The sequence below is a fragment of the Pinus tabuliformis genome, chromosome 5_2 (genome assembly GCF_031772625.1).
Source record: "Pinus tabuliformis cultivar Carrire ecotype Pingquan chromosome 5_2, CPIR1, whole genome shotgun sequence".
NCBI classification, from domain to species: domain Eukaryota; kingdom Viridiplantae; phylum Streptophyta; class Pinopsida; order Pinales; family Pinaceae; genus Pinus; species Pinus tabuliformis.
The window spans coordinates 343147453-343291631 of NC_142306.1; the positions used below are offsets into that span (position 1 = coordinate 343147453).

At 38.1% G+C, this 144179-nt stretch overlaps 1 pseudogene; it reads right to left on the reverse strand.

Moving 5' to 3' along the window:
• Positions 1 to 9802: 9802 nt before the first annotated feature.
• LOC149158899 (putative F-box/kelch-repeat protein At1g60570) lies at positions 9803 to 82863 on the reverse strand (annotated as a pseudogene).
• Positions 82864 to 144179: the final 61316 nt, after the last annotated feature.

Sequence of the window (144179 nt, forward strand, 5' to 3'; positions counted from 1 at the left end):
GCTTAGGATAGATTCTAGGATCTGTTGGGTTGCTCTGAAACGAAGCAAGGATCATCCATGAAGGAAGTGATTACATCATCTTCTGATTCCATTTTCAACTGAAGGGCCTGTCCAATAGTAAGGACTAGTCTCACTTCCTCATTTTCCATTTCAGGTTCTTTCCTAGCTAAAGTTTTCTTGCCACTTGCTAGCTTGATGGAAGGATTTGGTTCCACCGGTGGATATAACATCAAATTCTTAGTGTTATGCCCATTAGAAATAACCATGTTCCCTGAACGACACCCAATGTAAGCATCCGCAGTAGCCAGCCATGGTCTTCCCAAAATCAAAGGATGACCGCCTACTGAAGATTGCATATGTAATACCAGGAAATCTATGGGGTAGTGCCATGAATCCACTGAAATTGTTACGTCTTCCAACTTCCCTACAGGTTTAACTGTAGACCGATCTGCCAGTTCCAATACTGTAGGTGTATGTTTCAAGTTGCGAAGGCCTAGCGCATGCATGGTTTCAGTGGTAATGACATTGATGGTAGCACCTAGGTCTACCAACACATTTGGAATCTCTACCCCATTAATTTGTACTGTCAAAATTGGGTTCCCTGGATCTCCATATTTCTCTGGCATTGATTTTCCCATCATGAAGTCCGATAATTTTCCATAACATGAATAGTGAGGGGATCTTTAGATTCCCTTGCAGGTTTCTTTGAACAATATTCCCTAAGAGTCTTTGCGTATATTGGTACATCCTTCATGGCTTGTAACAAGGGAATTTTAACAAATAAATTCTACAATTCTCCTAATAAATCAAACTCAGCTTGAGGGCTTGGTTTACTCATAATTAGTCTCTCTGGGTAAGGCGGTTCAGATTGATGTTGATTCACAGGAGGCGTCTGGTTTCTATCAGCTTGTTTTGGCTCTTTACTAATTGGTTCTGCCTCCTTACCTTCACCATTGAGTTGTTCAATGATAACTAGAGGAGGTTAGACATTAACGGTCTGCCCTGATCAGAAATTCATTTCATACAACTCTGCAGTGGAGATACTATATGAGGGTAGGTTGAGAACGTCAGCTTGATGAGATCCCTTATTGTTAGGGTTAGGGTTAAGTTGCATTGGAAGCTAAGGACGGGTAAGCTAGTTACCAGGAGGCACATTAGAGGGCAATTGGAGTTGTTGTTGTGGCATCTGTTGCGGAAACTGCCCAGGAGAGGATCCCTACTAGGTTGGAGCCCATGGAGAGCTCATACTGGGTTGAGGATTCCACTGCTGCCAAGCTGGAAACTGGTATTGCGGCCACATGGGGGGATAAGGCATGGTCTGAGGATTCATATTAAAATTATTGAAATACTGAGATGGATCTGGATACATACCTTGATTTCCCATCGGTGGTCGAGGCTACCATGGCTTCTTAGACCCCATGAGGTACAGTTGCTCCTTGTCCTCTCCCGTCCCTTGAAATATTACTTTCAGGCCTAGCAAGGAGGGGCATGAACTTGTTGCATGGTTAAGCTCACAAATTGCACATTCCTCTATGGATTTTAGTAGGCATTCCCTTTCCAGATGCTTCTTTCTGCACTTCGGGTAGAATATCGCCATGGTCTTGTCTAGTTCTAGCTACTTCTGCTTTACTTGTAGAGTATCCATTTGTGTCGATCAAGTGCTAAGGATATCTGTCCTCAAGTTGTCTAGCAGGTTTCAATATCAAACATCAGATGGGAGATTACCACCTAAAGACCCACATGTTTGCCATCAACATGGGTGGGTGCGACATTGTCTTGGGTTTTGAATGGCTCCGCACACTCTGCCCAATCACAATGGATTTCCAAGAGTTATATATGAACTTTAAGAAGAATGACCACACGCATACACTCCGCGGACTCTAGGTAGGTACTCCTTCTATCATCAGCTCGCGTCGAATGGAAAAAGTTGTTAAAAAAGGGCCACCATGGAGTTATCACCCAATTTAATGCCATCCAAGCCTTCGAGCCCACTACTCTTCATATTCATCCTTAGATGCAACAAGTTTTAAACATCCATCCACAGGTCTTTGACAAACCCCATGAGCTTCCACCCTCTAGAGGGGAAATGATCATAGCATTACTTTGGTCCCAGGGGCACAACCACCGAATGTGTGCCCATATAGATACCCTTTTGCCCAAAAGAATGAAATTGAAAAAATCATCAAGGAACTCCTGGAAGCTGGTGTCATTCATCATAGCATGAGTCCTTATTCATTGTCTATGGTCATGGTGCTCAAGAAAGATGGGGAATGGCGCATGTGTCCAGACTTCAGGGCCCTCAACAAGCTGACATTCAAAGATAAATTCCCCATCCCAGTTGTTGATGATTTGCTGGATGAACTAAATGGGGCTCAATTCTTTACTAAGCTAGATATTCGCTCGAGCTATCACTAAATACACATGAAAGAAGTCGACATTCAGAAGAATGCTTTCCGAACCCATGGGGGCCATTATTAATTCTTGGTCATGCCATTTGGTCTCTGTAATGCCCCATCCACTTTTCAAAGCCTCATGAATCACCTGCTCAAACCATATCTCAGAAAATTTGTCCTTGTTTTCTTTGATGACATTCTCATCTACAACCTCACCTGGGAAAAACATCTCCAGCATGAAGAGCTATTCTTGCCACTGCTCCAGAAGCATAAATTATTTGTCAAATTGTCCAAGTTCTCTTTTGGAATAAAAGAAGTCAAGTATTTGGGCCACATCATGGGGCGTGAAGGTGTCACGGTGGATCCCAAAAAGATCCAGGCAATGCCGGATTGGCCCCAACCAAAGACCTTGAAGAGTTTGAGAGGATTCTTGGGTCTCACTGGCTACTATCATAAATTTTTCGGCAATTATGGTCACATTGCTAGACCCCTCACTCACCTTCTCAAGAAAAATTCATTCCTCTGGACTAATGAAGCACAACAGGCATTTATAGTTATCAAATAGGCCATGTGTTCCACTCTCGTATTGGCACTACCCAACTTCACCAAATCTTTTGTGATTGAATGTAATGCTTCAGGTAAGGGTATTGGGGTTGTCTTAATGCAGGAAGGTCGATCCTTGGCCTTCACCAGCCAACAACTAAGTGGGAACCATCTCGGAAAATCTACCTATGAGAAGGAGATGATCGCCATCTTACACGCAGTGGATACCTTGCGACCATACTTATTGGGGCGGCGTTTCCTAATCCACACAGACCATCAAAGCCTTAAAATTTTTGGAGCAAGAGCTATCCTCGCCATAGCAAAATAAATGGCTAGCTAAAATGTTGGGATATGATTATGAGATAATTTACAAGAAAGGGTGCAACAATGTCGTAGCAGATGCTTTATCAAGCCAATTTGAGGAGGACAACACCCTGGTAGCAATCTCTCTGCCCATTCCAGATTGGATTGAAGAAGATCGCAAGGAATGGTTTTCACATCCTTCGCTCTCCCAAATCATTAATAACTTGCAAGTAGATCCCAACTCCACAGCGGGCTACTCTTGGAAGGATGAGATTCTTTGCTTCAAGGACCAAGTAGTGATATCACGGACTTCCACCCTTAAAATGTGCATTTTCGCAGAGTTGCACTCATCTCCCACTGTATGCCATGCAGGCTTTCAAAAGACTTGTGCTCGCACTCATTGTTCCTTCTTTTGGACAGGCATGAAAATGGAAATTATTACTTTTGTAGCTGAATGTGATGTGTGTCAGCACCACAAAGGATAAACAGTCAAGTCCCCAGACACTTTACAACCATTTCCCATCCTTGCCTCAATCTGGATGGATTTTTCTATGGATTTCATTACTGGTCTTCCGAAGTCGGGCAACAAGTCAGTCATCATGGTGGTTGTGGACAAACTTTCTAGGTATGCTCATTTTTGCCCCCTACCCCACTCTTTTACACCCACTTTGGTGGCTCAATCTTTCGTGGACTAGATCTTCAAATTGCATGGCATGCCCACTTCCATTGTGTCTAATCGTGACCTGATCTTCACCAGTAACTTTTGGTAGGAACTTTTCAAGCTACAAGGCACCCAACTATAACTAAGTACTTCATATCATCCCTAAACAAATGGTCAAATTGAAGTTGTCAACAAATGTCTAGAGACCTACCTCAGGTGCTTTACTTCAAAAAAGCAACAGCAATGGGTACATTGGTTACCTTTAGCTGAATGGTGGTATAATACTAACTATTATGCCACCACCAAGATGACTCCATATGAAGCAGTTTATGGTCAACTCCCCCCTTCACATACTTCTTATATCCCTGGATGCTCTAAGGTGCAAGCAGTGGATCAACTCCTACAAAACCATGCAACCATGCTATCTTGCCTCAAAGATAATCTCCATCAAGCTCAGAATCGCATGAAGCAATAGGCAGACCAACATCGTTCGAAGCACACATTTCAAGAAGTGGATCAGGTATTCTTGAGGCTGTAACCATACAAGCAAGCATCACTCAAAGACAAGGGTTGTCAGAAATGATCTCCAAAATTCTACGGACCTTATCAAATACTTCAGCACATTGGAAAAGTAGCCTACAATCTAGCCTTGCCACCCACTGCAAAAATCGATCCTGTCTTCCATGTATCATGCCTCAAGAAAGTGGTGGGGAAAAATTGTAGAATGAAAAACTAGTCTACCTGAATTGGATGAAGAAGGTTCAATCTAGCTCCACCTGGAACAGGCCCTTGACAAGCAAGAACGACATCTGCGAGGCCACACGATCAAGGAACTCCTCATCAAGTGGAAAGACACCTCTCCAAAAGATGCGACATGGGAACTAACCACTATTCTTCAGCAGTTTCCGTAGCTTCAGCCTTGAGGACAAGGTTGTTTTTATGGGGGGGCATGTTAGGGTCCGACCCTAACCCCCTTATTTATGTAATAGGGTCGAGTCATAGTTCTAGTTAGTTCAAGAGTCAATAAAGCCCATATTAATAATTGTAAGTGGTTGACCCGCATTTAAAGAAAGGGACCACAGTTAGTTGCAAATGGGCCATGGAATTAGATAGATGGTATTAAGAAAACCATGGTACTGGCCCATGGTATTGCATGTATGAATTCTATATATAAAGGATAAAGAATCCCCATTGAGGAGCATCTGTCTTATTTTGTAATCGAGTTGTGCTCTATTGGAGGTTTCCCCCTCGAAGAGGCAAGTGAACATTGCTTTCATCTCTGAAGAATAAAATACATGTTGTTATTTCTTATTTTGTTCTGTGTTCTGGGTTGTGTTTCTTCGTATATTTGGTATTCTAGCATATTCTCGTACGTCAAGAGCATAACAGACGTTTTAGATACAAAACGTTGGGAGATTATCATGGGAAAAGCTCATGGTTTTCTATTCTCCATGGGTAGGTCCATGTATGCGAATTTTGTTCATAAAACTTTCATATGTACGCGACTTTTCTTTATAATGGTTGCATATACTTTTCTAACTTCACATTTTCATGTTTTCTCAAATGAAAGCTGTGACAAGATTGCCATTACACTTCTTCATTTTTGCAATAACTATACCAATATTCATGTCATCTACAATAGTTATATAATCATCAAGGACAACACATCACATTATAACTAGGTTGACATCAAGGACATATTTGACATGTATGTTGCCATCAAGGACAACATATTAGCCATAATGGCAACAATCATTACAATGGTTGATGATTACTTTGCAAATATTTCTCAATTCCTTAGCACTAGAGTTTCTCCAACCGAGTATAGTGTCGCGTAGAAGAAGTAGTTGGTTGTATAGCATGCAGACTATTAGTTGATCAAATATTACTTATAAAAGTTAGGGATTGATGGGATTTGGCACATGCGTGTGCTATAACATGAGAAATTAATGATTTTTGTTGAAGCTCATGAAGGAGTTGCTAGAGGACATTATGTTGGTCGAGCTATTGTACAAAATATTTTGTGTATAGGGTTATGGTGGTTGAATTTACATGTTGATGCCAAATATTTTTGTAAGCAATGTGATGTTTATTAGAGAGTTGAGAAACGATCATATGGGGATGAGATGCCTTTAGTTCCTTAGATTACACTTCAACCATTTGATAAGTGGGTGATCGATTTTGTGGGTCATATCTTCCCACCAACAAATAGATCTAGTACTAAGTACATAATTACTTTGACCAATTAATTAACATGATGGGTTGAAGAAGCACCAATGTGGTATTGCAGTGCCAATATTGTTGTGCAATTTCTGTTTGAAAATGTCGTCATTAGATTTGGTTGTCCCAAAATCTTAATGAGTGACCAGGGGACACACTTTCTCAATAGGACTATTGTAGCATTGAAACAAGGGTTTGAGATCTATCATTGGAATAATACACCCTATCACCCTCAGGCCAATGGTACCATGGAATATTTCAATAAAATTTTGGAGAATGAACTCACTAAAGTATGCAATGTAAATCGAGATGATTGGGATATTCAAATTCAAGTTGTACTTTGGGAATACAAAACAAATTGTAAGCACTTGACATGACACACACCTTTCAGGCTAGTATATGGACAAGAAGTGGTGATGCAAATGGATTTCTTGGTACCTAGTTTCTGCATTGTTGCCTTTGCACAGATGACAAAGTCAAGTGCCTTGTAATGCATATGTGAAGAGTTGATGCAATTGGAAGAGGATCAGATTCTTGTGGGATTTCATCAAAATATGCAGAAGGCTCCAGGATAAATCTTGGCATGGTCGTAATATTAAAATGAAGTAGTTTCAACCAAGGGAATTAGTGTTTCTTTATAACAGTAAGTTCCAGAAACACACAAGAAAGCTTCAGATGCATTGCATTAGAGAAATTTTGAGGTCTAAAATGGACCTCACAACAAAAATGTACTACCAAAATAAAATTTATAAGAACCGAGAGGATTCAAGATGATGACATCAACCATGGGGGATGATTCACCTTTTTTGGAGTAAAAAAGTAAAAATATTAAGAACAAAAAAAAAACTTTTTCAACTAGTATTTTCAAATTATCTCCCTACAATTTTACTCAAATTTCAAGTGGGAGCACTCGTTGGATGTGGATTTTAATTCATCATCCAAGAAGTACCCATGTTACATACTTTTAATGGACTCTGCTACACGAAAAATGAGAAATACATGATAAATGTGATTGCAATCATGTTTTTCATGTATTTCTCATTTTTCATTTAGCATGGTCCATCAAAAGTATGCAACATGGGTAATCCTTGGATGAGGAATTAAACTCCACATACAACGAGTGCTCCCACTCGAAATTTGAATAAAATCGTAGGGAGATGAGTTAAAAATAGAAGTTGAAAAAATAGTTTTTTATTTTTTCCCTCTAAAATTTGATGATGTAATCTATTATTATTATTTTATTATTTCCACTATTATTTTATATATTCCTTAGGAGGCCCATTTTAGACCTCACAAATTATCTAATGGTTGGGTCCATACAAGATCATGACTGTGATAGTCATAGGTGTAGTACATATCGAGAAGCTGAATGGTGAACCATTGGAAGGTTATGTAAACGTGAGTCAACTGAAACTGTATAGGGCCATCCGCTCAATTGTGCAACATTAGAAGGAATCATTCTCAATAATTTTCTTGTATATAAATAAGCAGTAGTAGTGTTAAGTTTTTTTTTTTGTGTTGCAGGTTAGATTTCCTTAGTTTTCGTTGTTGATATTGGTTGTCAAATGTGAAAGTATTGCACAATTTTTTTTTGCAAAACAGGGAAAGGGATGGCATAGATATGCCAGAATGGTGAGTAATGCCTACTATTGTGGACACATGCCATGTTGGAATCCATGTGCTAAAACTCAAAATATTTAGGGATGTGACAGTTAAGTGACGTGATGGGTCATTGCAATAGTTCAATGTGGCCATTGATAACCATACGAGGAATTGATATGGGGGATTGTGTTAATTGGATCGACTTTCTTTCCTGTAGATGACACACCATATTATCATTATCTTGATCAATAGAATGACAGTTTGGAGGCCTATCACGAAAGTGGATCTGAAGGTTTTGTGGTGAGATGGGATGATGACAAGCTTATGCACACATCGACCACTTCCTCCTTTGGTGTCATAATGTTTCACAGTAAGTTGTATATGACACTATGTGATTTTCACCATGCTTTAGTATATTAGAGTGTCTAGAACCATGAGATTTCAGGGTGTTGTACAGTGGCTTGTCTATATAAGGTAAATGGATTGATTTGTTCATCTATTATAACGACGCGCTATGAAGCACAATATTTTTAGGAAGAGAGTTGCTATTATGGGGTGATACAATGTTAGGCATCATTGGATGTTTGGGAGATTTAGAGTTGCGTTATTTTATATTGAGGTGTTAGGAGTTCTAATCAAGGGAGTGCTGGTTTGAAAGAAGTGTAAGAGTCTTTCAAATGTAAGTAGGACAACTTTGAGAGGTATTTAAATAGTGGGTATGGTTGAGTCAAATAATTTATCACATCATTTTTTGCAGTTTATATCTAAGAAAATCTCTGAATAGAAATGTCAAAGTGGTTGATTAAGTGCAGGCCACAACATGGAAAAGTAACCAACTCTGCATGTGTTTAGGGGGGAAATGTAGAAATTTGTGTAGAAATGGGGTCCTTAGCCTCTGTAGAGATTCCTACCATCAACAAAAACAATAGAAAACCAAAGATACATCATGGTAGGACAAGATAAAATCACTAAGGTCTATGGTTTTTCTAGCCATTGGGGATAGTACATGGGTTAAGTGGCTCGGGACAAGCCACAAGTATGTGTTGGGGGAATATTGGAAGCAAGTTTTGTATTAGTTTTGGGTGTGCATGCACAAGAAGAGGAAGTAGAGAAAACATATTGAAATATCATGTGGATACGGAAAAGTGTGACACATTAGTATGATAGGGAGAATAACACAATCGAAAATGATGCATAAGCAAAAGAGTGACTAGGCGGGAGTTGCTAAGTTTGAAAATTTCAATGCCCCTATTTTTATTTGGCCTAATTTAGAAATGATAATCTATTTTCCCATGGAAAAATGGTAATCACATACTTGGGTATTTCTTGTGGTATTTTGTCCTTGTAATTTTGTATAAACTGACAGAAGCCGACGAGTAGGTTTGGTTCATTAGACAATTTGTTGGTTGATTGCTTGGTTATTAATCATTTGGACATTTTGGGTTGATGAGTATAATGTTGTTACGCTGATTTAGGATAGTGAGTTGAGGGGAAAATTGGGGTAAGGATATATGCTATGATTTTGGCACTTGTTTGGAAGCAATAATAATTGGAGTTCCCTATATCTATTGTCCCATATTCATGTAATGAAGTCATTACATTTTGTGTGTAATCATAATGATAATGTTTAATTGGGTGAATTCACGTATTGTGGGTAAATGTTTTCCCCCGTTCTTTTAACTTAATTTCTAGTGATAATGGTTTATTTTTCCGTGAATTTTTGTAAGTAAAGTTTGTACGTAGACTAGGGTTTAGGTGTGGTAGAATCATGGCCCCAACTGGACTCATATTCCCCTCACATATGCAGAAACTTGGTTCTCACAACTTCCCATAGGTTCTTCCTATGAGACCTTTCTTGTTCACAAGTGTAGCCATAAGGAATGATACCTAGTGGGTTTTTTGTTGGTTGCATTGTGCAGAATAACCAGGGCCAAAAATTGAAAAGAGACAACATTTCCCAACTTGTCTTGTTTCAATACAAGATAAAAAAATAACTATAATCTCCTCATCCATGAAAAATTAATACATATGTTTATAAAAAATGTTGAAATTTTAAGATTACTATTACACCTCAAAAGTCTTATTCAACAAGAGACACACATGTGCTAATGCTCCATGGCTTACCAGAAGAAACCTCAAAATGAAAACATGTAAATTTAAAACAAAGGTTCTCAGGGAGCTTATGAATATCTAGACAAGCAAATCCAATTTCATTCTCATTTTTCCAAATCACTCCTAGCTTATCTCTTAAATTGAATAAGAAAGCCTTGTACAACCTATTTTAAAAATTGTTCCTAGTGCCTTGCAACACAAGCCATCTATTATGCTCAAAATTTTACCCCTCGATTTTACCTTCAAAGTAAGAAAAAATAATTCCTTTCACTATGATTGTTTTTGGGTCAATTTCCTCCAAGTTGCAAAAGGAACTTCGATGGAATTACAGGGTATCCTCTCATAAGGATTTCTGTTGCTGATTGTGGTGATGGTTGAAAAATGGGATGAAAAATAAACCCCAAACCCCCATAACACATCCCAAACTACTTCCCGTTCACCACATCATAGTCCTGAAAAAATCCATCATTTGAAAACTTCGATCAAGGGATAAACAAATAAATCCACATACCTATGTCTAGATCATAAACCTCTACCCAATATGAGGAATTCACACAACCACCCATGACATAAATCTCCCCCCAATACTAGAAACTACAAGCTTGTATCATGGAAGCTTAAGGGGTGTGAGGGACTACCGCCTATTCAAGGAGGGGGCATAGGAACACATCAGCGGGTGGTAGAGTTAGCTAATCTCCAAATGGAGAAAATATTATCTCTACTCACAATGAAATTGGAACATGTCACATTGATGGGGCATATGGGGAGAGGAAAACAGGTTTTGTTCTCTAGGTTCCAAACATAAAAAATTTCATCCCAAGAACATTTGGTTTACATAAATATAGTCTTTCAGAAGCCCTTCTAATGATGAATTCCAAAAAATAATTTGGGAAGATAAAAAAATTTCCATACCCTCGAAATTGCTATGAGGTGCTAATGCATTAGCCTTGGAATTTTTTCCAAGTAATCCAATGCAATTTCATTGGGTAGTCTAGGAAGAATAATGTCTACACACTCGGATTTACTATTTCCTTCATTGGGTACTATAGGTAGAATAATGTTTGGAGACTTGGATTTATTGTTTCCTTCTTGAAAGTAATATTAGCCCAACATTGCTTTAGATTTAATTTTTCCTTCTTGAAACTGATGGTATAATTCCAAGTGCCATTGGTTTCAAGCACTATTCATGCCTCCTAAAAACATAATTTTTTATGGGCAACCACCCTCGTCTTTCCATGAGGAGAAATTTTGAATCACCATTGTTGGCCCTATCTCACTGGAGAACACAAACCATACACCAAAGACACCAGTGTCATGAAATAAAATGCTAGGAAGTTTAAATTCTACCACCCCATACTACCCTAATAGGAACCTTTGAATCACCTTCCTTGGCCCTCTCTCACTGGAGAACATGAACTGTATGGAAACACATTTCATGAGATAAAACCATAGGAAGTCAAAATTATATCATGAGGAGACAGAGAGACAATCAAACTAGTTTCATGAAGTAAAATAAATAAATTTTAAAATATAGAGTGAAAATCAACATCAGATATCCGATAAAAATTTATGTACTATGGTAATTCCAACGTTCATTGACCAAGTCAAGGTTAACTACTCAGAAATTGACTGACCATTTGAATAGCTTAATTGATAGAAGTTCCCTCGTCATAGCTGTGACAAACTGGTCTTTTTGTTGATAATGCAACGAACATGGAAAACCATCAAAAAAATGATGAATTCAATATATTTTGACATAATAGCAATGAAAATGGGTGGATTAGACAACAAAATTGACATTATTCTTGTAATTTTTGTCAGTGCAACCAATTTTATCCGCACCGCATTACAATTTCATTAAAATTTATTCATATATGTAGTAGTGCAATTTTTTAACCTTTCATGGGAATGTTGGCATTAAGCATGGTATTATAAATGGGAATTATTCCATGCTTTGGTAAAGGAGATTGGGACACATCTCCATACAGAGAATCAAGATATTAATAAATGATGAATTCCTTGATACCCTTGATTTCTCTGATTTTGGTGTTTGTGTGAACTACATAAGGGAAAGCATATCAACAAAACCAAGAAAAAAACTAGGAGGAGTTTGAAAATAGTAAAAGCATACATCACATATATGTGGACCATTTATGACTCCATGTATAAATGGTTAGAAAACCTTCATCTCATTTATATATGATCACATGATATTTATGTATCTCTATATACTATTTGAGAAATGTAAGAACTAAATGATTTCAAAACTTATAAGGTAGAGGTAGATAATAAAACTAGAAAGGTAATTAAAATTATAAGATTTGATACATGTGGAGATTATTATGGAAGGTAAATGGGTACAAGACAAAAACCAAGTCCATTTGCAACTTTCTTAAGGAACAAGGCATTATTTCTCGATACACAATGCCTAAATCAAGACATCAAAATGGTGTATCTGAAAGGAGAAATGGCACACTAATGGACATGGTGAGGAGTATGATTACTAACTCCACTCTCTCATTATCTATATATATCCTAAATAGGGTTCCCACTAAGGAAGTTCATAAAACTCTTTTCGAGTGATGGAATGGTTGGAATCCAAGTTTAGGGCATGTACACATATGGGGCCATCCTATTGAGGTCAAGATATATAATTTACTAGAGAAAAAGTTGGACATAAATACAACCAATAAATTTTTTATTGGTTATGCAAAAAGGTCCATGGGATTCAACTTTTATTGTCTTTCCCATACACCTAATATCATTGAAACAAGAAATGCAAGGTTTCTTGTGTCGATTTTTCATGATCTTCTAATATGATAATTACTTCTAATGATTTCTTAATCAAGTTTCTTTTATCACATGTATAATTAAGAAATTGTACATAGAAAATATCAACAGTGATGTAATAATGGGAGTAGGATCATAAAGAATAACCAAACACAAGAGACACAAATTTTCCCCTAGGAAAGCCCTAAATAGGGGAAATCCCAAGAAAGTTTTCTTAAGACAAAATTTTCCAACTCAATAAGAGATACAATATGATATTTCCTAGTAAAACAAGGTCAAAATTGACAACAACAAACATAGGTCAAACATGGTCAAACTTCCCAAAAAGTAGACTTAGTAAACCTGCGGTTAAACTTCCAGAGACAGGCTGAAATTCGGCACCTTGCTCCTCCCAAAAAAATTCAGTGTGTTGCCCATAAGTCTACCCAAAAGGATTTCAGTCAACTACCCAAAATATTCGGTGGTTAACGCAGGTCAAACTTTGTCATTGCTACTCTCTCTCTCTTCTTTGCACATGTGAACAAAAAAAAAAAATTTGTTGTTGGTCTGAATTACCCAAAATGGGTGAGGAGGAATAGAAATATATAGTTGTTGAAGGAGCCAAATTGGCGTGTTTCTAAGTGGGGCCAACTTGAATTTTGGAGGTAAAATTTGAAATTCAAAATTTGACTTTTCCTTCTTTTATTTGGAGCCAACTTAAATCAAATATGTATTTTCATTCTATTTTAATTTTGTGGGCTCATACAATAAATGAATACCAACCTTAGCTACCAAAATTCAACACTCCCTCTTAGTAAGGGAGCTATTCTCTTTGACTTATTCAAATGTTCGCTTGTTGAAAAAAAATCTCCATCCTAAGAAAATGTTGAATGAGCTCCCTTTGTTAATTTATATATTCACTTCATGTTGAAAGAATCCTAAATCAACATCATCTAGTCACCCACTGGACAAAAACATTTTTTCCTTGTGGGGTTAACTCACTAGTCCTGGATCACCTATTATCGAAGTTGTCACTTGGAACTTGGTCAACACCTCTAACCTATGGTGAAACCCTGGGAAACTACCATTCATGCATGCCAATTTAATGGTAAAACATTTTCTCAATGATAAAGGAACTCACTCTACCCACTAGCCAAGAACCTATTGGAAACATGGTCAGAACCTTTTGACTATGGGAGCACTCTGGGCCTTGATGCTCTCTAGATCATTTTGATAGTCACTCCAACCACTAGCCAAGCACCTCTTGGAAATATGGAGCACTTTGGGCATTGATGATCTTGGGACCATTCTCCCTATTTATATTACATGGAAAACTGGTCAATACTTTTTTCCTAGGAGAATGTCAGCCCCTGATGCTACAACATTAACACTCCCTCTAACTGAGGGAAGAATTCTCAACTACTCTAATCTTGTCCTTGAAATATACAAACTTCACCCTAGGCAAGAGGCTTTGTGAGAATGTCATCATCCCGTCGTCTGTAGAAATGCATTGGAGCGTCATTGCTCCTTTCTATACCATGTCTTGGATGTAGTTGTACTTGATATCAATGTGCTTCAACTAGCCACCATAATCATCTCTAGCACCTGATCAAACAATCCTACAAGAAACTTCTAAAGTCACAATGCTTCACAAATCACCAAACTAGCTACAATATAATTGGCCTCTATCATGCTGAGTGTGACAAATGTCTACTTCCTACTCATTTAGGATATCAAAGTAGAATCCAATACTGAAGTATCATCGTGACGTGCTATTCTTAACTTTTTCACTCTCTACCCATTCTAAATCTTTATATTCTTGCAATTGTAATTCTTTATCTCAATCCAACAGTATCATATCGATACCTCCTGCCACATGTCTTAGCTCAATTATAAACTGATTGGATTCCTTCATTAGATCCATCACGTAGTTATTCCTAGTCACCTTGATTGGGTGCTCCCTCAAACACTGAAATAGATCCTACTATGGAAATCATGTCTTCTCCCTATGCCACTGCTACTTTATATTCACTAAAGCATATTTTCTTCTTGGCATGGTCCACTCATAGATGTTATACTTCTCTTAGAGATATCTTGTCTCTCAGCATCTCAATGATAGTCCATCATCCCAAATATATGAAGGATCTCAATAGTATACTTCCTTTGACAAAGGAATTAATGCAAAACATAGATCCTTTATCTTGAAATTAGAGGTCAAATTCCTCTAAATTAGAGCTCCTTATGGTAATCATATCTACTTCTATAGAAGAAAATCCTCTTGCCACTACTTCTCCCTTTGTCATATAATTCCTTCTTCTCTCATTTGAATTGAGTCATATAAAAAATATATCATAGGTTCACTTTAAACAACCAAGAAATATTGGGTATCCATCAATCCAAAAACACCAAAATGTCTACTTGTGATCATATAAAGCCTTCTTTAATCTATAAACATGAGACTTCTTCTCATGTAACTCAAATCACTGAGGTAGATCTATGTACACTTCTTCCTCAATTACTTCATTTATGAAAGAGACCTTTACATCCATCTAATGTAACCTCCAATCCATAATAGAAGCAATATAAATAATAATTTTAATACAATTCTTCCTAGCAACTTGAGCAAATGTCTCTTCATAGTCCTCTCCCTCTTTCTAAGAGAACTCTCTAACTTTGAATCTCTCTGTATGTTTCCATCTACCACATATTTGATCTTGTAGTTCCACTTGAATTTCACAATTTACTTCCCTTCAGTCTAGACACAATCATGGTATCCTTCAAACTTGTTAGCCTACTACCTCTAGAATAGAATCTCTTTAGGTTATCTAGCATGGTTCTTTGCTTCATTCTTTCCAATGCTTCCATTTTCTTCTAGATCCTTCGCATCCTTCATGATGTACTTGTATCCCTCATTAGGAGGTCATGGAATAAACGATTATAACCGAGAAAGAGATACAAAGACAAGGGCTGGTAAAAAATAAGTAATAATCAAGGAAGAAATACATAAAATACTTATCTTTTGATCTGAGTATCGTAGGGAATTTGTCGGATCCATCTCTATCATTGCCCTCCTACAAAAATAATTGAAATCCATCTGAAAAATTATCTTCTTGTCCTCATCATCAACTACTAATGCATGTCATTATGCTTTCCTTATTTTAATGAGCTAGAGTTTCTTCATTCATCAGATTCATCAATTTTCAATACTCAAGGTCTATCTCTAGGGTTTTATCCACAAACCATAGGACTTCATAAATCATAACCTTCAATATTTTTCTTAGGGTTTACAAACCATAAGTCTACTAGCTCTTCCAAGAAGGGCTCATATTTTAGAATAAGTGATTGTTATAGACATTTTTGTGCCTTACAGCATGAAGCATGAAATGTCGATAATCTGAGGGATCCAAAGTCCCTAAACATGTTGTTCCTACCCCTAGAGGAACAAGGCCAGCAAACCACAGCACTGAAAATCAGTTCTCCACCTGAAAACACTCAAAAACAAGCTATTTCTGGATCATGTCAGCTGCTCCACTGAGCATCTGCGCTGAATGTCAACTGCTCCACTCTGTACCTGCGCTGAATGTCAAATCTAATGAAGGCTACCTGCGCTGGGCGAGATTGGCCAAGTGGCACAGTCATTCTGCAAGGTGTCAAATGCCCAGGAAGCTTCCAAACTGACACTTGGATCAGGGAATTCGCCTTGTGATGAGTAAGAGGATCTAGATCTCCAAGTGGAAGCAAGAAACTCCAAGTGGACTCAAGAACTGAAGAATAACTGAAGTGGGAGAGGACACTAGTCAGCTTCATGCCAGCCTCAAGCTGACTCATCCTTTCTCCAAATCTCCTATATATAGAGCTCTCTCATGAGGTCTAGGGGGGCTGGAATTTTGTGCAAGTAAGGAAGTGCTGTTGGTTTGAGTATAGAACTATTGGGTGATTGCTTTGAAGGAGGTGAAGAGGAGATTTCTTTCTGCTGGGAGGTGTTGCTGGATTGGGCCTCTTATGGTTGTAACACTCTCAGAACTTTACTTCTTCTATTAATAAAAGCATTTGAGGTTCTTCTATATGCATGTGTCTCTATGGTGAATTGATGCTTGTATATTTGATTTATTCTAATCCTTGAATCAGTTATGGATGTATGCTTCTTGTAGTTTCCTTTCTTTGTGCTTTTACAGGATCTTTGTGTAGCTGGGCCGGTGAAAGAGCAAGGAGCTAGGAGCAAGTAGCAAAGAGGGAAGATTGGATCAACCATTAGCGGAAGATAACGGTTAGTGGATCTCTTTCTCCTCTCTCTTACATCTTATAAAGAAGTAATCTCGAATAGCTTTGCTTTGATTGTTGCTGAGGTACTATCACCCTTAGAGTGGGATAGGGTCATTCCGTATTGGATACTTTTCCCAACAACAAATTGGTGACTCCACTGGGGATCGTATCTTGTTGGTTGTTTGTGTTTTTTGCTATTCATTTCATAAACAAAGGGAGTACCGAATCGAACTGTGTTTGAATCATTCAAATACAAAGTAGAGGGCAGCTACTCTAGCTCAGTTTCTGGGCAAGTTTATGATTTGAAGAGCTGATCCACAAGGACTCTAATAAGCTCTTAGTGATAGCTTTTCATCCTCCTTGTCATCCCTTAGTGTGTCCTTGACTGATAGCTTTTGATTTGAGCAAAAACTGTGAATTTTTGAGCAATCTGTGACCCGGAAACCACCAGAAACGAAAGTTTCGTTCTTCAGTGCAGGTTGTACAAAGGCTGTTTGCATTTCAGCGCAGTTCCCGAAGGGGCTACCTGCGCTGAAGTTCAAACAGGCAGTGTTCCACCTGCGCTGGACCAGTACTGCCTTGTGCTGCTGGGGTTTCCTGCTGTTTCTTGCCATGTTTTCACTCTTGTTTTTGCTGTTTGTTACCAGTCAGTGGGCCTATCTGAAACCAACTTTCCTTGTCACTATTCCGCCTCAGTTGTATAAAGAAACTGTGTTTGTTCTTTGTGTATTTCTTGTACATTTACAGTTTCCCATAACGAAAGTGAACTAGTCTTGCTGTGACCTCTTAGATCTAGACCTGTGATAAAGTGTCGTTTTGATCTTAAGAGTTAGTTTGTTTGCTGTTCATAGCTGATTGAGCTTTTGCTTTCGTCATTTGGTTTGAATTTATATATTTCTAGTGTCGAAACAAGTAAATCTTAAGGTGTCTTTTGATTTTGGACAAGCTTGTTTTCTTTCACTTGAAATTGAATTCAAAATTATACAACAGCTTTCTTTTTGTATTGCACCAACATTAAGAAAGAGAAAAGAAATACTTGCATTGTGCATATGCATTATGACAGCTTGCATGTTGATTTAGAAAAAAAAAATGCATTAGTGTGTGCTCTATGATCTGTGTGAAAAGGTGTTATCTTTCTTTTCCCTCAGTAGTTAAGGTTTTCAAAGTTGAAAGATTGAAAAGCTTGCTTATCATCTTAGACTGCATTTAAGAGTGTTATCATACATCTCGTGGTGATCCATAAAGGAAAACTGCTAAACAAGATCAACCTTAAAATAAATTGAATTTACATAACAACGCATTGAAACATAATGCAAACACATAGAGGTCTAAGCTAGAGACGTGTTCCGGCGTCGTTAAACGTGATATCTTAGCGTTGAGTGGTTGGGTGATTCCTCCACGGTGAAGCGATAAGTATCAATATGGACTTGTGCTCCCACGTATCGTCGCGTATATATTGGGAGACCCCTATAGGAATAAAGCCTTTATCCAATAGGAAACCGTGTCGGCCACCCTACTGATCGCAATGCAGTGAACACAGCATTCACGAAGATCGACCACTCGTACCGTAAAACGTATTCTGTGGTTTTGCGAAAAGTTTGGCACACCCTCTGCCTAGAACTCCAGAGCAGTTTCTTTTGGCCTTTTTCAAACTCTATAACTGAAAAAGTCCATCCGAGCATTTGTCACTTCGGGCTCGTTAAAACATCGAAGGAGACTAGAGTCATCTTTAGCTTTTTCTTGACTCTTAAAAAGTGAAAAAACAAGTTGTGTCTAAGCGTCGTTATAAAATTTATTTTAAACGGAACATAATCACCTCCTATTCCCGCGTTGATCTTAAGTTGAGAACATGGAACGCCCCAGCCAAGGAACTCCACATGATGGAAATCCTAGTCCATTCTCCTCTTGGGGAGAAGTTGGTGCGCCCCACATGGCCACATTGTCGCTTCCAGGACTGACAATTGGCCTGCCTATTTGGCTTTTCTCAACTAATGTAGTTCAGACCACCATGATTCCTGAACAGTCGAGTCAATAGTTAGATCAGTCTAGAGCTGCCCACCAGCCTTCTACTTCTTATAACTCTTCCTCCAATCCTTCATCTTCGCAGGGTAGAGCCGGCAAAAGCCAAGCTCCCATGGAGAAGAAGGAGAAGAAGAAGAAGGAGCCTAAGGCGACTGGGGGCAAGCAAAAGACATCTGAAAAAAACCCACACACAGCACAGACCGGGCCTAAATCGCCATGTGTCATATGTAGAGGAGACCACTTCCATAGAGATTGTCCCTGTATTCCCCGGATACTAAGGGACTGGTCACCTCGTTTGCACAATTCGGGAGCATCAACCTCTGATAGCCATGTTGATTGCTTACCGTCAACCAGCGAAAGTGAAGGTTCAAGACAAAGAGGGGGAGCAAGATCCCCCTGCAGACTGTGTGAAGGCGATCACGCCATCCACTGTTGTCCCTTCTTAGACGAAGCGAAGAGAGTTTTGGAAGATCGCCCGGTTTCACCGTTGGGACTTCCTCCTGGATACAAAAAACTCGTGCCAAGTCCTTCGTTGGTTGAAAATACAGCTGGCCCGTCCAAGTGGTCAGCTGAAGCGTCAGTCATTGAAAATGAACCTACTGAATCCAGACCAGACGAAAGTCTAAAGGTCGATACGGCAGTTGACCCGGTTCTTCCTTCAGAGGTTTCATCTTCAAATGACACCCTCACTGAAGAGAATAAGGATGACACCATCCAGATTCTTTTCGTCAACACCGACTCTGATGAGCATCAGGGCAATGCGCCCATTCCTTTATCGCAGGAAGGAACCTCGTCAGGATCGTATCCGGCCGTGTATTCGGTCCCACCACCAAGCAACCTGGTTGTGTCCTTTGATTGGAACCAACTAGGCAGACCCCGGTTACCAGCCAGTATACCATTCAAAATCATAGTCCAAATCTACAGGATGGTAATGGCTGGAACTATCATTGATGAAGGGGCATCTGTGAGTATCCTTTCCTCTATTGCTTGGAAAGCACTGGGTTCCCCAGAGCTTTTACCTGAGATAAGAAATCTCTCGGGTTTTGATAAAGGAACCAGTCGACCGTTAGGGATCCTCCCCAATGTACCTGTTACATTGAAAGGGAAGACCGTTCAAATGAACGTGATGGTCGTTCAAGGACCCTTGGATTATAACCTACTCCTTGGACAAGACTATATATATTGCATGGGAGCTATAGTCTCCTCACTCTTTAGAGTAATGTGTTTTCCACACGAAGGAAGAATGGTCAAGCTCGTAGACCAACTTTCATCTCCGGGATCACGCATCGCAAATAGTCAAATACCAACCCTCAATGGTCTATTCACTCAAGAAATGTCTCCACCCCCAGTCCTCCTTCCCGATGAGTGTGAGTGATTCGGAAAGATGGGACTGGAACCCAGGGGGCATGCATCCTGGTCTGCTTTGGGCAGAGGAAACCTTGGGTATAAGGTAGAATTTCCGCGAAAGAATGTGACTAGTCCGTACCCCGTCCGTGGATGGAAGAGGGGTTGTTCTAGAATAAGATTCTTTTGTCAAAGTTATGTGTTTGATGATTTCTAGTCATTCACCTTTGTCTAAATAGGTAGGCAATACCAAAGAAAGAGATTCCTTTGCGGCAGCAAATTGTAACCATCTTTGGGAAAAAGGCAAGCCTCACCCATTAAAACAAATGTTTTAAAGGATAAGTAGGGGCAGCCTCCAAAGAAAGAGATTCCTTTGCTGCAAAAAATTGTAACCATCTTTGAGTAACCTAATGATAGACATCGCCGAAGAAAAAAGTTTCATTTGCGGCAGCAAATAAAACCATTTTTTTGGATAACCTGAAAGAGGCAAGCCTCACCCATCAAAACAAATGTTTTGAAGGATAAGTAGGGGCAGCCTTGAAATTATACTTTATACCTGGGGGCATGCGAACCTTTTGGAGTGCAAGCAAAGAGCGGTTATTTATCTGTTTTTTGGATTAGTCATTTCCGAACTTGCATAAAGAAAGGATGTGGGGCAAAGGTCAAAATTTGCCAAATGAGGAGCATAGCTTCGTGAGATAAAGCTCCATAAAAAATAGCTATCTCACAGGAGACATTTCTTATCTTATGACTGGTATTTCGAGCAGTTTTACCGCGGAATTTATGCTCGTTAAAAAATAGAAAAGCGAGATCCGAGCAGTTTTAGCGTCATAGTTCATGCTCGTTAAAAAATAAACATAAGCTTTTGAGCAGTGTTTTGGCGCATTCAAGCTCTTTAAAAAATGAACCCAGTACCGGTAAATAACCATTGTGATCGTAAATTTATTAGCCATAAAAGCCTTGGTCGTGTTTGCACCCGCCACCTCCATTTCATTTGGCCAATCGTTCACCTCCATATGATTGTTTACCCATTTTGAGGAACAGCTGCGAAGAGTGATTTCACTTAGCCATCCTTGTGACACTGCCATGATTGGAAAATTCCAACATGTACCTGGAATCTGCTGCTATCCCTATTTATCACTCGTTCCTCAAAAGACGAGTCTTCTTCGAGCTCTTTTCTCCTGACTCGTAAAATATGAAAAGTTTGCCGAGTTTTGGCCTTCCAGCTCGTTAAAGTGACCGGAAGAGCTATCCCTCCTCTAGATTTTAATCTTTTTGGACCTGAGGGATTATTACACAAAAAGGTCGAGCGCTTGTTTTATTCAGCTCGTTAAAGTAATCGAAAACTCATCCCTTCTGTATTGTTTTATAATTTTTCGGACTTAAGGGATTAGATGACGAAAAAGGAATTTTGGAGTTAACTTTCTGTACCTTTTCAGACTCTCTAAAATTGAAAAGGACCGAGTTTTCCTTGTCGTTAGACTCGTTAAAATGATTAAATAGCGACAAACTTGTCTTTAGACGAGAACGAGTTTCCCTATCGCTAGGCTCGTTAAAACATAGCGATGGGCTTGCCCGAAGGGCAGGTTATAGAACAAGCATATGTTATCCTCCTCAAGCTTGACAAAAATAAAGAGGTACTGGTCAGAAATGACTGGGGAAAAATTGGGAGAACCTCAAAGCTTTAATGGTAGCAAGTCGCTCTTGAACATGACACTTTTTCCTCCGTATCACATCGGGTTGGGTTGTCTCATTCACCGGTCTCATCACCATGGTCCTCGCCAAACCATCCACTTTTGGGGTAATGCTACCGATCCATCACATCAGTGTCATTATATGTTCAAGAGATGTGTTCAGAAAGAGTCAACCGTGTCCCATCCACTGCCATACATTATCCTTCATCCACCCATGATCGCCACCCTGAATCATATTTCACAGATTGTTTTCACCTCCACTAAAATCATTAGCTCCGTTCCGTGTCACTGGTGTGGGATTCATTAAGGCCCTCCTTTGACGGATCGCTTCTTGTCGACTTCAGCTCATTATCCAAGAAGTTGATCTAGGAACAAACCCCCCAGTACTTTGAAGCTTGCATGCCTCAATGGCAAGTTTCTCACTTCCGGCGACAGGTATACATCAATGACCTTCGACCAGAAGATTTTGCGTGGTGTTTGACGCCAAGTCCTTTATTCACACCACATGAATTGTACTGCAGTACCTTGAGGGTCATTGTCATTATTGGTGATTCCTCTCGCGCTTGTTAACGGTTTACATTATTGACCGGTAATCAAGCGATGTCTTTCCATGTTCGACTTCAGCGCAATTCTCACATGGATCGACTTGTACTTAGAGTGAAGATCGAACGAGTTTGAAGACCCCGGATCTAGTTTCATCCATCCGGGCTGCGATATATATATTCAGGATATAAAGACATTTGTTATGTACATCATTGCAACAGATGATCATCCTACTCAAAGGATAATAATTTCAGCAGAGAATTATCAGTCTACCACCAGACGATCGTCTGTTCTATGTACCAAAATGAATTTATAAAGCTGAGCATGGGAATGCCCGCCTCAGCTAGATCATGAAAGCAGAATGAAAAAATAATGTATTGTATTGTATTTTATTACAGGGCACCTCTCAGCGATTGAATGAACTTCGGATCCTCCTGATAAAGCATTTCACCCGATAAACGACCTCATACTTTAGGGGGCAACTGTTATAGACATTTTTGTGCCTTACAGCATGAAGCATGAAATGTCGATAATCTGAGGGATCCAAAGTCCCTAAACATGTTGTTCCTACCCCTAGAGGAACAAGGTCAGCAAACCACAGCACTGAAAATCAGTTCTCCACCTGAAAACACTCAAAAACAAGCTATTTCTGGATCATGTCAGCTGCTCCACTGAGCATCTGCGCTGAATGTCAACTGCTCCACTCTGTACCTGCGCTGAATGTCAAATCTAATGAAGGCTACCTGCGCTGGGTGAGATTGGCCAAGTGGCACAGTCATTCTGCAAGGTGTCAAATGCCCAGGAAGCTTCCAAACTGACACTTGGATCAGGGAATTCGCCTTGTGATGAGTAAGAGGATCTAGATCTCCAAGTGGAAGCAAGAAACTCCAAGTGGACTCAAGAACTGAAGAATAACTGAAGTGGGAGAGGACACTAGTCAGCTTCATGCCAGCCTCAAGCTGACTCATCCTTTCTCCAAATCTCCTATATATAGAGCTCTCTCATGAGGTCTAGGGGGGCTGGAATTTTGTGCAAGTAAGGAAGTGTTGTTGGTTTGAGTATAGAACTATTGGGTGATTGCTTTGAAGGAGGTGAAGAGGAGATTTCTTTCTGCTGGGAGGTGTTGCTGAATTGGGCCTCTTATGGTTGTAACACTCTCAGAACTTTACTTCTTCTATTAATAAAAGCATTTGAGGTTCTTCTATATGCATGTGTCTCTATGGTGAATTGATGCTTGTATATTTGATTTATTCTAATCCTTGAATCAGTTATGGATGTATGCTTCTTGTAGTTTCCTTTCTTTGTGCTTTTACAGGATCTTTGTGTAGCTGGGCCGGTGAAAGAGCAAGGAGCTAGGAGCAAGTAGCAAAGAGGGAAGATTGGATCAACCATTAGCGGAAGATAACGGTTAGTGGATCTCTTTCTCCTCTCTCTTACATCTTATAAAGAAGTAATCTCGAATAGCTTTGCTTTGATTTTTGCTGAGGTACTATCACCCTTAGAGTGGGATAGGGTCATTCCGTATTGGATACTTTTCCCAACAACAGTGATATGTATTTTATTTCTTTTAAAATTCAATCTGCTTAACGTGTCTCAGCCAATGAAAACTTCAACAACATATACAAGGCATTACATACTTTTCAAATATTTTTATTTGACCACATTTCGAAAATAATAGAAGACCTATGTCAACATTCTTCTTTCAATTCATCCTTCTTTTAGCAAGTTCCTTGAACTAGACCTCATTAGTGACAACATCCTTGATTCCACATCTAGATGAATTCCTAAACAAGATTCAACATAGTCCTTAGAAGCTTCCCAAACAAGCCTAAACAAAAGTCCTTGCCTAAGCTTCAACTTGAATTTATTCATCCATATACTCAGTCTTGGTCCCTTCTTCACTATAAACTTTTGAATTCCCTTGAATTGTCCATATCTACAAGCATAAATCAACACATTGATTCTACTCTATGACAAAGGTACGACTTGAACTTGGGTTAACATTTTCAAACCTGTTTGAAATTTTAGAGGTATAGTTTTCACTTAAGTTTGAGTTACTTGTCTACTTGTTTAATCCTCCAAGATTCACTTCACAAGATTTTTCAAATTTAAGAGAATGGTTTTATACCCTTCAAAGAGAAAGCATAGTGAGATTACTTCCTTCTAACTTTGTTGAAGCCTTACTTCTTCAAACAATGGTAAGTGTTAATCTGAGAAATAGGAACTAGATATTAGCTCCCTCTAGTTCTAGTTTCATTGAATCAAACAATCTTCCAATCTATTATGGAAAGAATTAAGTAATGGAACCTTAGTAGTATAATTTATTTTCAATAGCATATGCAAGGTATCAGTCAAAAGTTTCTTTTCCTATATACACGACTACTAACATAATTCATAATCATCTTATAATGAACAATCTTCTCCACAATCCGAGGTTTATAAGTAGGGATTACAATTATAGGAAGCATCAAACCATGATACTCAAACCTCCTTAAATAGAATTTAGCAGACTTCCTGCGTAGAAAGATAACTTTACTGGCATATTTTAACGGTTTGGGGTATTTCTTTCTTCTTGTACCCTCCGAACTAAAGCTTCTTAGCTTCCTTATTCTTTAACTGAGGTCCTTTGACCCCATTACAACTAGATCTGAGGCCATCAAAAAAATATCGACCAAGACTTGGGAAAAAATTAGGTCCTGGAAACTCCTAGTGCTAGACCAGCCCTTCTTCCATGAATATAAGATCATAAGGCACTTTTGTTGGCATTTTCCTAAGCCTAAGATAAATCCATCTTTCTCTCAATTCTTTGAGGCCTTTCGTCCCTTCTTCTCTAACCTATGGACTGCTCCTCAAGACCTTGACTAGCCTTCTTACTACCTTGGTCCAGTCAGTATATCAACTTGAGGTATTTAGGCATACTTCTAGGGCTTCGACCCTCTTTCTCAATATAAAACATACCCTTAGTCTAATTCAAGTAATAGAAAATAAAAACTTCCCCTTATTCCTAAAAAATATTCAATTGTGCTCACTTGATCCTTTGTTTTTGGTCTGAGGTCTCTTTCCCTGAACTAGGGCTATAGAACTTGGCCTTCCAATTTAAAGTAAAACTTCATTAAGGTTGCTCGTTCACCTATGCTATGATACCATATTGATTTTTCATAATCTTCTAATCTAATAATTACTTCTAATGATTACTTAATCAATTTATTTATGTCACATATATTATTAAGCAATTATACATATAAAATCTCAACGGTAATGCAATAATGACAATAGAATCATAAAAAAACAACCAAACAAAAGACACACAAATTTTACCTTGGGAAAGCCCTAGCTAGGGAAAAACCTAACAACCTTTTCTTAGGAGAAATTGTCTTATTCAACAAGAGTTACAATTTGATATTTCCAAATCAAATAAGGTCAAACTAACCAACAACTAACATAGCTCAAACTTGGTCAAAATTCCAAAGAAAGAGCCTTATTCAACTCGGTCTGCTGCCAAAAAGATTTGATGGTCAACGCAAGTCAAACTTCATTATTGTTGTTGCTCTCTCTCCTTGGCATATGTGAACAAAAAATAGATAATTGTTGTTGGAACACATTACTCCAAATGGGTGAGGATGAATGGAAATATATATATGTTGATGGAGCCAAATTGGTGTGTTTATAAGTGGGGTTGACTTGACTTTTGGAGGTAAATTTTGAAATTCAAAATTTGACTTTTCCCTCTTTTATTTGGAGCCAACTTGAAACCAAATTTATATTGTTGTTCTCTTTTATTTTGTGGGCTTATACTATAAATGATTACAAACCACAACTACCAAATTCAACATCTTTAGGATATTACTCTTGCCTTTGATGTTCTCATCAGGGATATCATCTAGATTTACCTTGATGGTATCATTGTATATTCTAAGTGTCATGAGGATTATTTCCAACATTTAAGAATATTGTTTGCTAGATACAAAAAATTTGGCATATTTCTAAATCCCAAAAACTCCATTTTTGGTGTCACTACTGAGAAACATTTAGGTCAATATGTATTAGAATTTGGCATTAGTATTGATCCTGACAGGGTCAAAACAATAAAAAAATATTCCCCGTCCCAGTTCCAAAAAGGAAATTCAATATTTCATGGGAAAGGTAAATTTTTTATGCATTCTCATTAATGATATTTCTAATATTATTAATATTAGTCATAATATAATGAAGCAAGATCTTGTGTTCAAATGGGATGATTCTATACAGTGGGAATTCCTTGCTATCAAGGAAGCCATAACTTCTGCCCCTATAGAGGAAGCCATCTCTTGTATCCTCATGCAAAAACATGATCAAAATATCTAACAAACAATCACTTATATGATCCAAAGCTTATTTGATGATGAATTTAAGTATTCTTTTATCGAAAATAATGTTTTTTCTCTAGTCAAGTCAATTGATAAATTATAGCATTATATATTAGGCAAGTATACATAAGTAAGAGTCCCTTTACCTACTGTTAAATTTCTATTTTCACAGACTTATCTTTTAGGAAAATTGGCTCATTAGCTTGCCAAAATTCAAGGGCATGACTTGTCAATTATTACTACGAAAATAATCAAGGGACCTGACTTAGATCTCCACTTGGTTTAATACCCTGAGCCATGGGAGTCAGAAAACAAAGATGAAGCTCTCTCTAATTTTTTTTCTAATCAACGAACAACAAATAGATGTATAAAATCACCCATGGTACAGGGATTTAATCTATTATTTGTAGAATAAAAAATGCCCTGATTACCTTGAAAATTTTTAGCAAATAATATTATTTTTTTATTCTTCAAAGTACTTGATCATTAATAAAAAATTATTCTACAGATATTTTAATGGTTTATTACTATGATGTATTGATGATGAAACTGTTGATAGAATTTTGGCACTATCCCATGGCTCCACTCGTGGAGGTATGCATATTGGTGACCATTTTGGTGCCAAGTCCACCACGCATAAGATCCAACCATCTTCTCAGATTTCTATTAATATGTGCAAAGTTATATAGACTATCAACAAGCCACTAGTAGAGACAAATTTCGTGCCATGCCCCTTTAAACAATTATTCCTGATTTTACTTTTTCAAAATGGGGCTTGGCTTTCATAGGTCCAATCAATCCACCCTCGTCCATAGGGCACAACTTTATTCTCATTGATCCCAAGTAATTTAAAAAGTGGGTCGAAGTACTACCATTAAAGAATGCCCGAGATGAACAAGTAATTGAATTTCTCAAAAATAATATATTATCTCGTTTTGGCAAGCCATTGGATCTAATCATTGTAATAGACCAAATATCGTTTCTGCGAAATTCACTGAATTTGGTAATAGATATAAAATCAAACATTCCACCTCCTTAGTGTATTACCTACAAGGAAATGTACAAGTGGAATCCATGAATAAACATATGATTTGTATCTTGAAAAGTATCGTAAACGATAAACCGAGAAATTGGCATAATCAGTTCAAGTACACCCTTCGTCCTAATCGCACATTCATAAAATAAAGTACCAATGCTCCCCCTTCCGGATGGTGTATGGGAAAGAGGCATTTATTCCTGTTGAACTTGAATTAACCTCATTATGTCTTGCTCTACAAGTTGAGGAACTCAATCTTACTGATATTCCTCAAAGAGTATTAGCCCTGTTGGCATTGGAGGAACAAGTAGTCACTCCTTGTATAATCTCGTGTAGAGTGAAAACAATAAAGAAGTATTTTGATAAAATATCAAAATATGATAACTTTGTTTTTTATTAGAAGGTGGTCCCATGGGACTCTGCACAAGTAGAGAAGGGTAAATATCATAAGTTCTAGTTAATTATGGATTAATCCTTTCAAAATCACAACAATTGTTAGACTAAATTCCTACCCACTGAATGATCAAGTGCTCAAAATTAGGCTAAAAAATTAAAATGTCAGAATATTTTTAAACTTAGCTTTAGATGGAAGAACTCGTCATTCTGATTCCAATGGTGCGAACGATATTGAAATTCGAACTCGTATGTAGAATTTAGAGCAGTTGAAGTTCAGGTTTGACTTGCTCACATGGCATGATTAAATGATGTGGCAAGTTTCAACAGGGAATTGGGAAGCCCTAAGTGGCAAGCCGCCATTGGTCCCTGCATTTCAAAAATAGCATATCGGAGGCAGGCCGACGTTATAAATCGTCCCCAGAGCAAGCCAGAGTGTGATGCAAGAACCATAATTGCACATCGGTGAAGGGGGGTGTTATAAAACCGGCCCCCACCGGGATCAGGGTTGCAATGCGATCAAACATCACATATCACACGACGCTATAGAATCAGCCTTAACAAATTCGGGTTGCAATGCAATATCGCAATCACAAATCGCAACAAGGAAGGACCCACATTCATAAGGTCGTTGGTACTCTGTGATTGCCATTAACGAAAGGATACCAGATGTGATACATTTATAGCCTGTAGTTTAATGTCCCATTGGGTCTGCCGATATCAAAATAACACATTTTCGCATTTGCGGAACATAAGACCCACAAGACTTCACCAATTGCGATTTGCGATGGAGTTGCCAAAACCATCACCTTAACCACCATACCTAACCATTGTGTGACCACTCAGCCTTAACTGCAAGATAGGCGGGACCACCAATTTCGGCGAAACTGCCAGAATTAGCTCAAGATAATGAATTTAACTGAAGTTAGCATAACTAAGGTAGTTTTCCACCAAATTGGATGCAAAAATATGCTAGATAGTCATTTTTTATTATTCTAAACTCATTGAGATAGGTTTCAGAGGAATTTGAGCATTGTAAACATATTTTGTTGTAATTTTTAGCATAACAGAGAGGCCCAAGCATTGGAAGCTGGACCAAGGAGACATAGCCCAAGAGGGGTGAACTCCTCATCAAATATTTGTGTTGTGTGTCGTATTTTGATGTTCTTTGTTGTTAATTTGCTACTATTCAGCATATGTTTTTATGTTAAATTGTTTATAACATTTACATAACAAACTCTCATGGGAATCAGTGAATTAAGAAAACATGGTGAATCCTTAAGCACTTGATAAGCACATGATAAGCATCTTGGGTTTTATTCTGAATGGGGAATTAGCACAACATTAATAATATGCTCCATTTCAGATAAAGTTGGTATCAGAGCACTAGGTTTTTCTTTGTGAAAGAAGGATTTAATTGTTTGCAAGTTTATGTCATGCATACAAGGTTAAAACTCAAAGAGGTGAAGGAAAGTTGGTTGGAAGCCTTGAATTTGGGTCAAGGGGAAGAAGAGAAAGGTTGCCACAATATCCAACACCAGTTCAGCCTCAAGTTGCAGTTGAGACTCCAAAGATCATGTCTCATGAAGGAGAACCTACAAACATGATAGAATATGAGAAGACCTTCAGAAAGGATTTCTTTGATATAACAGAGATGGTGAAGTTCCTCTATGAAGAGAGGAATAACAGGTTGCAAGGAAAAAGTTCTAGACCTCCCAAAGGAGAAGGATCTTCAGGAGGAGGTAATGAAAAAGGAGGTAATGGGAATGGGGACAAACCTCCACCCTTTCCACCATATTCTTCATATTCTTCTTCAAAAGCATATTCACCCTCTTCCACTAATACAAACCTTACTCATACTCATCGTCATTCTTCAAAAGGAACTGGTAAATCACCTTTTTTAAAACTTGATTTTAAATTTGAGTTGCCCATGTGTAATGGTGAAGTGAATGCAGAGAAGCTTGATAATTGGATTCGTTAGTTGGAGGTCTATTGCAGGATTCAAAACCTTCAAGAGGATGATATAAAGATTCAGTTAGCTTCCTTAAGAATGGAGGGTGCAAAATTAATATGGTGGGAATAAAAGACCCAAGAGGAGATTAAAAAACATGGTAAGATCTCAATTTCTTGGAATGATTTCATTGTTGCAATTAAAAGACAATTCTACCCTCTAATCTTATGTATAGAAAGCCATCATGAATTGGCAAAATTTTAGACAACTTAAAGGTCAAAATGTGCAATATTACACCCAAGAATTCAAAAAAGCGTCTCTAATGTTAGGTGTGGATTTTCAATCACAGGACACATTGCTAAAGTACATAGGGAGTTTACACAGTTACCTTATGAATACTATCTTAATGTTTAATCCTAGTAATCTATATGATGTGTGTGTGCAAGCAACTCATCCTGAGGCAAGAGGGAAAAACACCCTAGAAGAAGGTAGTAAAAATCCGTTTAAGGGTAAAGAGAAAGAAAAGGATTTCAAGGAAAGGAATCTATTGTCAGCAATAGTTTTTCAAACACACATAATGAAACACCAAATGAAAAGAGGAGAATAGAATTGTTTCACATAAGGGTGATCTCAAAACATAACAAGTTGACACGATGTTTCATAGCGGCTCTCAAGCCAATCTTATCTCAAAAAACATTGTCAAGAGTTTAAATATGGAAACTGTTCCACATCATAAACCGTATCCACTTGGATGGGTATGTGACAATGCGCAATTGCAAGTTACGAGAAAGTGTAAATTGAAATTAGCTATCACTGTAAAATTCATAGACGAAGTGAAGCTTGAGATTGTGCCGTTAGATATATGTGGCATCGTTTTGGGCAGCCTGTACCTTTATGACATAAAATCTATCTTCCATCGACATGAAAACAAATATCACATATTAAAAAATGGAGTAGAATATATTGTGAGAGCTCACTGTAAGAAAACAAATCTTTCATTTGTTAATGCAGGGTAGATGCAAAGACTGGTGAATTCGAGCAAGAATTTTATGGTTCTCATGATCAAACCCGAGAATGATATTGATTATGAAGTGTTTGATGGTTGTTATTCGAATTTAAAAACTGATTTGCTTGACGTTGTTAACCAATCTGATGAAATGTATCAGGAATCAAAGGGATTACTTCCCAAGAGGGGAATCCAACCTAAGTTACAGTTGCAGCAAAAGTGTCTTCTTCCTAACATTGTCATGTACAGGATGTCAGTTATGTAAAGTGCATAAATTAAGACACAAATCTAGGGATTGTTGAATAAAAGGATCATTCGGCCTACTCTTGTACCGTGTGGTGACCCTCTTTTTTTGGTGTCTGATAAGAATGGTAAGAATTTCCTTGGAAGGGATTAAAGAAGTGGTTTTCATAAGAGTAGAGTTTTTGAAGGAGATATAGGGAAGATGACATTCAAAACTAGGTAAGGTTTGTTTGAATGGCTTGTTATGATTTTCGGTCTTTTCCATGTTGCTACTACTTTTACGCATGTGAAGAAAGATGTGTTGAAGCCATTTCTAGACAGGATAGTCTATTTTGATGGCATTTTTCAATTTCAGAAAATTTCATTATGAACATGTCATGTGTGAGAAAAAATACTTGATGTCATATGTCAAGAACATTTGTTTATGAAGATGTCAAAGTATATGTTGGATAAAACTTCTTTGATGTACTTGAACCGTGAAATTGGTTCTTCCAAGCGTGTTCAGGTTCCCAAAGGCTTTTTGGCAGTCTGCGTGGGACATGGAGAAGGTGAGTTGAAGCTAGACCTCCCAAAGGTTGAAGTCATAACAGTCTGTGGTGGTATTTACTCCATTCTTGCAGACACAGGTTAAAGAAGCATACATCCCTGTGAAGCCACAAATTCCTTTTTTCTGCTCGCAATTTATGCAAGCAGGCTCAAGATAGTCATTTGGATAATATGTTTATTGGGAGCGGCATAATGTTGGAGGAGAAAATTTGTTAATTTTTCTTCTATTGTAGTTCATTTTCATTCGTTGGCAGTTGTGAAAAAGGTCTTCCAGTGGGGAGGCAAACAATGAGAGGCATTTGATGCTTTAAAACAAAATATCAGTACAATTCCAGTACTTGCTTTACCAGACTTGAGATAGTCATTTAAGTTTCAGGTTGTTGTATGTGACTATGCCATGGGCGCAGTCTATTTGCAATGTGGTAAGCCCATTTATTTTCATTAAAAAAAATTCAATGCTAAAGTGTTTAAGTTGCAGCAACAAAGGCACTTCCATTGGATGGGTTTTCTTCTATTCCACTCAGTCAAAAGGTATAAGAAAGGTATAAGCGACAAGTTTTTTGATGTACTTTCTAGGCCTATAACTTGCATAACTATTTTCCTCAAGCATCATTTTGTTTTACATGAAAGTTATGTTCAGAAGAATACATACTTTCAAGATGTATATTCAAGCTTAAATCAAAAGAATCAAGTGGAGGAATTTGTTTACCATTTGCATCATATGTATTGTATCATCTTGGTAAGAAGGATGTTGCTACTAATAATAACATGGACAAAACCAAAGAGTTCATTGAATGACTCCAAATGGTACATCAAACAGTGCAACAACAACTTGAAAAGGTTAAATGCAAGTATACAGAAAGGCACGACAAGAATTGTCGAAATCACAAGTTCCAATTCAGTGATCAATGGATCGAGAATGGAAGGGTGGGGGAACTGTACCCTCACCTGCTAAACAATAGAAATTGATCCTTTTGGGTTCCAAAAGGCTTCTAGTGGGGAAGAGTGATCAGATGCTCAAAATTAGGCTAAAAAATTAAAGTGTCAGAATCTTGTTAAACTTAGCTTTAGATTGAAGAACTCGTCATTCTTATTCCAATGGTGTGAGCTCCACTCAAATCCGAGCTCGTATGCAGAAGTTAGGGCAAGTCAAATTTCAGGGTTGAATTGCTCACATGGTAGGATTGGATGATGTGACAAGGTTCATCAGCAAATCAAGAAGTGCCAAGTGGCATGTCGCCATTGGTCCCCACATTTTGCAAATCAAATATCAGAGGCGGGTCAGCATTATAAATTGGCCCTAGAGCAAGCAAGGGTGAGATGCGAGAATCACAATCACACATTGGCGAAGGGGGGTGTTACAAAATTAGGCCCCGATGGGATTAAGGTTACGATGCAATCACACATTGCATATTACATGGCACTATAGAATTAGCCCCGACAAGTTTGGGTTTCGATGTGATATCGCAATCGCAAATCGCAACAAAGCAGGACCCACATTCAATAGACCGTCGATACTCTATGATTGCGATTAGCGAAAGGATCACAGATACGATACATTTAGAGCCTACAGTTTAATGTCTCATCGGGTCCACCAATATTGCAATCGCAAATTTCCGCGTTCAAAGAGCATAAGACCTAACAAGCTTTGCCAATTTCGATTTGCGATGGAGCTACCGGAACCGCCAGACCTAACTACCATGTGACCATTCGGCCTTAACCGTGAGATAGGCGGGGAAGTTGGTGGAACCGCCAATTTTAGTGGAACTGCCAGATTGGCTCTAGATAATTAATTTAACTGGTAGTTAGCCAAATTTGGACGAGTAAATTATGGAAAGACTGACAAAATTCATAACTAAGGTAGTTTTCCACCAAATTGGATGCAAAAAGAGGCTAGATAGCCATTTTTGAGTATTTTGAACTCATTGAGACAAGTTTCATATGCATTTGAGCATTGTAAACACAATTTTGTTGTAATTTTGAGCATAATAGAGAGGCCCAATGTTAAATTGGCAACTAGGGCCAAACTCCATGTGGGTCAACTTATTTATGGCCGCTGATATTTTTATTGGATCCCTCTCGTCGAGAGGTGTAGGAGTGATCCAAAGATCATCAGATTCTGATATGTATTTATGGAGATATGAATTTATTTAGATTATGGTTTTATTATCTAGCCGACCAGCTCTTATGTAGGCTCAAGAAGCCCAAACATCATGACTATTCATCATATATGTTTTAGTATAAATATAGAGGACTTGAAGTCATTTCAACGCACATTCTTGATGTGATCTCCTCTCCACGTCTTGGGTTTTTGGAAGGAGAGTCACAAAAAGAATACGCTAGCCTAGATCAATGATGCCCTAATTCAACGTAGTCTTGGCAGATATACGCTGCTCATAATATATGTTGTTCATGGTGGATATGTTGTGGATATTATAAGCTGGTTTCACGCAGTCATGGGAGATATTCACGCAGTAAATGTTCACGCTATACATGCCCTAGCTTATATGCTGTAGTGGAGCCTAGTTGTAGTAAGGGAAGGAAAGACATCAAATTAGTAAGGGAAGGAATAAGACTGATATACACAAGTCATGGGACAGAAATATGTTCACACAGCATTTCATATGCTGTAATGGGACTACAATATATACGCACAAAGCATGAAGAATACACTGACATCTAAACGTTGAGACATGTTGACGAGTTAATGTCCTAAATGCAGAGATCTGTTCACTTCCATAGTAGAACAAAACTCACGCATATTCAGATGGCTCTGGAGTCACTTTCATGAGGGCACATTCTAGATATGGAACGCATTCATATATGTTCCCCACAGTTTGGAACACAGTTATATATGGAACACAATCATATATGTCCCCGTTAGTTTGGAATGCAGTCATATATGGAACATGTAGTCATATCTGAAACCCACTGTTTGGAACGCAGCCATAGAACCCGCAGTTATATATGGAAACGTAGTCACGTATGTAAACGTAGTTAGCCACAGCCAAGGTATGAAGCCGCGGAGGTATTGGGTCAAGGCATGACTAAACGCTATTATAAAGACTCATATATGCAGTTAATGAAGACAGTTAAACGCTCATGGAGTTTTGGTCTTCTTGCCTCCTCCCAGTCTTAATGTCTTGGCACACCATTGATGAAGTAGATCCAGGAGGTATTCTTGAAGCAGTATCCTCACAATAGCTAGCAGTGGTTAGGGTTTGAAGCAGAACGACTACGTTCTCTGCATAGCTATTATAGCATAGAAGATGACTATATATATATATATATATATATATATATATATATAAGGAATGATCTTTGTCATATGTTCTTATGATCTCGATGGCTCTAATGTGAATGTGCATCATGATAATCTCAGCGGAAGGAATGATGAAGTAAAAATGCAGCATGATGGGCAAGTTAAGCAAGGAACAACATGATGTATGGGCAGTATGATGTAGATCATGGACAACATGATGTATGTACAACCTGATGTATGAGATCATGCGCAGCATGATCGTGCTAACGGTAAGGTGCAGCAAATGGATGAAATGTAGCACGATGATAGGTGAAGGAGTCACCTTGGAGAATCAATTGAAGCAGAATGTCTTCAACTGATCTCATCATTATAGGAGATGATCTATGCTCAGATCTAGACAAGTCAAAGTATTGACTTCTGTTGTAAATGTACTATCTCTCTCTCTCTCTCTTTCTCTGTTGAACTTTGAATAACATAAAAGAAGAATTGATCAAGGGTTTCCCCACACATTGTGGGGTTTTTCCCTGGCTACCGCCACATCTTGTGTCCTCTTGTCTTGGCTTGTCTTCTACGATTTATATTTATGTTCTATCTGCAGTTTACTTTATGCTGATGTGGTTGCTAATATGGAAAAGAAATTTCTCTAGCATAGAACATACCTAAAATTAACACCCAAGCATTGGAAGCTAGACCAAGGAGGCGTAGCCCAAGAGGGGTGAACTCCTCATCAAATCTTTGTGTTGTGTGTTGTATTTTGATGTTCTTTGCTGTTATTTTTCTACTGTTAACATATGTTTTTATGTTAAATTGTTTATAGAATTTACATAAGAAACTCTCACGGGAATCATTTAATTAAACAAACATAATGAATCATTAAGAACTTTATAAGAAAATGATAAGCATCTTGGGTTTTATTCTGAATGGGGAATTAGCACATCATTACTAATTTTCAACATTTCATATCATTGAAGGATGAAAATCACTGTATTATTCCCTACACCACAAATTTCTCACATCTCAAGCCATATGTAGAGGTGGCATAAGATTAAATAAAAAATATCACACAAATATTTGTCGTGCGGAAAGAGTCAATTTTGCGGACAAAACCGACCTCCCTAGCAACCAAAGGTCGTCTAGTGACAAACAAAACAATCAAGCACTATCTTTCCCTAAATATGCATTTAAAATAAAAGCAACCAGGTGTTTAAGGCTTACCTTTAGTCCAACGCTTGTTTGTTGTAATCCAGCCTCTCTGATCCAGATGAACTCCTTCTCCTTGAAGCCTGCATTCACTAACAAGCAAACGATTACATAACACCTGAATAGCTCATATAATAAAACATATTCATCATAAAGACCAAGGAGTTTATGAAACAAATTATATATAACAACTTGTTGAGAAAAATGAACTTTATTGTATTAATTGGAAACAAAAGAAACCATTACAACCAGTGCCTTGGTGTTGTGCAAATCCCTCCCAGGGTCCAGCAAGAGTTGTCCTTTACTTTGATCAGCTCACCCACTTCCAAATGAAGCTAGGAAAGGATTGGAATCTCTCCTCTCAAGCTCTAAAAGGGAGTCCTAATTTCAGCAGCATCTACCCTTAGGAATGTTCAGCTTTCAACCTCCCCTCCCTCTGGCCCAATGCCTGTATTTATAGTGCTTTGGAGGAAGTTAATCAGGTCCACCATGAATGGGATAAGCCCCTCTTTCAATGGGATAGCTCCCCTCTTCATGGGATAAGTTCCTCTTTCATTGGGATGCATGAACCATCTAAACGCGCTCAATCCACGTCAAACCATCTTCTAGAATGCTATAGAATCGACCACAAGTAACCTTTTTGAAGTGAAACTTGCGCCTTTTGACCTTTACAGGAGTACTCACCCACCCCTTTACAGACAGAGCGTACAAGTACGCAGGTTTTATGAACTTGAGGTGCGTACACGCAGGTAAGGCTAAGAGAAACTGCGTAACCAGAGTTATATTGACTTTTAAGGACTTTCTCTCTTTCTTGGAGTTTGACATGAGGAGCAGAGGTATAAGACTTGCCAAGGAGGACAGTATGACTATTGACAGAGCCATACTGACTGCAAATAGTCATGGTGACAAATTTTAGTGTAACAGATTGCCCCCTAAAGTGCGAAGCCTGTAGTAGATTAGGGTTTCATATCATCTAGGAAGGGTGAAGTACTTTATCATTTCAAGGATTATCTTGTGGAGAGCCCAGTTAGAACCTGCAAATATTCAACACAAAATACATGTATGAGATCATATCATCGCTGAGGTAGGCATTCCCATACTCAGATCAAAAACTTTAACTAACAAACTAACTACTGCTCTGATACAGGAATGATTTCGCAGTACATCATAATCATAGACTCATGTAGACACAGTATGGACGCAGCCATCTGTTTATAATTAGTCTACGATATAATGAATACAAAATTCCTCGTAGCCTGGATGGCGGAAACTAGATCCAGGGTCTTCGTTTCTACTTCCCGAAATAGTACGTTTCTATCCATGCGAATAAATGAGTTGATGTCGAGCATGGTAGAAACCACTTGATTACCAGTCAATGATGTAAATTGTTAACAAGTGTGAGAGAGACCACCAGTGATGTCAATGGTTCTCAAAGTACCCAGTATAATCCATGAGATGTGAATGAATGTGCTGATGTCAAACATGTCACAGAATCCTTCGATCGAAAGTCAATGATGTAAACTGTCGTCGAAGGCGAGAAATCTACCATTGATGCATGCGGATTTCAAGGTACTGACGATTTCTAGATCATCTTTTTAGATAATGTGCTGATGTCGATAGAAATCGATCCGTCGTAGGGAAGCCCACAACACGAAATAATAAATCAAGTTGAAGAAATGTAGCTGTAAGGACTGACTCAGGGATGGTCAAGATGAATGACAGGTATTTTGCAGATGAAAGGTTTATTTGCAGTGACCTTTTGAACACATAACGACACAACAAATGGCTTGGTGACAATTGACCCAAAGTTAATACCCGGATGAAGACTTTCAATGTGCTTTGATCAACTGTGAGGCAAAGGATTTCCCAACCCAGGTGAATGAAAAGCGTCGTGTTCAAGAGCGGTGATAAGGTTTCTCTGAGACAAAGGATAACAAATAGGCTCATTTTTCTCTCTTTTCCCCCACCATTTCTGGCAAGTACCTCTTTATTTTTTACAAGCTTGAGGAGGATAACATTTTCTTGATTATAAGCTCATCCTTCGGATGAGTCCAACTTAGTTTAGATTCGAACCCTAAGAAGGAGTGGTCTGTTCCTGTTTGTAATTGAACAGGTCCTTTACTGTGAAATTTTAACAAGTCTAGTATAGGAGAAACTCGGTGTTTTTCAATTTTAGAGAGTCTGAAAAACTTAAGAAGACTCCAGGGTTGACCTTTTTCGTAAGTTTGTGTCTCCCAAGCCCGAAAAAGTATAAAATAATACTTGAGAGAACTGCTTGATCTTTACAACCAAGGAGTGCTTTCATGATTAGTGTCTTTGACCTGAAAAGTAAAAAGCGATCAAGGACACGTCATTTTATTTCCAATATCGAATTTGAAACGACAAAAATCCGGCAATCTTTTCATGTTTTTACGGTCAGAAAAAGGACTATAAGAGGACCGTATTTTAATTCTGTTTTAACGTGTAAAAGAAACGCTCGGCAATCTTTTCATGTTTTAGGAGTCAAAAAAGGGCTTAAAGATGACTCTGATATTTTTGTTTGTAAAAAATGACAATTTTCCCTGAAAATCCTTTATCCTGCACAAAAACCAACACATTACTCATACCTGTTGATGATAGATAAAAATACTTTGAAAAATACCTTCTCATGGTGAAAAATAAACAAATTTACCATTTATTTACCCAAAAAACCTATAAAAAGGGCTTTTACCAATTCATTTTTACCATTTTACTGTTGAGGAGAGAAAGAGGGCTTTTGGCAAGAAACTTCCCGTGGACATTGCAGAGAATCCGACTGTCGAAATCGAACGCCGTCTCTTTCAAGTATTCTACAACATCCTCCTCTTCATTTTCATCCGTTTGGAATTCATTTTTAGGCCCTAGTTTCATTTTTTGGAAGCTTTTGGGTTTCAAGATCTGCCTTTCGGGGTACGCAGGTGCTCCACTGGTGACCTACGTACACCGACATTTTCTCAGTTGGGCAAATGTCGGGCGTACGCACCTTGCCTTAAGGGAACCTGCGTACCCATGCTCTGTTCCTAAAGGCGGGGTGCGTACCCCGCAAAACGAGTTTTCAAACCCCAATTTCTTCAAAATGGACCAAAATTTTTTGATTTCATTGAATCTAACAGATGTTTTTTGGTGTGTAGATTGCCCACCATGCTTGATTGGCGCGAGAGAGAGCACGAAGATGTTGATTTGGCCACCATTAATCATCAACCGTCAATTGATGCTTTGAAGGCATGCGGCCTTTATAAATACTGGGCCATACGTGGCATGAGAGCCCAAGTGAGATTTCTAGAGTGGATGGTAGAAAGGTGGAACGTTCAGGACCAATGTTTTTATATTGGAGGGCACCAGCTCGAGATAGAGCCCTCAGATATTTACTTTCTCACTGGTTTGCCCAAGAGAGGCGAACACTTGACTCTGTTCGGGACTAGGCCGGGTGGCTAGTCCATCGCTAGTCTCCGACTAGAGTGGTGTAACACTCAGAACCAAGAGAAGGGGATAGAGATCAAAACTATATCCCGTCCTGAACTTATGGTGATTGTCTTTACAGTTACCAGACTTTGCGGGACTGCCGCTTTGCACATTGCCACTAGGTCCCAGATGCGGATGGTGATTGATTGCTATCGAGGAACCATTTTTAACTGGTGTGATGCTGTGTTGGCCAATGTAAAAGGCCAACTGACTCGAGCCAAAAACGGACAGCTGAAGACTTTTGGTTATGGGCCTTTAGTTGTGAGTTTCGGCTTAGAGAGGGTTCCGATGCTGATCCCACAGCAGCTCACTGTTGGCGTTGGGCTTCCTCGAGAGCCCAAATTGATGCGATGGGTTGCGGTTATGGCCCGTCATCCTGATGAGGGAATGGAGGTTGTTCGATTTACTCCGGAGTACTTTCACTGGTTAGAGAACCAGGTCTTTTCGATACAGGATTTTCCTTATGCCGAAGTTGATTTTCGTGGAGATCCGGACATGATTCTTCCACCGGGAGAACAATGGGATGACACAGGTAACTTCATTTTCCACAAGTTTTTAAACTATCTATTTTTTTTGTTTTTATATTGTTTCAAAACTGATAGTGACAATTTTCAAAATGGAGATGTAGGCCCACGTCAACCAGCCAATCTCCGGCCTTTCGAGAGGAGACTACCAGTTGCAGTGGCACCGACCCCACAGGACGAGGCCACAGAGACTTTAGTTGAGTTGGAGCATGACCTAGAGCGTCTTACAGCAGACATACCGGAGACTACCATAGATGATATTCCTATCAGGCTTCAGCGCTTTGTAGTCGGGGTCCGAGGACCTTTTTGGAGGTTCTTGTGTAGGGTAGCTCGTGCAGTGGTGTCATATAGAGATCATCACCAGTGATTGGATGGTCGTTTTTGTAGACACGTGACATTTTGGTTTTTTGTACTTATCATTTTTGCCGATCATAAGGTGTTTTTCAACCTATGATCGAAGACGATGTATTTTTTGACACACTCCTATCTATATATATCATTATTACTGACTTATCTTGTAAATCATGTTATGGAATGATTTTAAATTTACATGTATGTTTATTGCAAATGTCTATTCAACATTCGAGAAGCAATTGCATCTGCTAATGTATTTAAAGACCTTGGAATATGTTGATATTCAATGTAATCAAACTCACGTTCCAAGAGACGCACTCTCAAAAATAACCTTAATAACACTGGATTTCTAATGGCATATACTCTATTAAGCTGTAATACAACGAGTTCAGAATCTAACCTCACTATCAAACTCCGAATCGCAAATGAAATAGATTCAGACAATAACTCAATCACTGCACTGTATTCTGCAATGTTGTTTGTTGTTTGACCGAGGCTCACCCCATGCATAGAAACTAACTCGTCAGAGGGTGAATAGATGACCCAAGCTGCGGAAGAGATATTCCGTGTACTATGACAAGCACCATCAGCGAAACCAATGTATGTTTGGAGAGGCATCAACATCTGCATCATCAAGAGTAAAACCAAGATAAGCCAGAATAACGACAAAAACACACTTTCTAAGCTAAGCACACTGTCTAAACTAACAAACACACCAGCTAGAAAGAAAAACTAATCTAACTAAAATCTCCATACCCATCTTTTAAGCATAATACCTCTTTAGGTAAAGTCCATTTCTGGGTTTACCCAAAGAGTCCCCATCAAAGTCTACTAGCTCATAGGCCCCTTTGGCCAGCTTTCACTTGACAATATAGGGCCCATGCCACATAGGAACAAATTTTCCAGCACCTAATTTATCATTAGCTTGATCATATAATAACACTAGGTCACCTTCCGAAAAATTTCGAGGGGTCACATTTCGATCATACTGAGCTTTCATTCGTTTTGCGTGAGTCTTGATTGCCAATGCAGCATCACGTCGATTCTCATCTAATTGAGCTAAGTATAATAAACGCTTCTCCTCTTCAGAAGTAGCTGGAAGTAACTTGATGGCCATTTGCAGTGACGGGATTTCGCATTCAATGGGTAGCACAGCTTCCAAACCATAAACTAGTTGGACAGGAGTGAACCCTGTTGATGTTTTCACTGAGGTTCGGTACGCCCAAAGTGCTGAAAATAACATGTTGTGCCAATTCGACCGATGAATACCAATGATTCGTCGAATCATGATAACTAAAACTTTGTTGATGGATTCAACCAGACCATTTTCTTGTGGATAATAAGGAGTTGAACTATCGTGACGCAAACCAAGCTGGCCTGTAAGTTCTGTCATCATAACGTTTCGAAAATGGCACCCATGGTCAGTGATTATCGCTTGTGGGACACCAAACCTAGCAATTATGTGATTGAATACGAAAATTGCAGCTGTCTTGCCGTCTGCCTCGAATGTAGGCATCGCCTCGGCCCACTTAGTAAAATAATCTACCGCAAGGATGATATACGCATGCCCCCCGGCCGAGTGAGGGTTACATGTAACAAAATCGATACCCCATTTGGCAAAAGGACCAACAGCAATTATAGGGTGGAGAGGAGCAGGTGGAACGCGCATCTTTCGATCAAACACTTGACAGTTGTGGCATTTTCGGACCGCAGTAATACAATCTTTAAACAAGGACGGCCAAAAGTAGCCAGCGCACAACACCTTTTGGGCTGTGGCATACCCAGACATATGACTGCCACACGCTCCAGAGTGACAGTCATTTAGAACCCTTTCTGCCTCTTCGTGAGTTAAGCAACGTCGAAAAATAGAGTCCGCCCCACGTCGATAAAGAGTATCTCCAATAATTTTGTATTGTTGGGACTGGAATCGAATTTTCTGACGTTCCGACTTTGAAGCTTCGGGCCGAAAGGATTGGGTCTGGAGATAGATGATGATATCCCCATACCACTGATCTAAAGTGCTGATTAGAAACAGAGATTCGTCCGCAATGGGCTCCTCTGCTACAGTTTCCGTGTCAGCACGCGGGAAGTCACACATTAACTCTGCAAAAACCAAGGATTTCTTAGACTTAGATTTCTCAAACTCCAAGTCGAACTCCTGCAGGATAACAATCCATTTGGAGTACTTGCCCCCTAGCAATTGTTTAGTCAAAATGTAAATCATAGTGTTGCAATCCGAAATGACTGTAGTTTTACGGAGTAAAATGTAGTGACGAAAACGTTGGACAGCTTGAACGGCTGCCAATGCCAATTTCTCCACATGTGAATATTTTAGCTCAGTGGTATTTAACATCCTACTAAGGTAATATATCACATGTTCCGTTCCGAATTCATCTTCCTGAACTAAGACCATTCCAATGGTGGAATGGGAGGCGGCGAGGTACAAAAAGTAGTCCTGGTTGTAGTTGGGAGGATGCAACAACGGTGCATGGGTCAACGCGTGTTTGAGTGCATCAAAAGATTTTTGAACTATCTCATCCCAAGAGAAGTGAGCGTTCTATTTCAACAACCGTGTAAAACCTTTTGTAACCTCGGCGTAGTTAGGAATGAATCGTCGTAAAAAGTTCTCTTTCCCCTGCAAACTTTGGACTTGGCGAAGACTCGAAGGAGGAGGCAATTTGATGATAGCTTCTACCTTCGAGGGATCGACGCGAATGCCGGCTTTTGAAACTACAAATCCTAGTAATCGTCCCACTTCTATACAGAAGACAAATTTGTGTGGGTTCAACCGAATACGATAATGCCTACACCTCATGAAGATTGCTCGTAAATGGACAAGGTGATCAGCTCGATGTAATGAATGAGCGGGCAAATCATCGAGATATGGTTGCACAATGTGTTTGATGTCATGAAACGCATAAGACATCGCCCTTTGAAAAGTTGCTCCGGCGTTCTTAAGCCCAAAAGGTAATTTGCAGTAAGCAAATGTCCCCCATGGACAAATGAAATTTGTTTTTGGTTGATCGGCAGGTAGAATATTGATTTGATTGTAACCGGAAAAACCGTCCATAAAGGAAAATATTTCACTGCCGGCACAATCATCAATGATTTGATCGATATAGGGCGTTGGGTAGTTGTCCTTTGGACAAGCTCAATTAATGTCCCTATAGTTGATGCATATTCTTATTGTTCCCTGTTTTTTGTTAACCGGAACAATATTCGATACCCAATCTGTTAACGGGATCGGATAAATGAAACCTGCTTTCAACAGCTTTTCAACTTCTGCTTTAATTGCAGCAGCTTTTCGTGGGTGAATCTGACGCAAACGTTGCTGGACGGGTTTAGCATCCGGGTAAGTCTTGATCTCATGAACAACAATTGCGGGATCAATTCCTGGCATTTCCTCATAGGACCAGGCAAACACGTCGCGGAATTCTTGAAATAGGGCCTTGTATGTCTGAAGTTCACCATCTGTACACGAAGCACCTATATGAATGTTTTCAACAATTCCGGGCTTTACTGAAATGTCAATGGGAAGAGTTCGAGAGATATTTCCCAAATTCAACTCTGAATCAAGATGTTTCATGGGATTCTAAGCCTCTTTGACATATTCAGCTGTAAAAATTGATGAGAAATCATTTTCAAAACGATCAACCTCAGGTAAAAACGAAGATCTATGATGGAGATCATCCCATGGTAAGTCATCTATACACAGGACTTCACGAAGTTGTTCGTCAGATGACACAACTTCGGGAAACACTATTAACGCCGAGGTTGATGTGAAAAGTGATTCCTCATGGACCACATTCATTTGGTCGACTTTGGTTGAACACGGGTCGGAAAAAGACTGCAGGGCTTCATAGGCAATTTCATATGGACTCAACGGCATAGAATTACCAAATGAGTCTATTTCAGATTTAGAAGGAACGATCCAGGGATCGTCGTAATAAATTGTGTCTGATGTAATCATATGAATGGTTGCAAATGAAGATGATGCGTTGAGTGGAGGAAAAGGAAAAGTTCCCAGTAAACCGGCATCTTTAACTAATCCTACACCAACATCCTTATATGGGATAGTCGTTTTACCAACATGCTGGATACTCTCTGAAGAGGTTGGGTCGGATGAAAAGTAAGTCAGCTGGTCTATTGTTACGATCTTTCCATTATGTGGAAATTTTATTACTCGGAAGACCGACGAAACGACCGCTGTCATAGCGTAAGTCCAACTTCGACCCAAGAGAAGGTTGTAGTCTAGAGGGGCATCAACCACCTCCACATCTAGACTAACGGTTTTTCCTTCAACCCCTATAGGAAAATCCTGTAGAATGCCAAAAGGACGGAACCCACGGCCATCAAAGGCCTTAATAATCGTCGGGGATTGATTTAGTGAAGGAGAACCAAGCGATCTCCAACACTGCATCGACATAATACACGTGGAAGCTCCCTCATCAATTACAGTCCGATGAATAGGCCTGTTTTTGACTATTACTGGGATCTGGAAAGCCATTTGATGAGGCAAACGCGGTGTACTATTTTCTAGATCAAAGATTATTAGGTTCGGGTCTTTAACATCAACAGCTCCTATAGCCGACAAAAGTAATTTGCGTTGTGCTGGGCATGATTGCAGCACTTCCAAAGCTGACATTGCTGAGGGTGAAACAGCTAAGTCCTCAACAATGTTGTAATTCTGGGCCGCTCTCGCATGTGGATTGAAAGCAGACCTTCGAAGTACACCCTTGGCAGGCGGTTTGATTACTAAGTCTGGGTTAGGTTTCTCGATTTGTAGTGGATCGAAACCGGGAGCTGAGGTTGATGGATTAGAATGAGAAGATTCTGCTTCTTTCGATCCATCAACAGGACTTTTACTACCATAATCTTCCGATCGAGTCGCAATCCTTACATGAGACATCATCAATATGGGTTCTTCAGTGGCACTCGAGGAAGAACCTATCATTTTGCTATCTTTCGGAAATGGATCCTTCAAGACAGCAGGAATTTGGGAACCCTTGACGATTTTCGCAACCTCTGCTCAATGAGGGCAGTCTCTTGTAAAGTGTTCCTCTTCACAAATAAGACAAGGATATCGAGGTTTGCGTTTTTCGTCGTTGGTTTTCGACTTTTCAGTTTTCTCCTTTGAAGTTTTGTCTGCTTTATTCTTCTTCTTGCCTTTCTTCTTCCCACCGGATTTTGATTTAGCCATAGATGACTCTACAGCGTGAATGTCGGCGGAAAGTTCAGCAGAAGAATCTCCTGTCGGGGAGTCTGGTAAGGTTATATTAGGAGAAGAATTCTTTGAGGATTTCTTCTTGCTTTTAGTGTTCATCATACCAATCATGCCATCAGCAGCATGAGATCCCAAAGGAGCAGCAGTGATTTGATTTGACTTTGGATGATCTGGGATCTTTTCGTGTAACGTACCGGACTAAGTGTAAACTAATTCAAGGTACTACGCTTGAGCAATCACTTGCTCTTCAGTAACTACTCCGGCCTTAGCTACGTCTTCAGTAATCTTCGGTAACAATGATTTAACAAACCATTCAGCTAAGATTTGGTCCAGGATAAAAACTTTCACTAATTGCCTTCGACGTCTCCATTCATGAATATGATCAGAAATATAAGTGGACGTCGATTATTTTAATGAAGTTAGTAACTCCGTGCCATTATCACATCTGACCGGCAACTGAAAATGAGTTAAGAACGAGGTAGCTAACTGGCTAAAATTATAAAAAGAGGCCCGTCGTAACTCAATGTACCACTTGGCCGCGAGACCAATGAGAGTGCGCTGGAAAAGACGTAAGCGGATCGAATCATTTGAGTTGGAATTAGAGGCACACCAGAGGTGGTAAGTCATCACATGATTCGACGGGTCCTCTCCAGACTTACCCTCGAACTTGGGAATGTCACTGGGTAACTTATTCGGCATTGGCGGCCAAAACGGAAGATAATTAATTGGATCGTTCGTTAGGCGCGACAAGTCTGGTAAGTCCAAAGTTGCAATAAATGGTAGCTGCCGATTAGGATCCCTAAAACTCTGGGTCACAATACCAGCCCCAGGAGGAGGATATCCAGGATAACTAGGAATAGGAATCGCATTCGGGATATTGTATCCTCCTGGAAAACCAGGATTAACCGGACCGTACTGGGGTTGCTGTGGTTGTTGATAAGTGTACCCAGGATACGGTTGATACTGGTAAACTGGCTGTTGGACAACAGGGCCGAATTGGTACTATCCCTGGTACAGTTGATAAGTGAATTGTGGTTGACTTGTGACAATCGTACTTAAACCAGGTTGTCCTACAGGCATCTGAACCGTAGTTTGAATCGTGGATCCAGACGATGGTAAAGATGTCTGAGGAGTAGTTACAGGGACAGTAGAAACCGGAGTTGTCGATACTCCAGAAGTAAGTGTGGTAGATGGAACAGATGTTGCGGTAGTTGCAGCAGTCGTTTGAGATGGAGTACGAGGCGAAATAGGCCCAGACTGAGAAACTACCGAAGGTACAGAAGTTTGAATATTAGACTGGACTGGTTGCTGGGGTGGACCAGAAACTAAAGGTTGTCCAGTTTGAGATGACAACTGTACATTTGGCTACAACACCTGTTGAACTTGCGATGGATCCCACACTATGTTTATTCCGGGGTATTGACCCATAACAGGTTGAGGATATTGAGATCCATAACCGGGTTGAGGGTAGGATTGATAATTGAAAGGCACATTTCCCGTACCTTGAACATAAGATTGACCTTGGGGTGGTTGGAAACCTTGACTCGAGTACTGACCTTGGGGTAGATACCCTTGAGGCATGTACTGATACTGAGGTTGACCTTGAGGTATAAATTGATACTGGGGTTGACCTTGGGGTACATATTGAGTCTGGGGTTGACCTTGAGGAATGTAATGTACCATAGGCACGTACTGTCCTTGAGGTTGCCCCCCAGATGCAAATTGTGTACCTTGAGGTTGCCCCCCAGGCGTTAATTGAGGCTGCCCCCCAGGCAGTAACTGGCCACCTTGAGGTTGAGAAATGGGAATAGAACCTGACATCATAAGAATGTCTTCTACACTCAACGGCTTTGCACCATTGCTTTTAGTGAACATCCTTTGTTCAATGGGTTGAGGAGATGCTCCCGAAAAAGTACCAGACAAAGACTGATACCCAGCAGGAACAAAAGGACCGCCGTACAAAAAAGATTCAGGCGATTGAGTAAACATGGATGACTGACCTGACATATTTACGGGAGTATAAATACCCCTAGGTGGATAAGAAACACAAGGTGGTGAAAAACTTGACACTGAGTTGTCCAAATAATTAGTTAAAGAAAGATACCAAGCAGTACTTCTAGGTGGACTGTAAAAAATGAATTCACACTCCCTTAGATCAATAGTAGGTTGATTTTCAGGGATAGGGACGCCTATTTCTTCTTCCGGAGCAAGCTCTTCAATAGCTATCAAACCAGAAGGAAGATTTTCAGCGATGACTCTTTCTACCCTAGGTGAATTAGGAACACTAGAAGTTGGAGAGACTAACCCCGATGTTGGAGTAACAGGTTCAGATATCTCAGGTTCTTCGCCTATATCACTAGTAGATGAAAAACTACCAACAAGCTCGGAAACCGAAACAGCTTCAGGATTATAACCCGTTTCTAGACTTTGGTAATCAGGATGAACAAACAATGAAGACTCTCCTTCTTCAGGTGACCCTACTTTACTGCCACTAGGAGTTACAAGGACTTTCAAACCTTCGTAATGGCCCGGGACGTCTTCAGGAGGTTGGCCCCGAAGTCTACGGGACTTCCTCAACAAACCTGCCACGGTTACAACCTCAGGAGACTGGCCCCGAAGTCTACGGGACTGTCTTGGTAATTCAGCCACAGCTAAAAACTTTTAACTACTGCACACGCAAACAAAGTAAAATCTCAAAGCAAACCGCCTAAAGTCTCTAAAGAACCAAACAAATTCGAATCACACGCCTAAAGAATCTAGGGCGTCAAACCAAACACAAACAGTAACCTTCCAGACCGAAAACACTAGTTGGTGATGAAATCCAACATCGCCGAATTCAGTACAGAAGTGGCGGGTGGAACAGTTACCCCGGAAACCTGCTTAATGAATAGACTGGACCAAGTTCCTCCACTTAAACCGTCTCGAGTGAAGTGAACCCCCCAGAAAATCCAAGTGAGTCTAGCCGACGTCTGCTCCAGGTACAGTGGGATCTTCCCTCCACCATCACCTTGGGTAGAATCCTAAAGATAATAGTCACTAAGGTTACCAACAGCAACAAATATACCTGGGGGAACAGTCTACGACCCGATAGCACGCAAGGGCAGAGTAACAAGCTCAATCCCCTTGTCGGCTCCTTGACAATAATCCAAAGTTTACCGACAAGTGACCCCAGGCTCCTCGAAAATGGTTAATCCGAGGTTTACCGTTTGTAGTACGTATGTATCTGGCGTCGTTCCCAATGAAGGAGGATTGATTCCCTCACTGGTTCGGACACGGTCTCGTGCTTCTCCTTTAAGAGGAGCTTTCCCAGAGTACAAATGAAACAGTTGGATTTATCCTACCACAAGATAAGCTACTTGTTTGGTTTTACTGTCTTAGAGAGTTAATTACTCTCCTACTCCAAGACACTAGCCTAATCTATATTGATGTTTCAGAGCCCTAGTAAATAAAAAGTTACTAAGTTGATTTTACTTTAAGCGTTAAATTTTATGGCTTTTCTTTAGGACAAAAGGTAGCGGAGATGAAACTGATGGTGTGTAGACTCGACTCAAATCCACTAAAAAGATGCACCTAGGATGAAGCAAAACAATCCTTCCTTTTTCAATGAATTCCCTAGCTAAGAGAGTTGGAGAATGCAAAATTTATAAAGACAGCTTTCTTGGCAATGAAAATCAAAGAAACAATCTCTTTATCTTTTCCAAAGCACACAACACATGACCACTAATTATTGACGAAAACATCCTTTCTCTTTTCAAAGACTTCAAACGCTACCCGAAAGGATTGGGTCTGGAGATAGATACAGCCCAAAAGGTGTTGCGTGCTCGCTACTTCTGGCCGTCCCTGTTTAAAGATTGTATTACTGCGGTCTGAAAATGCCACAACTGTCAAGTGTTTGATCGAAAGATGCACGCTCCACCTGCTCCTCTCCACCCTATAATTGCCGTTGGTCCTTTTGCCAAACGGGGTATCGATTTTATTACATGTAACCCTCACTCGGCCGGGGGGCATGTGTATATCATCCTTGCGGTAGATTATTTTACTAAGTGGGCCGAGGCGATGCCTACATTCGAGGCAGATGGCAAGACAGCTGCAATTTTCGTATTCAATCACATAATTGCTAGGTTTGGTGTCCCACAAGCGATAATCACTGACCATGGGTGCCATTTTCGAAACGTTATGATGACAGAACTTACAGGCCAGCTTGGTTTGCGTCACGATAGTTCAACTCCTTATTATCCACAAGCAAATGGTCTGGTTGAATGCATCAACAAAGTTTTAGTTATCATGATCCGACGGATCATTGGTATTCATCGGTCGAATTGGCACAACATGTTATTTTCAGCACTTTGGGCGTACCGAACTTCAGTAAAACCATCAACAGGGTTCACTCCTTTCCAACTAGTTTATAGTTTGGAAGCTGTGCTACCCATTGAATGTGAAATCCTGTGACTGCAAATGGCCATCGAGTTACTTCCAGCTACTTCTAAAGAGGAGAAGCGTTTATTATACTTAGCTCAATTAGATGAGAATCGACGTGATGCTGCATTGGCAATCGAGACTCACGCAAAACGAATGAAAGCTCAGTATGATCGAAATGTGACCCCTCGAAATTTTTCTGAAGGTGACCTAGTGTTATTATATGATCAAGATAATGATAAATTAGGTGCTGGAAAATTCGTTCCTATGTGGCATGGGCCCTATATTGTCAAGCGAAAGCTTGCCAAAGGGGCCTATGAGCTGGTAGACTTTGACGGGGACTCTTTGGGTAAACCCAGAAATGGACTTTACCTAAAGAGGTATTATGCTTAAAAGATGGGTATGGAGATTTTAGTTAGATTAGTTTTTCTTTCTAGCTGGTGTGTTTGTTAGTTTAGACAGTGTGCATAGCTTAGAAAGTGTGTTTTCGTCGTTATTCTGGCTTATCTTGGTTTTACTCTTGATGATGCAGATGTTGATGCCTCTCCAAACATATATTGGTTTTGCTGATGGTGCTTGTCGTAGTACACGGAATATCTCTTCCGCAGCTTGGGTCATCTATTCGCCCTCTAACGAGTTAGTTTCTATGCATGGGGTGAGCCTCGGTCAAACAACAAACAACATTGCAGAATACAGTGCAGTGATTGAGTTATTGTCTGAATCTATTTCATTTGCGATTCAGAGTTTGATAGTGAGGTTAGATTCTGAACTCTTTGTATTACAGCTTAATAGAGTATATGCCATTAGAAATCCAGTGTTATTAAGGTTATTTTTGAGAGTGCATCTCTTGGAACGTGAGTTTGATTACATTGAATATCAACATATTCCAAGGTCTTTAAATACATTAGGAGATGCAATTGCTTCTCGAATGTTGAATAGACATTTGCAATAAACATACATGTAAATTTAAAATCATTCCATAACATGATTTACAAGATAAGCTGGTAATAATGATATATATAGATAGGAGTGTGTCAAAAAATACATCGTCTTCGATCACAGGTTGAAAAACACCTTATGATCGGCAAAAATGATAAGTAAAAAAAACCAAAATGTCACATGTGTCTACAAAAATGACCATCCAATCACTGGTGATGATCTCTATATGACACCACTGCACGAGCCACCCTACACAAGAACCTCCTAAAAGGTCCTGAGACCCCGACTACAAAGCGCTGAAGCCTAATAGGAATATCATCTATGGTAGTCTCCGGTATGTCTGTTGTAAGACGCTCTAGGTCATGCTCCAACTCAGCTAAAGTCTCTGTGGCCTCGTCCTGTGGGGCCGGTGCCGCTGCAACTGGTAGTCTCCTCTCGAAAGGCCGGAGATTGACTGGTCGACGTGGGCCTACATCTGCATTTTGAAAATTGTCACTGTCAGTTTTGAGACGATATAAAAACAAAAAAAAATAGATAGTTTAAAAACTTGTGGAAAATGAAGTTACCTGTGTCATCCCATTGTTCTTCCGGTGGAAGAATCATGTCCGGATCTCCACGAAAATCAACTCCGGCATAAGGAAAATCCTGTATCGAAAAGACATGGTCCTCTAACCAGTGAAAGTACTCCGGAGTAAATCGAACAACCTCCGTTCCCTCATCAGGATGACGGGCCATAACCGCAACCCATCGCATCAATTTGGGCTCTTGAGGAAGCCCAACGCCAACAGTGAGCTGCTGTGGGATCAGCATCGGAACCCTCTCTAAGCCGAAACTCACAACTAAAGGCCCATAACCAAAAGTCTTCAGCTGTCCGTTTTTGGCTCGAGTCAGTTGGCCTTTTACATTGGCCAACACAGCATCACACCAGTTAAAAATGGTTCCTCGATAGCAATCAATCGCCATCCGCATCTAGGACCCAGTGGCAATGTGCAAAGCGGCAGGCCCGCAAAGTCTGGTAACTGTAAAGGCAATCACCATAAGTTCAGGATGGGATATAGTTTTGATCTCTATCCCCTTCTCCTAGTTCTGAGTGTTACACCACTCTAGTCGGAGACTAGCGATGGACTGGCCACCCGGCCTAGTCCCGAACAGAGTCAAGTGTTCGCCTCTCTTGGGAAAACCAGTGAGAAAGTAAATATCTAAGGGCTCTATCTCGAGCTGGTGCCCTCCAATATAAAAACATTGGTCCTGAACGTTCCACCTTTCTACCAGCCACTCTAGATATCTCACTTGGGCCCTCATGCCAGGTATGGCCCAGTATTTATAAAGGCCGCATGCCTTCAAAGCATCAATTGATGGTTGATGATTAATGGCGGCCAAATCAACATTTTTGTGCTCTCTCTCGCGCCAATCAAGCATGGTGGGCAATCTACACACCAAAAAACATCTGTTAGATTCAATGAAATCAAAAAAATTTGGTCCATTTTGAAGAAATTGGGGTTTGAAAACTCATTTTGCGGGGTACGCACCCCGCCTTTACAAACAGAGCGTGGGTACGCAGGTTACCTTAAGGCAAGGTGCGTACGCCCGGCATTTTCCCAACTGAGAAAATGTCGAGGTACGCAGGTCACCAGTGGAGCACCTGCGTACCCCGAAAGGCGGATCTTGAAACCCTAAAGCCTCCAAAAAATGAAACTAGGGCCTAAAAATGAATTCCAAACGGATGAAAATGAAGAGGAGGATGTTGTAGAATACCTGAAAGAGACGGCGTTCGATTTCGACGATCGTATTCTCCGCAATGTCCATGGGAAGTTTCTTGCCAAAAGCCCTCTTTCTCTCCTCAACAGTAAAATGGTAAAAATGAATTGGTAAAAGCCCTTTTTATAGGTTTTTTGGGTAAATAAATGGTAAATTTGTTTATTTTTCACCATGAGAAGGTATTTTTCAAAGTATTTTTATCTATCATCAACAGGTATGAGTAATGTGTTGGTTTTTGTGCAGGATAAAGGATTTTCAGGGAAAATTGTCATTTTTTACAAACAAAAATATCAGAGTCATCTTTAAGCCCTTTTCTGACTCCTAAAACATGAAAAGATTGCCGAGTGTTTCTTTTACACTCGTTAAAACGGAATTAAAAGACGGTCCTTTTATAGCCCTTTTCTGACTGTAAAAACATGAAAAGATTGCCGGATTTTTGTCGTTTCAAATTCAATATTGGAAATAAAACGACGTGTCCTTGATCGCTTTGTACTTTTCAGGTCAAAGACACTAATCATGAAAGTACTCCTTGGTCGTAAAGATCAAGCGGTTCTCTCAAGTATTATTTTATACTTTTTCGAGCTTGGGAGACACAAACTTACGAAAAAGGTCAACCCTGGAGTCTTCTTAAGTTTTTCAGACTCTCTAAAATTGAAAAACACCGAGTTTCTCCTATATTGGACTCGTTAAAATTTCACAGTAAAGGACCTGTTCGATTACAAACAGGAACGGACCACTCCTTCTTAGGGTTCAAATCTAAACTAAGTTGGACTCATCGGAAGGATGAGCTTATAATCAAGCAAATGTTATCCTCCTCAAGCTTGTAAAAAATAAAGAGGTACTTGCCAGAAATGGTGGGAGAAAATAGAGAAAAATGAGCCTATTTGTTATCCTTTGTCTCAGAGAAACCTTATCACCGCTCTTAAACACGACACTTTTCATTCACCTGGGTTGGGAAATCCTTTGCCTCACAGTTGATCAAAGCACATTGAAAGTCTTCAGCCGGGTATTAACTTTGGGTCAATTGTCACCAAGCCATCTGTTGTGTCGTTATGTGTTCAAGAGGTCACTGCAAATAAACCTTTCATCTGCAAAATACCTGTCATTCATCTTGACCATCCCTGAGTCAGTCCTTACAGCTACATTTCTTCAACTTGATTTATGATTTCGTGTTGTGGGCTTCCCTACGACGGATCGCTTTCTATCGACATCAGCACATTATCTAGAAAGATGATCTAGAAATCGTCAGTACCTTGAAATCCGCATGCATCAATGGTAGATTTCTCGCCTTCGACAACAGTTTACATCATTGACTTTCGATCGAAGGATTCCGTGACATGTTCGACATCAGCACATTCAATCACATCTCATGGATTGTACTGGGTAATTTGAGAACCATTGACATCACTGGTGGTCTCTCTCACACTTGTTAACAGTTTACATCATTGACTGGTAATCAAGTGGTTTCTACCATGCTCGACATCAACTCATTTATTCGCATGGATAGAATCGTACTATTTCGGGAAGTAGAAATGAAGACCCTGGATCTAGTTTCCGCCATCCAGGCTGCGAGGAATTTTGTATTCATTATATAGTAGACTAATTATAAACAGATGGCTGCGTCCATACTGTGTCTACATGAGTCTATGATTATGATGTACTGCGAAATCATTCATGTATCATAGCAGTAGTTAGTTTGTTAGTTAAAGTTTTTGATCTGAGTATGGGAATGCCTACCTCAGCGATGATATGATCTCATACATGTATTTTGTGTTGAATATTTGCAGGTTCCGACTGGGCTCTCCACAAGATAATCCTTGAAATGATAAAGTACTTCACCCTTCCTAGATGATATGAAACCCTAATCTACTACAGGCTTCGCACTTTAGGGGGTAATCTGTTACACTAAAATTTGTCACCATGACTATTTGCAGTCAGTATGGCTCCGTCAATAGTCATACTGTCCTCCTTGGCAAGTCTTATACCTCTGCTCCTCATGTCAAACTCCAAGAAAAAGAGAAAGTCCTTAAAAGTCAATATAACTCTGGTTACACAGTTTCTCTTAGCCTTACTTGCGTGTACGCACCTCAAGTTCATAAAACCTGCGTACTTATACGCTCTGTCTGTAAAGGGGTGAGTGCGTACTCCTGTAAAGGTCAAAAGGCGCAAGTTTCACTTCAAAAAAGTTACTTGTGGTCGATTCTAGAGCATTATAGAAGATGGTTTGACGTGGATTGAGCGCCTCCAGATGGTTCATGCATCCCAATGAAAAAGGAGCTTATCCCATGAAGAGGGGAGCTATCCCATTAAAAGAGGGGCTTATCCCATTCATGGTGGACCTGATTAACTTCCTCCAAAGCACTATAAATACAGGCATTGGGCCAGAGAGAGGAGAGGTTGAAAGCTGAACATTCCTAAGGGTAGATGCTGCTGAAATTAGGACTCCCTTTTAGAGCTTGAGAGGAGAGATTCCAATCCTTTCTTAGCTTCATTTGGAAGTGGGTGAGCTGATCAAAGTAAAGGAGAACTCTTGCTGGACCCTGGGAGGGACCTGCACAACACCAAGGCACTGGTTGTAATGGTTTCTTTTGTTTCCAATTAATGCAATTAAATTCATTTTTCTCAACAAGTTGTTATATATAATTTGTTTCATAAACTCCTTGGTCTTTATGATGAATATGTTTTATTATATGATTTATTCAGGTGCTATGTAATCGTTTGCTTGTTAGTGAATGCAGGTTTCAAGGAGAAGGAGCTCATCTGGATCAGAGAGGCTAGACTACAACAAACAAGCGTTGGACTAAAGGTAAGCCTTAAACACCTGGTTGCTTTTATTTTAAATGCATATTTAGGGAAAGATAGTGCTTGATTGTTTTGTTTGTCACTAGAAAGCCTTAGCTTCTAGGGAGGTCGGTTTTGTCCGCAAAATTGACTCTTTCCGCATGACAAAATGGCGACCATACTGGGGATCGAACCCAGAATCTCTGGTTTCGCAGACCAGAGCCATTTTGTCATGCGGAAAGAGTCAATTTTGCGGACAAAACCGACCTCCCTAGCAACCAAAGGTCGTCTAGTGACAAACAAAACAATCAAGCACTATCTTTCCCTAAATATGCATTTAAAATAAAAGCAACCAGGTGTTTAAGGCTTACCTTTAGTCCAACGCTTGTTTGTTGTAATCCAGCCTCTCTGATCCAGATGAACTCCTTCTCCTTGAAGCCTGCATTCACTAACAAGCAAACGATTACATAACACCTGAATAACTCATATAATAAAACATATTCATCATAAAGACCAAGGAGTTTATGAAACAAATTATATATAAGAACTTGTTGAGAAAAATGAACTTTATTGTATTAAATGGAAACAAAAGAAACCATTACAACCAGTGCCTTGGTGTTGTGCAGGTCCCTCCCAGGGTCCAGCAAGAGTTCTCCTTTACTTTGATCAGCTCACCCACTTCCAAATGAAGCTAGGAAAGGATTGGAATCTCCCCTCTCAAGCTCTATAAGGGAGTCCTAATTTCAGCAGCATCTACCCTTAGGAATGTTCAGCTTTCAACCTCCCCTCCCTCTGGCCCCATGCCTGTATTTATAGTGCTTTGGAGGAAGTTAATCAGGTCCACCATGAATGGGATAAGCCCCTCTTTCAATGGGATAGCTCCCCTCTTCATGGGATAAGTTCCTCTTTCATTGGGATGCATGAACCATCTGGAGGCGCTCAATCCACGTCAAACCATCTTCTAGAATGCTCTAGAATTGACCACAAGTAACTTTTTTGAAGTGAAACTTGCGCCTTTTGACCTTTACAGGAGTACGCACCCACCCCTTTATAGACAGAGCGTACAAGTACGCAGGTTTTATGAACTTGAGGTGCGTACATGCAGGTAAGGCTAAGATAAACTGCGTAACCAGAGTTATATTGACTTTTAAGGACTTTCTCTCTTTCTTGGAGTTTGACATGAGGAGCAGAGGTATAAGACTTGCCAAGGAGGACAGTATGACTATTGACGGAGCCATACTGACTGCAAATAGTCATGGTGACAAATTTTAGTGTAACAATATTCATTGTAAGTATTTTCCTTTTTGTTTGTTCTTGTTTGTTTTGCTTTTGATTTTGGTCATAACCTTTTTCTTTTCTAACATTTACCTCAAAATTTTATGTTTCTTTTTGTTTGATAATATTACATATTTTTCTTCTTTCCTCACTTTGATTTAATAAGGCTAATATATGTGTCTCTGCTTGAGTATCACTAGGAAATATTTAGACAACAAACACCTTATCTGATATAATGCCTTGAAGCCATATTTCTCTAATAGAACTGATATGTTGATATTTTTCACCTGTCATCAACAATTTTATATTATAGGAACAAGCCACCTATCTCTAATACAAGAGCTAGATCACAAAATAGCTTTGTCTAGCCTTATTCTTACCTATGTTAAGCCACCTTAGGTGATGTTTTCTTCATCCCACTCCTTTCATCCCTTCCTTCCTATCCCCCAATCACATATTACAACCTACTCATTTGCAGTGAAAGTTATCAATTATTTTACCAGAGTATCTGAGTTCTGGTTCACATTATGAAAACCACCCTATGGAGTTGTCAATGTTGACACATGTCAATTTTTAAAAAAAAATCGCATGTCATTTCAAGTGTCTTCCTCCCCCTTGATCAAAAAAAAAAATCATATGTTCTGACATGATGAATATATACATAAAATACTAAGTTAGTAAGTGGGGCCCTTCCTTATGAAAACCCTCTTCTAGATTTCATGGTAAATACATGCCTTAATTACCCATATCAAAAAGCTTGTTGTGCTAAAAATTCCTCCTTGAAGTAAAAGGAAATCGAGTTTGCAACATGCGAATTATATAAATGTGTTTGTACAACATCAAAAGAAATGAAGGTATTTGTTTTTTTTTCGGGTCACATATTATTATGAAATGACATCAAGAAAATGTATGATATATACATACATTCATATTTGGCATACCTTGTGAATAATTCATGAATGGATACATTGTGGTGGTCTTGGCATAGTTAGGTATCTTGGGCACAAATCAAATCAATTTTATTATTACATAATACATACATACATATACATATACATACAGACACACACGCACACACGCACACACACACACATATATAATGTAATATATCACATATGCTCTAAAACCATACAATCAACCTTTGAAACCATAATCAAAACCATTTGAGAACCATGTCTCATGTTATTTTATGGCATCTGACAACGATAGTATAAGCCCACCTATGTGTGTGTGTGTGTGTGTGAAGATACCGTGGCACTATCTAGATTTATGAGCATTTTATAAGAATGTGGGGTATGGATTTCAAATTTAATGATCTTGAAAATTTTGTTTTGCTATGTTGAGATTATATTATGCATATACAGTTTAACTTGGTGAAACAAATTGAATATAGGATGATAGATTTCATTCTATGATTTGTGGAAAGGTTTATTCGTGATTTGATATGATTTTTATGTGCATTTTAACTAACACACCAATATTAAATGCAAAGGATATGGTCTGTAGGATTGGCATATTGCCTGAAATCACAATTATTATATTTGATATTAATCTGAAATCCAAATATATTTTGATGATTGACATAAGGGTTGATATGACAGTGCATGTGTGCATTGTATTGAAATACAATTAGCCCGACCAAAACTATATGGGTGCCAAGATGTTATGACTCGTCCTCCATGTTGAAAACATAACTCATGGTTTGAAGCTCTCATTTAATGATATACCTGACCCCTTCTCTAAATGACACAATTTTTTAATCATTTTCATTATGTCGCCTCCATGTTGAAAACATAACTCATGGTTTGAAGCTCTCATTTAATGATATACCTAGCCCCTTCTCTAAATGACACAATGTTAAATAATCATTTTCATTATGTCGCCAAGTTTTATGCCTCAGGCACTTAACCTTGCCTCTATGGCATCCTTGCATTGGTTGATGTTGGTTAACAAACATGAAATGAAACTGCATAACTCACATTGTATATTGCCTTGTCATTTTGACTCACCATCCTTTGCAACGAGTTTTACTCCTGCACTAACTCTCCCATTATGATTATGGCCTAAATCTTTTCACTCCATTTTCATCCTCTAACGAGCTTTGATGCGTTAATCACATTCTCATTTTGCATGTTCAGGTACCTTGTAAAGTAATTTGGGGAACCCTCACTTTGGAATTGAAAAACGAAACAAGAATTGGGTTATTCTATGCTGCAACCAAGTTCCTCTCCTCAAATGCATTAGGTTACCAAGTATGCCTTAACTAGTTTCCATTTGTTGATAAGTTATAATTTCTTCTGGATTAATTATCCTTGCATTACTTCTTTCCATGTTATCAATTAAAATTGTTTGGCATGGTTGTAGTTTTAGTCCGAAATTATTTCTCTACCTAAGAAGGTCAAATAAATACATCGAAATTGAATAATAAATTATTCTTGGCCTATTAAAAATGGAACTATGCCTAGTAAAATAAGGTTGCGTTAAAATATTTGAATATATTTTGTTGTAGAGTCCAGTTTTCTAATCCATATCCTTACACACAATGGTGTGAACCGTTGAGGGTTACCCTTGGTCATAAACCAACAGACACCTTCATTGGAACCTTAAAACATGCATTCTCACAAACCTTTATAATCTCTATGTGTGTAAATATCAGGAGTCTCTTTGTTATGAAATGGAAAACTACTTGTTCGAACATTGCCATATTTTTCTAGAATGGTAGGCATTTACCTTTTTTCTTCCTCTAGTGTTAATCTAGAGGCTATTTAGCTTAGAATTTCATTTCTTGTTCATTTAAGTTTTAATTAATGGTAATAAGGTTTTGTTACAAGATATAAATGTGTTATTTAAACCCTAGAATTTTTTACTACTTAACCAATGTCTCTCATCCATGGGAGCCTTTGATACTACTATTCTGGGTAAAAAACCATGTGACATCAACTCGTGCGCAAGGATTTGGTTTGTGTTTCCATACGTTATTTCGGAAAAATGTTCCTCCCTGTCATGACATCAAAACCTCTATTGGGAATACATATGACCCATTTTGTGTTGCTTTTGGGATGAAATAATAATTTAAAAAAAGGGAAAGAATTTCTTCCTCGTAGCAAATTCGACCTCATATTTTGAGGCCTTGAGCCAATTTTTTTCTAGTAGATAAAATTTATTAATTTAAAAGTCTTGGGATTAATTTTTTTAGTGATTTCGAACCATATACCCTTCTTTTGCAAGTATAAGCACTTCTATAAATTTGGGAAGAGTCTTCAGTTTTTTTTGTCTTTTGCATTGTTTGGGTTTGGACCAACTCTGCCGACCTGCTAATGCAACTCCCTTTTCCCTTACAAATTTTGTTTCCTCTATCTGTTTTTATAAATCAGATAATTTATTAATTTGTTGATGATGAATACCTTATCATTTATTTCTTGTAAGTAAATTTATGATCACATTTTCAGCATGATTTTCTTTAATAGAAATAAAGTCAAAGGGAGACGAAACAAGGATAAAAATATGGGAATACAGTGATATAGGAGGCCCAAAGTGTTAGTTCATTTTGATGGGGCTCTTGAAGAATTTAGCAAATTTATATAGACTAGCATAGTTAACCTAACATGCCAACTTGTTCCTCATCCCATTTCACAACCAGTACAACTCCCTACTTTTAATAGACCTAGCATTGGCATCCCTCTACCACCTCATATTTCTGAGCATGTCGTAATCCCTAAAAATGATGGTTGGTAAGATGTTGTGCAAGCTCAATCTATATGTTTTTCTTGAGGTTTTCCTACAATGTCAGTACCCCCTCCTCCTCTTAAAGTGAATCTATCTCGCCATCCACAGTCAATTACATCCTACAACCCATCCTTCTACAACACCTGATCAAACCCATATCTCTTCTACTCATCCTTCCAAACATGCTATTATATATTCATCCCTTGTTGTGAAATCTTCCAAACAATTTGAGAAGCTCCTGCAACTTACCAACAATGATAAGAAACAAAAGACTCAAGTCACCTTATCAGATTCTTCTCATGGTTCCTATCAATCGGTAACATCTAATCCTTTCCACGAAAAAAATAGGCTAAAAGCACTCCTTGCCACAAATAAAAATGATATATTTGTGGATCTTCTTAGTATATTTTTGATGTATAATACAATGATGCTAATTTTTTGTTACTTTTTACACTGTTTTACATGGGCATATGACATGTTGATACATATGCAAATATTTATTGCAGTAACTATTTATATATTTGATTTTTGTCTGGGAAATATACAATCATGCACATACTTTGTTTTAAGAATGCACATATACGAAGGGGTACATTTTATAAATGGACCATAAAAAGAAACAAGGTAGTATTGGGAGGCACAAGGGACTAATTATAGGGGAATGATATTTATTCAACGTTCATATGATGTCATTATGATGTTTTATGGAAATTTTATCTTGCTATTTGATTATATTAGTTTTAAAACATACATAGCTGATGATACTTGGCATGGCTACTTTTCACGTGTATTTGGTGATTGTTACTAGATAGTCATATAAATGACTGAGTATGGAATAAAGGGGGGTCTCACCTAGTAGAGAACTTGAACAAAATTTTGAAAAATATTATATTTATTTAAAAAATTAATGAACCTTTATAACCCTACACACAACCTCTAATCAAATGAAATTAAAGAACAGAGTAATCCTTAATTTCCCAGGTGGTTCAACCACCCAACCACCTTGATGAAGTATAAATGAGGGAGAGTGCTATGAAGGAAAAGGGTATAATGCTGCAAAGATAGGTATGCACTAAATTTTCCAGTCATTCACTCCTCCTGATTACATTTCTCTAAGTCACAAGAGGTTGAACCCATAGGTGACAAGATATCTCTTTCAAAAGCAAGATAATATTTATGAGAAACTCCACTCACCTATTGGAAATATTATCTTAGGTTACTTGTTTTTTTCTAATATCATAATTGTTGTTTGAAGGTCTGATTTTTGTACAGTCAATGCTAACAACCAACCCATTTTGCAGAGAAACAGGCTTCCCATCTTATATCATAATTTGTGAAGGTATTTTTGAAAAATGTCCCATTATTTTATCTTCCTTCCCGAATTTCTGTATATGGTTTCCTTCATTTCATAATTTTAGATTTTGATCTGGTCTATGGTTCTTCGTAGGGACCTATCTTTATGGTTTTGATGTACTCACAATCAATATTTATTAATAAAATCAAAGTTGTTTCATCTATATTTTTTTGTGCATACTTCTCGTAACATGTTTTTTTTTTCAAGTTGTCTGTAATCCTCCAGGCTTGACTTGTGGCTTGAGGATCCACGGCCCAAGGGCTTCTAAGCTGTCAAAGTCACCCGAAGATCACACCCGGCCTAGGCCACAACAACCTTTAGCTGACTAGAATCTTTAGTATGTCTCCTCCCCCTAGTACACGACACAACCAACCCCTGTGAGGTTTGATCTCGGGTCACCTTGCTAATGAGGCCCATCCTCAACCAATTTTTCTAGTGGGACTTAATACTGAAAATGAAACAAGAAAATCTAGTTTTGACTTTGCCTTGGTCAAAATAGATTAAAATTCAAATTTCTATTTTAGCAGAATACTTGGAGGTAGTTAACTGAGGTGATGTGACTCTTTCCGCTTAGTTAACTGGGGAAATTCGAGTTAGAGACACTTGAGTTCAATTCTACATGAATGATTTCTAATTTGTAGCAATCTAATTCAGTTAATTTGAGTTATTATTATTTTACCTAGTTCTAATTGTCATAAGAAATAATGGAATTCAAGTTGTGGATGTGGAACTTAACCACACTCAATGATCAACCAATTAACTGATAAATTATCCCAAAATAATTGTTTCATGCAGAGAGTTCGAGTTACCCAGTTGAGATGGAGATTCCAAGGTAATGTACTATCAACTGTATCATATTCCCATGTGCACAGGTGGTGCATGCAGTCAGTGATTGACCTAAGGCTATTGTGTAATTTCTTGGTGTGAAATTCCTAAACAATAGAGGCAATTTCCCATGGGAATAATGCAAGGAATTAGGAGCTTATAGGGATTGAAATTGGCTAAGTGTTGGGCCAAGTTCAATCAATCACGCAGAGGGATAAACTATACACTTCCAAAGTGTGCTCAAGCTTGATCAAGCATTAAATTTCTTCTTTATTCTCTGACTAATGCAATACAAATAGAAAGGGGTTTTGAGCAGTTACTTTCCCCTAGATAAATCTTTATGCATGTGCGATGTTTTCTTTTGCATGTCTATGATTCTTGTTTTATATGGTGAATTAACTTTCGCAGATGAGTAGAGTAGCTTCAGGTCTTGTGATTTAGAAAATTTCATGAGAAATATTGAATCACAGATTAATTTCTACATGGTATCGGAGTTGGAATAATTATAGAGCAGATATTTCAAAGTTTTCGTTGCAGGAGATTAGAATTTGAAGATCAGTGTTGTAGGTTTTCTTTAGGACAAAGAAGATGGATTTCAATGTACTCAAGCTCGAGTATGCCTTGGAAGGCACCTCAAAGTTTGTTGCATGGAATGACTGCATGGAGGAAGTATTGGATGATAATGGGTTGCTAGAATACATCAAGATATATTTAGCAAAATCCCAAGCATATGATGTCGATAATCTTGCTAAGTGGAAGAAGGATGTGGCCAAAGAGATAAGAATCATATTGGAGGGAGTTTCGGATAATATTGTCTCCAATATCCACATAAAAGAGATTTTGTTCATGATGTGGAAAGCAATGATAGAATTGTTCGAGGACAATAGTGACCATAGGAAGATGACACTCAAGGAAAAGCTTCGAAGTATCAAGATGCAAAAGAATGAAAAAATTATGCAGTACCTAAGGAGGCTTACACAATGTCGTGATGAACTTGGCAGGTTGATGTTAATGTTCCTGAAGAAGAATTGGTATCTCTATCCCTTTTGGGCCTTCCCAAGAGCTGGCATAGCTATCAAAATTCGGTAAATGGTAGAGAGAAACTATCAAGTTGCGAGAATTTATGGTCTGATCTAGTACAAGAGGAGATAAGTTGGAACACTAGAGACAAAACCCCATCCAAGGGTGAAGATGAAGAAAATTGTGCCTTGGCTGGAAAGGAAAAGAAAGGGAAGGGGAAGAAATCCCAATACAAAGAAGATTCATATCAAAGGGGATATAAGAAAGACTTGTCCAGAATCAAATTATTTCACTATCATGAATTAGGGAACTATGCAACGAAGTGTCAACACAAGAAATAAAGAAAGAAGACCACAAAAGGAGTAGTGGGTGTAGCCTTGGATTCATAATTTGAACTTGATTTTACCCTCATTACATGCATGTCAAGAACAATGATGGGTAGTGTGTGGTATATGGATAGTGGTGCCTTGTTCTACATGATGGGGAACAAAGCATATTTCAGTGACTTGGAGGAGAAGAATATCCAGATGCACATCGAGATGGGAGATGATGTAAGGTATAGCGTGACCAATATTGGTACAGTTACTTTTCAAAGGGAGTGTGGCTCCCCTCTCAAGCTCAAGGATGTGATGTTTGTAATGGGTCTAAAGAAGAATCTAGTTTCCATAGCTATGTTGGAAGATCATGGCTACGATTTGATATTCAGCAAAGGAAAGGATTTCCTGAGACACATCGCCATGGGACAAGTGAAGCATATCAGGGTTTAAGTGAAGAAACTCTACAAATTAGATGTGGAAGATTGTTCAACATTGAGCACAAAAGCAAAGAAGGTGCAGAGCCGAAATGTCGAAGAATTATGGAATTGAAGACTTGGCCATTTGCATCATGGTGCTTTGAAGATAATGCAATATATTTCTACAAGCCTCTCCAAAGGATCATTAGAGCAGCAAGATACATGAAAACGGTGTAAGTTGGGGAAGTAAACAAAATCCACCTTCAATGATCATGACAACAAGTTGCATGCATTCCTTGAAAGGATCCAATCTAATGTATATGGACCTTTCTTGATAGCCTCCACTGCCAAGCACATCTATTATGCTATATTTGTAGATGATTTCTCACAAAAGTGTTGGATCTACTTCATGCAGAAGAAAGACCAAACATTCTCCAAATTTGTTGAATTCAAAGCACTTGTTGAGAAAGAAACTGGCAAAAAATTGAAGGCTCTTAGGAGCAATAAAAAAGGTGAGTAAATTGAATGAGTTTAAAAATTTATGTGCAAAGGAAGGAATTTGACAAGAGTTAACAACACCCCATAACCCATACACAAAATGGGGTGTCTGAGATGAAGAACAAAAAATTTGTGGAAGAAGCAAGGGAAATGAGGAATGACCAAGGCCTACCTCTGGAAATTGTGGGCCGAAGCATGCAACATAATGTTCTATTTTCAAAACAAGAGTCTTCATAGGATCCTTGGCACGAGTACACCAGACGAATCGTTTTCAAGGAAGAAACCATATGTGTCACACTTCAGGATCCTTGGATCATTAGTTTACTATCATGTTTCCAAGGAAGAAAGGAAAATGTTAGCGCTGACACTAGAGTTAGGCATATTTTTGGGGTACACAGAAACACCTCACAACTATCATGTGTACTTTCCATCCCTCGGGATGATAGTGGTAAGAATGGATGTGAAATTTGATGAGGAGAATGCATTGAGGTTTTATCTTAAGAGGGATCTTTAGTTGCAGCATGATCAGGAGATTTTGTCTCTAAAGGAAGAACCTCAGGAAGTTGTGGAGCAGACACAAGCAAAGGAGCAGAGAGTGGAGACATCCACTCAAGTATAGATATTCAAAGAAGGAAGGAAGCGAACTAGGGAAGCTGACAGATTATTGCAGGATGCTAGACAAAATGTGGGAGCACCCACATCACAACATAGGAAAACGAGGTCACATGATTGATACACTTACTACATGGCTTTGATGAGTGATCTTGTAGAGACTAAGCCATCCTCATTCGAGGAAGTTGTAGAGCAACCAATATGGGTTGATGCTATGGTAGAGGAATATGATTCCATTGTCAGAAACAGTGCTTGGGAAGTGGTCCCAAGACCAGCAGACAAATTAGTGGTTCGTTCAAGATTGATTTAAATGGTAAAGAATGCATCATACAAAATCATAGAGAAATAAAAGGTGGAAAGTCTATATTTGTGGCCAAGGGATTCTCTCAGGTTGAGGGAATTAACTATGAGGAGATATTTTCTCTAATAGCAAGGTACTCATCCATCAAGTCAATTCTAGCACTATCAAAACAGACGAGGTGAGAGGGCCACTAGATGGATGTGAAGACAACATTCCTCAATGGAGTTATTAAGGAGGGGGTATATATTGAGTAGCCAGAGGGGTTTGAGGCCTTTGAGAGAGAGTCACATGTGTGTGTACTCAAACGAGAATTGTATGGACTCAAGAAAGCACCTCGTGCTTGGTATACCAAGGTCAATAGCTATCTCACTGGTTTGGGCTTCACCAAAAGTGAAGGAGATGAAAACCTTTATCACATTATGATAGAAGGTTGATGAATTGATCCTTACTAATGATGTGCAGTTGATCAGATCTTGCAAGAAGGAACTTGCAAGAGAGTTTGAGATGAAGGACATGGGCCTCATGCACTACTTCCTTGAATTAGAAGTATGGAAAGGTGATGGGGGAATTTTTGTCTCTTAGGGAAAGTATGCCAACAAGATACTTCAAAATTTATGCATGGATAGGTGCAAACCCATGGAGACTCCTCTAGTAGGAAACTAAAGGAAAAAGGATGCTACCTCATGTGAATTAGTGGAGGCTACCATTTATAGGCAGCTTGTGGGTTCACTTATGTATTTGGTGAACACACGACCAAACATGTGTTATGCAATTAACCATATTAGTAAAGCAATGGTTAATCCAACCAAACTGTATTGGAAGGAAGCAAAACATGTGTTGAGATACTTCAGAGGCACTACAAATTTTGGTCTTTGGTACAGAGAGAAAGTGGGAATGAAGTTGCAAGGCTTCACAAATGCAGATTAGGCAGGGAGTCCATCAGAAAAGAAGAGCACATCAGGAGGAATTTTTTGTGTTGGGTCAACAACAATTTCTTGGTACAACAGGAAGTAGAGATCTGTGGTACTCACCTCAACAGAAGCAGAGTGCATGGCTGCAAGTCAAGCAACATGTGCAGTTACCTAGATGATAAATATTCTTGTTAGGTTATTTGGTTAGATGATGGATCCTAATGTGAGTTATTGTGATAACCAGAGTTGTATCAAACTCTCTTAGAACCCTGTATTTCATGATTGGTCCAATAATATTGATATCTGGTATCACCATCTACGGGATTGTCTGTAGAGGCAGATTATGTTGTTGCAATACATTCTAACAGAGGAACAAAATGCACATATTTTGACAAAGAATTTTTCAAGAGGAAAATTCGAGTTCCATAGAAGTAAAATTGGGGTATCTGATAATCCATTTCTTGATGAGAGGGAGTATTGAAAATGCAACAAGAAAATATAGCTTTGATTTTGCCTTGGTCAAACTAGATTAAAGTTCGAATTTATATTTTAGCAAAATACTTGGAGGTATTTAACTGAGGTGACAATGGCGCTTTTCACTCAATTAACTCAGTAAATTCAAGTTGGAGACACTTGAGTTTAGTTCTACATTATTTATTGCTAATTTGTAGCAATCTATTTTAGTTAATTTGAGTTATTGTCAGTTTAACTAGTTCTAATTTTCAGAAGAACTGGTGGAGGTCAAGTTTTCGATGTGGAACTTCAACCACACTCAGTGATCAACCAATTAATTGATCAATCAACCCAAATTAGTTGTTGCATCTAGAGAATTTGAGTTACCCAATTTACATGGAAATTCCAAGGCAGTGTACTATCAATTGTAGCATATTCCCATGTGTACAACAAGTGCATGAAGTCAAAGATTGACTTAAGGCTATTGCATACTCCCTTGGTGTGAAATTCCTTAAAAATAGGAGAAATTTACCAAGGGAACAACACAAGGAATTAGGAGCTTGAAGCGCTCGAAATTGTTGGGCTAGGTTCAATCAATTAGGGAAAGGGATAGACTATAGACTTGCAGGGTTTTCTCAGGCTTGAGAAAGCATTTCATTTCTTCTCTCTGATTAATGAAGTACAAATAGTAAGGGGTTTTGAGTAGTTACTTTCCCTAGGTAAATATATGTGCATGTGTGATGTTTCCTTTGCATGTCTATGATTCTTGTTTTAGATAGTGAATTAACATTCGTAGATGAGTAGACTAACTTCAAGTCTTGTGATTTAACAAATTTCATGAGCAATATTGAATCTACACATTAATTTCTACACTTGAGCTCATCATATGTTATATATTTGCAATTTTTTTTATTTTTGTTTTTCAAATTGTAAGTTTTAAGTAGTTCATGCTCTATAGATTTCTCGACCTTTAATAATTCCATAAACACTGATTAATTTTTTGCTATCTATGCTTGAATTTTGATACATTTACGCAATTTTTAACATATTTACTTTTAGTTCTACATTTTCCTTCATAAATTTTAGAGATAACTTGTGTATATACTGTATTTAATATTCAATTTTTTGTTTAGACCATCTTTTATAAAATCATCAAATAAAACTCATGTCTTGTAAATCTTACTCAATCTATAATAACATAGGGCATTAAGCATCGAGAAACCTTGTCCCATTATATCACTCACCCTAGTGAGATTCAAGAATCTGATAGAGAGAAGTGTAAATCTTCCCTCCATCAACAATATATTAGTTGAACATGATTTCTCGATGAAAAAGGTTTTGGGGTTTTTCCTCCATGTGGGTTTTCCCAGGGTAGTTCTTGTGTCTCTTGTTTTGCTGTCTCTTTATGATCCTACTCAAATTTTGTTTCTACTCTTGAGATATTCTATGTAATTTCTTCATGATGAATTTGAATGCAAGAAAATAATAAAGTAAAAAATCATAAGAAGTAATTATCAGTTAGTAGATCATATGAAAATCAACACAGTATCAGAGCATGTTTCAAAAGGAGTAGCCTTGAAGAAGCCCTTATCCAAATCTCTGTTTGTAAATGTTTATGTTCTGACCAAGTTATTTGTGAGGAACAAATCCCTAGGTGCGGGATTGAACTATGCCAATGCTTGACTAAGGAAGACCACATGAGAAGACCTTAGTATAAACCTCAATTCAAGCATGAGGGTTGAGGAAATCTTAGTTAGTGGCAAGACGAAGTCCGAAAATGCCCATGTTAGTGTCAAAGCAAGCATAGGTGTCCTTCAAATCTACTAAGGTATGCTTGCATTACAAGGTATGTATTATTTCTCTTAGTGATTTTGGTCGAAAATCAAAATTATTTGGGGCAACAATTATAAGGTTGAAATTACAAAGTGCAAGAATGTTTGAGAATAAAAACTCAAGATAAGAATGTGCCAAACGTCATAAAATAAATTCATGATATTGTTATTCTACTCATGAATTAGAGGAATATGGTTAAATATGTTTGAAACTATGTTAAAATCTAGGACATAGGAAAAAAATCTCAACAAATATAAACAAGTTTCCAAAATATCCAAGACAATTGAAATCTCAAATCTGATAATAACATTGTTTCGTTAGAATTGTGATTGCACATTCGTTTCAAAGTCTTTGAAATCATTGAGATGGAGTCTCTATTTAAAGGACTGATATATAAAATGAAAACAAGTTTTTTTTCTTATGAAAGTTGTACAAGTCAAGGAAGTTTTGATTAATATCTTGCAAGAAAGATTATTCCATGAAGCAAAGAATTCAATGGATGGTATCTATCTTCTGACAAGACTACAAACTGTATGAAAAAATTATTCGAACCAAATAAAGTTGATGACATAGCGTATGAAGAGACATGGGACTCTATAACTTGAAATCCCCCATCTATATTTACTACAACAAAAATTTTCCATGACAAATTTGATGATCTTAGGGTTTGTAAACCCTAAAATTCCTATGTCTTGGAAAAATGTTTTTATAAATGTTGAAAGCTCTTGTCAACATATGTTCTATTTCATGAGTATGAACTGATAAGGTAAGTCAAGACCTAATGAAAGAGATGGACCAAGTACTTAGAATGTTCAAAGTATGATGTGAAGTGTAGGATATTTCCCCTGGTTACAAAAGAGTGCTATTTTAAAGTTACAAAGATCTAAATATCTTGTGTGGACGAGTAAGAATTCTTGTTGAGAATGCAAATGATGATTCTGATTTTTTTTATTGAGATGAGTTTCTGGTACTAATGATTAACTCTAGATGTTGCTAAGAATCTGAGATATGATTAGCTTGATTTGATACAAGAAAGATACTACAAATAAAATAAGGACACTTGAGTTATTCCATAACATATTTTTGACATGACAATTGTGTTGGAGAATGTAACTAGTTTCAGTGTTCATAATGGCCTTTGTAATTAACATGACATTGCATATTTTATATAAAAAATAAATAGAAATTTTATTTGTAAGAGCATGGGTTTCATACTCAAGTGTAGGCTAGAGCATGCTATTCATGCTTCTATTACTTTATAGGTCAAAGAATAATTTTTGTCATGTATTATAGTCCCATTTGGACTCATTGTAACAAAAGAAAATATAATTTTTTGAGTCAAAAAAGAAAAATTATCCTCCAAGACCAAGTTGGCCCTATCAAGGACAACGTAGCCTAAAGAGGATTATTCAACCCCTCAATAAGGCTATCAATAAGAAGGACTTCGACTCATTTGGAACACTCACTCAAGCAAGTTCGATCTGCAATAGAAAATAAGGCAGAAGAGTGATGGAGATGAGAAGAAGAGGAAGAAGTTAAAGGTAGGAAGGTCTCTTGGAAAAATTCTCTTTCTAGAGAAAGAGTTCGTATTTCCCATAGTGAGATGTGAAATATGTCGATGTTTCAAATCTCAAAGAGGATCCATCATCAAGATGTTTCCATGCAATTTGTAGAGGCCAAAATTGCAGGCCTTGTTGCAAGCCTGAAACTCTAAATTGAATATGCTATGACCTTCGCTACCTTTAGAATAACTTGGTTCATTTGGAAGAGATTTTGTTTTTGGGATGGCTTGGTGGTTGTGAGGATTTTTTTCTTTGGTCTTGGATCTTGGAAGTCTCATTTTGAACTAATTCTATAAGAAGAAAAGTATTCTTTCTGGGTTTTCCCCTTGGAGAGGTTTTTCCCTGACTTTGAGCCTATATCTTGTGTACTTTGTCTCTTTATGATATTCATTGTTTTGGTAATTTCTTGATAAATAAGAAATAATAAGTAAAAAAAGGCCAACTTATATCACAAAAAATTATCAATAAGGAAAATCAATTATAATATACCAGACTATTGATTTTATTAACATGGTATCAAAGTTAAGGTGCATGGAGACTGAATATCACATCTTAATTGGCACTTTCTTCTCAATGCAAAGGATTATGAAGAAGGGTTTCAAGCTTCTTGGGAACCTCATTGTACTATAAAAGAATGCATCTTGAAGATCATCTCCAAGCTAGTAAAATAAGTGATGGATGGAAGTTTCTTCTCCACTCTCTGATGATTTCAAGGATGATAATGTATGGGTTATTGACAATGGTGCTTCCATACATATGTCAAGTGAATGCATTTAACTCCATACTTTGCTAAAATGAACCTCTTCTCATTCAGTCAAACTTAGAGACAAGAAGAAATATATAGTGAAAGGAATTGGATCTACCTCGTTTGAGCGAGCCACTAGTGGGAGCATTCATATCAATAATATACCATATGTTCCAGGTTTCAAGAAGAATCTACTTTTTATTTCTTATCTAGAAGATAAAGGTGATAAGACTTCTTTTTTCGATGGAAAAGTTTTGGTTCTAGGAAAGGACTCTAGTATTGATCATGCAAAGATAATTGGGATTCGTGAGGGAACTCTGTATAGACTACTTGCTCCTCTCCCTCAAGCCGTAGTACACTTGGATGTGATCCATTATGAACTATGGCATAGAAGGTATGGACACCTTCACTACAAATTTTTACCATCTCTAAACCAAATGGTCAATTGAATCCATGAATTTAAAGAAGATCATGAAGGAATCTATAAGCTATGTGCTCTAGGAAAGAATGTGAAGAAACCCTTCACAAGAAGTAATACCATATCAAAGGAAATCTTAGATCTCATACACTCTGATTTGTGTGGTCCTATGGTAGTAAAGTCTCTTGGAGGTCATCAATATTATGTGACATTGATTTATTATTTCTCATGGAAAACATGGTTATACCTCCTCAAGAATAGATATGAGGTATTTGAGAAGTTTCAAAAATTCAAGAATGAAGTAGAAAATTTGATAGAAAGGGAGATCAAGACCCTAAGTTCTAACAATGGTGGAGAATATACCTCCAAAGAGCTTATAACATTTTGCAAGGAAGCATGGATTAAGAGGGATCTAATTGTTCCTTATAATCCTAAACATAATGTTGTGGTTGAAAGGAACAACAAAACAATTGACGAATGTGTTAGAGCCACGCTACATGATCAAGATCTCCCTCAATTCTTATGGGGAGAAGCATGTGTAATAATTGTCGACTTGCATAATTGAAATCCTCATAAGATTCTCAACAACATGACTCCAGAAGAAGAATATATAGGAAAGAAACCTAGTGTGGATCATCATCGAATATTTGGATGTCCTATTTATATACACATTCCAAAGGACAAAAGGAAGAAGTTGGATCCTACCAATATGAGAGTAATTTTGGTTGGTTATAGTGCTTCATCAAAGGCATACAAAATCTACATTAAAGAGGATTGTCGCATTGAAGTAAGCAGGGATGTCATATTTGAGGAAAACATAACTTACAAGAGATCCAAATATATTACAGTGGATTCTGCTAAAGAAGAAGTACCCATGTTTTAAGATATCTCAAGGAACAACAACGGTCAAGAACCTACATCAACTCAAGAAGATGTTGAAGGTCCTAGTGAGCCTATGCAACAAGTCGCCATTCCTGAAATTTGTAAGAGGCCTGCTTGGTTTAGAACAACACTATAAGAAGCAAAAGGACACAACAAAAGGAATCTTTAGAGAAATTAAAATACCTAAAAATTATTCTGGATGTGCAACTTATATGAATAAACTCATTGAACCTGAACTCTCCTCCTATGAGTATGCATCTAAGCATCAAGACTGGAGCAATACAATGCATGAAGAATACCTGTGAATCATGAAGAATGATGTCTGGAAAATTGTTCATAGACCAAGTGACAAATCTATAGTCACTTCAAAATGGCTATATAATATAAAGCATGTTGTGGATTGGAGCATTGATAAGTACATAGCTATATTTGTAGCTAGAGGCTTCTCAGAGAAAGAAGGTATCGTATTAGATAATTTTTGAGGCCTAAAATGGGCCTCCTAAGGAATATTATAGAATAATAGTGGAAATAATAAAATAATATTAGATTACATCATCAAATTTTAGAGGGAAAAAAGAAAAACTACTTTTTCAACTCATATTTTCAACTTATGTCCCAATAGTTTTACTCAAATTTCAAGCAGGAGTAGACATTGGATGCATAATTTAATTCCTAATCTAATGAGTACCCATGTTTCATACTTTTGATGGACCTTTCTACAAGAAAAATGAGAAATACATGAAAAAATGTGATTGCAATCACATGTTTCATGTATTTATCCCTTTTCGTCTAGTAGGGTCCATCAAAAGTATGCAACATGGTTAATCCTTGGATGAGGAATTAAATTAGGCATCCAATGAGTGCTCCCACTTGAAATTTGAGTAAAACATAAGGAGAAGTTGAAAATACAATTTGAAAAAATAGTTTTTTAGTTTTTTAATCTTTTTATTTTTTTACTCCAAAAATGATGAATCATCCCCCATTGTTGACATCATCATCTTCAATCCTATTCGTTCTCACAAAGTTGATTGTGATTGCACATTTTTGTTTTGAGGCCCGTTTTAGACCTCAAAATTTCTCTAATGGATTATGAAGAAACTTTTGCTCCTACAGCTAGATATACAACAATCAAAACACTTGTCTCTTTGGATGCTATTATGGGATGGAAATTTCATCAAATGTATGTTAAAAAAACTTTTCTGAATGGGACCATTGATGAGAAGGTTTACATCAAGAAACCTCAAGGATTTGAAGTTCATCAGAGGGAGACACATGTCAGCATATTAAAAAACACTCTATATGGCTTAAAGCAAGCACCTAGGGCATGTTATGCTAAAATGAATGCATACCTATTGATACTTGGATTTTTCAAGAGTTCTATAGATCCTAACCTCTACATTAAAGTGGTCAAGGATGAACCAACCATCATTATCCTATATGTGGATGATCTACTTGTTATAGGTCTGGAACATAAAATTTAGGAATGCAAGAAGCAGTTAGAAACCAAATTTGACATAAAGGATCTTGGGATTATGCATTACTATTTGGGACTAGAAGTTTGGCAGAAACCAAGTGAAATATTTCTTGGTCAAGGAAAATATGTGATAAAGATTCTACAAAGATTTTACATGATGGATATCAAGACAATGGCAACTCCTATGATTACTAATCTAAAGAAGTTGAGGTGTTTAGAATCTAGTCCAGTGGATCCTACTTGTTGCAAATAATTAATTGGATCCTTAATGTATCTTATGAATATAAGGTCTGGCATTTGTTTTGTAATAAATTTCCTTAGTTAATTTCAAATGGAGCCAAATCATGACCATTGGATAACATCTGAACACATCCCATTATATATATGTGGGGCAATACATCACTGCCTTTGATATGCTGATAATGAAATCCAACTCATGGGATATACAAATTCGAATTGGGGTGGTAGTGAGGCAGTTGGAAGAAGCATTACAAGTGGATTCTTTAGTTTAAGGTATTCCATGATCTCATGGATGAGAAAGAAGCAAGATATTGTCACTTTGAGTAGTGTTGAAGTTGAGTACGTTGTAGCAAGTGGAGTCCGCAAAGAATCTATTTGGCTTAGGATGTTGCTATCAGACTTTTTTGAAGGTTCAGTAAGCCCTACAAGAATACATTGGGACAATGAAAGATGGTTAAAATTGATAGAGGACCTAGTGTTTCATGCTAGTACAAAGAATATAAACAACAAATACCACTACATCAGAATTATGGTATGAGATTGGGTCGTGAAGCTACACTATATTCCTACAAATAAATAAGTAATTGATATTCTGACAAAAGAATTATGAAACAAGAAGCTTGAGTACCTAAGAATCAAGCTTGGTTTGGTGGATATCTCTTCCCTGATTGAGAGGGAGGGATGATGGAAAATATATTCTTCTTTCTATGTGTCATGCATTAGACCAGCACTAACAACCATAAGTCTTAGTGAAGGCCATAAAGAAAGAATAGGGTCCATAGGATTGGATAAGCATCTGAGATTGGAGCTTCTTAAGGATTATAAAATCCAAGATAGAAGCAATCCTATAGACCAATACTCTGAGTATGAGGTAGGGCATACAAGATAAGAGTAGTTAAACATGATCGATATTATTTGAGGATTGCAAATCCAAGATAAGGATAGTCCTAAAAATACATACCTAGTGAACATCCAGATGGGGTATGTGCCTTTAGATTTACTGTTCTATCTCACTTAAAGCCTCCCATCATGCTTCTCTCATATAAGTTGAGTTTTTCAAGTTAAGGCCTTGTTGATAATGTTGGTTCTAAAATAGAAGCTTAAAAGATAGGCTTATCAATCTCACTTTTCTTATGAGAATACTTCAAGTTTGAGATTCCTTGTACTTCATGATGGGATTATGAATAATTAAGAGGGAGTGTAGGAGAATGTAACCATTTTTGGTCTTCATAATGACCTTTGTGACCACAACATTATATATTTTATATAAAATAAAAATAAATTTATTTGTAAAAGCATGGGTTTCATGATCAAGTCTAGGTCAAAGCATGTTCTTCATGCTTCTAGAGCTTTCTAGGTCAAAGAAGAATTTTTGTCATGTATTATTCTCCCATTTGGACTCATTGTAACAAACGAAGATAATTATTTTTGAGTCAAAAAAGAAATATTATCCTCCAAGACCAAGTTGGCCATAACAAGGAAAAGTCTGCCTAAAGAGGCTTATTCAACCCCTTGAGAAGGCTATAAATAAAATGGACTTTGACTCATTTGTCAAACTCACTCAAGAAAGTTTGATATGCAATAAGAAAGAAGGAAGAAGAGCGAGGAAGACAAGAAAAAGAGGAAGAAGTCGAAGGAAGGAAGATATCTTGGGAAAATTCTCCTTTTCATTTCCACACGTGCGAAGCTTTCTAGGATTTTTGTGCAAGTTGCAAGGGCCGAAATTGCAGACCTTGTTGCAAGGTCAAAACTCTAAATTGAAGTTGCTTTGAACTTCGTTGAATTTAGAAGAACTTGGTCTGTTTGGAAGAGATATTGTGTTTGGGATAGCTTGGTTCTTGGGAGGTATATTGGCTTTGTTCTCGGATCTTGGAAGTTTCATTTTTAACCAATTCTATAAAAAGAGAAATATTCTTTATGGGTTTTCCCCTTGGAGGGGTTTTTCCTTGGCTTGGAGCCTATATCTTGTTTACTTTGTCTCTTTGTAATATTCATTATTTTGGTAACTGCCTAATGAACAAGAAATAATAAGTAACAAAAGGTCAACTAATATCACAAGTAATTATCAAGAAAGGAAAATCAACTATAATGTACAAGACTCTTGATTTTCCAAAAAATTGAGGAGCATTCTTAAGCTTACAATGAAGAAAAAATGAGTTCCCTTTTTAAGTTTGGAGACCAAAATACTCTCAAGAACTATAAGTCGTGCAAGAGTTGAAAGGGTTAAAATCAAAGTTTATCTAAGAAAAATGGTTCTTAAAATATCACTACTAGCAATGCTAAAGCAGTATCCAAGTACGCTTGGGTCTATCATGTTTATCTCTTGATCAAGACATCTCGTTTCAAGATCCCTGATCTTGACACACCTTCTTAGTCTAATATCAAGATGAAATATCCTTGATTGTTTGTTGAGACATTGGGACTCTATGGTTTTTGTACATTTGGATATGGAAAGAAGAACTTCCACAATACAAATTTTGTTGGACTTGTAAAATATGTAACATGAGTATTGAAAAAATAGGGTTTTTACATACTAGAAGACATGAAGTTTGGGAAGTGAAAAATCCTAGGGGTGGATAAAACCTTAGATATGACCTATATTAATGTTTTATCTAAAATAATAAACCATAGCTCATGTAAGGAAAGAATGGCATCATGATGATGATGAGGACGAGGTTGATAAATTTACAAGATGGATGCAAGAAGGGCAAGATCAAGAGAGGGCTAAAATTTCCCTATAACCCTAAAAAGATAAGTAATTTATATCTCTCCTCCTTGATTATTATTGCTATTATTTTAATGTTAGTTAGCATCTTGTCTTTGCTTCTTTTGTTGTGTTCAAACTATTCTTCCATGACCTCCTAGAAAGGATTGTAGGTACATAGTAAAGGATACCAAGGCTCTAGAAGTAGATGGATGTTGTGGAGGAACGAAGCAAAGCTTGCAATAAAGGACTCTCCTATAAACAACGATTTGTGTTAAGAGAGATATTGTACTAGATGAGATACGAGCTTAGAGGAAGCCATGAAATAAATAATTTTGAAGTATACATTGATTGTGCTAAAGACAAGTCAATGATGAATTCCAAATGGATCCATAAGATCAAGCATGCAACATATGGAAACATAGACAAGTACAAAGTGACATTTGAGACTAGAATTTTCTCCCAGTAAGAAAGAGAGGGTCATGAAAATAATTTGCTCCAATTTCTAGGTACAATTCTATTAGTTTTTTTTTCTTCCATGGAATTACATCAAATAGATGTAGAAGTTGATTTTATCCATGAATAAATTAAGGAAGAAGTGTACATGTAACCACCTCAACGCTTTGAGGGACATGAGCGAGTCTCTTTCTTGCAAATAGAAGGTTATACTTCAAACTTGGATTGATGGATCAAGGTTGATCCTATATGATTTGTTTATGATGAAAGAAGGAGGACTCATGTGTCATAAGGAGCAACATTCATAGAAATATTTTCTTTGATAATAGAGGGAGTAGTCAAGGCTTCCTTAAGAAATCTTATTATAGCTTCAGAAGGAGTTGATCCACGAGTTCGAGATAGAGCACCTAAATTCGATGCATTACATCCTTGAAGCATAATTCTGATATCTCTCACCTATTTTTTGGATGACCAACTATGATTCATTGAGATTATCAAGCTCGATAGTTTATATTATACAATAGCTAGAAAGATGTAGTGGTAGAGGGAGCATCTCGATTGCCACAACAAGATCTGTTTTTGAAAGAGCACCTAGTTAGGGTAACTGGAAAGTACCCGATTAGTTTATGGTTAAGCCAAGGCATGTGGCTCAGCATGTGTTGAAGTACCAACATGGTATAGTTTGTTATGGGACAACTAATTATGGTTTGAGACATGTTTCAAATAGTGAACTACAACTGCATGCATTCACACTAGGCAAAGTGCAGACGAAAGAAAGAATTCATTGGGATATCACTTCAGCTTGGGATCTATCATGATTTATAGGATGAGAAGGAAACAAACATTTATTGCACTTAGTACTATAGAGTCTGAGCATATTGTACAAGTAATATGAATTTAGAAACTATTTTCAGTATTATTTGATCAAGTGCAGCGGATGACCATGATAGGTTAAATAACAATAAGATAGTACAAATACATGGTACATAAGGGATAAATGTGGCCCCAATATTATTTTATAGAAAAGTATATTGTCCCATAATGAAGTTTGTATACTTCAAGGACAAGATTGGAATGATTTAGCATGTATCTCTTAGCAAGAGGAAGGGATGAAATTGTAGCATCAAGGATAGTCATTCTCTTTGGATTAGATTGACAAGGAGAATGGTACAAAGTGTTGACGTGATAACATCATAGAAATGTTTTTTCCCCGAGTCAAATATGTTAACTGGAATTAGGGAGAATGGCCTAGCAAAGGGAAAACATACTTCCTATATCAATTATATTGACTAAAATTAGGAAGAATGGTCCTAGAGGCCTAGAATCACTCAGTTGAGTGTGTGTCTCAACATCAAGCTCATAACTCTCCATATAGGTTGAGTGAGCTCATTTAGAATTGTACCGTAAACTAGTCATGTAGAGTGTGGCCCTTCAAGATTCACCATGTGTCAAATATGTTGATCAAAATGATGGTGAACCAAAACTAATATATATACCATGTGTCAGAGGGACTAGAATTGTGGTGACTAGTTGATGCTAATGTTGTACAATGTGTCAGAAGTATCAACTACGATTATGGTGATGATTCACCATAGGTCAGAGGTATCGATTAAAATTATGGTACCTAGTTGATGTTGTATATTTTTACCATAGGTCGAAAATTTTGAACAAGATTATGGTAATCAAATGATGTTGATGTTGATGTTGATTATGAATTGTTATAAATTTTTCTTAGAGAAATTTTCCAACAAGAGAACATATGGATAGTCATTATGAATACCTCCATAGCTAAGAGGGAGTGTTGAATTTTTTGTAGCTATAGTCAATGTTCATAATTAATATTTTAGCCCTTGAAATATATAATGTACCTAGTTGATGTTGTATATTTTTACCATAGGTCGAAAATTTTGAACAAGATTATGGTAATCAAATGATGTTGATGTTGATGTTGAATTGTTATAACTTTTTCTTAGAGAAATTTTCCAACAAGAGAACATATGGATAGTCATGTTATGAATACCTCCCTAGCTAAGAGGGAGTGTCGAATTTTTTGTAGCTATAGTCAATGTTCATAATTAATATTTTAGCCCTTGAAATATATAATGAAAAATGTAAGATATGTTCTTCATGTCATTTTATTGTTAACCATTGAAATGATCAATATAAGACATGCTCTTCATGTTGGTTTCAAAGAGAATTCTGAACTTTTGAAATATTAATTTCTTGGCTCCAAATCATAAAGTCAAACCTCTAACGAGTCAGGTCAGCCTACCCTTTTAGTAACACCCATTCGTCCTCCTAGAATATTATAAATAATTCTTCAACCTCCTCCAAGAAACAAATTCATTGATCATATGATGCATAGAAGAAGGACGAAATATAAGGATTAATAGAGGGATGAAATGTAAGGAATACTAAAACCTATGAGGTAGAAAATAGTAAATTTATGAGCAGACCAAATCTCTAAGGAAAACAAGTTCTTGGGTAGAGGATCAAATTTGATCAGACTCATTTATTGGGCAAACTAGGACAAGATGAAAGAAGACCTATATCTCGGTCAGAGGGCTGAATTATGGGAAAACCCAACTCTGGAAAATTTGACTAGGTTTGACCATAGTGATATAGATGGTCAGATTGACCTTCTTCTTGGATATGTTTTTTAGTTGGATCTCTGGTTAATTTAATGATTTTTCTAAGAAATATGTTGTTTGGTTTTTCCTCCATGTGGGTTTTCCCAAGGTAAATTGTTGTGTCTCTTGTTTCTATGTCTCTTATGATCTTATTGACATTTTGTTTCTACTATTGAGATATTCTATGTAATTGATTTATGATGAATTTGAATGGAAGAAAATATTAAAGTGAGAAATAATAAGAAGTTATTATCAATTAGAACTCCCTTCCCTCCAACTCTGTCACTATCTCCCTCCCTCTATCCTTCTCTCTCTCTCCCTCTCTCTCCCACTCCATCTTTGTGCCTCTCTCTCTCTCTCTCTCTCTCTCTCTCTCACACACACACACACACACACATTCCTCCTTATCCTCTATCCCTCACTCTCTCACCATCTCTCCCTTGTCACACACACACACTCTCTCTCCACCTTTATCTTTCTATGTCTTTGTTGTTCCCTCACTCTCTTTATGCCTCCAACTCCATCTCTCTCTCTCTCTCCCTCTCTCTTCCTCTTCCATACCTCTTTCTCCACCCCCCCCCCATCCATATGATCAAGAATTATCACTATGTGTAATCAATAATATATAAAGTCTAATGTAATAATACTTGTAATGGAGATGATTATTTTTTTTATCAGTTAAATTTTTTTGTTATATTAGCATGAAAATATCTATTACAAAATGTTTCTCTATAGCTCCCCCAGCGTCACTCTGACCAGATTTGTTAATTGTGAGAGTTAAAGTTTGCAAAATATTTTTCCATTGGACCATTATTTATGATAGGCTTAGTAGTCATACATACCAGAAGGGAACCAAAAATAACAATCAATCTATAAGAACACTGTTAAGGAGGAGGTTGAGGAGGGTGCAAAGGAGTCACAACTATCAAACCTGATCGCTCATGCATATGGAATTCTATGTGTTCAACTTTGACCTCGAACTCATGCAGCGGCTCGTTCGTCTGATGCAAGCTCCAATGGATGTTGGCCAGTGGCTCCAAGATCTCATTATGACTGAACTGAATATCATGCATGTAGGTGACAAATTCATTTCGGTCCTCATATCTGTGTTCCCGGAGGATGTCCAAGTTGGCCTAGATTCCTTGCAAATGCTCCACAATGGAGTCCAAGGTGATATCCATAATCACGCGCCCTGAGAATTGACCTTGATCCTCAGAAACCACCCCCACACCACTTGAACTCTTTGAACATGCCAACAATGAGTTGTTGCCTTCACATTTCCCTACTTATCTATGTTGACCACCACCTCTATGGGGGTCGCCCGACTGGCGAGGCATGGACAAGTTCCCACTACAATCTCAAACCTAAAACAAAATTGAGACCCCAAAGACACATTGACCATGACCATAAACATGAAATTCCTAGACTAAGACACAGGACGAATGTAATACCAAAATAACACTGTGAAACCCATAAACAATAGGGGTTCTCGTAGAATTAGCCACCCCTAGAACAAGAAACCACTCACTACAACCATGCTTAAAAGAAAACTTGGATATCCACCTAGCCCGGGCAGGGATAAATAGCACAAAATTACCAACTTGAAAGTGTAGAGAGGAGAAATTTATGCCTTGACTAGCCCCACCAGTGTCCTGGACTGAAAGAAGGTAGAATAGGGGACACCTCAATATCCTAGGTAAAAAAATTAGAAACAAAACCCCTAAGACATTGAGGAGCTAAGGCCACAGAAATCCTTTGTACAGAGCCCAACCGTACAGAATGAATGCCCACAATGCAACCAAAAATTCGAGGTCAAAAGAACATGTAATTACTACCAAAACCCACTATTTTCAGCAAGATAATTTCAAGAGCGAACCAAACCCAATTCTTTTTTGATACCTGAGAGTTATAGTGGAGCAAGCCAACAAAGGTTCTTCTTTGCTGACCAGAGCCAGAAATCCTACCTTCCAACTTGATTCCAAGAGGAAAAACTATTATGTTTGAGAAATGCGCTCCAAGGTCCCAAATGAACTCCTGGGAGGACGCCAAGGCACAAACAACTGCATCAGGGTCTGCTACTACTTGGCGCTAGTTATTCACCTTCCGAGATGAGCTCACATGGCCATCCTTGTTCAAGTTCACCACCCTACAACTTCCACTCATCTCCCGCTTTGCAATAACCATGAAAAAGATATTGAGGAGAATAATAACTCGAATCGTCATGTCTAGAAGGGTTTGAGGACGACCATGCCATCCCACAATAACATTCATTAATTGAGACATGTTCGCTGCATGCCAAGGGGGGAAATCCACAAGGCCATTTGGCCTACCATTTTCACAACCCCATCGAGGAATAATGTAGATGATTAATATTATAATATATTGGAATAATAATAAAAATTATTGATTATTATACTAATTTATATATAAATAAATAACCCACTAAAGAAATAATAGTATGTTAGATTTACATTATAGAGAGATCAATTTCCTCTGACCAAATTGGTAGCTTCGTCTTATATTTTATATTTTAGGTTACATTACATAACATTTTATATTATATTTTACATTTTAACTTTTGATTGTGAAATGAGTTGGCATATGATATTGATAAGCCATGCTATTGGCCCATGGTACTGTAACAAAAACTATCTACAAGTTAATAATATCTATAGTGAAGTGGGGGTGAATACCTGTGGTTAAAAATCTTGTTATATTGTAACTATCAAGTTTTTATGTCCTTATTAATTAAATTTAAATATGATTATAGAATCAATATTAGTCCTTGCTAAGATAGAAATCTAACAATCGATTTGTCTATTGATTACTATTAGTTTAGAATTGACTAATGCAAATCATAATGTTTAACTTTGAAAAATAAATATTTATTTTTCAATTTATTAATTTTTTTTCAAACAGTTGATTGGATTATAACTTAAAGGTCTTATTGCAACCTTTGCACAATATAACACCATTGGGATAACTTCCTTACATATTTTATGCCATAATATATGGATATGGATGCAATATTCATGCATGATTTTTATATATTTGTGTAGTCGTTTTTTATTCCTAAACTTTGACTGAAAACCATCAATTCATGATTTTTAGATATTTGTGTAATGATTGTTTTTTTAGATATTTGTATAGTGTTTTTTTGTTATTAAGCTTTGTATGAAAACCATAAAAAATAAAATCCTTGGAAAGAGGTCATAATCAGATAAATAACATAATTATTATTAGCTACATCCCAACACAATTTAAGCCAGTCTCTGCATAAAAAATAAACAAGAATAAGATGTAAATAGATACACTTACCAAGAGTTACTTCCCACCATTATTTTGTTTTCCTCAACATTTGTAGGCTTACTCGTGGTTGCTACCAACCAAAATTTATGCAAGTCTTTTAACTAGACACTTCATATTTCAATTTATTAGTTCAACCACTATTAATTTAGCATTGACCAATGCATGTTATAATTATCACTGTAATTTTTTCTAAAGAATAATTTTTAACTTGGGTTGGATGGACTAAGCTTCCCCACAAAGCAAAATTACAATATAACAAATTAAATTATATTATTTTTATCGTTTTTAATGATTTATTAATAATTGAGATAACATTCAATGCTACATTCATTTATAGACACTACAACATCTCCTTGTCTCTATAGTTCTTTTCATCTTTTATTATTTTTTAATGGAGCTCACATATAAATGTTAAAATCCTTACCAACATTTACACCACCACAACATCACCCCTAGTAAGAAGTAGAGTGCATCTTGGCGCAATGACTATAGCTCTATAGACAGACGATGATTATACCTATAAAAAAATAAAATTAGTAATTAGCTATATCATAATAAGAGAGTCAATGATAACTTAAAATTTTAATTTACTAGCCTAGGTCCATCTAAGTACAGACCTATCATGTGTCGAGAGGGATAAAATCTGTCAAGGTGCAAACTTTCATTTTGGTGTGTAGAATTTGAGGAAAGGTTTGCACCTCGGGGGATTTTATCCTTCTCAGCACATGATAGATCCAAAGTTAGATGGATCTAGGCTAGTTCCAGTTGAGGGTAATAATTTCATATTGTTAGATTATCATAATTATATAAATGTTTGAGATAAACTTCATACTTTGAAATTTACATTATGTTTTCTTTGCCTAACATGACCATATAATTTTTTTCTTTAATTTAGTCTATGTTGCTTGCCTTGAATGGTTTGTATGTCTGTGTTTATATGTTTTGAGTGCTTTGTGTGTCTCTGTGTTTGGATACTTTGAGTGGTTTGTGTGTTTATGTGTTTGGATTTGGATATTTATGTTTGTGAATGTTACAATTTTTGTTTTATATTTCTATATGTGTATGTAATTGTTTATTATTAATTAGTTGGTAATGAAAAAGGAAGGCAATCTTGTCAATAGCTTGCAGGACGATTGATAATGCACATCCATTTCATTTAATTTTAGGTATCATGGTTTTTGACAACTAATTAATTCTTAATAGTGTCCCTTCAGGTATTACTAAATATATCTTGAAGAGTAGTTTTAATTTTAAATTTATTGAGTTACCTCAACCTGTTGAGATGATAGATATTGTTAATAAATTTGGTTATGAAAAATGATGAAATAAAATTTTTGAATGCAAAGTGACAATGTAATAGTGTTGAATGGAAAAAAATGCGAATAATAAAAATGTAGTCAATTACAAATAGTCTTCATTGTGATCAATCTCAACTATTTTCTTCAACTATTATTATTATCATCCCTATTAGTTTTTCCATATTTTCATATTGATTATATGAAAAGTGCAGTTAAAATCGTAGAACATTCAAATATTTAACTCAAGCTATTTTAGTAAACATCTTACCTTTTCTCTCTTGCTTTCTAATATTAATAGGTTGAATTACTATAACACAAAAATCAATACACATTGTCAATAATATTTTTTGTGCTTACACTAAAATAAGCCGCACTATTAATCCAATCACTTAAAAATTAATGTACTATCATACATTCAGTTTCATCAAATCAGAAGTCAACATCTACACTTAAATCAATGCATCTAATGCAAGAAATCAAATAAGATTAGAAATCAACAACTAAACAGAAATAAATGCATCTAGTCCAACAAACAAATATAATAAAAATCAACATCTACACTGAAATCAATACATCTAGTGCAATCAATCAATTATAAATAAAAATAAACATCTACACTAAAATTAATGCATCTAGTGCAAGTAATCAAATAAAATTAGAAAACATCTACACTAAAATCAATGCATCTAGTGCAAGTAATCAAATAGGAAATCAAATTTACACTGAAATCAATGCATCTAATGAAAGCAATCAAATATCATTAGAAATCAACATCTACATTGAGATCAGTGCATCTAATACAAGCAATCAATTAGGATTATATATCACCAACTACAATGAAATCAAATGATCTAGTGCGAGCAATCAAATAGGATTATAAATAACTATCTACACTGGAATCAATGCATCTAGTACAAGCAAGCAAATAGTATTAGAAATCACCATGTATGTTAAAATCAATGCATATAGTGACAGAAATCTTCTTCACTCTCTCCGCTCCCCATATATATATATATATATATATATATATATATATATATATATATATATATATATATATATATATATATATATATATATATATATATATATATATATATATCCCTTCATCTCTCCTTCATTTCTCTATCTTACCCCCGAACATACACACACTATCTCCATCTCCCTTGTCACTCTCTCACTCTCTCTCCACTTCTCTCTCTATGTATTTCTTCTTCCCTCCATTTCTCCCCTTCCAACTCCATCTCTTTGTCCCTCCCTCTCTCATCCTCTCTCTCGTCCTTCCTCTCTATCCCTTTCTCTCCCCCCATATCTCTCTCTCTCTCTCTCTCTCTTCCCTCCAACCCTGTCACTTTCTCCCTCCCTCTCTCCTCCTCTCCCCCCCTCCATATTTGTGTCTCCCCATCTCTCTCTTAGCCTTCTCTCCCTCTCTCACTCCTCTTATTATCTCTCTCTCCATTCCTCCTCTACCCTCTAATTTAGTTTATCTCCTTCGGTGCAAACAATCAAATAGGATTATAAATCACCACTTATACTCAAATCAATGCATCTAGTGCAAGAAATATTCTTCCCTCGCGCCCCCCCCTATATATATATATATATATATCTCCCCCCATCTCTCCATCTTTGTCTCTCTATATCACCGGCCAAACACACATGCTCTCTCTCTCTCTCTCAATATTTACATATCTCTCCCTCTCTATATTTCTCTTCTTCCCTCTCTTCACCTTCCATCTATATCTCTATCTCCCTATGTATCTCTTTTGTCTTTCTATATCACTCTAAAAACATACACACTCTTTCTCCATATCTATATATCTCTCCCTCCCTCTTCCTCTCCCCCACTCTCTCTCTTCCCGTTTTCTCCCTCTCTCCACCCTTCTATCTCTCTTCCCTCTTGCTCTCCTCTCTCCCTCTCTTGCCATCTCCCTTATCACTCCCTCTCACTCTCTACACCTTTTTCTCTATGTGTATTTCTTCTTACCTTCCTCTCTCCTTATCTCTCTCACACCCTCTCTCTCCCTTTCTTTCCCACCTCCCTCTATCTCTTCCCCTCAACTCTCTCTCTCTCTAACTTCGTCACTATCTCCCTCCCTCTCTCCTCCTCTCCCTTATTTATTTCTCTATCTCACCCCTACATATCTCTCCCTCTCTATATTTCTCTTCTTCCCTCTCTTCACCTTCCATCTATATCTCTATCTCCCTTTGTATCTCTTTTGTCTTTCTATATCACTCTAAAAACATACACACTCTTTCTCCATGTCTATATATCTCTCCCTCCCTCTTCCTCTCCCCCACTCTCTCTCTTCCCGTTTTCTCCCTCTCTCCACCCTTCTATCTCTCTTCCCTCTTACTCTCCTCTCTCCCTCTCTCGCCATCTCCCTTATCACTCCCTCTCACTCTCTACACCTTTCTCTCTATGTGTCTTTCTTCTTACCTTCCTCTCTCCTTATCTCTCTCACACCCTCTCTCTTCCTTTCTCTCTCTCCCTTTCTTTCCCACCTCCCTCTATCTCTTCCCCTCAACTCTCTCTCTCTCTCTCTCTCAATCTCTCTCTAAATTCGTCACTATCTCCCTCCCTCTCTCCTCCTCTCCCTTATTTATTTCTCTATATAACCCCAAGCATAAACATTCTATCTCCATCTCTTCCTTGTCACTCCTCTCTCTCTACTTTTCTCTCTCTATGTTTTTTGTCTTCCCTCCCATTCTCTCCTTTCAACTTCATCTCTCTATCCCTTCCTCTCTCCTCCTTTCTCTCACTCCCTCTATCTCTTCACCTCTATCACTTTATTTCTTTGTTCTTCCCTCCCATATATATCCAGAATTTATATATATCATTATAATAAAAAAAATTAATATTATATTAAATTTAATGTTGTATTAATTAAAAGTTATTAAGTTGAATAATATTAATATTATAATATATTAATATTGATTTTAGATTTAGAATCTTGCTATAGTTTTTCTGTGAGGACACTCGCTGCTGCTCTCGTCTCCCACTGCAAAACCTGGAGGCCGCACCCTGCGCGCTCAATCACCTGCGAGCGTGCCCGCTCTTGGCCACCCTTCTTCCTGCGGGCAGATCCGCCTGGGGCCCCCTCTCTCCCTGCGAGTGGGCTAATTAATGGAGGTCTGCGCTAGTTTTTGACAGGCCCATCCCTAGGGCTTGCGGTCATGGAGACACTGGGCTCTCCCCAGGTGTCCCCTTCTCCTCCTCCGCCACTCTCGCCTTCTGAGGCCTTCAATCGGCTTCTGGCAGGGCTACCAAAGAAGAAGAACCCTGAAGTCTCAAAATTTGTCAAAAAGTTGGATGATATCCCAGTGATCTCTCTCCCTCCTGAAACCCCGATCCAAGTTGCTTTGTCTTTCACCGAACGGGCTCTCATCGGCCAGTTTACTGGGCTATGGCTGTCTCCAAAAACCACTAAGAGCTGGGTCATCAAAAATTGGGCACCGTTGATCAAAGAAAATGTTACCTCTTACTTTCTAGGGAGAGGATACTTCCTCTTCGAATTTACTGCAAAGTAAGACAAAGAATTGATCTTCTGAAACGGCCCCTCTTTCATGGGCCCTCAGGGTTTGTATCTGAACAAATGGACCCTGGATTTCGATCCAGCAGTAGATGTGCCCAAAGCAGTTTCGTTGTGGGTTAGCCTCCCGAATCTCCCAGTCCATTGTTGGAATTGGGACTCACTGATGCACATTAGAAATGCCCTGGGGAAATTTATAGACCGAGCGAACAATAAGGAACAATACGACTGCGCCAGGATTTTTGTAGAAGTAGATCTGGAGGTAGGGCTTCCTGAGGCCATCAAGATAAATATAGGAAGATGGACGCATTTGCAGAAGCTGTATTATTAGCAACTGCCCTTCAAATGTCGGAAATTTCATGTTTATGGTCACTTCGCCAGAGGCTGCCCATCCAACAATGAGGCTGTGCAGGGAAAGGAGGATGGATGGAACGAAGTCAAGCGATCCAAATCCAAGAAGCCGGGAGGACCTAGTGGCAAAGGACCTCATCAGTCTTCTGCTCAACATACTTCTCCAACTCCAGAAAATAAGTTCGACCCTCTCAGCTCGCAACCAGAGAAAACCCAGGAGGTAGAGATCCAAAAGGAGACAGAACCTACTGAGGAGATCGAGAACCAAAATCCAGGCTCTCCAAGCAAAGGTACATCTTCAGCCTCCCTCAAAGGTACAAATGCTGAAAACTCCAAAGGCAAGAACTGATAAGATAATGAAGAAGAGCAGAGCACGGATGAACCAGAGGAGGAAGGAGAAATAGGAGAGTCCCAAGCCTCTGTAAGAAGATCTACGAGAGGCCGTAAAACGGACAGGGTAAAAAGAGAGGAGGAGACGTACAAGGAAAAATTACAATGCAGCCAGCCAACTCTGGAAAAACTGCTAGCCTCAAAGCGTAGGAAGCCGAAAAGCCAACCCCAAGGCTCCAAGGGAGCCCACCAGAAACATAAATAATTAAGGTCATCTCCTGGAATTGCAGAGGTATGGGGAGTAAATTCAAGGAAGAAGCCATGAGAACCCTGATAAGAACAGAAACTCCAGACATACTTCTCATCCAGGAGACCAAGCTGGAAGACATAGTCTTCCTTCAAGCAAGCAAGAAACTTTGGTTTAAAAGTGAAGCAAGAGCAGTCTCTGCCAGGGGAGCCTCGGGAGGGATTGGCACTCTATGGAATGCCAATAAATTTGCAGTCATCAGTGAGGCTAGCAACACTCACTGGTTGCTGCTGAAAATGCAGAACCTGGATACCAAAGAAATAGATTCCATCTTCAACGTATACTCTCCAGTTAGTGCGGGGAAAAAAAAGGTATGTTGGGACTCGATAAGACATCAAGTAGACCTAATGAATCTGGAAAATATTATTATTGTTGGAGACCTCAACCTCACCCTTCACTCCTCTGAAAAAAGGGGAGGTAGTGCAGTCCGAGATCCGACAAGGGAATGGGCAGAGGATCTCAGGCAAGACTGGGACTTGCTGGATATCAAGCCTTCTTCCGGTAAGTACTCTTGGACCAATAAAAGAATAGGCCCTGGTCATATTGCTGCCAGATTAGATAGATTTTTCATTCAAAGCTCCTACTTGTTGCTTAGTTTAGAACCCAAAATGCACATCCTCGCTAGCAGTATCTCGGATCATAAACCCATAAAGCTAGACCTACTAGCTCATCTTGATTTGGGTCCTATTCCCTTCAGATTCAGTCCCCTCTCTGTCTAGGAGCCAGACTTCATGCAACTAGTCAAGGAATGCTAGAGTCAACCTGTTAAAGGATCCCCCTTCTGTATCTGGAAAGAAAAACTCAGAAGGGTAAAAGGAGCACTAAAAAGATGGGCCAAAAACCTATCCAAACCTAATATAGAAAGAAAAAATATTAAAGTCACCCTTGCCACCCATCAAACGCATATGGAGAATGCTATAGTCATAGAGGAACTGCTGGATCAAGAGGCCCATCTGCAACAACGCTATCATAAGGCCTGTCTTGTTGAAGAGGAATACTGGAGATTAAAATCTCGAAATCTCTAGCTCAAAGCAGGGGACAGAAACACTGCATTTTTCCATAAACAAGCACAGATCAAAAAATGCTTCAACACCATCTCCGAGATCAAGGAGGACAGCGACACTTACAAGGAGTTTGCAGACATTAAGAAGGCAGCCTACGCCCATTTCCTAAAACTGTACAGTGAAGAAAAGGATCAGCAACAATCCTCAGATCTGTTAGACTCTGTTCCTTCTGCAATTTCTCCTCGTATGAACGAAATCTTGGAGGCCAAAGTCACTAAAGATGAAATCAAAAAAGCCCTTTATGATATGGATCCGAATAAGGCCCCTGGGCCGGATGGCTTCTCTGCCAGGTTTCTCCAAGTCTGTTGGCCTATTGTTGAAAAGGATCTGCTCAAAATGATTCGAAAATCTCAGAACACTCAGAAAATAGGCAACAGCACAAACTCTGCCTTCTTAGCCCTCATACCTAAGGAAAAAGGCGCCAGCAACTTCAGTAGATTCCGAATGATTTCCTTATGTAATACTGGGTACAAACTAATCACAAAAGTAATTACAAATCGACTAAAGCACATTATTCCCAAAATAATTCCGCAGAATCAAGGAGGCTTCATCCAAGGGAGGCAGATCGTGGACAACTTCACCCTAGTACAGGAGGCAATTCATTCAAGTCTTCATCGAAAAGAACAAGGTATGGTGATAAAACTTAATTTAGCAAATGCTTTTGATCGAGTAAATCATAGTTTTCTTTTAAAAGTCATGAGCAGGTTTGGTTTTGGAACAAATTTCATTAACTGGATCTGGGCATGCATCTCAGAGCCATGGATTGCTCCTCTTGTAAATGGAAGAGCCACGGATTTCTTCAAAGCTTTGAGAGGGCTTAGGCAGGGGTGTCCCCTTTCCCCTCTGCTATTCGTCATCCAAGCCTCCGTTCTCAGCTTTCTGCTAGACAAAAAAATGCAAGACCAAGATATTATTGGACTGTGTATAGCAAGAGGGGTCAAGAACATTAATCACACCTTATTTGCGGATGACACTCTGCTCTTGGGTTCTGCATCTCTCTCCTCCGCCTCTAAATTCAAAACAGTTCTGGAAGAATTCAGCAAGGGCTCAGGCAACGTTGTAAACAAGAATAAATGCCACATCTTCAACTGGAATACCCCACCCAGACTACTCTCTGCTATTTCTAGATGTCTGGGGTTTGCAGCCTCCTCTTCATGGACTTCTTTCAAATACTTGGGCCTTCCTGTTGCTCACAAAAGACCTGCAAGCAAAGATTGGCTCCCTCAGCTTGAAAAATTTCAGTCTAAAATCCAAGCCTGGGGCTTCACCTGGCTCAACTCTGCTGGTAAATCTGTCCTTATCAAATCAGTGCTTCCTAGCCTCCCTCTATTTCAATTTGCAGGGATGCTCGCTCCAGCAACCATATTAAAAAAAATGGAAGAGTTTATACGGAGGTTCTTCTAGAAGGGAGGAAAACAGAACGAAAGCAAGATTCCCCTTATCAGTTGGGAAGCCATTTCCAAGCCTTTGTGGGAGGGTGGTTTAAACTTCAAAAACTTTGGCCAGCAAAATGTAGCTATGGCAGCCAAGATCATCTGGAGGATCATCACGCCCAATCCTGGCTGAGCCCAAATGGCACTCTGGAAAAAATACTTCCGAGGTCCTCGCTCCCGCTGCTTAGACAAAGTGATCCGCTTGCCCAACTCATCGTTCCTCAAGCTGTATGACAAGGCTGCTCCTCTAATCAAGGATCACGCCCACTGGATCCCTGGAAATGGCAAAAAAATAAGCATTTGGACTGATAAAATCATGCTCATGGATCCGATCGAAGACAGAGTCCCCACTGGAGCGTTGGGAGATTGGATGGATAGGGAGGGGCTGAGTACGCTGTGGGACATTTCTCTATGGAACGACACTGAATGGGCAGGGTGGAAAAGAATTGAAGTCCCAGCCCATTTGACCAACGAATGGGCCACGCTGATCAATCTTCTCCATGTTCTGGCGCCCCGCACAGAAGGAAAAAAGACGTGAAAGGTTGGGGGTTGAAAGTTAGAGGTTATACAGTCTCCGCGGGATATGCTATGTTGATCGAGAGACCACATGTCCCCACAAATCTAGCACCCTGGCAAGGGATCTGGCGTATCCAATCATGGCCCAAAATCGATTTTTTTGCCTGGCTTCTCTGTCATGGCAGAATCCTAACATTTGACAGATTGCAGAAAATGGGCTTCTACGGTCCCTCTATTTGCTTGCTTTGCAATAATAACGCTGAGAGAGCAGCCCATTTAACCCTGGAATGCATCTTCTCCAAGCAGATTTGGTTCTCCCTCATTCACTCCTTGGATCCCAACTTTCTGCTCCCTTGCTCCACCATTGATCTCTTCTCTAATTGGGCAAACAAATATCCTGGTCCTCCTCCTAAAAATCTAATAATCAAAACAGCATGGGCTATACTTCCAAAAGTTATTTGCTGGCAGATATGGCTAGAACGCAACAGAAGAATTTTTAGAAATTCTAGACAGCATCACAAGGCCATAGAAGTCAAGATTAAATGTCAAATAAAGGAATGTTTGTCTGAAATAAAAGATGATTCTAACCTCAGCCAGCAGGATATCGCTTGGGGTTCATTCCTTGACTTACAATTTCACCCAGCAATCAGAATTGCCCCTCCTCTTAAAGATTGGCAAATAAGGAACCCGGAAGCAGACTTTCAAGACTGGCTCAAATCGCATTCAAGGTACTCTCTCTTCTTCGATGGGGCAGCTAAGGGTAATCCAGGCAGAGCTGGTGTAGGAGGTGTTGTTGTAAATTCAATTGGGGAAAAATACACTCCTATGCTTGGGGGATTAGACACTCAACCAACGTTCAAGCTAAGGCTTTGGCTCTCTTGCAAGACCTTAAGACCCTAAAGGAGCTAAACATAAAGGAAGCAACAGTTATAGGCAAATCCCAGATCATTATAAACGCAATAGTCTCCAATACCCCTGCTTCAGATCTTAAGCTAGCCAGGCTGATATTCAGAATTAAGGGCCTAGAAAACGCTTTTCAAAAGTTGAATTACTACCATGTGCTGAGAACACATAACAAAGATGTGGATAGTGAAGCAAATAAAGCTGCCCTCCTCTCCACCGGGGTCAAGCTGAAATACGGAGAAGAATCATGGGAACCCATCCCATAAGCTGTGCACCGCCATGTTTTACTGCTTGATCTTAAATAAATTTGTTTGTATTTCCAAGTGGGGAAAAAATTTCGAAAATAGAATCAATAGAAACCCAAGCAAGTAAGAAGACCTCAAGTTTCAGCAGCATTCTCACTCTCATCAGTGAGATGCACCAGGATTTAGACATCCTCATTGTAAACAGACTTTCGACATTCAGGCCAAGATGAATATAATCACTCTATAACCGTTTCTGTCAAAAAAAAAATATTGATTTTAGATTTAATAATAATAATAATATAAATATTAATATTAGATTTAATGATGTTCTTTACATGGCATGATAGAAAAATTTATAATAAAAATACATCAAATGAATATTTTTGAATATTACACATTTGACATGGAAATATTTATGTGAATAGATATTTTAATATATCCATAGGATATGATTTTCCTTTTAAAGATTCATTTTATGAATAATTAATTAAAAGAAATATTAAATTAATTTTAGAGCAAGATTTTCATTCTTATTATTTATTGGAGAGACGAACATAGACATTATTTAGATTTCTAATTTTTTATTTTTATTTTCGCTGACAATATCTAAAATTTAACTTTGAGCATGGACACACTTACACATCGGGATCATACCGGGTTGTAGAATGCACCTCTGGGCACATTCACTTAACTATAATTTAATTTCTCTTAAAATTATAGTAAAAAATGTATTGAAACGACAAATACAATTTCCTATGTTTCTTTGTTCTCATCATTAGAAAATATTTTTATATAGTCCCTTGAAATATTTTTCTATATGATATTGAAGTCCCCAATAAAATGAGAGATACAATGATAATATTATATGATAGAGACGTTTCTATTTAGAAGAAACAAAAGTTACTTGGAAAAAATTAATTGTAATAGAAAAATCAAAGGATGAGTTTCATACATCACCCTTTTTGAATTTACATGCATAGGTTAGAATATTTCTGAAAGTAAAGAGGGTGTTGGGAAAAATATTGAAGGGGGGGTGGGTGAATTAATATTACAAATCAAACTTTTTACATTTCACATTCATATTTCTATATGGGGGGGGCAGGTGAATTAATATTTACAAATCAATAACTTTTTACATTTCATATTCATATTTCTATATGCAACTTCACTGAATCAAACCTGCGTGTGCACGCGACTGTTATTAAGACAATTAGTGTATATCCAGTGAACTTATAATTTAGTTAATCTATCATATCTTTGTCTTCAGCTAGTGCATTAGTACTTTATTAACCATTCGATAAACATTAACCATGTGTTGTAATAAATAAACCGTCACACATAAGCGACACACATGAACACCAAGATTTAAGGTGGAAACCCAATGTGAGAGAAAACCACTAGTTATTGTTGTCTATGTCTTCTTTTAATATAAATAAAATCATATTTACAATCCTGTACTGGTGCAAACTCGTACCAATACGTAAATACCCACCTGCAGAAGGCTACAAACTTCTCTCGTTCTCCAGCTTCTAATGGAAGGAAGCTACAAACCCCTAGCTCTTGTACTGACTGATATGTTTACCAGTACATAGGTGCCGGCCTATAGAATGATACAACCTTCACTCGTTCTCCAGCTTCTACTAGAAGGGAGCTCCAACCCCCTGATCTAATCATTAGCCACCACAGGTAGGAAGCTTCGACTTCCTCACTTAAGGCTCCAACCTTCAGTATTCTCCGAGGACCACGTTTCATAAATTTTCAGACTGGATACTCCTGATACACATCAACACAATATGTAGGCCATGTTTCATCAAATTTTCACACTAGAACCATCAGTAACATTGAAGCTCAAAATCAATCACCACAATTGTAATGCAACCATCAAATACATCTGCATCAACTAATCATTGGAACCCAATCATCAATCTTTGATATAACTAAAACCCAATCATCACTTTCTAAATCAACTAATCATTAAAACTTCTGACACAACTGAATCACCCAATCATCAATTTCTAATACAACTGAATCAACCAATTATTTAAAACCCAATCAACTGATACTTAATCAAAATTCAACCAATCAACTGGAACAATCATATCACTGTAACTAGTACACATAACTGAACTTAGAACACTGCATCAACAACTAGAACCAATCGGAACCTTAAAAACCATATGTCAGAATGTATACACTACTTCAATGAAGCCAAGCTACATGTATATGCTACTTTCTGTAACCCAACCTGCGTATACCTCTAAAGATACTGAATCATAAAACCTTTGAACCAAAAAATATACCAACTAATGACATTCTGAAGATCTAATGTCATATTACAGAGTTCTAAACAGATAGTAGCAAAAATCACCCTTCTAACTCAATCACTAAATCAACCAGACTCAATCTCCTTATACAGTCAATTTTACTTTTAGATCCAAAGAAGACCTCACTGACAAACAATAGTAAAACAACAACATTAATCAGATAGATTAGTCGTCTCTGAACAACACACTTTTCTTCTGCATACGCTACTTGGAAGACCGAACCAGTGTGTATATGTGCCTTCACCAATGCTTACCAACGTATAGATCTTCAAATAATAACTTATAACTTTGCAGCATTTCCATACTTCAGATATACCCATATCATATCATTTAAAGGAGAAAAAAAATTGTTAGCACTCAGATCTAGCCTATCCATTATCATATCACACAATGATAAGTCATTTAAGGTCTTATGATCCTAATCCATTGTGAGATCTCATCCATTATCAAACACTCAGGTGCATACTTAGTCCAGATCAAGCAAAGCATCAGAAACCCATAACATGCATATTTCCTTTCGATCTAACTCTTCATAAGATATTCATTTCTTGCACTACTTCACACCTTGATCTTCAACTCCTTATATACTTGGAGCCTTTTTAAATACCTCGGACCAAAACAACACTTAGAATTTGTGATATTCTTAGACGGGATCAAGTAGCCGTCATTCCAGTCAATATTGTGGGACAATACCATGGTATGGACCCTTGGTATTCTTTAACCTTAATTTTCCATCGCATATGCGCTTTTCCTCTTGTGAAAGTGTTTGCCTACGTGTACACCCTTTTTGTTCTGTGTACCCGCTTATATACACTACTTGGACTAGGTGAAACAATGTATACAACTTAATGCAACTTAAAACATTCTTTTTGTTCAATTGCTTGATTCTGATCTATAATCTTTTGTCCCATCATCCTGTTCTTCTATGCCATTACTCTATTACCTCTGAATAGACCTATTACAATGTGAGTTGTCATCATTATATCATTTCTGAACTGATTCCTATGAACTGCCCCGCATTTTGTCACATCAGTAAACACAACTGCCATGCATTCTGTCACATCCTGTTTATATCTTTATCAAGTATTCCATTCATCAAATAGGTTGTCATTAAGGACAATGCTAACACAATATTCATGTATCAAACCTTTAACCATTATTATGTTCCATCATTCTGTCACCTCTAATATCTCTGTGTTCCATCATTCTGTCACCTCTGATATGTCCTATAGATTCATTAGTTACCATATACAAGTGAGTTTCCATTAAGAAAAACACATGCATCATAATGCCAACAATATCCCACTTTAGACTTTATGGAAACCACTTTGGTGTTTGGTCACTACAACCTGTAAATAACATCAAGACAAGCATTAAGCTTTTCAAAACATCAAGCTACTCTCCAAACACCAAGCTATTCTCCCCCTTTAACATCAGGGGCAAATGGTTGACCAATGTTAAATGAAGACTTCAATATCCGAACCGTTGAATATGAACACTAATCATGCTCCCCCTAGGAACATGTTGAAATCTCTGATCAAACTCACCCTGATTAGCCCATCCTGAGATGCACTATACTGTCCATGCTCCCCCTGAGCAAATGCAAAGTCTGCAGAAATATTTTTCAAAATAATAACATGACTCTATAATGACCTTCCTATCACCAATGACTTATACATACATCAATCACCCAGCCAAGTGGGGATACACCAAATGAATCAACCACTCAACCAAGTGGGATTACATATTTGACATGATCTCAAAAGTCCAAACATGACTGAATATGACAATTATTACATCATAGGTCTTTACATGACCTTTACATCAAATGATATACATGAAATTTATAACAAATATCAAATATCTAAACAAGACCATGATAGTCATCAACAACTATCATACACCGTAATATGATCTGCACCATAAGCATCTGTGAGCAACATCCAAAATAACAACCTGTATATGTCCATTATCAGTGTGCAAGATAAGAGAATGTATCTTTAATATCATCAATCTGTGACAAAGTATGCCGCATATAGATATCAACTCATCCTCTTGATTTCATCAAGATCAACTTGCGTCGTTTCTTTAGTAGAAAAATACTTAACATAGCCTTCCATGAATCAACTAAGCATACGCCATATCTCCAAGAGGTAACACAAAACCATTCACTTCATACCATATGTATGTGAAAACACCATAGTCATCATCCATGACTATACCCCATCATCATCCATGACTATACCCCATCATCATCATACCAAGCACTGCATGATCTTTGCATAACAACCCTCAATATGTCAACCTTTTATCTTCACTAGGGATTTTTTCAACATCCCACATCTAATAAGCATCAACCATGATAATCAATGTGTGAGAATCAAACCTATCATCATAAAATAAGAATTCATCGTCATTATGTGACTAAGTAAGCCATGTCACTGAATATCCATGTCTTCAAATAGCTATTTCTTCATGAAACTTGCAATAACACCATTCTCTTGGCCAACCAACAATATTTACCAATATTCAACTTAAGTAATCATCCATGTATCCAGCATAACGGGTATCTAGTTTCTCATCAATGAGAAAATCAAATCATGATCTCATAGTCAAACTTTCTTGATATCAGCAAGATCAATAATCCTCAACCAATATACCATGTGAGATACAAGAACTATAGGAATCCTCATCCATAACTGCACCAAATGAAATGTATGCATCTTTGAAGGCATGATGACAATAACACACTTTAACATCATCAAATAATTAAGATGCGTACTCAAGCTTTGTTCTTCTCCTTGAACTTATCAATATGACCATGTAAGCAACATAACTATATGCATCATCAAAAGAGTCATCCACAAGAAACTGCAACCTTAAAACTCATATGTCAGAATGTATATGCTACTTCAATCAAGCCAACCTGCATGTATACACTAATTTCTGTAACCCAACCTGCGTATACATCTAAAGATCCTGAATCATAAAATCTATGAACCAAAAACTATACCGACCAATGAAATTCTAAAGATCTAATGTCATATCACAGATTTCTAAACCGATAGCAGCAAATATTGCCCTTCTAACTCAATCAATCAATCAACCAAACTCAATCTCCTTATACAATCAGTTTAACTTTCAGATCCAAAGAAGACATCATTGACAAACAATAGTAAAACTACAACACTAATCAGATAGATTAGTCATCTTTAAACAACAAACTTTTCTTCTGCATATGCTACTTGGAAGCGTCGAACCAGCATGTATACGCGCCTTCACCAAGGCAAACCAACGTATATATATGAAAATAATAACTTATAACTTCGCAACTATTCCAGACTTCGGATATACCCATATCATAGCATTTAAAAGACAAAACATTTGTTAGCACTCAAATCTAGCCTATTCATTATCAGATCACATAATGATAAGTCATTTCAAGCCTTGTGATCTTGATCCACCATTAGATCTCATCCATCATCAAACACTCAGATACATACTTAGTCCAGATCAAACAAAGCATCTAGACCCATAACATTCATATTTTCTTTTGATCTAACTCTTCATATGATATTCATTCCTTGAACTACTTCACACTTTGATCTAGACCTCCTTATATACTTAGAGCCTTTTTCAATACCTCGGACCAAAACAACACTTAGAACCTATGGTATTCTTATTCAAGATCAAGTAACCATTATTCCGCTCAATATTGTGGGCTAATACCATGGTATGGACCCTCGGTATTCTTTAACTTTAGTTTTCCATCCCATACACGCTTTTCCTCTTGTAAAAGTGTGTGCATACGTATATGCTCTTTTTGTTCTCTGTACCCGCTTGTATATGCTACTTGGACTAGGCAAAACAACATATACAAATTAATGCAACTTAAAACATTTTTTTTTCAATTTCTTGATTATGATCTATAATCCTTTGTCCCATCATCCTATTCTTCTATGCCATTACTATGTTACCTCTTAATAGACCTGCTACAATGTGAGTTGTCATCATTATATCATTTCAGAACTGATACCTGTGAACTGCCCTGCATTTTGTCACATCAGTAAACACAACTGCCATGCATTCTGTCACATCCTGTTTATATCTTTATCAAGTAGTCCATTCATCAAATAGGTTGTCATTAAGGATAACACTAACACAATATCCCTGTATCAAACCTTTAACCATTATTATGTTCCATCATTTTGTCACCTCTGAGTATCTTTGTGTTCCATCATTCTGTCACCTCTAATATGTCCTGTAGATTCATCTAGTTACCATATACAAGTGAGTTTCCATCAAAGACAACACATGCATCATAATGCCAACAAAGGGTCTGCTAGGTAGATAGTTACATTTTTTTTAAATGTACATTACACTATTATTTTAGCAAATAAAGATACAATTCATATTTCAAAAAAAAAAAAAAAAAAAAAGGGTGACTATACACATTGTTTAAAAGAAATATAATGATCAGAAAATTTTGGTGCGTCACATACTCTATGTTTGTTATGATAATCAAAGCTTTGATATAAGTATCTAGTTGGAATCCATAGTAAGATAAATTATGATTGCAACAGTGAAACAAGTATTAATGGAAGTTAGGAAATTTATTTTTCAAGTCTAAAGAGGTTGAGTTGTGGCTCCAAGGAAAGAATTTTTTTCTTGACATACTTTGTATCCAGGTGAATTTATGGTTGTGAAGTAATAATTAATATTTCCTTTTATAGATTGGTTAGCATGAAGAATGAGAGACTTCTTATAACAAGTTTAAAAATTGGTAAACATTGTTTAAGCTAAAGAGAGAGTGGTGCAAAGATGCTACTTAGTGGATCCATTATATTATTAAGAAAGTAGTAAATAGGATGTCATTGAGATATCGATATAAGTAAAAATATTAAAAAAATATAATACTACACTGGTACCATGAGATTGATAATGTGAAAAAGTTGGTTCACTATAGGAAATCATTGATATTAAGTTATATGATCATAATTCACCCACTATCTTTATTAGTGTTGTTTCATCTATAATACTTTCTCGCAAATCTGTCAAATGGTCTAGTTTTCTACCCATGATACAACAAGAGGTGTAGTCTAGTTAGTTCAAAGAGAAATCAAAAGAGAAAGACAACACATCGAATGATCATGTCAAATAAGGCTCAACATATCGGGGGTCGATATCAAATGGGAGACCCGAAACTTTGGGAGCTAAAATTCAAGGAGAGCCGAAAAAGGAACCATCGAAAGATCAAAAGCCTAAATTAAAAAGAAAGCGTTGGAATATCGCAGGCCGAAATGAAAAAGGGAGTGTTCAGATTCAAGAGGCAATCATGTTAGAACCCGATATCGGAATAATGGAAAGTTAAGGTATATTGGGGCTCAATACTGAAAGGCTGGATATCGAATAAGAGGATACATCAGATCCCAAATCTCGGAGGATCGATCATTTCGGGACATCGAAGACAGGGTCCTTGTAACCTTTTAAAATATATAGTTCTATATAAGCCCTGATATCACTAAGAAGGTGAAAAAAGAAAGGGAACCGCTGAAAATCCGAGGACCCCAAGGACCATTTCTCTCTCCTAAAGATAGCACACTTGGCAGCAGATAATTGGCTCAAGGGGGGTGATGAGGCAGATGATGCCAGCGTGATGTGGCCGTATGGTGGACACATGGCAGTTGATTTCGACATTTTTGAGGGCTTAACGGGGAAAATACGGGTGACACATGTCACTGCCAAGTAGGCTCCACGTGGTTATGATGACATCATCATGACATCATTTCAAAGGTCAACAGTTCGAAGGAAAGGGATTTTGTAACCCATTGTTTTTTAATGTTTTATAAAAGTTTTGATCCGATGGGATGGGCTCCAATATTGCTAGCACTTGGTCATGAGGACTCGGGGGATCAAGGATATAGAAAACGCAGAGCAACCAGGTGCTATGTCTAATATCGAAGGTTAGATATCCTGGATCCTTATTGTAATTGTGTTTTTGAAAAGACCCTGATGAGAGGGGTTTCTGATGTTGTTCGCATTTGGTTTCGAGGGCCCAAAGAACTAAGGGCGCAGACCAAAGTCGAGCACCCAAGTGCTATGAAACCCATCAAAAGAGAGATAAATAATAACTTCTTTATAAATATTTCTCAAAAGTACTTCGATGAGAGGGGTTTTGATTGTTATGTGGCACTTGGTTGCAAGAATTCAAGGAACCAAGGGAAAAAGAATAAATATAAAAACAGATAGGTCCCAAACAGGATCCCCGAGGCTGAAGTAACCAAGCACCCAAGCCATTAGTAATGACACTTGGTTCTATGACGAAGTTATGATAAGGAGGCCAATAGAAAAGGGACTAAGAGCATCAATATAATATGATTTCATAACTTCTATTTTAATAGAGTTACTATGGACAAAGGCCCCGGTACCTCAGCACCTAAGCACTACAATGGCGGTTGTAAGCAATCCCATGGAGGAAAAATAATTCATGCTAAGGGCATCAAGGCGCTGAAGGCCAATCAGGGTCCCATAATTCGTAACATTATTTAAATAAAGTTACAATGTGCGGGGCCTCTAAAATCTTGAATGTTGTATTGTATGAAGGCATCCAATCATAGGTAGAGGTTCTATGGTATATTAGCAATAAGGAGATAAGATCAGAGGGGGCTAAGCCATCATAAATTTATTCTTTTGTAATGTCAATTTAAATAAAGTTACGATGTGTCTCGGCTTCGAAGTTGCACTATGTTAATACTACAAGATGTATTGGGCCCCGATAGTGTAGCACAGAGGTGATAAAATATGGATGGGTTAGAAGATAAGTACAAAGAACCTCCACTTATCCACCACGCCTGATCACGACAAGTTCTGAGAAGATACGTTTCAAGTTGTTAAAGGAAGAAAGCGATAGGCAAACTGGCTGGAAATCATGGGGAATAACGTAAAAGAAGTATCGTCAGATTATTAGCCCACCAGTAATCTAGACATCGAAGCATGAATATTCCTAAGGAAATCAGGAAAATTGGCATGGAGATATTTTTTTTGTGTCCATCAAGACATGTCACGTTTTTCATATTTCTGTTATTTTTGTAAATTTCTACATTTTAAAGAAGATAATTAGTTTTGTTTTGTAATCATTAGGATTTTTTCATGCTTAGACAACTGAGTCAATCAAACAACTGTAACATTGGGAGATATTTTGTAATTTATTTTTTTTGCTTTGGTTCTCCCTATAAAAAGAGGGACGAAAATCATTAAAAAGGTTCAAAAATTCTGCTCTCGGAGGTTCTGAAGTTTGTGTTCTAGAGTTCTGAACTCTGTTTTCAGAGGAAGTTCAAAATTTGGTTCTAATTTGTTATTCTTGAGGCTATTATTGTTTCTTTTGCAATATCACCTATTTAGGCCTGCGATCTATTTCCATTCTAGAATATTAATGAAGAAGTTCAGGTGATTCCAGGCATTTGGGATATGCAGTATGTGCTCTTCCTTTGTGCCTCATTTCATATGTTTTTTTCTTTTGAAATTGTGTAAATAGTCGTTGGATTCACTTATAGATAATGGAATTTCTATGTTATATTGTAGCAGGAAATACCTGTGAGTTTACATATTTACTATGTTATAATGTTAAATAATGTACCCATAAAATATTGCGCTGGAATCATTAAAATACGCTCCGTAATTTCTGCACTTCATTTCCTTATTCTTCCATAATTCTACTGGGATTTGTTGCATAGGATTACGTATTTATCTAGCCCTCTACACTAGGTTCCTCCCTTATATATCTCCTTTCCATATTTGCTACAATGACAATTCTAAGCGTCATTCTCTGTGTCGCCCACCAAACTCGAATCATTTATTCTTGGGAACGATGTCCTATTACTGCACATACTATATCTGCCTCTGAGAAAAGGTAATTGAACCAGATTTGAAATCATTTTCATTTATATATTGATAAACAATGAATTATATTCAAGGGAGATTAAAATGTCCTAGGAACTTATGCCTCCTCAACCCAGGGGTTGTATCTAGGAGCTACAACATCTTCTAGTGTTTTTGCCGAGGACAAATCAGAATATTTTCCCTAGGTACGAAATTTGTACACCCTTTGGTAAGGTAAGAAAAAAATGGTGTGGGTCAAAGATCTCTCACCTTGGCGACTCCATTGTTTGAATCTTATTTTGAGCAGTATGGCTTTCAAAAGGCCACACACTCATTCTGATACTTCACAACGGAGAACTCCCCATGCATTCGACCCTAAAAGGATAATATCTAGGAAAGTCTGGAAAGAAAGAACTCCTATCACTCTAGTTTCTGTGACCTCTTTTCTAGAAGTACCATCCTCTAACTCTTAAAAGGTTGTGATAAATTAATCCGAGTCTTCCTCAAAATTTTTGGATTATCCTGAGGAACGTTGTGCATTGTTTGGCTCATTTTCCTCGAGAGTCAAAATCGAAGAAGCTTCTATCAGTTCACCTCCCTCTGCATTTCATACCTTCCCAAAACCGAAGTAAAAATATTCTCATAAATAATCCAACATAGAGCATTAATAGTTTCCCAACTCATCTTCAGTCAACTGCAATTCAGACAACTCCTCAACAAGGCTCTATCATAAACCTCCTACCACCTCCCTTGCAAAACATGGCTGTCCTCGGTTTCCTCCTAAATAAATATGCTCCACTGGACTTTCCACAACCCGTAAATGGCATGCCATAAGATTATCTTAAGCCCTTGCCAAGATTCATTAGAGAATATGATATCTCAGCTCAAAGACATATAAAAACCTTATATGCATTTGTAGAAAATCTGAACGTAGAACACTTGGATGTGGTGTTAATACTTTTTCTCTAGTCCCTAGATGGAGAGGCAAGGAAATGGGTCAAAGCCCTCCCCAATGCTTTAATCACTACCTCGGTGGAGATGGATAATTCTTTTATGCATAAATGGGGAGAGAAAAGGGACCATCGGTACATCCTCACTGAGTTCAATGCAATGAAGAGAAAAACATAATGAAGATATTTCAGAATTCATAAAAAGGTTTAACAAATTATATAATAGTATTCTAGCTAAAATTAAACCTCCACGAGCTGCTGCTAAAGTGGTTTTTGCTGGGGCTTTTGAACCTGGATTTGGTTTCGCTCTTAAAGAAAGAAAGTCCTGTACCATGGACTAGACTCAAATAGATGCTTTAGAAGTTGAAGCAAACTTCACCTCCACCAGGAAATGGAAAGGGAAAAATGAGTATGTGATAGGAGGGGAAAATATGAATCCAACTCTTTCAACCATGGGAAGGAAACCCAAGAACAAAAGATCAAGGATATGAATACGCCGATAAGAAATTTGTCTAAAAAACTTGTAAAACTCGAGTTGGAAAAAAAAAAAATCCTCCTAGACAAAGTCAACCATCTTCAAAGAGAAATTTCAACCCTCAATATAGAAGACCACCCTTGCAGCTCTTGCAAAAGGGAGAGAAAGGAGCAACGGGATCATATTTAACCACCTTTGTATTTGGAAGATGATTCATTGGAATATGTTGAAGAAACCATAGAGGTTCAAGAAAACTAGTTCTTTTCTCTTTCTAATGAGGAACATGAAATATAAATACACGAGGAAGAGGTGATGAATTGGATGCCCTGATAGATGATGTGAGATTGAAAAATATTGCAGGCAGTTTGATGACTTCATGCAGGCCCAGTTACACAAAAAATATGACCTCAGGTCTTCTAGGAAAAAATTTAGAATGCAAGATCAAAATGAAGAACCTCCCCACTCAAATCACCCTAAACCAATAGAGAAAGGAAAGAAAGTTCTTGATCCAATCTCATAAAGTAAGGAGGAGTCCTTAGGTCTTGTTTCACATAAGCATGAAGTTCCAAAAATAAAGAAATTGTCTCCCCAAACCAAGCCAGTCTGTAGTAAGGAGAAGGAACCTGCTAAAGTTGCAACAACTGATAAGAACCCCTATGCCTTTGACCTTCAAAAAGAGTTGGATAAGTTCAAGATATATGCTCCCTTAACTGAATTGTTAAAAAAACATAACTACAAATGTCAAGTATCTTAGTTCATGTGTCTACCTACCATATCTCCTACGCAAGACACCCTGAACCTCCAAGAAGAAATACCTGTGGTTGTATTTGGACCTCATGTTGAGGAGCTTCTCGTAATCTGACGCCCTTGTCTGTCATGGAGCGGTGGGGGTTGCAAATAAAAAAACCATATAAAAACCTGTACTCCTTTGATTCTAAGAGAGTAAATTCTTGGCATGACTAAAGATATGGTGGTTAATTTGGCCCATATCCTGATAAAAAGTGTTGCAATGGATATTTTAGTTGCTAACATCCCTGCAAGGTTTGGTATGCTTTGGTCCAAGTCACAGGGATCGAAAATTGGGGGATCTATCAAACTAGATTTGACATATGCCACCATTCTTATGTTTGGTGGAGAGGAACACTCACTGTATAGAGAATCAAGATTTGTTAAGACAATTACAAGGGATGAGTGTTCAAATAATGCTCCAATGTATGATAAAGAGAAGGATTTCTCTTGTTTGCTATTAGAGGAAAATGATCAAATCATGGATGAAACAAAGGTGGAATGCTTAGTCCAACTAAATAAACAATTACTAGAGTGTAACAAAGTATGGAATTTATACTTTGATGGTGCTTATTCAAGGGAAGGAAATAGGGTAGGTTTATTATTGATGTTTCCAGAAGGCAACCTGATTCTTCTTTCTTTCAAGCTAGAGTTTGAAGCCACTAATAATGTTGCTAATTATGAAGCTTTGTTCTTAGGGATGCAAGCTGCCAAAAATCTCAAGATAGGGTGCTTGGTAGTGTTTGGATATCTACAGTTGGTGGTGATGCAAATCATAAACCAATGCCAAACCAAACATCCAAGATTGAAGGATTACAGAAATGACATATGTGATTTGATTAAGATTTTTTTCTTAGCCTTTAATATCCAGTTTTTTCCCAGAGATAGAAATCAGATGGCTGATTCCTTGGTTGTAGCTACTAGTAACTTCAAGCCTCCTCAAAACCCCTTTCTCAGATACGAAGTTGAGGTCAGGTTCAGACCTTCCATACCAGACAATGTCAAGTATTGGCAGGTGTTTGAAGACGAGGAACAAATCAAAATCTTCATGGAGGTTATTGGAGAGTTTTAAAACTCAGTAATTGATCACGAGGATGAGGAAGTAATAGATGAACAATAATTCAGTTGGGGATAAACTATTGTTGGACACAATATTTTATAGTTGAAGGGTAATATCATCCCCAGAGGGTTGGTTCCATTTGAAAGGCTCTTTAACTCAAATGATGTGGCTACTAAGACAGCTACACAAGAGACTGAAGAAGATGTAGAAGATTGTAACATTGGCAACAAAGGAGATCCGAGAATCATAAAATTAGCTAAAGGAGTTCCTAGGGAATACAATCAAGGGTACATGCACCTTTTTAAGGAGTACATGGATATGGTTTCCTGGTCATATGATGATTTAAATACTTTTGATCATGGCGTCATACAACACAAAATTCCCTTAAAAGATGGGGTGAATCCATATAAGTAGAAGCTCAGAAAGATTAATCCTGTGTTGCTCCCATCCATTGAAAAATAGGTAAATAAATTGTTACGGGATAACATAATTTTGTCATAAAGGTAATCTGATTGGGGAGCAAATCTGGTTCATGTTTGGAAGAAGAATGGAGAAATAAGATTATGTGTTGACTTCGGGAATCTAAACAGGGCCTCACTAAAAGATAATTACCCTTTTCATAAGATGGACATCATTCTGCAGAAGGTGGTAGGGTCTACTGAGATTTCCGTGATGGGTGGCTTCTCGAGATACAACCAAGTCATTGTTCACCCAGAAGATCAGAAGAAAACCACCTTCACTACACCCTAGGGAACATTTATGTATGCCAAAATCCCCTTTGGCCTCATAAACACAAGCGCTAATTTCAGAGAGCTATGGATAAAACATTTGTTAGAGATCGGCACAAATTTGTAGTAATATACTTGGATGACATCACTATTTTATAAAAAATAGATGAAGAGCACATTAAACACTTGCAACTCACTTTTGAGAAATGCGAAAGGTATGGTCTATCTTTAAACCCTAAGAAGTATTAGTTTTCTCTCAGTGAAAGAAAACTACTGAGCCATATTGTAGCAAAGTATGGAGTCAAGATTGATCCCAAAAGGGTGGAAGCCATCAATAACATTCCATTACCAAGAAATAAGAAAGAAATACATTCCTTCTTGGGTAGAATTAAATTTTTAATAAGGTTTATACCAAATTATGTTGAGATGGTCAGAAAAATCACAGAGATGTTAAGAAAAGATAGGGAAATAAAGTGGTTAGTAGAAGCTCAAGAATCATTCTCTAGAATCAAAAATACTTTTGCAGAGGCCCTAGTACCAATCAACCCAAATTATTGTAAACCATTTTTAATCTTTTCTTTTTTTTTCTCCCCACATGGTAGTTGTTGTCTTGTTGCAAAAAAGTGTGGAAGTACACGAGAAACCAATCACATTCTTCAACGAAGTGATACAAGATGATGAGCTAAAATATGATATCTTGGAGAAACAGGGCTATTCTCTAGTCAAAGCAATCCAATATAACAACTTGTGTTCCTACAATTGTAGTGAAAGATATCCCTGTGCAAGGGGATATTGCGGGAAGAAGAGGCAAGTGGATTGTTAAAATACATGAATATGACATGGATGTTAAGTCCACTAAGTTTATCAAAGGGTAGGGGTTAGCTAAAATATCATCTAAAGCAAAATACCAAGCTTTCGGTATAAATTTGTTGACAGATAAGGAAGGAAAAGCGTAAGAGAAGACAAGCAAGATAATGTTAAGACTTCAACACAAAAAATTCAGATGAATTACCTTGTCTCACATTGGTATAAACATATGGTCCATTATTTACCCTTTTTTTGAATTTCCTAGTCAATTTTGATAAATTTAAATAGAGGGCTTTCAGGCTACACGCCTAGAAATTTGTGATCTCAAATGGGCAACAGTATTGGAAAGACCCAATGGGGATTTTTCTTTTATGTCTATTTGAAGAAGAGATTCATAAAGTGATTGATGAGTTACATAATTGTGTCTATGGAGGACATTATAGTTGGAGAGATACAACCCAAAAAATTATCAAAGCAAGATTTTATTGGCCTAAGTTATTTTGTGAAGTACATATCGATGTCCAGGCCTGTGAAAAGTGTCAAATGTTTGCAGAAAAATAAAGGTTGGCTCCCCTTCCTTTAATCCCTATTTTGTAGAAGAACCTTTCAGGAAATGTGTGTTAGACTTCATTAGAGAAATACATCCACCTTCAAGTGGCCAAAACAAATGGATACTCACAGTGATTGATTATTTCACCAAGTAGGTAGAAGCTACCCTAGCTAGGAATGTAAGTGAGGTAGTAGTCATCAAGTTTTCGGAGGAAAACATCCTTGCTAGGTTCGGTTCCAAAAGAAAATTTTCACTGTCAACGCAAGTGTTCAAGTCAGCGAAATCTATTGATTTTTTCTAAAGGTCCAACATTATAGTATGCCATTACACTACCTATTACCCACAAGGAAATGGGTTGGTTGAATCCTCTAATAAAATCTTACTAAGGATTTGAAGAAGACAATAGCAGAAAATCAAAAGAATTGGGATTCACAGCTGAAGTTTTCCCTATGGGCTAATAAGGTTACCACCAAGAGGTCCACTTGGAAATCTGCTCTTCAATTAGCGTATGGGAAAGATGCAATTTTCCCTACATAGTTAGCAATGCAAGTTGCTAAAATTATAGAGGATGTTGAAGAGGAGCCAAATTCTCTAACCAAGAGGATCAATCAGCTGATAGAACTTCAAGAAAAAGGGAACATGTAAATCATAATTTGATCAATTATTAGGAAAGGATGAAGTCTCTCTTTTACAGAAAAACAAGGGACAAAACCCTACAGCCAGGAGATTTGGTACTTAGATGGGATGTCAGAAGAGAGGACAAAGGAAAAAATGGGAAGTTTGATCCCTTATGGTTTGGACCCTTCAAGATATCTGAAGCAAAGGGAAACAACACCTTCTTGCTGGAAAATTTGGATGGTGAGGTGCTTGAACTACCTATGAATGGGTAGTTTCTCAAGCTTTATTTCCAACATTAAAGAGGTCCATTTTCATCCATTGTATATACCGGTGAGCCATTGTACATACCAATAATGCTTTAAGTTCTTAATGTTTTTATTTTTTCTTTTCATGTACTTGAATAAAATGACTCCATGCCTAATGGATAGAAGGCACTAATTTGTAGGTTCTCAATGAAATTCTTAAAATACATTGTCCCCCATTGGAGATGATGTTGTCGCTGTAATAATTTCTTGCAGTTTTTTCAAATGGTCATGTTTTACATTCATGATACATCAAGGAAGAGGTGCAGTCTAGGTCATTCAAAGGGAAATCAAAAGAGAAAGGAAACACATCGAATGACCATATTAGAGAAGGCTCAGCATATCAGGGGCCGATATCAGATGGTAGACTTAAAATTTTGGGAGACAAAATTCAAAGGAGAGTCGAAAAAGGAAGCACTGAAATATCAAAGGCCTAAATGAAAAGGAAAGCACCAAAATATCAGAGGCCGGAATGAAAAGGGGGGTGTCGAGATTCGAGAGGCGATCACGTCAAAACATGATATTGAAAGAATGGGAAGGAAGGTATATCAGGACCCGATACCGAAAGGTTGGACATCGAAGCAAAGGGCACATCGAAACCCGAATTTCGAGGGTTAATCTTTTCGGGACATCAGAGATTGAGACCTCGTAATATTTTACAATATATAATTATGTATAAGTTTTGATATCACTAAGAAGAGGAAAAAGCAAAGGAAATTGTTGAAAATCAGAGGACCCCAGGGACCCTTTCTCTCTCCTAAATATAGGACACTTGGCAGCAAATCACTGGCTCCCACAGGTCTAAGCAGGCAAATTACATTAGCATGATGTGGTCATATAGTGGACACATGGTAGTTGATTTCGGAATTTTTGAGGCACTAATGGAGAAAATATGGGTGACACATGTCGCCACCAAGGAGGGTCCACGTGGAGATGATGACATCATTATGATGTCATTTCGAAGGTCGGCAGTTCAAAGGAAAGAGATTTTGTAACACCCTATTTAAAATATTTTATAAAAATTCTAGTCCGATGGGAGGGGCTACAATGTTTCTATCACTTGGTCATGAAGACTCGGGGGATCAAGGACGTAGGAAAGGCGGAGCACCCAGGGGCTATGTTGAATATCGGAGGTCAAAAATTTTAGATCCTCGTTGTAATTGTGTTTTTGAAAAGACCCAGATGAGAGGGGTTTCCGATGTCGTTAGCGTTTGGTTTCAAGGGCCCAAAGAACCAAATGCACGGACCAAATTCGAGCATCCAAGCAATATGGATCCCATGGGAAGAGAGAGAAATCAAAACTTCTTTATAAATATTTCTCGAAAGTGTTCTGTTGATAGGGGTTCTGATTGTTATGTGGCACTTAGTCGCAAGCCTTCAAGGAACCAAGGGTGGAAGAACAAATATAAAAGGACACAGGCCCGCGATAGCACTCTAAAGCCCTAAGCACCCAAGTGCCCAATCCACTGGTCACGACACCTAGTTCTATGACGAAGTTGCGATAAGGATGCCAATAGAAAAGGGGCTAACAACATCGAGATAATATGATTTCGTAAATTCTATTTTTATAGAGTTTTGACGTACAAATGCCCCAATACCTTAGCACCTACGCACTAAACCGGTGGTCATAAGCAAAGGTCCCATGGACGAAAAACAAGAAGGGGGCTAAATGCATCAAGGAGTTGAAGGTCAATCAAGATCTCGTAATTCATAATGCTATTTAAATAAAGTTACAATGCGCGCGGGCTCCAGAATCTCGAATGTCATATTATATGAAGGCCTTCGGTCACAAGTAGTGGTTCTACGATATATGAGAAATAAGAAGCTAAGAGAAAAGGGGTATAAGTCATCAAAACTTTTTATTTTCGTAATGTAAATTTAAATAAAGTTACGATGCGCCTCGGCTATGAAATTGCACTATGCTAATATTAGAAGATGTATTAGGCCCTGATAGTGTAGCACAAAGGTAATAAAAGATGGATGGTTCAGCAACTAAGTACATATAACCTCCAAACTACCACCATGCCTGATCACGACCAGTTCTGAAAATAGAAGTTACACTATTAAGGGAAGAAATCGAGAGGAGAACTTGCCGAAAATCGTGGGGACTACTGTAACAGAAGTATGGCCATATCATCAACCCAACAGTGATCCAAACATCGGAGCTTGAATCTGCCTAAAGAAATCGGGGAAATTGGCATGGAGATATTTTGCTGTGTCCATCACGACACCTCATGTTTTTCATATTTCTATTATTTTTGTAAATTTCTACGTTTTCAGGAAGAGAATCAGTTTTGTTTTGTAATCATTGAGATTTCCGCATGCTCAAACAATTGAGTTGATCAGACAACTGTAACATTGGGAGATATTTTGTAAGTTTTTTTGCTTTAGTTCTCCTTGTGAAAAGAGGGAGGAAACTCATTAAAAAGGTTCCAAAAATCTGCTCTGAGATGTTCCAAAGTCTATGTTCTATAGTTCTATACTCCGTTTTCAGAGGAGGTTCCAAATTTGGTTCTAATTTCTTACTCTCGAGGCTATTATTATTTCTTTTGCAAATATCTCCAATTTAGGCTTGCTATCTATTTGCATTCTAGAAGATTAATGAAGAAGTTCAGGTGATTCCAAGCATTTGGGATATGGAGTATTTGTTCTGACTTTGCGTGTATTTCATGTGTTTCTCTTTTTCTCAAATTGTGTAAGTAGATCGCTGTTGGATTCCACTTATGGATCATGCAGTAGGTAGTACATGTGACTTTATAGATTTACTATTTTATAGTTTGGAAGAATGTACCCATGAAATATTGAGTTGGAAACCTTAAAATGCACTCCATAATTTATGCATTACATTTCTTTATTCTTCCATAATTCTGGTGGCATTTGTTGCATAGGGTTATGTGTTTATCAAGCCATTAGCACTAGGTTCCTCCCTTGTATCTATTTTTTGCTACAACGACAAATCTAAGCTGCATGCTTTGTGTGTCGGCCACTAGACCTGAAGCATTTATTCTTGGGAATGTCATGTTACTGCATATACTATTTTTTCCTCTAAGAAAAGGTAATTGAACAAGATCTAAAGTCATTTTCATTTTTCTCTTGAGCAACCATGAATTATCTTCAAGACAGACTAATATGTCCTTGGTACTAATCCCTCCTCAACGCAGAGGTGGACTTTAGGAGCTACCAAAAGCGTCAAAACAATAAATAAATACTATACAAATAAGAAAAAACTCCCATAAATTTCATAGTAAAACTAAATATAAACGAGACCTAAAACAATATGAGTAGATTAACTTGTAAAATTTTCAAAACTAACAAAATAAAATATGAAGGACCCCCCTTACTTTCTAGGGTACATGGTTAGAAATAAACACATGTATCTTCCAAGACAGAAGTACCACCCTGGACTAGTTTTTGCAAACCCAGAGGGAAATATGCGCAGGGAAATATGCAACCTATTTGAAATATTTGCCACACATCTTGATGAAGGACTTAAACCAAATAAATATGGAATAAAGGAGTGGGACTAGCTTATACAAATATTTGAACATAAATTTTCAGGATGGACTCTAAAATGGCTGTTTATGGGAGGCCATTTGACTCTCATCTGGTCGGTTCTACAAAGCATATCCATTTACTGGATGCACCTGTTCATGTTACCTAAAACCATTATGCAGAAGGTGGATTCTATCATGGCTATATTTTTATGGTCGGGCCTCTACCAAGAGAAAAAGTTTCATTTGGTAAGATGGGAAAAGATATCTAGGCATGTGGATCAGGGCGGATGGGACATTCTGGACACTCATCATTTTAATAGGGCCTTGATCATCAAAAACATGTGGAGGGCGATGTCAAAAGAAAACATATGGTCTAGGATTATAAATGACAAATATATGAATGGACAACATTTTACCATATGGAGCAGGGAAGGAGCTAAAGGATAGAAGGGAAATTCATATATCTGGAATAATATGTTAAAGCACTATAATTGGATGGCGAGTTTTCTGAAGTGCAAAAGTAGGAAACGATGAGATGATTGAGATTGTCTTGGTTGCCATTAAGGGCATCACGGGGAACCACACTTTATCGACAAACATAATACTTTCCCTCCATAACAAGGATATCAAATACATATCTCAGATCAAGAAGGACCACAATCAATTAACTTACATACAAAACTGGTACAGAGCGATAGATTTGGGCTTCATGGGCAATCAAGAAATTGAATGGGAAACATATACCAACAAATTACAAGCAACATGAATATGTATTACAAAAAGGTAGGATATGATGATATGGGATGGCTATAAGAAAAAACACAAGTTATAAATGGCTCAATATTGCTTGGAAGCAGGGAATACCAGTGAAACTCATATGTTTCCAGTCGTTGGCCATCAATCACTGTATTCTCACATGGGATCAGCTACAACATAGGGGATTCAACGGGCCCAATATTTGTCACATGTGCAGAATGGAAGTTGGGGATGCAAATCATCTACTGGTAAGATGTCCTTTTGCAAGGGCCGTATGGCATGGAGTGTTGGACAAACTAAACATTGGCACACTACACTGGAAAAATGTATCGGACATTGGATTGAAAGACAATCAACACATCGCTATATTCCATTCTTCATAATATCGACTATTTGGAGGTTCAGAAACACTAAAATTTTAGAGTCAAAAGAGCCAGTGGGCCGGGAAGCCATTCTTCAATCAATGACATACTACGAAGAATGTGGAACCGAGAAAAAAAAATACCCAAAAAAGAATGCCTAAAACAAAAATATTAACAGAAAAATCCCCATATGTTTTTTTGATGGGGCATGCCACCAGAGGAAATGTGGTTGTGGTGCATACATCATAATTGAAACTGGCGATTTCCACTGCCACTGGTGGGAGGGGGGTACAAAAACAAGTAGCAAGGCAGAAATCATTGCACTATGGGGCATCCTTTTAATGGCAAAATGGCGGGATCTGAATCATCTACAAATTTATGGTGATGTAAAGGGCATTATAGACTGTGTAAAGGATTATACAGATTTTAACCCTCCAATTCTGTCAAACTGGATGTCACGCATCATGCATCATGACACTGGTAAGCACCTTCCAAGACATCTCTTTCCAGCACATATATAGAGAACACCTTCCAAGACATCTCTTTCCAGCAAATATATAGAGAACAGACAACCTATCGAAAAGGGGCATCACTATGGTTCCAGGTATGTTTTTCTTCGTTGTTTATGAGCAATACATCTCACCAATGCTCCCAGCATAGACTATTACTAGAAGACAGGTTTTCAAAATGATGGAAAAATTATATTGTTTTTTGGGTTACATTTAGAAATGCAAGTCACTGTACTAAAAAGGTATTTTATTGCACATACATACTTATGTAAATAGGAGAAACTCCCATGAATAAAAAACAAGATAGTAATTTCTATGTTCAGAACAAAATAGCCCGGTAAAAACAAAAACAAGAATAATATAACTCACTTCAATGTTATAACATAAAGTTTGTGTTATTTTCCTCTTAAAAAAAAGGGACCACCCTGGACTCCATCGCAACGCAGGTCATGGCAATCTTCGAGCTCGTAGAGAACCCGATCTCTCAGTAATCCTTCCCTCAGATCACTGAATAACAGATCAACAAATCCTCCCATGGGAATATCTTGACGAGCCCTTTCTCCGGGATGGTAATTCCGATGGTTGTGCCATCTTCCTTCCTCATCATCCAGAACGGCTTGGGTCTTGCTTTTAACAATTATGCAGAGTTATACAACATTAAGCTCTTTCTTTCTTTCCTTTGCTTTAGAACATGGATATACCAGTTTGCAGATCGATGGTGATTCAAAACTCATAATAAATTGGTTCAACAATGTTGTTCAAATATGTCCTGTGCACACTCTAAAATTTTTTTACTCGAAAATGTTTTGATCTTGTTACTGCTTGCCACAACTACAACATCTGACTGTGCAACGGATTTGAAAATATTCACCTAAAACTGCTGTGTACATTACTATATGGCCGTGCAAAATTTTAATGTCATGTGAAAAGCCTGCACAATTTTATTTCTCCTATATGCATATTCGCTCCGGGAGATTAAGGCCGACGATGTTCTGTTTTCTGTATTTCCCTCTGATATCATCTTCCACTCTTTCGTACCCAAATTCACTTCTACAAATATCGTTTTCCCCGATCCATTCCTTGCAATGACGCTCACTCTCTCATCTCCATCGTAAGCAGCCACCACCTCACATGACCAAAAATCTACGCTGTATTTGTTCACCCATTCAACAGGCGTCGTTGTCGACAGCTTCCATTCCTGAGTACCCAGATTTGCCTTCCACAGGCCGACTACACTGAAGGGACGCCATTGCAGAAGTTCATGTGTTCCTGTTACCACACCTAATACAAATATTTGGCTCTTGTACCACACAATCCCAATGGTCCGCATCTGTAGCAAGTCGATCCTGCCTATTTCCTGGAATTCCATAATTGGCATGTCTTCTATGTTATAATTGCCTGTTTCTATGTTATAACTCACCATCCTTACCGGATACATAGGCTCGAAATTTATTCCATCGGGATCATAGATTGGGGTACAGTAGATTGTGTTCCCATGTACAGTGGAATGGACGAAGCCGCGGACTAAGTCGTGTTCAACCTCAGAACATAGCTTTATGGTCCATGTGTCCGTCAAGGAGCTGTAGATGAGAGCATGTACCTCATTCTTTCTCACCTCTCCCACCACCATCACTTTAATTGTTTTAGAGGCGGAGTCTACAGCTATGTTCATACTGATGGATGACTGCTGATCGTGACGCCATAGCTTTTTCTTCAAACATGATTCCAGAGAAAAACGCGGGGTGATCTTTACATCGGGCAGCAATCGGAGTCGTCTTGTCAAAGGATTGACGACGACCAATCTGCCTTGTGTGCTTGCAAGAAGCATAAGACCGCCGCCCACTCCCTTCAAAAGCCAAGGTGTAGTCATGGGAGCGGGCAGATGTTGAGCCAGAGAGAGAGAGTAACAGTGGTGCGCGTCGTTGGTATTGAAGAGGACAAAGCCATCGGGATTGTGGGGAGAAGTGGTGGTGAGAGCGATCCAAGATTGGTGGTTCCTATCATCATATAACTCTTGAAATATGGGGCACAAGTAAACCATGCGGTGCCAGGCAACGCAAGATTGCCGGGCCGTCAGGAGATCGGGGATTGAGAGGCGAGATAGAATTTCTCGCACAACACATTCGGGGAGACTCTCCAAAAGGCATGATGGCTGAGTCGGTCGAACGCAATATCTTTTATTGGCACTGTAATTAATGAGAGAAGAGAGGCGCTCGTACCTTTTGCTGAAGCGCTGGATTGTTTGAATCTTCTCCCTTGTAAAAATTATGTTTCCTACCCCGGTTTTCAGTTTCACCTTATTTCTCCCATGTAGTTAAATGCCCATTCCCATAACCATACATTTAACAGACTGAAAAAAATAAATATTGCTGAAAACACAAATTCTGGAAATTTTTCAGAATGCTGGAAATTGCAGAAATAAAAATCAGCAATTAAAACACATTTAAACTCAGTGATTTTTGGTCAACTTGACCCTGGAAAAACCCCCTACAACTCTTGGGGAAAACCAGTTTGAGAGCTCTTCTTTATTTCTGGAAATGTCTTTTTACAGTGAGAAATTTTCAGCAAAAATCAGCAAACAAATTTACAACTTATCTCGATTTTTGAGCCTCACAGCCCACCAGAAATTTCCAAACAGCAACACAATGTTGTACAGCCACTGTACGGACGGTACGGGCGGTTGTACGGACGGTACGAACGGCTGTACGGACTGTACGGACAGGCTGTATGGACGGTGCGGACAGGCTGTACGGACCTCGATTTTTGTGCAGAAAATCAGCTGCCTCGATTTCTGTGCAAAAACAAATCTGCCTTTTGCTGTTTGCTCAAGAAAAATCTGCCTTTTACTGCTTGCACATTCAGCTGTAAGGATTTGCTTAAATGCTGCTTTGGTATGTGTGCCAAGCTGCTGCCTCCTTCTCCTCCTTGTCCAGAAATCTCCCTTGCTCTCTTGCTCTCTCTCTCTCAATCTGCTCATGAAAGAATGGATGATCTTTTTCTCCTTTTCCTCCCTTAACCCAACCCTAAATGACTTTTGGGTGATCCCTAAATCCAATGGCTGAAATAGACATAGATCAATGGCTGAGATTAAATGCTCATTTAAATCTCACTTTCTATTTTTTAATTCACCCCACTTTAATAAAGACCCACTTAGTCATTTATTTCCAAAGTCACTTTTCCTTTCTAATTTTTCATTGACTTTATAAAAGTCACTTTAAAATTAGACTTAGTAACTTTATCACTTAAAGTCACTTTCAAATTAGATTTAACTTTATAAAAAATTATAAAGTTACTTTAGGAGAAAAATTAAATTCTTTTGGACACTTTTCCCTAGGCCAAAGATCAAAGCCTTAGGGAACCACCTGTCCTCTGGTACCAAATTTCAACACTCCCTCTTACCGAGGAAGGTGTTCCTCACCACACCCATCTTGTCTCTGAAGTAGACATCCTTGCCCCGTGGTAAGGCTTTGGTAAGAATATCTGCAACCTGCTCATCAGTGGAAATATACTCAAGCTTCACAGCTCCCTTCTGAACATAGTCTCTGATGAAATGATATCTGATCCCGATATGCTTTGACCTGTCATGAAATACTGGATTCTCCGTGAGTTTAATGCAACTCTGATTATCACAGTAAATCACTGAAGGTCTCAACGGCTGACCAAATAAGCCAAACAACATCTTGCGAAGCCAGATGGCCTCACAACTAGCTAGACTGGCTGCCATATACTCTGCTTCCGCTGAACTCAGTGCTACTGACTGCTGCTTCCGGCTGAACCATGACACTACTGCTGAACCCAACCCAAAACAACACCCTGAAGTGCTCTTCCTATCAGAAGCACAACCTGCCCAATCAGAATCAGTGTATCCTGCCAATCTCACTCCATCTCCCTGCCTGTAGTCCAGACCATAATCCACTGTCCCCTGCAAGTACCGCAAAATGTGTTTTGCAGCCACCCAGTGAACCTTCCTAGGCTCACACATAAACTGACTCATCGTGTTGACTGCAAAACAGATATCTGGTCTAGTGTTGACCAAATACATCAAGGAACCAATCAGCTGCCTGTACAATGTGGGATCCACCAACTCGGAATCTGAAGCATGAAGCTTCTTCCAGTTGGTGATCATCGGTGTCGAATTGGGTCTACAATCCTCCATGTGGAATCTGCCAAGGATGTCCACAATATACTTCCCCTGCCCCAGGAAGAAATGCCCCTCCTCCTGCCACACCTCCAAACCCAAAAAGTAATGCATCAAGCCGATGTCCTTCATCTCAAACTCCGCCGCAAGATCTCTCTTGCAGTGCTCTATGAGTCTCTCTGCACCTGTAATGATCAAGTCATCCACATACAGCACCAGAATGAGAGGCTCCTCACCAATCACAATAAAGTAAAGGTTCGAATCTGCCTCACTCTTTGTGAAACCCATCCCCTGCAAGTATGCATCTATCCTGGAGTACCAAGCTCTGGGAGCTTGCTTCAGGCCATAAAGGGCCTTCTTCAATCGGCACACATGGGACTCCTTCCCATGCACCTCAAAGCCCTGTGGCTGCTCAATGTACACCTCCTCCTGTATGAAGCCATTGAGAAATGCGGTCTTCACATCCATCTGGTGGATCTTCCAACCCATCTCTGCTGCTATCGATATAATGGAGCGGATCGAAGTATATCGAGCCACGGGAGCGAAGGTCTCCTCATACTCAACTCCCTCTACCTGGGAGAACCCTCTAGCCACAAACCTCGCTTTGAATTTCTCAATGCTGCCATCTGCATCATGCTTTACCTTGTAAAGCCATCTGGAAGTAACCACGGATTTGCCCTCAGGCCTCGGCACCACCTCCCAAACATCATTCTTCATGATAGAAGAATACTCCTCCTGCATGGCCTCTCTCCAGACCTGCTGGCTAGCTGCCTCCTCATAGCTAGAAGGCTCAGAGTCAAGGATGCTGGTAACCATCGCCATATAACTACAAAACCTCTCAGGTGGTCTACTCTCTCTGACCGGCCTCTTCGGCTCAACAACAGATGTGGCATCTCTCAAGGTGTCCTGAAGCCACTTGGGCTTCCTCTTCCCTGAGCATGCTTCTCCCATAGGAGAATGAAACTCCTCCTCCTCATCACCATCAGTAGCCTGAACTCCTGACTGTCTGTCTGCTATCCTCCTGCCTGCACCTGAACCTGTAGAAGCTGAGGTACCGTGTGAACTATCCATCAGTGGACTCCCTAGTGAACTGCTCTGCATGCTGCCCGAAGCACCACCCCTCTGGCTCGGCGAGCCACTGCTCACTGATGGACCTGACATCCTCATAGATGTACCTCCGGATCCTCCTGATCCCTGCCCACTGGATCCCTGCGACTGACTCAACTGCTGCTGAGGGTCTGGCTGATCCAGATACTCTAACTCCCGTGACCTCCTAAAGGCCCTGTCCTCCTCGAACTTCACATCCCGTCTGACAACAACTCTCCTCTGTGCAGGAATGTAAATCCGAAAGGCCTTTGAGGTCTCACTGTAGCCCACAAAGATACCCTTCTCTGCGGTGGGCTCTAGTTTGGTCCTCTTCTCCTTGGGTATATAGGAGTATGTAATGCATCCAAAGATATGAAGATGACCAAGATCAGGCTTCTTCCCAGAGAAAGCCTCCTCCGGAGCCATGTGCCCCAAGGCACGATGCGGACTCCTGTTCTGCAAGTAAACAGCTGTGTTGCAGGCCTCTGCCCACAAGAACAATGGCAACCCCTGATCATGTAACATGGCTTTGGCAGCCCCTATGATGGATCTGTTCTTCCTCTCCGCAACCTCGTTCTGCTGGGGGTTGTAAGGAACAGTGAACTCCCTCCTAATGCCTGCCTCCGCACAATAGTCAACAAACTCTCCAAGGGTGTACTCTCCTCCATTGTCCGACCTCAGGGACTTGATCTTTCGACCTGTCTGAGTCTCCACAAGAGCTCTGAACTCCTGAAACTGTTTGAAGACCTCATTCTTGGTCTTCAAGAAATAAATCCAGGTCCTCCTGGAGTGATCATCAATGAATAAGACATAGTACTCATATCCACTCAAGGAAACATGAGACATCCGACCGCTCACATCGGAATGAATCAAATCAAGTATCCCCGTCGCTCTGCTGTCACTGCTGGGAAAAGGGGATTTGGCAAACTTGCCCATTGCACAACCTCTGCAAGTATCAAAGTGATCAGTACTGAAATCTGGCACACCTGTGGTGATCTCCCGCAATGTCCTCAAGGCTCCATGATACATGTGTCCCATCCTGCGGTGCCAAATCTCACACAGCTCAGAACTGCTAGCTCTGCTGTCGGTACTACTGCTCAATGCCAAAAGGGGCTGGAATGCAAACTTGTACACCTTTGCATGGCGTACACCTATCACTCTAGCTGAATCAGCTAGAGTGCCCCTGGGATACATCAACACCTGTCCTCCCCTGAACAGTACCTCATATCCTCTGTCCTCCAAAGCTGAGACGGATATGAGGTTCTTCCTCATCCCTGGCACATAAAGAACATCTGACACTTTCAAGGGAGGTCTGGACTCCCTCTGAAATGTCAGTGTACCCACCCCGACTGCTCTAACAACTTTGTCATCACCGAGTACTACCTCAATATCAGTGCCACTCTCTGAAAGCTCTGAGAAGTACTCCCGGACTCCTGTCATGTGACGTGAAGCCCCACTGTCCACATACCAGATACCTGTAGATGCTCCGCTAATCGAGGGAAAAGCATGCTCCCTCTGAACCTGTGTGGCAGGTGATCCTGCACCAGAGGACTCACATGTAGTGAACGCAAACTCCCGGTCAAAACGACCTGCAAAGTCCTCAATCTCAGCTGAAGCTGCCACATCCTGGTTCTTCCCCTTCTTCTTCTTCTTCTCCGGACACACAACTGCATAGTGTCCCATCTTCTGACAATTCCAACACTTCACTTTGGAATAGTCCTTCTGTGAGTTACCCTGTTTACCTTTACCTTTGCCTTTGCCTCCACCACCGCTTGTGGAAGCCTGCTTCTTCCCTTTGCCTTTCTTGCCTCCTGCCACCAGTGCTACGTCCTCATCCTGCTCAACTGGCTTGGCTGCCCCAAGCTGTCCTTTCCTGATCTCTGTCTGAATACAATCATCCCAAAACCTCTCCCATGTGGGAAGGGTCTCACGTGCACAAACCCCATCAGCAAAGTTCAACCATGAACGGGGGAGGCCATTCACTGCAATACGCACCAACTCAGTGGATGGAATGGCCTCTCCAATCGCTGCCAACTCATCTCTCACATTGGTAATCTTTGTGAGATATCCAGCTGCACTATCATTCCCCATCTTAATGTTCTTCAGCTTCTCCTTCAGGACCATCTTCCGGTTCTCATTGGTACTCTGGTAGAGATTGGACAATGCTGTCCACATCTCATGGGCATTGCTCTTTCCTCTCACATGAGGAATGCAATGGTCTTTGATTCCGTCTAGAATCAGCCTCTTACCCTTGTTGTTCTTTCTATTATAAGCTGCCAACTGAGTAGCATCAGTAGGCACAACAACAGGGTGCTGTGTTGTATGCACCATGATATCCCAGACTTCTGCCTCCTCAAAGATACTCTGCATTCTCTCCTTCCAAACATTGTAATTTGTATGCCCATCCAACGTATCCTCCACCCTCAATCCCAATGACATCTTGCTGTCCTAAAACTGAAAAATAGCACTGCTGTGGTAAAGATAAAACTGCTGTTTATGAAAAATCAGCTTGCTGGAATTTTCTGAGTGAAAAAATCAGCAGCTGTATTTTTTTCCTTTTGCTGTCCCAAACTGCCCTTCAGCACTCAAGCTCTGATACCATGTAAAAATTCTGTTTCCCACCCCGGTTTTCAGTTTCACCTTATTTCTCCCATGTAGTTAAATGCCCATTCCCATAACCATACATTTAACAGACTGAAAAAAATAAATATTGCTGAAAACACAAATTCTGGAAATTTTTCAGAATGCTGGAAATTGCAGAAATAAAAATCAGCAATTAAAAACAGCCATTAAAACACATTTAAACTCAGTGATTTTTGGTCAACTTGACCCTGGAAAAACCCCCTACAACTCTTGGGGAAAACCAGTTTGAGAGCTCTTCTTTATTTCTGGAAATGCCTTTTTACAGTGAGAAATTTTCAGCAAAAATCAGCAAACAAATTTACAACTTATCTCGATTTCTGAGCCTCACAGCCCACCAGAAATTTCCAAACAGCAACACAATGTTGTACGGCCACTGTACGGACTGTACGGGCGGCTGTACGGACGGTACGGACGGCTGTACGGACTGTACGGACGGTACAGACAGGCTGTACGGACCTCGATTTTTGTGCAGAAAATCAGCTGCCTCGATTTCTGTGCAAAAACAAATCTGCCTTTTGCTGTTTGCTCAAGAAAAATCTGCCTTTTACTGCTTGCACATTCAGCTGTAAGGATTTTCTTAAATGCTGCCTTGGTATGTGTGCCAAGCTGCTGCCTCCTTCTCCTCCTTGTCCAGAAATCTCCCTTGCTCTCTTGCTCTCTCTCTCTCAATCTGCTCATGAAAGAATGGATGATCTTTTTCTCCTTTTCCTCCCTTAACCCAACCCTAAATGACTTTTGTGTGATCCCTAAATCCAATGGCTGAAATAGATTTAGATCAATGGCTGAGATTAAATGCTCATTTAAATCTCACTTTCTATTTTTTAATTCACCCCACTTTAATAAAGACCCACTTAGTCATTTATTTCCAAAGTCACTTTTCCTTTCTAATTTTTCATTGACTTTATAAAAGTCACTTTAAAATTAGACTTAGTAACTTTATCACTTAAAGTCACTTTCAAATTAGATTTAACTTTATAAAAAATTATAAAGTTACTTTAGGAGAAAAAATAAATTCTTTTGGACACTTTTCCCTAGGCCAAAGATCAAAGCCTTAGGGAACCACCTGTCCTCCGGTACCAAATTTCAACATCCTTCTGATCCATCATGGCTGCCTCACTATTCTCTTGAGTAGGTACAGGTGCTTCTATGAACCTCTCAGATCTCTGGTCCTCTGACATCTCTCTTCCCCTTTCGTGCAAAAATATTTCCATAAAAATTGGCTGGTCCTGTTCCTGTTTCTGAGCGTGCTTGCTGTTCATAATCGACGCAATGTTATTCATGTCGCAATGTTATTCATGTCAATGCTACATATAGAAATCAATCATTAGTTTTATTTTTTAGGTATATGTCTTGTGTGCATGCTTGTGTTTCCCGGCTATATATGGAATACATATTCAGATAATCTTTAGTTTAGTTTTAGTTTTATTTTTTAGATACATGTATTTTAGTTTTAATGTTTTAGGTATGTCTTGTGTGCATGCTTGTGTTTCTAGGCTATATATGCAATACAGATTCAAATAATCTTTAGTTTAGTTTTAGATACATGTATTTTAGGTTTTGTTTTAAGAATATATCTTGTGTGCATGCTTGTGTTTCCGGGTTATACATGAAATACATATTCAAATAATTTTTCGTTTAGTTTTAGTTTTAGATATATGTATTTTAGATTTTTTTTTTTTTAAGGTATATGTTTTGTGTGTATGGTTGTGGTTCAAGGCTATATATGAAATATATATTTAGATAATTTTTAGTTTAGTTTTAGTTTTACTTTTTTGATATTTAAGAATAAGTTTGTTACGATATTATAGGCCAATAACATGGCTTATAATAAAGCATGTTCAAAAACCGTAACTTGTTTTACAACTAAAATATTTTATAACAATATAACAAGATTTTTAATCATAGATACTGACCCCCCACTTTACCGTATATATTATTAACTTGTAAAAACTAGGCTTTGTTACAATACCACATGCCCAGAAAGTATAACTTATTTCACAATCAAAATATTTTATAACAATATGAAAATATTCTTAACCATGGATATTCATCCCCACTTTACCATGGATATTATTAACTTGTAAATAGGCTTTGTTACAATACCATGGGTTAATACTGGCTCATCAATACCACATGCCCAAAAACATAACTTATTTCACAATCAAAATATTTTGTAACAATATGACAAGATTCTTAATCATGTATCTTTACCTCACTTTGTCATTGATATTATGAACTTGTGAACATCTTTTCTTACAATAGCATGGGCTAATATCATGGCTTAACAATACCACATACCAAAAATCATAACTTATTTCACCATCAAAATATTTTATAATAATATGACAAGATTCTTAACTATGAATATTCATCCCCACTTTACCATGGAAATTTTCAACTTGTAAATAAGATTTGTTACAATACCATGGGCCAATACCATCGCTTATCCATACCACATGCCCAAAAACCATAGATTATTTCACAATAAAAATATATTATTTTAATTTAATTTTATAACATTTTCTAATTGAGGTTAAAAGGAAAACTAAGGATCCAAGCCACAATGAAATTATTTCACAATAAAAATATATTATTTTAATTTAATTTTATAACATTTTTCTAATTGAAGCTAAAAGGAAATCTAAAAATCCAAGCCAAAAGAGAGGAGGCGGGGGGAGGGCAGAGGGATCCAAGCGAAAGTGAAGGGAAGAGAGGAGGGGGGAAGGGAGCGGAGAGAGATGGAGTTGGCTAGGGGGAGAGAAGGGCAAGAGAGGAGGCACAAAGATGGAGGGGAGAGAGAGGGAGGTGGGGGAGGAAGGGAGAGATAGGACTCAAGAGAGAGATGGAGTTGGAGGAGGAGAGCCAGGGAAGGAAGAAGAAAGACATAGAGGGAGAAAGAGAGAGAGAGAGGCAAGGAGTGATGGAGAGTGAGTGAGGGAGACGAGAGTTGGGGGGGCGGGGGGAGATAAAGAATGAGAGAGGAGAGAGAAGGGGAAGAGAGAAAGAAGTGGAAAGGAGGAGAGAGGAAGGGGGAGTGTGTATGTTTGGGAGGTGAGATAAAGAAAAGGAATAAAAAAGAGACAAATACGAATATAGATATTCTATAGTAATATATAATTAGCCTAGATCCATCTTAACCCCGATCTATTAATCACTGAGAGAGATCAAATCTCTCCAAGTGCAAATATTTCCTCAAGTTTTGCACTCAAAAAAAAGATTTTCACCTCGTAAGATTGAATCCTTCTAAGCTCTTAATAAATTTACGTTAAAATAAATCTAAACTGGTTGATATTCTTAATCATGTATGCTTACCCCACTTTGTCATTGATATTATGAACTTGTGAACATTCTTTCTTACAATAGCATGGGCTAATATCATGGCTTAACAATACCACATACCAAAAATCATAACTTATTTCACCTTCAAAATATTTTATAATAATCTGACAAGATTTTTAACTATGAATATCCATCCCCACTTTACCATGGAAATTTTCAACTTGTAAATAGGATTTGTTACAATACCATGGGCCAATACCATGGCTTATCCATATCACATGCCCAAAAACCATAAATTATTTCACAATAAAAATATATTATTTTAATTTAATTTTATAACATTTTTCTAACTGAGGCTAAAAGGAAAACTAAGGATCCAAGCCAAAGTGAAATTATTTCACAATAAAAATATATTATTTTAATTTAATTTTATAACATTTTTCTAATTGAAGCTAAAAGGAAAACTAAGGATCCAAGCCAAAGTGAAGGGACGACAAGAAAAGTGAAGGGAAGAGAGGAGGGGAGGAGGGCAGATGGATCCAAGCGAAAGTGAAGGGAAGAGGGGGGGGGGGAATAGGGCTCAAGAGAGAGATGGAGTTGGAGGGGGAGAGCCAGGGAAGGAAGAAGAAAGACATAAAGGGAGAAAGAGAGGGGGGGAGTGATGGAGAGTGAGTGAGGGAGACAAGAGAGTTGGGGGGAAGGGATAAAGAATGAGAGAGAAGAGAGAAGGGGAAGAGAGAGAAAGGTGGAAAGGAAGAGGGAGGGAGAGAGGTGAGATAGAGAAAAGGAATAGAAAAGAGACATAGATACGAATATAGATATTATATAGTAATATATAATTAGCCTAGATCGATCTTAACCCGGATCTATTAATCACTGAGAGAGATCAAATCTCTCCAAGTGCAAATATTTCCTCAAATTTTGCACTCAAAAAAAAAGATTTACACCTCGTAAAATTGAATCCTTCTAAGCTCTTAATAAATTTAGGTTAAAATATATCTAAACTAGTTGATATTAAATTAAAATATCAAAATTATTTCTTTATCTTTACTAGTGTCAAAAAAAAAATATTATAAAAATAAAAACACACTTCCATAAAATTTTTAATAAAATTAAACGTAAACAATACCTTTAACAATATAATATATCTTATTTATAAAATTTGCAGACCTAACAAAATAAGAAATGAAAACATAATCTAAAATGTTGTTCTCATTGCATCAAATTCGTAGCATTCTAACGTTGTTCTACACGAGATAAACTCACATCTCATTTTCTTATTACCTTTTTCTAACACATTGTAAATATGTCTCAAATTTGTTTTCCCTTTATCCTTACACATCCATTATGTAATAGTGTAATAAAATGGGCAGGTGTTAAAAACGAAATTAACTATAATAAAAAAAGAAGACAAAAGGGACAAGGAACTATTTTTTAGGAGATTGTAGTATGGAGATGCAAAACCAAGCCAAATCATATCTGTGGTTCAAAAGGATACATATTTTGTTTTTCAAAATATAATATAATATTTGAAAAACATAAAACTATATATATATATATATTTAAAACTATATAATTTATAAGAATGTTTAATATTATTTTTAAAACATTTTTTACATTATATAATTATAATATTTTTCACAACATATTTAACATTCACAACATATTTAATATTAAAGAAACTTTAATAGTACTATTGGCAGACTATTTTTTTTTAAATATATTGAAATAAAATAATAGAAAATTGGATTAGCCAATATTAATCTTTATAAATAAAAATAGTAACAATATCTCCAGTGTAGTGCTATCGCGCACATTCTGAGTTGGAGCTCTTGCGCCCGTGCTTCCTCGGCCCTAGTGGCCCTTTATAGGCCTCTCAACCTCCCCTCCCGGTATCCCTGCAATCGGGCTCTGCCCCCCTTCTCCGACATGTGCTGCCGCTAGCACAGCGATAGCGTTTTGTGATCGCAGAGGAGCGTAGCTGCCGCCATGAGTGCGCCAGAAGGTTGGGACCCTTCTCCCACCCCGCCTATCTCTTCAGAAGAAGCTTTCAAAAGATTGCTTTCGCAGAAAGGGAAGAAACGTTTGACCCCAGAAGTCCCGAAATTCATCAAAAAACTGGAGGAAATTCCTGAGATCGCCCTCCTAGAAGACCAACCTATAAAACTCGCCCTAGCCTTGGCTGACAGAGGGTTGGTAGGACAATTTATAGGATGCTGGCCATCAACAAAAACAATAGATGACTAGATCCAACGCAACAGGAGGCCCCAGCTGGAAAACAATGTAATCTGCTATGCTGTTGGAAGAGGGTATTTCATTTTCGAGTTCACCTCTAAAGAAGATCGAGATTTGGTTTTCAGAAACAGTACGTATTTTATGGGAAATCAGGGTCTGTATCTTAATAAGTGGACCCCCGACTTCGATCCCTCAATCGATTCCCCTAAAGAGGTCCCACTCTGGGTCTGGCTTCCCAATCTTCTGATCCATTGCTGGAGCTATCACACCTTGTAGAAGATTGGAAATGGTCTTGTCCGTTTCATTAACAAAGCAGATAACAAGGGTCAATATACATGCGCAAGAATCTGTGTGGAAGTCGATCTGGAAGTTGGACTGCCCGAAGCAGTAAAACTTACAGTCAAAGAATGGCATCACTATCAAAAACTGGACTACGAGCAATTTCCGTTCAAATGCAGAACATGTCATGAACATGGACACTTCCAAAGAAATTACCCAAAAGCTCCAATCGAGAACAAAGTTGACGAAGAAGGATGGAAAGAAATAAAAAAGGGCAAAGCAGTCCCAAAACTAACTGAGAAGAAAAATTCAGGGCCATTGGTCAATCCCTAGCCCAAACCAAAAGCCAAAGAAGTTCCTAAAGAGGGTTCTTCCTCTGGGGAGGAGACAGATGCCATTGGGATCCAAGAGGAACCAGAAGACCCGTCGAAGAAATTGAAAGACGTTGAAGCAAAGTCATCTCTTCTTCCATCAAATGATGAACAAGGGGAAAAAGAAGAAAACGAGAAGCACATCAATCTGGGCTCCGATTCTGAGGGAGATTCAAAAGATGGAGTCTCAGATTCAGACAGCTCGTAAGTCACTCCTATCAAGTCAGCCAGGGGTCGAAAGTCCAAGAAGAAACAGAGAGAGGAGAAAACTTATTTGGATGTTCTTCAAGGTTCTCAGAAAACCCTCAAAGGAATGATGAATACCAGATCTAAGCGCAAGCATGGTAAGGCTCCAAAAGGAGCCACAACCTCCCAAGCTAGTAAATAATGAAATACGTCTCCTGGAATTGCAGAGGATTAGGCAGCAAGTTGAAAGAAGAAGCTCTGAAAGACATTGTGAGGATGTACTCGCCTGAAATCCTTCTCATCCAGGAGACGAAACTAGAGGACCTTCTACTCCTCCAAGCAAGCAAAGTTTTCTCGCATAAAGGCCAAGGGAGAGCAGTCAGTGCCAGAGGCGCCTCTGGAGGGATTGCCTCCTTTTGGGACAGCTCCAAATATGATTTGATTCACAAAGAATGTTGCCCCCATTGGCTACTCACTAAGCTCCTCCATAAATAATTTGGCCACCAAGTAAGTATGTTCAATCTTTATGCTCCAGTTTTACCCTCTGAGAAAAAATATATGTTGGGACTCGCTCCAGCCCTATCTTTTCTTGCACAATCCAGAAAATATTATTATTGCAGGTGATCTAAATGTTACGCTAGTTGCAAAAGAGAAAGGGGGGCTTGTTGGTCAGGGACCCAGCTAGAGAATGGGTTGAAGACCTCATTCTAGATTGGGATTTGGAGGATATCAAGCCCACATCTGGGAAATTCACCTGGTCAAACAAAAGGTTAGGCCCAGGCCACATTGCTGCTCGTCTGGACAGATTTCTTGTCCAATCCTCCTTCTTGACTTGTGGTCTAATGGCCACCTCTAAAATTCTGCCGAACTACACCTCTGACCATAAACCCATTCTGCTTGAGCTCTCCTTGGATGGAAATCTTGGCCCCATTCCCTTTAGATTCAGTTCTCTTTGGATTCATCAAGATGGATTCCAAGAGGTGGTCACCGAGGCCTGGAACCGGCAAGTTCAAGGATCCCCTTTCTTTGTGTGGGAAGAAAAAATGAGGAGACTTAAAAGGGAGCTCAAGGAGTGGGCTAAAAGGTTGAAAACACCCACCGCCAAAAGAAAGGAGATGCATGACAGCTTAGCAGGCCACCAATTAAAAATGGAGAACTCCGATGTAACGCAAATCCTTCTTCAAAAAGAAGTAGAGCTGCAAAAAGATCTCCATAGAGCAAGTAGGGATGAAGAAGAGTTCTGGAGACAGAAGTCCAGAAATCTTTGGTTACACGCCGGAGACAAAAATACAAGCTACTTCCATAAGCAAGCTGAAGTGCGCAAGCACTTCAAAACAGTAAATGAAATTCACTATCAAAACACTGTGGTTAAAGATTCTGATGGCATAAAGCGAGCAACCCACTCCTTCTTCAAAGATCTTTATTCTGCCCCGGAAGACCCTCCTATTGATTCTCAAGCCTATCTGATTGATCTTATTCCTCACTGTGTCCAAGATTCCGACAATATCATGCTGACTGCTCCGATCAGTATGAATGAGATTAAAAATGCTCTGGATTGCATGGATCCGGATAAAGCCCCGGGCCCTGACGGGTTTACAGCAAGGTTCTATCTGACTTGCTGGCCTACAATTAAAAAAGACCTTCTGAGAATGATCCATAAATCTCAGACCTGTACCAAGATTGGAGGCAGCACCAACTCGACCTTCCTTGCATTGATTCCGAAAGACAAAGGCGCCACCGATTTCAGCAGATTCAGGCCCATCTCTCTGTGTAATACAAGTTATAAGCTGATTACAAAAATAATAGCCAACCGTCTTAAGAAAATTCTGCCGGTCATCATCCCTGAAAACCAAGGAGGATTCATAAAAGGGAGAAAGATTCTTGACAATATTGTGTTGGTGCAAGAAGCAATTCATTCAAGTTGTCACCGAAAAGAGAAAGGCATGGTGATTAAGCTAGATTTGACAAATGCCTTTGACAGGGTGAGACATGATTTCCTGTTCTCTATGATGGGGAAATTTGGCTTCTCAAAAGCTCTCATAACTTGGGTGAAAGCCTGCATTGCCTCCCCTTGGATAGTGCCTCTGGTTAATGGTCGTTCAACAGAATTCTTCCAGGCCTCGAGGGGGCTAAGACAAGGTTTCCCTTTGTCCCCGCTTCTTTATGCCATTCAAGCTTCTGTGCTCAGCTTCCAACTAGACTACTATCAACAAATCCAAACTCTGCCAGGCCTAAGAATGGCTCAAAATGTTAAAGACATAAATCATGCCCAGTTTGCTGACGATACTTTGTTACTAGGAGGAGCTAGCATAAATTCTGCTAGAACCTTCAAGAAAGAGCTGGACATTTATAGGGAGGTTTCGGGCAGCAAGATTAACTATCTAAAAAGCACGATCTATGGCTGGAACTGCTCGACCAAGGATTTGACAGACATAGCAAGGCTTTTAGAAATGGAAAGAACCTTGACCTGGGAGTCATTTAAGTATCTCGGGATCCCAATCTTCAAATCAAATCCTAAGATAGCCCACTGGATGCCCCTGCTAGACAAGTTAAAACTAAGAATACAAGCTTGGGGAGCCTCATGCTTGAATAATGTTGGGAAGGTAATCCTAATGAAATATGTTCTCATAAGTCTCCGGGTTTATCATAATTCCATTCTTCTAGCTCCTAAAACCTTTATCAGTAAAGTGGACGGTCTCCTTAGAAGATTTTTGTGGGAGGGAGGGAAAAATAACGAAAGAAGGCTCCATTTAGTAAATTGGGACACAATTAAGAAGCCATTCTTGGAAGGAGGTCTTCAAATGCGAGATCTGGCAGCCCAAAACCTTGCTCTAGGCTCCAAGCTCCTTTGGAACATTATCTTTGGGAATCCTAGTTGGAGCAAGAGAGTTCTGTCGAAAAAATATTTTCATGGGCAGCGTTTGAGGTGTTTGGACCAACCTCCTAGAATATCCAAAGGATCCCCAGTTTTCAAACTCTGTCTCACAGCTATTAAACATTTCATTCATAAGCTTTATTGGATCCCAGGTAATGGGAAGAAAATAAAAATATGGGAAGACTCTATTCTTGGAGATCAGCCCCTGAATCAGATGGCAGATCTGGAAAATATCAGAGTTTGGCTTAAGGCCAGCAATCTGGAAACCCTTTGGGACATCTTCAATTGGACAAATGATGAAAAAAATCTATGGGATGGTTGGAATTTGGGGGAGGTCCCTCATTGGCTAGATGGTGAAGCCTAGTTATTGATGAATCTGTTCCAAGGAAAATCTCCCTTAAAGGCCTCTTCTAAGGAAAAAAGAGGGTGGTGTTCTCTTTCAGGCTCTTACTCAGCAACAGAAGGTTACAAAAGTTTGATGGTTGTCCCTAGCGTCCCCCCAGAGCCAACTCAATGAAAATTTATCTGGGTTTTTCCTGCTCTCCCCAAAATTGACTTCTTTTGCTGGACTATGGCGCATAAAAGTATCCTCACTGGAGACAACCTAAGGAAGCGTGGAATGGCAGGTCCCTCCAGATGCCCTCTCTGTGTTTCGGATGAAGAAACGGCTAACCACTTGTTCTTATTGTGCCCCTTTGCTCAAGAAGTTTGGAGGGGTGTCTTGATGTTAGGACCTAACAATATGGAGCTTCCAGGAAATATTCAAGACCTTCTTCGAAACTGGGCCAAGTTATCCTCGTTTTGCCTCTCCAAAAAAAACCTTCTCAAGACTGGCTGGATGTGGATTCCCAAATTCACATGCTGGAAACTGTGGCTGGAGAGGAATAACAAAATTTTTATAGAGGACAGTTGCAACCCGGTCAGAATTATCACTAAGATCAAAGCCCTGTTGGGGGAGGCTTTAGAAACCAAACCCACCATAAGAAATGGCACGACTCTGGACAGTGAGGAAGATCAATGGTTAAAAGAGCTTGTTCCTAATCATCAGAATAGACCCATTCCTCCTGCTAAAGCCTCTTCTCACTGGGAAATTCGTCTGGAAGAACAGGAATTCATCAAATGGAGATCTGCTTTGGATGACCACTGCCTTTTCTTCAATGGGGCCTCTAAAGGCAACCCAGGAAAGGCGGGTGGCGGTGGAGTTATCTTAAGCCCAGGTGGCTCAACTAAGCTGCGCTTTGCTTGGGGTCTGGGGCATGAAACAAACAACAGAGCGGAGGCTCTAGCTCTGTGGCAAGGTCTAAATCTGGCTTTAAAGAGGAATCTCCTCTCCATCTCAGTCTTTGGAGACTCCAGACTAATTATTCAGGCTATGAACTCCCAAAAGATCCCTTCTCAGGTGCAGTTAGCCCCCATCCTCAAAAAAATCAGACTAGTGCTGCCCAAGTTTCACAAAATCTCCTTCTATCATGTGCTGAGAAAGTTAAACTCACAGGCGGATGAGGCAGCCAACCTAGCCTCTATCCGGAGCAGGAGATCCCTGTTAGTCAATGAGGTTGAATCGGACTGCAGCATTCCTTAATTCTGGAGATGTCTGGGCCTCTGTATTTCGCTGGTTCAGCTTCTCCAAAGCTTCGGGTTCGAAACTTTTGAGCTGCCTGCTGTTAAGTGGCGCGGTGGGTAGGTGCTGGGGAGTTCAAGAGGGCCACCTCAAGGCCTGTTTACCGAACTTGGTATTCTGGATCACAATTTCAAAAAAGAAAATGCAGTGATTCACGGGTTGATCCAGCATTCCGGCGCGGTGGGTCTCCTATCTGCAAGCTAAGCAAAAGTAGTGGAACTCCAAGGAACAGCGGAAAAAGAACAGCAGAAAGGAACAACAGAAAAAATGGAACAGCACAAAAGGAACAACAGAAAAGAAAAACGCAGCCACAGTAATATAGATTGATATGCTTTGTAAATGTTGTTTTTTATTACTGAAGTTTGTTAGGATTTACCTTTGGTCTTTGGTTTTTAGAAGCCCAAAAGGCAGGATTAAGGAGGAATTTTGCTGTAATTCCTTCTTCAATCCTCTTTTCTACAATCACAGTGTAAATCTTTCAGCGGACTTTTCAAAAACCAATTCATTTGTCGTTGCCGACTGTAACAAGGATCTATAGAGTATCAGTGTTTAAGCCCTCGGCAGCTGTTTTGCCAATTTTCAAATAAAATCTAACTGTTTTTGTCCAAAAAAACAATATCTCCAGTGATTTTCTTGCTGATGAATATTGAGCGAGTGTAGTTAGAAAACTATACTTTGTCGTGTTATAAAACCACTTCATTAAGTCCTCCCTCACCTCAAGCTGTTCATTATCTATCTTCATGATGACATGATTATCCACTGCAACACTACCAAAATATCGCAAATCAGGTGGATATCAAACACATTTACTAATGTGGTTATGCTAATTGACGACCGACATTTGTGAGGTTGATTCTTTGACCATGGTCGACCATGACTGAAGAGGGTTGATAAGTTTGATCATGGTTAGCGAAGTTGACTGAGGTTGAAGAAGGTTGATCGAGGGTTGATCGAGGTTACATGGTCAATCATTAATGTAACAATCTATTAATGTTACATCAATCATGCAATGTTACATTCTTATTGATCATTAGCAACCATGCTTTGAAATGGTTGATGTTATATTAAATTTAATGTTAATATTACATTAATGTTATAAAAATGATTGCATTAATGGTTGAAGAGGGTCAACCACTATTGGTTAAGGCATACCATAATTGAACTCAATTGACCATGATTGATAATGATTACCATGATTAACCAAGGATTAAGAGGAAATATTATGGTTGACCTTGGTTTAGCGTTGTTGTTCATGCTTCACCATTGTTACATGGTTACAATTTACATTATTGTTAACCATGGTTGACTAAGGATAAAATGTGTTGACTATGGACGAAAATGGTTCATTGAATTTAAGCATGGTCGGCCATAAATATAACAATGTATTTATGTTACATTAATCTAACCATTTAACATTAATATTGTCAATTGTTACATTAATTTTGGCCATGGTTGATTTTACGTTAATGTTAACACTACATTAATGTTACAAAAATGGTTTCATTAATGGTTTAGGAGGGTTGACAAGGTTGACCATGCTTGAAGAGTGTTGACCATCATTAATCAAGGTTACCTATGGTTGGTGGAGATACCACAGTCAACCTCATTAACCCACGGATGATTAAGGTTGAATTTGGTCGATTATAGTTGGTTAATATTTTCATGGTTGGCCAAGGACACGAAGGATTATAACTCACCCTAGTTGATTATGGATGACCATGGTCAATGCTCGTTTACCATTGTTGATGTTATAAATAATATATATATAATTGTAATAATCATTAATTCATTAGTGATTAGTATAAAAGAGGCATGTCTCTAAGGACATTTCCATCCTTGGAAGGGTGCTTGCCTAGGTATATATATGAGACCCTCAGTTGTAATCGAATCATTATATTCTCATTCAATACATTTTATACATTATTGTATCCTCAATGGATGTCTTTGTGTACCAAGTGTTCTGAAGATTACTGCGTATATGAACTCTATTTATTACAATGGTATCAGAGTTATTCAATCCTCTGACCGCTTAACTGATGCACAAAGACTGTCTGATCCGGCCTTTGGCCATCAAAATTTCATCAACATTGTTGTCGTAGAGATTCAAGCATTTCACTGCATTTGGAGTTTCTCTATCTTGTCGTTAGGCCCTTCACAAAAAAATAAAAATAATATATATATATATATATATGGGAAAAAAATCATATATAAAAAATTAGAAATAAAATTAAAAATTATATGTATATTAAAAAAAAATAATAGTAAAATAAAATAAATCAAAAAATTATTGTTAGACATTAGCCAACATTGACGATACTTCCGTGACCATCCCCTATCTTGCCAAACAATGTTGAACCCTCTAGACCCTGTTCCACACTGCCATTGTCGCCAAGAGCTGTTGGAGTCATCGAACCTGCAGAACTGTACCGCATAACCATGCTAGTGTAGCATCTCGTTCTGCTGCTATTCACAGAGCCACAATTTAGACAACTGCCAGAGGACCATCAACATAAAAGGGTATGTCAACTGCTAGCCACCATTGTTATCATCTCCATATATGGTAGTGTTTCATCGCTCACTACATCCATAATCGATTGTTGCCTTATTTCCACCAATAGTCATGACCTTCAATTTCCTCACACACTAACCATGCCTCCACCTCCATTGTAATCGTGCTCCATTGCTTTTTCAAGCCCAAACACAAAATTTCCCTAATAAAAACTCCAATTTCTAATTCCACCCCTATTCACGCCAGTTCATCTCATAGCCTAATTTCATCTCGGACCTGAGGAGATACGTTCCAAAAAGGATGACATACTAGCGTGGTTTTTCATAACAATTCAAAAATAAATTTTTAATGGTTTAATTAATTTTAGAGAGAGAGAAACCACATCCATTAAGTAATTCTCTTAAACTTCTTAATAAGAAATATATCAAGAAAAACATATACTATACTTAATATTTGGTGGAAGAAAAAAAACAAGGAAAAACAAAGAAACAAAAATTACAACTGTAACTGGTATGTAACTGGTATGTAACGTATAAGTTCTAATTATTAAATATTTAAGAGCTAACATTATATCATGAAGGTAAAAAGGTTATTTAAAAAGAGAAGAGTAAGATATTATATTGTTAAAATGAATTAATAAAAAAAATTATATATCTAAAATCTGTCAAATGGAGTTCTAATTCAAAGATGAATGAAGGACTTATGGATTCCATATATAATTCTACATTTTAGACTGGAGGACTGTTTTGTTCAACAAAATATGAGTATTCATCGATTTTTAAAATCGCACAATATTTTGTCCAACATGTAGGAATTTTTTTACCTTGGAAGAATATCAAGGTAATTCACATACACAAATTAAAAGATTAAAAAAAACAGCTCGTAGAACTTCAACCAAAAAATGGAGCATCAGAAAAGAAATATAAATATCTCGAAGCTCAGCGTTACGAAGTACCAATGGAAAATAGCAAAAAAAAATTTCATCTATGGGACTATAATAAAAAATTACTTTCAAATATAAAAAAGGCCAATGCTACAAAACAAAAATTAGAACAAGAAAATGAATGTCTAAAAAAATATCCAATGAGAATCTATCATAAAGGAAAGGAGAGAAATTGCGCTTAAAAGCCTTGAATCAAAGGTTATTTGAACAAATCAAAAGTTTAAAAGATAGGATATTAAAAACAAAGTCAACAATTTAGAAAACTAAGAAATTTCTCAACTAAAGAATCATAATCAATACCTTATTACACAAATAAATAAGCTTAAAAGTGACAAGGAATCACTACGAGACAATTTAAAACAACTTATTCAAAGAGAAGCATCGAAGTCTTCAGATGTAGTAGTCCTAGTTGAAGAAAAAAGAACCAACACAGAGTACATTAATCTCACAGTGCAAAAAAATCCAAATCCAATTGAAGTGAAGGCACATTTGGATGTTGCAGTTCAAACAACAAAAATATCGGACGAAGATCAAATAATTAAACAAACAATGTTTGAACTTAAAGGGAATCAGATACCTCCAGTAAACCAAGAAATCACCACAAACTGTTTGAGGAGGGACCAAATCACAAAAACTCATTTGCGACATCTGAATCACAAGAGCAGACATCTCAATTAGTCTGTGTATCTATACCATTCAGAACATAAGAGAAAAACTTATGTTTTGAGGAATACTGAAGTTTTTAGATTCCAGCCTTATGATAACAAGTCATCCCAAGTTTCCAATCACCATCAAATTCCACAAAAAAATGATCTAGGACGGTTGGATCCCCTCTCAGTGCAACAATTTTGTTCATCACTCACAAGATCCTATCATCTTGTATCCAAAAAGATGAAAACTCCAAGAATTCATACGAATACAAACAAATTCCAAGACCAAGAAACAGATGACATACTTTCTCATCTATAAGCTTCGAGGACAAAGCATTCCGAAAAGGCAGGCAATGTTATGAACTCTCTCTCTCTCTCTCTCTCTCTCTCTACATATATATATATATATATATATATATATATATATATATATATATATATAAACAATAATAATCAGTATGAAAATGCATGCTTTTGTGATTCATAATTTATATAAAAAAATCTTCCGGATCAAATCACATATATATTTAGAAGTTGTCATGTTTCAAACCACTTACTGTGGTTCATGTCCTGATAATGAACCATAGTAAGTGGGTCGAAATGCGTCGACTTGTAAATCTATATGTGATTTGATCTGGATTATTTTTTATATAAAATAATGATAATTATAATAATTATTAATTAATTAGTGATTAGTATAAAAGAGGCATGTCCCTAAGGACACGACCATTCACAGAAGGGTACCTACATAGGGATATATATGAGACCCTCAATTGTAATCAAATTACTATATTTTCATTCAATACTTTTTATACATTATTGTATCCTCAATGGATGTCTTCGTGTACCAAGTTTTTTTCAAGTATTGATCAACCAAATATCCTATTGTTGCATGATGATTCGAATGTGAAATCTGGTTGTGAAATAATGGTGTATCCATTGCCTAGACAATGATCTAAGAATGTTATAGAACCTTCACATTACAAGAGTGAGACTATTGCAAATATGATTGTGAAACCCTAGTTATTGAAAGTGAAGTCCTGCTGCTACAACATAGTACTAAGTAAGATGTATACTTTCAATTTTAAATACAATAGCACACTTCTTGTAGACCTTTGTCTCCTCAACATCATTCTTAACCATGCCTTGCAAGAACCATTATTACTTGATGAAACTTTCCTTAGTGTTGTTGGATTCTTTCCAACCTTCTTTTACTGGTAATAGTTTTGATGAGGATAACATAATGTTTCTCCAAGATAATTTAGAATTACCACTTTAAGACAATGATGAGATTATGCTAAAACTATCCACATCTAGTGTTATGCAGTCTACCACTATAGGAACCCTTGGACAATGTTCACAAGAGATGGTCTCAACCACTCTCTGAATGTTTCCTAGGAAATTTTCAGGTAGCCTCTTGTCATCAATATTGTCATATGGACATTTGTCCCTACTACATGATGGACCGAGATTGGATAGTAAATGATCTGAATATCATGAAATTATTGACAAATTTTGGAGCTCCACTGGTTGAGAAAATATAAGGATGTGTTCCATGTCATTTAATGAAGATTCCCAGTGTTGAGAACGAGATCCACTATTTGAGGGATTTTGGAGGAGAAATCTTCCTCCATTCAAGGATAATGCTTCATCATCATTTTTTGTAAATACCAATTCGAATTTTCCTCTAGAGGCATGTATTCCTAAGTCTTCTTGTGGAGAAAACTTGTTATTTAGCAGCTCCACTTTCATTTATAGCAGGGATGTACTTGTATTGATTCAAATACTGAAGTTTGGTGCCATTTTTAGCTTCTAAAGCCTTGTTTTCTTTATGACTCTGAATTTCATTGGGCTTCGCCATCCCAGGAGCCTTAAAGTCGTCTTGTACAATTTCATTATGTCCTTTGAATGCCTTGTTCACTTGCATCTCTTATTTCTACATTTATTGTTCATGCTTCTTTTGCTATAGGTTACATTTGTTAAATGATTGAAGTGAGTTGTCTTTCAGGATACTTATAGATTCACAAGAATGATGCATTCTTAGAAAAATTCTAAAAATTCATCTTCATCATTGAGCTGCTTGGATTGGTTTACTAGTTCACAAATATAGAATTTCTGGATGTCCCTTGTAGCAAAATATTAGTATTTTTCTGCTATTTTTTAGAACATGTAAATTAAATTAAATTAAGTTGATTCCACTTGTAGTGGTTCATAAAAATATTCAACTTGATAACAAATTTTACCCCATATAAGTTTCACTTGATTAGGTTAGGCATTTGGTAGGTTAACTAGCTCACTAGTTCTTGAATTTACAGATTTTAGACTAGTAATTTTATGTTATGTTTTAGCATGTATTAACAGGGGTATTTTGGAGTGATTCCACTTGGAATGGAGTCCTAAGACATCCTACTTAATAAAAAAAATATCACAACCCCATTTTCCTTTTATTTACTTGCATTTGGCAAGTTATCTAATCTTATAGCAAAAGAGGGCCTCCTATAGCACCTCATGTAGCACTCCCATAGCGTGTAAAATTGACCATATTTACTCCAAATTATTTATTTTTGTCTCTTAAGCTTGAATAATGACCCCTAGCTATAAATACATGATTAGGGAAGAATTGACACCACTTAGGACTTTCCTTTTTACAAAGTAGATTATTCTCATTTCCTTGAATTAATGCTCTTAAAATTTCAATTACAAATTGTTGTTCTTACATATTAGTTTCTTTTCAAGGAAAATTTTCACATTCTTCAATGAGGCTAATGATTCACATTGTTGCAAGTAGCACAAGGTTTACATTCTGCAAATAGACAAGTACTTTTCATTCCTACAAATAGCATAACCTTTACCTTCTTGCATTTAGGATTAGTGTTCAAATTCGAGAAAGTAGCATTTCCATTTCTTTAGGATTTTATTTCATGACATTCACTCCATCACATCATATCAATGAAAAGAGAACACATATACTGTCGACACCTATTAAGTTTGTATGAAACCCGAGTTGATAATTTAAGATAGTAGCCTCGAGAGTTGCAACATTCTTGTTACAATATTGGTGCTAATCACTTTTTGGCATCGTTGACATGGAGGTGTGAAAATATGCATTCTTTTATTCCCTAGCTGATCCATTTATGCAAAAACAAAAAAATTGCATTACAGATATTTCATTTCAAAAAATTGCATTACATTAGCATTCTTATTCAATTGTTTTTTTATACAAACATAAAAAACTACTTATCCAACACCAAACCCCCCCATTTGACCATGTGGTGAAGTAAGAACCACATCATCATCCACTTTTGTAGGTAGAATAAGAAAAGGTGGCATAGAATGTAGAATATATGGGATGGAGATGATGTGTTGGGTGCAGGAATTGTGCTTGAGAAAACTTCTCAACACTGAATTGTCAACTCGATTGTTTCGTAAACCTAGAGACCAAGCACAGGAAATACCGGAAATGGTATGAAATTTTCCTATCTCTAATCCTACTTCTTAAAGGAAATGCTTTGTAGAATCAGACAGAAAACAATCGAAAACGTAATTGACACCAAAGCAACTCTAGTGTTGGAATGTAAAAGACAATTTGCATGTAAATCAAGTAAAGAAATTCCACACAACGAAAACAATCTTAAATGCTATAATGAAATGCTATGTTCATGTTCAAATAGATGGCTAATAGTCTGACAAGTGGGCCCTTGCAGAATTCTATCTTCCTTCTGATCTTCCTTCCATACAAACAACCTGTCCTTGCACTGTTACAATCTTCTTGCACTAGTGCAAGTACAATATCTCTGTGCAAAAGTATATGTGACCTTCCTTACTGAAGACTTATGTCTTAGTGAAGGTGCTCTAAGCCTAAGGGCTTAAAGAACTCTGTTTCTGTGACAAGAGACCAGCGCTTGCAACGAAGCAGAGCTTCCTTCACCTACTTTCCAAATTACTTTTGAAAGGACTAAAAAATGTGATGGAAAAGAATTGTGACTATAAATGAAATTCTAAAGTAAATTATCCTTGAAAAAGGAAATGCTTCAATGCATTAAACCTTGCAAAGGAAATAAACTTCATGAAATAAAAGCACTTAAAAAGAGCCAAACAGTAGTCTAAGTGTTTTTCATGTGTTAACTAACTTTAACAATCCATTCAAAGATGCTTATGTTCTTTGCAAGTATAATATGTTTATGATGATTTTATGCAACTTCTTCCAGATCCTCTTAAAGATGTACTTTTAATACTGAAGACAATTACTAAGTTAATGATTCATTCCCTGGAAATAATATGCAAAGAAGTGATTCATTGTTCGCTGCAAAAGGATGATTAAACCAAAGTGCAAGCAACAACATGCATTGGTGCAAGAAACAATTCCTTGTACAATCCGATCAAAAATGAGTTAAAACAAAGATTGAGAGTAAAGGAAATGCAAGAAATATATTTCATAAAGAAAGTAAACACCGCTAACTCTCAAACCACGGATCCATTTCACATGTTAGCTACAAAAGATATTTTAAATCAGAACTTGAAAGATAAAGATTAAAACTATAACATCACACAACTAAAAACAAAATATCCACACCTTCTTTCTGAATAATGAAAGCGAGAGGGGTAAACGAGCTAGGTTTGCTGGGTCCTAGCCAACCAGCTCGTTCCCCTTCTAAGAAACGAAAAAGATCAGCACTTCAAATATACATCAAAGGTAAACTAGACGTTGTGTATGCAAATCATGGCAGTTCTCTTGTATTACTTGATTCGACAAATTTACATAACAGAGAAGTCCAGCCCCGGAGCTAAGGCGATAACCAGATTACATAACACAAAATTACAATTGATGGTTCGCTGACTAGCCTCCTCCTACCTATATCTATATTTATATATCCTTTCAGCTCTAGCCGTTTTCACTAATTACAGACATTTCTTGTTCAGGCCTTTCGGTCGAACGGACTTAGAAATCGAAATTACAAACTTGGCCAACAATTGTAATACACATGAATCTCGCTTGGACATATCCTAACTTTGGAAAATATTCCCTGGTTGTGCGCTAAACTCGAAGTCAAGGATCGAGACACGTCCTTGTGGAAGATTTGGCTTCTCCAAAATCTCGGACAATCTACATGGCGGTGCAACAATCTACCTGCACTAGTAATACTCATTCATAATTAACACTAAGTTCCATGATTACTCTAGGAAATTAATATGAGTTACAAGAGATATGTAAATAGGCATGAAATCCATATAAAATTATTGATAAAGTGTGGTAATAAATCTTAATATAAAATATGAGCATGTGTAGGAATAGGTAACTATCTTGTACTAGTGCAGGAAAGAAGGGTCTTTTATTGAGATATTACAGAGGTTGCTTTTGATGGAAATGGGGTAGAAAATAGGGAAATTTAAGATACCAACATCCTCCCATCCCTAAGATGTTGTGTGTCCTCATACAATGTTTTACCTCTGCAAAAAAACTTCAAAAATGAATGGCCAGCTCCTCAGTCCTAAACTTTAATGTTTATTCCCGCCATTACTATCTTGGGCTTCTTGTCTCGGGTTTTTGTAGCTTCTTAGTCCCCTTCTTGAGGCGTCTATAGCATTTGGAAGCTCGATACTTCCATACCTTACTTTTTGCTTCTGCCTCTTTACTTCTGCAAGTAACTCCACCTCACAGTTTCTGCCAACTCTGCTCTTTCATGCCCTGGTTCAAAGCCTCCAAGTCATGGACTTGTTGCTCTAGATCTACTATTTTTCTATTGAGGAACAGAGTGGAGGGTGTTGTGCCAAGATCTTCGGGTGTGAACGTCTTTTTTGCCCCGAACTCGAAGCAAGTCCCATGATCATCAAGGTCAAGGCTATCGAAAGCTTGCTTTATAACATCATCGAGGGTTTCTATACTCTAGGTTTTCTCATT